Source organism: Rattus rattus, chromosome 7, assembly GCF_011064425.1.
Source record: "Rattus rattus isolate New Zealand chromosome 7, Rrattus_CSIRO_v1, whole genome shotgun sequence".
NCBI lineage: Eukaryota > Metazoa > Chordata > Mammalia > Rodentia > Muridae > Rattus > Rattus rattus.
The window spans coordinates 65,159,846-65,304,024 of NC_046160.1; the positions used below are offsets into that span (position 1 = coordinate 65,159,846).

The 144,179-nt window shown below is 41.8% G+C and overlaps 2 protein-coding genes across 2 annotated transcripts in view; one reads left to right on the forward strand and one right to left on the reverse strand.

Annotated features, from left to right (window-relative positions):
* The window catches only part of Ap4s1 (adaptor related protein complex 4 subunit sigma 1), a 42,856-nt gene extending 33,814 nt beyond the window's left edge, over positions 1-9,042 (forward strand). Inside the window, exons 5-6 of the mRNA XM_032907718.1 lie at positions 2,717-2,728; positions 8,660-9,042. Coding sequence (XP_032763609.1) covers positions 2,717-2,728; positions 8,660-8,788 — 141 coding nt within the window. The 3' untranslated portion in view covers positions 8,789-9,042. The remainder of the gene's footprint in view (positions 1-2,716; positions 2,729-8,659) is intronic.
* A 5,899-nt stretch (positions 9,043-14,941) lies between these two features.
* Hectd1 (HECT domain E3 ubiquitin protein ligase 1) lies at positions 14,942-103,377 on the reverse strand. Its single transcript, XM_032907719.1, has 43 exons — positions 103,276-103,377; positions 101,596-101,757; positions 77,037-77,271; positions 74,146-74,373; positions 72,969-73,250; positions 72,598-72,868; positions 71,304-71,380; positions 71,124-71,222; positions 69,138-69,252; positions 68,312-68,486; positions 65,363-65,501; positions 65,064-65,234; positions 62,064-62,286; positions 61,183-61,446; positions 60,995-61,071; positions 55,543-55,677; positions 54,006-54,152; positions 52,534-52,628; positions 50,828-50,933; positions 46,471-46,605; positions 45,394-45,533; positions 44,773-45,096; positions 43,048-43,214; positions 42,783-42,959; positions 38,608-39,444; positions 37,770-37,991; positions 34,399-34,532; positions 33,828-33,950; positions 32,216-32,372; positions 30,372-30,594; positions 28,286-28,340; positions 26,150-26,332; positions 25,489-25,696; positions 25,318-25,403; positions 25,019-25,146; positions 23,045-23,246; positions 21,575-21,712; positions 19,987-20,594; positions 17,944-18,022; positions 17,713-17,806; positions 17,015-17,165; positions 15,984-16,128; positions 14,942-15,875 (listed from the first exon to the last, which is right to left on the reverse strand). The coding sequence occupies exons 2-43, from the start codon at positions 101,733-101,735 to the stop codon at positions 15,738-15,740; spliced, it is 7,833 nt and encodes a 2,610-aa protein (XP_032763610.1). The 5' UTR covers positions 101,736-101,757; positions 103,276-103,377; the 3' UTR covers positions 14,942-15,737.
* Positions 103,378-144,179: the final 40,802 nt, after the last annotated feature.

Here is a 144,179-nt window from a genome sequence, read left to right on the forward strand (position 1 = left end):
AAGGAAGGTATTATGTCTTTACTCCAATTTCCATGGGCTGGGATGAATTTTAGAAGCTCTTCATGGGGAACCAGACAGTTCATTGCCTCAGTACAGTGGCCCCAGAGTCTGGCACCTTGAACAGCAGTATAAACTGAGAACTTGCTAGAAATCCAAGCTCTGGGCTCCACCCCATGCCACAGGATCAGAAACTCTGCCTATGTTCCTCAGTCTGGTTTTACTAGGCCTTCTGGTGATCCTGGTATATGTGGAAGTTTAGGAGCATTAAGGTAACCTTAATACATCAGGCCTGTCAGCCATTTCCTACTTCAAGTGATGGAATTTGAAAGATGGCTGCTGGCCTATGGCGTGACTAGGCATGCATCTCCAAGGGGTGGGTGCCCACCCTGCGCTGGAAATAGAGAGGAGGTCAGGTGATTTCCAAGACTGGACATGCTGGGATAGAGAATCAAACCTGTCTGTGTTGATTGTGTAGAATTCAGAGAATCGTGGGTAAGCAGTGTCTATGACCTCCAATACTAGAAATACTGTGGGCAGCTCTGAGCACATACAGTGCACTGTGTGTGACTAGGAAGTTGGAACTTTATTGCATTGTAATGAGTTTCAGTATAAATTCACATTGGGCTGGTGGTGGCCATATTATCAGCACAGCCCTGGGGCCTGCTCCTTCAGGAGATAACTCTCGTGTTAGAATAGATTTGAGGCAAGCCAGGGTCTGTGATACTCCAGGTAGCCACTTTCAAGTGGCACTTGCCCAGAAAGAATATAATTTCCAAAAGCAGGGAGGACAAAAAAGGAGACTCAGACACACTGTTGCTGCAAGGTTTTTAAGTTATCATTATATCCAGTTACTAAAAACAAACAGCACATGTAGGATTCCAGCTGTAGTCTAAGGGAGAGAGCCAGTGACTGCATGAACCACAAAAGCCAAGAGTTGGATTTAACTTAACCCAGGTGACAGTACAGGGCCTGTGTGCTGGGGACGACCTGTCAGGACCTAACCAGATCAGAGCAGCAGGAAGAAGGAAGAGCATGAGGAAGAAACAAGGCCCCAGCGCTGGCCGAGGGTGCCCTGTCAGCTAAGACTTATTTTTAGCTTTGTGAGCTTTGAGCATCCTTTCTGGGATATTTTTATCTTAGAGAGTTTCAGCAGCTTAAATTTGGAATGCATTTCATGCTGTTGCACCAAGAAAAGCGTCTCAGTGTCACACTTTCAAAAACAAAAGCCAAACGGCTTAGTTTCTGGAGATTCCCAGTGAGCATTGCTGCTTTGAGAGAGGCAGCAGGGCTTCCTGTCCCTCCCTATCACGTATGATCTCATTTCCACTTCCTGTTCCCTCTGCACAACTACTTTATTGACAAAAAAATCAGTACAGAGAAGCAGGAAAACAAAGAGGATGGGTTCGCACGTTAATCTGTTTGTCAAGACTCAGATTGTACACCGCCAGAGTAGCCCAATGTGGTCTCTGGATGTGACCTGTAAGCAGAAAAGTAACAAAGACCCTCACTGTGAGGAAAGACCCAGGCAGGCCGTGCATGTGAGATAGTTCTGTCCCTTCACCTCAGTTTTACTGTGAACCTCAAAGTGATCTTCCAATAGGAATCTTTCACAGCGGGTGGAAGACCGTCAGCTGGCCCATCATTCAGGGGCATCTGTTGAGGTACATGCTCTTTAGATCTAATGCACCCACCTGTAACACTGAAACAGGGCACCTCTCTATACATCTGTCTATAGGATTATACGGACACTGCTGGGAGATGAGTTCTAGGCCCCACCACAACGCTGTGGGCACCAAATGTCTCCAAGCTTAAGTCCCTTGCATACAGTGGTTGGTGTCGGCAGATAGCTCACACATGCTAACTCATCTAAGTTACTGTTAGCACCTAGCACAGGGTAGATGAGCAGCTCTTACTCCTAAGAAACCATGGCAGAGTGTAAAGTGTGTATGTTCAGCACAAGTGTTTCACAGAGTGCTTAGTTGAATTAATGGATATGGGATTAATGAATACAGAGGACTGCTTACATACCCCTTTTTAATTTTATTTAATTTTGTGGTATGGAATCAACCCTAGGGCATTAAAAATGTCAGGTACACACTGTGCCCTGGGCCACGTCTCCCAGCTTGCATAGTAGTTGGTAGGTAACCTGCATTCTACTTGGCCGCTCGCTAGTAATTAGACGTCCACACCGCCGTTTGTTGGTGGCTCTGGTTTACTGGCCCCAGGCCCCCCTTGATAGTTTCTTGGGTTACTGTATAATAACTTCACTCTGACCGTCCTATCACCATCCCCTGAACTTCCTTAAGATTAGGTCTCTTTGCAGTGGATGCAAAGAGAAGGCATATTCCCAGGCTTCTGACACTTTATAACTCCCCATACTTTCTCTTTGCTTTTGTTCTTGTCTGGAGTTTTGAGACAGGATCTGACTCTGTTAGCCCAGGAGGACCTGAGTTTGTGGCAGTCCTCCTGCCTTAGCGCCCCAAGATTCTAGGCATGAGCCACCAACCCTGGCTCTCCCTCTACCCTGCAGCTTTTTTTCCTTCACTTTTTTTCCTATCTCAGTTTCCAGCTCTGGCTCCCACTCTGGGCTCCAGCAGGCATAGGGGCCAGACTGGCTGCTTCTAGGCTGGGAGGCAGGGCAGGCCTTGACTGTTAGCTGACGGTGCTATCTGGGGCCATCTCACCATGTATTGTGTGTTCTTGTTTTCTTTTTCAGAGTGAACTAGATGTATCCTTTTTCTGTACAGTTTTCCTTGGTATGTTGCAAAAGCACACTCAGGATGTAGTCAGGTAAGTGTCGTCAGGCTGGAGGATGACCTGGCGAAATCCAGGACACTCATCTGCAACTCTACCAAGGCAGCGCCACAGCCATGGGCCACAGAACTCCCTAGCCCTCCCTTCCAGAGATAGCGCTTTGTAAGATTCCTTTTTCTTTTTTCCAAAAACAGCACTGAGGTGGTAGTATTTAAAAATAACTATTATATGGGGCAGGAGAGATGGCTCAGTGGTTAAGAGCACTGACTGCTCTTCTAGAGGTCTTGAGTTCAATCCCAGGACTCATGTGCAGCTCACAACTGTCTATGACCCTAGTTCCAGTTTCTGATACTCTCACAAACATACATGAAGGCAAAACACCAATGCACATGAAATAAAAATACATTATTGGTTTGTTTTTTTTTTTAATTTTTCTTCACCCACAGGTGAAGTGCTTGGTTTTCTCAGAAAGACTGAGCTTTCAGGCCTCCAGGATAAATTCCCAGAAAGCTGCTCATCAACAGAAGGAGGTATTCTGGGAGATGAGCTGAAGGGTTAAAGACATTGTCTGGCTTGTGTTCATTTCATTTAGAGCAGAAACAGTTCTTTCTCTCTTTTAAATCCAAACTGTCTGTTTACACTGGGATGCAGCCCAGTGGTAGAACACCTCCTAGCATGTACTTGGCCCTGGATTTGGACCCAGCACCTTATAACAGAATAAACACACCCAGGGCCCCAGATAGAGGCAGGCACTCACCAGGCTTTCTGGGAGTCTCCAAAAGTGTAATACATTGACTTCTAAGATGTCTGCCTGCTTTGTGGCCAGAGAGAAAGCTCAGTGGTTCAGAGTGCAGACTGCTCCTGAGAGGACCAGGGCTCGGCTCTGAACAACCAGGTCAGTCAGGCAGCTCACAATTGCCTGTCACTGCAGATCCAGAAGTTCAGGGCCCTCTTCTAGACCTTAGATACATGTAGTGTACATAAACCCACTGAGACTGGACAAGGGGGAGCACACCTTTGATCTCAGTACTCAGGAGGCAGAGACAGGGAGATCTCTGTGAGCTCCAGACCAGCCATTGCTACACAGTGAGACACAGTATCTCAAAAACATATAAATAATAAATAAATAAATAAATAAATAAATAAATAAATAAATAAATAAATAAACAAACAAACCTACTCATGCAAACACACATAAAGTAAAAGATAAATGTTTTATTAAAATATGCCTGTCATTTGAAAGTAATAAAGATGGCTTTTGAGAACACTTCAATCTTAAATCTAAAATAATTGCTATTTATGTATGTATAATATCAGCAGAAAGCATATATGAGTATAATTGAGTATAATATGAAGTTCATATATGTATGTGTTTATGTGAAGCCACTGCTTGAATCAGTATATCTGCATCAGCACAGTCGTCTGGAGAAATAGCCATCATGAATTCATTGGAGACCTCTTTCGAAGTCATCTGTGGAAAGGTAATTGCCCCCTAGTGGTGAGTGACCTAAACCTAGGATCCTATTGGGCTTTTTAGTCTGTCTTTTTTTTTTTTTTTAAAGATTTATTTATTTTATGTATGTGAGTACACTGTAGCTGTCTTCAGACACACCAGAAGAGGGTATCAGATCTCACTACGGATGGTTGTGAGCCACCATGTGGTTGCTGGGATTTGAACTCAGGACCTCTGGAAGAGCAGTCAGTCCTCTTAACCGCTGAGCCATCTCTCCAGCCCATCTTTTTATTTAATTAATTTTTTTTACTGTGTAGAGGTGTTGTGCGTGTACATGTATGTGCTTGGTGCCCTTGGAGGCCAGAAGAGGACATCAGATTCCCTCAGAACTAGAGTTAGAGATGGTTTTAAGCCACTAGGTGGGGACTGGGAGTTGAACCCAGGTCTACTGGAAGAGCAGCAGTGCTGTTAACCACTGAGCCACCTTTTCCACCCCATGGCATTGTATCTTAACTAAGCCATTGAAAGCAATTCAAAATAGATCTGCTTCTAACTGGACAGGAGAGTGAAAAAGCAGTCACCAGGTAAACGACAAGAGCTAGCAGACACTTCTGGAGTTCAAAAGCTCAAGATCCACTTTGGCCTTGCCACTAACTGCCCGTTGTATTGAGCAAGCCACACTTATTTCAAAGGGATAATCAAACCAGAGAAACTTGAGTACTGGCTCAGCCTGGCCTGGGGTCCTGTCGTGACAGAGGTGGGGTGTTACAGCCCCAGAAAGCCCCTTTCCTCTCTGTGCTGTTTAAGGCTTTAAGGCTGAGAGGTTCTTTGCACTGGGCTTTAAGAAATAAGAAACCCTTTACATTTCTCCTCAGTCCACACTCTGTCCTATTTCCTGCTGAGACTTACAAAACCAGACAGATGGGATTTAAACAGAAATGACCCAAGCACAAAAAATCAGTTCAGGAATTCTGGCTTCATTCCAGTATGTGGAACCCCCTCGGTGCAGTGGTGTCCAGTGAGCAAACTGTCCCCTTGAGACTGAGCACTTCAGTGACCTGAGTCACCTTATGAGGAATAAGTGCCTCACGGCGTCCTCCTCAGTGCTGGCTGGGATCATGCCGTGAGCCACCGCCTCCAGCTCTTACCTTTCAGTGTGTTCTCTGATGCTCCAAGGTACCATATCCTACCATCTCTCCCAAACCTTCTGTCTTGCCCTACTCACTTTGTCCCTCGTGTCTTGGTTATTTTAGTCAAAAGTAGTAACAACAAGTTATAAGAAGCACCAGGAGTTAGGGCTCATTTGTCCTAGCGCTGAGCTGGGGTGTGGTTCACGGGGAGAGCATTAGCCTAGCATTCCTAAGGCTCTGGTTCAATCCCAGGAAAGCAAGCTAGAAAGAAATACAGATAAAGCCACAGCTTACATTCATACTTTTAGATCTATTTTATGTGTTTTGTCTGTATGTATTTCTGTGTGTCACATCTGTGCCTAACACAGAAAGGAGTTGAGAACAGGGTGCCACATCTCCTGGACCTAGAGTTACAGATGGCTGTGAACTGCTATGTGGGTGTCCTTAACTGTTGTTGAGTCATCTCTCCAGCTCCTAGAGGAAGCCATTTTGGTGTCATATCAGGCTATGCCTTGCAGTTGTTCTGAAATTCCATTTGAACCTGGCTTGCTCCATTCTCTCACTTGTTAAAGACGATTAACCAGCCATGTTCATATTTAAAATCCTGCAGGGATGAGTGATGGGAAGGCAGGGGGAGAAGGGTCAGGAGTTCAAGTCCATCTTCAACTACCATAGCAAGGTCAAGGCCAGTCAGACTACCTAAGATCCTGGCTTGAGGAAAATAAAACATGTAAGAAGTATATATATGTGTATATATATGTATATATATGTATATATATATATATATATGAAACATAACACACACATATACATATACATAAACATGTAAGTTTTAGGAGCTGGAGAGCAGCTCCTTGTGTAGGTCACATCTAGTGTTCCATTACAGTTTGCCTTCCATAGCAGTCCTCAATGGTTTTGAGAGACATGGGATTTAGTAAATGTGCTCTTGGAAAGTTGTATGTGGTTTTCAGGGTCAGTCATGTTCAACCCAGGCTGAAGGAAGTTCTTTCCTTGGTTGCTTGAATTAATGGATCACGGTCCAGTTCCTTCTTGCTTCCTCCAGTTCCAAATGTCAGAGCTGAAGTATTCGCCTGTTTACTGCATCCAGGCTTGGCATATAGGACACTTTCTTGGTTCCTGGCATATGGCCCAAATGCCACTAATTTTGGCTGCACCCGTGTGTACAAGTTGCTCATGAATCAAATCAAGATACGAGCAACAGCTGGATTCCTATTTTAAAGGAGGCATGTGACTTTAGGGAGCCATCGGGAACTGGCCTAGGTTTACTCACGTGGTGCAGAACTGGGTGATCATTAGGGTTTGAGCCAGATACACAGATAGCCAGACAGTCATGTGTGCACAGTACATGACCTCACTGACTAACTTGTGTTTCCAGGAGGCTGGGAAAGTCAGGCTTGCCAAAGGACCTTGTCCTTGCAGTGTGCGTGTGCCCGTGGTTGGCGTGATTCAGCAGTAAGTTCTGACTCGAATTTTAGAGCAGCCGGCAGTTGCTCAAGGGGACATCCAAACGACAGCTGTTTATTTGCTGAAGATGTAAGAGTTTGATCAGTGAAACAACAGATGAGGTTTCCTGATCCAGAGATCAGGAAAATAAGTAGTAAAGCCCACTGCCCTCGGTGCTCGAGTCCAAGGGTCTGTTTCATTCAGCCACCTGGGCTGCTGAACTCCACAGACAAGCTGTTATCTACCCCAGGCAGACGTCTAGCTTGCGTCCTATGGGGAAATGACCTTGAACTTCTGATCTTCCTGTCCTCACCTCCCAAGAGTGGAGATTACAGGAGTGCATTTCTGCACCTTGTTCAGAGGGCACTGGGATCACAAGCGCTAGACAAGCACTGCCCACTGAGCTGCACCCACTCCCGGCTCCAGCGCTTTGACTGGTTCTCATTTTGTCTCAGCTTGTAAACTCTGGCCACTGGTTCTGATGAACAGGGCTGAACCTAACTTCATTCCAGTCCTACTTTGGCCTAGGACAAAGCAATCATCTATATAATTGGAAGACATTATTAATAGGTATATCAGAGCAAAGGGTTTTTTCTTTCTGGGTCACTTAGGGACAGTTCCCATCGGCTCCTCTATTCTGCTAGAGGGCTATTTGCACAGAACTTAATGAGATGTTAACAGAGTCTAATGGAAACTGAAGTCATTCACAGGCTGTCCCAGTCTCTGTAGACAGACTTCACTGAACAAGTACAAGAGACTTTGAATATCAGGAATTGACCAACATCAGGTAATGATTTGTTTTGCAAATATTCACTAATTACAAGCTCACTGGTGTTTCTAATCACCTATTTGTCAAATGAAGTTTTTCCATCTGAGGCAGCTGTTTCTTTTCACACAGTTCCTTAAAAATAGAACCTAAGGTTTCAAATGTAAAATTGAGAAACATCCAACCATGGCAACCACCTTGCTCCACAGTGAGATGCCCAGATGGAAGGATTCTCGGGGAGTCTGGGGCTTTCTGGTTCCCCACTGCCAGCGCCCTCTCTTCCAGCCTGAGACTAGCTTCCCAGTGAACACTTCCCCACGTTAAGGCTTCAGAATTTGAGAGAGGCCATGTGTGAAGCTCAGAGCTTGGGTCTTGGGGGAGTTTAGTCAGCTTCCACTTCTTTCTTCTTTCCTGCCTGGCAGAGAAGACAGCTGATGCTGCAGGCCGAGAAGGACATTTGCTGTGGGTATGTAGAGCCTGGGACTGGCTCCTGGAGAGTAAGACGCCTAGGGAACAGAGCAGGCAGTCCAGCCCAGACTGGCGTGTACCTGCCCTGTGACTTTGGCCAGACTTTGGACTGTTTACGTCTGAATAAAGTGAGGCTTGTGCAGAAGACTGGAGTTTACGATAAGGCGTTCATCACAACGTCTGGAACCCCAGCTTCCAACAGGCACTGATGCGATTACTGAGGCTGAGCTGTTACCGGCTGTGTTCTCTGGCATTAAACATTCTACCCCCTGTGCCACTCTGCACTGGGATGGGGCTCAGTGCTAGAGCTTTGCCTGGGTTCCATCCTAAGCACAAATACATACACTCGTACATGCACACGCACACACACTCACACACACATACTCACACACACTCACGAGCACATGCACACATGCTCACAAACATAATCTGAGTAGCTGTTTCATTTCATTATCTGCCTACCCCACTTGCTTAGCCAAGATGAATACAGGTGTGCACATGTGTATGGAGGTAATGTCTAAGGATCTAAGGCAAACCTCATGTTAGGTTTCCTTATACCAGGCTAAGCCATGCCACTACTTACATCTACTAAATTCTCCAACTGATTTCCTTAATGTGACGTAGATAATGTTTAATTTGGACAAAGTCCACATCATTTTGGATGAGATGGTGTTAAATGGCTGCATTGTGGAAACTAACAGAGCAAGAATTCTTGCCCCGCTACTGATTCTTGACAAGATGTCGGAGAGCTGACGAAGACGAGGTTTGAGCCATGTGAAGGCCAAGAAGACATCAGAAGCAGCAGCCTTCTGGAAACCGTCACTACTACCTATCTCCCAGAGTTCCTAAAGAGAAAACACAATTCTGTACAAACAAAATGTCTCTCTTAACAGAGAGCCACAGTCTTACTTGGTGACTGTAAGCTTGCTTCCCTCTGCAGAACAGCAGGGCTGCAGCATGGCAGCTGTCCCGTCAGCCAATAAACTTCAAATTTACTTGACCACTTGGTTAACGTCCTTCTGCTTGCTCCTCTCTCCTTAAAGCCCTGAGAGTAGTCTCTCCACTGTGCTATATACAGCCCTAGGTATGCTGCCACCTTTCCTAGAGAGAGAGAGAGAGAGAGAGAGAGAGAGAGAGAGAGAGAGAGAGAGAGTGTGTGTGTGTGTGTATGTGTGTACACGCAAAGACTAGAGGTCAGCCTCGATGCTCTTGTATTTAAATAGACTTCTAACTTATTCTTTGAGAACATCATACGTGTGTGCAGTGTACTGATCATATCCGCCTTTCACTCCCCATCTTTGTTTGTTTTTTGAGACGGGTCTTTCTCTGAACCTCGAGCTCACTGACTGAGCTAGAGTGGCTGGCAGCACAGGGATCCTGTCTTAAGCTTCTCAGGGCTGGGATCACAGACATGTGCTGCTCTCCAGAATTTAAGTTCTGAAGGTCTGGACTTGGGTTCTCAGGGTTGTATAAGCCAGTCTACCACCTAAGCCTCCTCTTCAGACCTATTTTATTTTGTTTTGTTTTATTTTGTTTTATGAGGTTATGTGCAGTGCCTCCAGCTTGGGATGTACAGAGGGGATGACCTTGTGAGTTCTGGGCCTACCTGAGCTGTGTAGCAAAATTCTGTCTCAAACAAACAAAAAACCAGAAGTTTATTTTAACACATGCACCTAGGAAATTCATGTTCACTTGCCAGTTTCTGGAAGTGTTTGATACCCATCTTAAGGATATTTAGCAATTATGCAAACATGCAGTTAACTTCACGGTGCTCTGAAATAATCATGATATATTACAAGAGCTCTCGCAGCTATTATGATGCCACATTTTACTATTATCCTTGCATATTCAGGCAGGGTCTCACTATAGCCAGGGTGGCCCCAAAATCCTTACATAGCTGAGGATGACCTGGAGCTCCAAATCCTCTTGCCTCTATCTCCCAAGATCTGGGAGTACAGGTTATCATATGTGGTTATGGCATATTCTAATGTCTTCCTAGTAAGCTCATCAATAAAATTTACATTAGTTCCAAGAAGTAGAACAAGACAATTTCATCAGGCTGGTGCAAAATAAGCACTTTCCTTCTCTTATTCTATGACAGTTTTGTTTTTAAATTAACACACAAGGTATTTTTTAAAATTGTCAACACTTGACGAACTTGTGTGCTAATGTCTGTATTGTTCCAATCTTATGTATGTGCTGCTGAAGCGAGCACGTGACATGTCTGACTCCGTCTTCAGTGTTTTAGAACAGTCGGTACAGAGAAGAGCCCCTGCTGCCCGCGCCCTGCCAAAACCTTCTGCCACGTACACAACAGAGTACACAGGGCTGTCTTACCAAGAGCGTGTACGTGCACACTGGTGTGAGGGGCTGTGCATGGGGGGAAGCAGAACTCTATGGACCCTGTGCTGCTCTCATGTGAGGATGGGGAGAGAAGACAGTTTTCTAAAATTTTATATACAGATTTTAGAGTTTTAATCTATAAAGACCAGAAAACTAGTCATAGGAGACTGTAAAAGCCAATGTGGGCTGTTCCGACCTCAGTTGGGAAGGCATAGGGAAGGCTCTGACCCCTGGGAATAATGCACATTGATGCACTAAGTCCTCGGGATGTGGGGAAAGCCCCATCTAGATCAAGACCTTCGATGTCTTGGAGACGCAGTATCAGGGAAACACTGTCCTAGTTGGTAGGCACTTAATTGGTAGCATGTGGAGGTAACTGCAGAAACTGGTGCACCACAAGTAGCTAGGGAGTGGACAAAATTAACTTTTGGGTCACACTAAAATAGTAGACGAATTATATCCTGGCACAGATTCTAGTACCTTTAGAGAATATTAAAGTTTTTAAAAAATATTAAGTAGATACCATAGCCAAATACACAGAAGAGCTCTAACTGTACTTGGAGACCTTGGTGAGTCTGACAACACCTGACTCAGTGTGTTGTGATCCGGCTCTCGGCTATGTGCTGTGTGTGTGACCACCTCACTTCAGCCAAGTGCCTGCAGGAACTTCTAAACTGCTCTAACAGTCACAGTGTGACCCGCTGTAGCTAGACCAGGTAGGACCTGGCGAACTCAAACAGGCTCAGCTGTCTTCCCCACTCAGACAGTGCCCTGCAAAGCAACCACACAGTCCATAAGCGAAAGAACACGACTGTTCTAATAAGACACGGACATTCCAGGGTAAGGGTGTTCGTATGATGTTTGCCTAGCACTGCATAAAACAGGCCTGGCGATAAATGCTGTGATCCAACGCTGGGGGAGGCAGAGGCAGAGGAACCGGAAGTTCAACACCATTCTTGGTTACACGGAGTTTGAGGCCAGCCTAGGTTAGAGATCTTGGGAAAAAAAATTATTTTTCATGTCATAAAATACTACCTTTACTTGTATTTTTAGCCATCTAAAGGGGCCGGGGCTGGAGAGATGGCTCAGTGGTTAAGAGCACTGACTGCTCTTCCAGAGGTTCTGAGTTCAAATCTCAGCAACCACATGGTGGCTCACAACCATCTGTAATGGGATCTGATGCCCTCTTCTGGTGTGTCTGAAGACAGCTACAGTGTACTTATATAGAATAAATAAATCTTTGAATAAATGAATAAATGAATGCACTTGTCACAAAGTCTGGTGATCTGAATGTGAGTCCAGCACCTACATGGCTAGAGATCAGCTCCTTTTTCTCTTTCCAAGACAGAATTTCCCTGGCTCCCCTGGATGGAACTCAGACATCCTCCTGCTTCTGCCTGCCCAGAGATGGGACTAACTGTGTGCCATCCGAGTGCAGGGGTATACCACTGTCCACCCCTCCCAAATCAGGGTGTGAAAACAAGGTAAACCACTTTAACACCACACGTACCTCACAGTTAACAAGAACAGGCAGCAAACCAGATCCGCTCTCCCACTGCCCAGCAGCCTTCCCAAAAGCTGACCACACACGAGGTTTTCCTCTGCCTTAGAAATGTAAATACTGGCAATCCAGCACACATAAAGTGAGTTTCAGTTCTAGTGTGGAGTTTTTGTTGTGTAGCCAAGAAAGTCTGAGGCCAGCATGGTCTACACTGGGAGTTCTAGACTAGCCTGGGCTCTAGAGTTAAGACCTGTCTCAAAATAAATAAATAAAAGAAAGAATGAAACAAAGAAATGAAATGAAATAAATGTTCATTTCCAGCTGCAGGGTATGTTATAACCAAACAGGGCAGGTATTTCTTATACTTCTCCAGTTTCACCAAGTATCTTTCCTGTAGAAAAGTCCATTTCTTCTTGTATTTTCATAAAACTGAGTAACTGAAGATGAAAAGTGGTCAGAGCTTCTCCTCCGTTCGCCAGATCCAATGCCCCAGTCTCATACCCAGCTCTGAAGCACACCTATGACCTTCCCTCATCCTGTCTGTCTCCTGTAGACTCTACAGATCTTCCCCTTCTAGCTGCTGCCTTGTCCCAACCCCAGCACCTCCTACTAACCCAAGAGCCCTGCTTCCTCCAGCTCACCCAGTCCCAACCCCCACCCCAGTCCCATCTCAGCTCTGTAGCACAACACCCACTGTGGCCTTCATTTCCTCTCTGCCCCCATGCCCAAGAGATCACCAGCATCTTCTCCAACTCTCCTTACCCCACCTCAACTGTCCTCCTTAGTCCGGCCTCCAGCACCAGTAGGAATTCCTGGGGACATACCAGCTGAGCAGGCCAGGGAAACAAGTCCACAAAAAATTTCCTACCAGGCAACACACAGCTGTTACACTCTCTTAAAATCCAGAGAGGAAGCAGAAATCAAAGAACAGAAGAACATTATTAGCCCAACAGAGACAAAAACAGCTAACAATGTTACCTGTAACCTGTAATCATTCCAATCCCAGGTACCACAGTAAAAACATAGTAACATACAGGACAGTGTGTCTCCACTTGAGCCCAGATATCCCACCACAGCAGGCCCTGAACAGTCCAATATAGCTGAAGTGTAAAAAGACCTTAAAACCGTTTTTATAAAGATAATAGAGGTCCTTAAAGAGGAAATGAATAAACCCCTTCAAGAAATCCAGGAAAATACAAACAACTGGGGGGACTGAATAAACCCCTTGAAGAAATCTAGAGAAACACAAATGAGCAGTATAAGAAAGTGAGTGAAACTGTCTGAAGCCCGAAGATAGAAGTAGAATTTATGAGGAAAGCCAAACTGAGGGAATTCTGGAGATGAGAAATGTGGAATTCATACAGAAAGTACAGAGGCAAGCTTCCCCAGCAGAGCACAAGAGACAGAAGAACCTCAGGTCCTGAAGACAGGGTAGAAAAGGTGGACATATCAAAGAGAGTGTTAAATCTAAAAACTCGCCTTGCCAGGCAGCAGTGGTGCAGACCTTCAAGCCCAGGACACTGGAGGCAGAGACAGCCAGATCTCTGACTTTGAGGCCAGTCTGGTCTACAGATAAAGTTCTAGAATAGCCAGGGCAAAAGGGAAAAGAAACCTTGTTTCAAAAAAACAAGTAAAAACCAAAAGGTTTTCCAACCAAAAAAAGCTCAGGGCCAGATGGTTTTAGCACCAGACTTTCAAACAAAAGTTAACACCAATACTCCTCAAATTCTCCACAAAATACAAACAGAACATTGCCCCCCACCCCCCGCCAAATAATCAAATTTAAAAATGGGCTACAGATCTAAACAGAGACTTGTCAACAGAGGAATCACACATAGCCAAGAAGCTTTTAAAGAAATGTTCAACATTCTCAGCCATCAGGAAATGCAAAAAAAAAAAAAAAAATCAAAACAACTCTGAGATTTCATGTTACCACCTGTGAGAATGGCTGAGAACAAAAACAAAAGCAGGGCTGGAGAGATGGCTCAGTGGTTAAGAGCACTGACCACTCTTCCAAAGGTCCTGAGTTCAGTTCCCAGCAACCACGTAGTGGCTCACAACCATCTGCAATGGGATCTGATGCCTTCTTCTGGTGTGTCTGAAGACAGCTACAGTATACTTATACATTAAATAAATCTTAAAAACAAAAACAAAAACGACAAAAAAAGAGTGACAGCTCATGCTGGTGAGGATGTGGAGAAAAACACTCCTCTATCACTGAGGGGTGTGAAACTTGGTACAGCCACTATGGAAATCAGAATGGCAGTTCCTCAGAAAGTTGGGAATCATCTACCTCAAGACCTAGCTCTACCACTCCTGGGCATACACCCAAAGGACACAAGGACACGTTCACAACCATGTTCATTTTGCTCAAACAGCCAGAAACTGGAAACAACCTAGATGTTCCTCAACAGAGGAATGCATAAAGAAAATGTGGTACACCTATGCAATGGAATATTACTCAGCTGTTTAAAGGGGGGGGGGAAAGGACATCAAGAGATTTGCTAACAAATGGATAGAACTAGAAAAGAATCATCCAGAATGAGGAAACCAGTCCCAGAAAGATAAATAAGGTATGTAATGCTGATATATGTGTATCAGCCATTAAATAAATGACAACCAAGCAACAATTGGTAGGCCTGGAGAGGTTAGGCATAGAGGAAGGGACTAGGGAACATACTCACAGATCTCCCTGAGAAGGGAAAAGAGAGTCTATGTCTGGACTGGTGCTGCAAAACTCTTATAAACTCACAGGGACTGAAGCAGCCTACACAGGTCTGCATCAGGTCCTCTGCATATATATCATAGCTTTCAGTTTAGTATTTTTATAGGACTTAAGTGTGTTAACAAGTGGGTTTCTGATTCTCATGCCTTCTCTTGGAGCTCTTTTCCTCCTGTTGGTTTGCCTTGTCCAACTTTGATGTGATAGCGTTTGTTTAACCTTATTATATTTTATTTTGTTTTCAAAAAAAGGGAATTTATGTTACTGTGAAGAATTAAGATAAAGTATCGGGTTAAGCTCTTAGGTCTGATGGCTGCAGTAAAATAGTGACATGACACAGTTTCCTACGCTGCAAACATTTTAATGATTATTGTTGAGCATACATTTCAGAAATTTACTTCAAACTGCAACAAGTTAAATAAATGTTTATAATATACAAAGAAAATACAACCAAACATAAACATTGCTGTGAGTGTGCCTTGCACCTAGACCAGTGTTTGCCCCTCTCTTAATATATCTTTATTTTTGAGCTGCACAAACACATTTTAGAATTTCATCTTTATAGAATGGTATTTATGAAAAAAAAATATACTCCCACCTTAAAGAAATGACAAGGGTGTGCATGATTCTATGCCGAACAAAGAGAGAGCACTGGACACTGGCAGTGCAGGTGTCATGAAGAGGAAAAGAAAAGCTGAGATGCTCATTAACACTATGTTTTAAGGAAGCAGTACTTTTGACCGAGTAGCTAAAAAGCCAGCAAAACGGGGGTCAGTGATGGCAACTGTAGTGTATGAAGTATGAAACGATGACAAACTTGATACAAACACGGTTACATTTACAGTGAGCACTGAAGATCTGAGAGGCTGCTCTGTGGAACAGTTAAGTAGAACCACCTTTTCCAGTCACATGAGCCCTTGTAAAGCAACACAGTGTCCTGTGCTGGATACCTGCTGGCTGGGTAGTTAAAGGATGTATTTTGTCATTAGCAGCTAAGGAATTTATCCCACGTGTTCTCAAAGCCTTAATGATGGAGAACAAGGCAAGTGTCATTACTGTGGAGAATCATACACTTCTCTGCAAACAAACGCAAGAGCCTTCACCCGGACTTCTGTCTCTCTTCTGCATTTCAAAACTCAGTTGAGATGAAAGCCTTTCTCCATTGTAGCAGCTAGCAAGCGCTCTCTCATGATCTCCTCAGAAGAATATTCAGGTAACTTAAGATAGTGGACACAAGTGTTGACGGATGGATAGCTTGCATCAGTAGCATCAACCTACAGAAGGAAAGGTAAAATACAACAGTATGCATTTATCGGTTTTATTGCATCTTAATCCTACTGTAATTAGGTTCCCGTTGGGACTCTCCACTAGCTAGTCTGTACCTTTCGCACGACTGTGAGCCTCGGGTGCAGGTTAGCCAGTCCCCCTGGGGGCAGAGTTGAACAGCCGGTGGTAAACTGCAGGAATGCTTTCCGTTCGTCTGAGGACATGCCACATAAGACCCTCACAAACCTAAGGAAGCCGGGACTGAAAGAACAAAATACCGCTATACTGATTTGACCATGGACTGCAATGAAAACACAAAACATGACTACTGTGTTCGTTAAGTCAACAGTAACCTCCCAAAACAATGTGCATGCTAGACAGACAAGACTGTGTAGAAACTGCGAAGTTAGGTAAGAACTGGGCAGACACCGCTACTTTAAACTTCAATGGCTTTCTCACACATAGAGTAAGGACGCAAACTATGAGGAGCGTAAACACACAACAGACTCAAAACCCGAGTTTAAAATACACTTGTATAATTAACAGACAGGACTAAACTTAACAGAATATATTTGATCTGTTTTCATCAGTCAAATCTTGTGATACCTTTTACCTGAGTAAAATTGACTATTATGTATCAATGAAACACAACGCAGATGGATTTTAGAATCATACCTTTAAACAACCAGACCAGACAGAGGATACAGAAGACTGCATGATTTCACTTATTAAAATTCAAAACCAAGAAAATGAATCAATGGCTATTTCAATTACTAGTGAAGAATATAATAAGACTGAGGACCTCTACAGTCATTTCTTATTCTGGCATCTATCACACAGGGCGGCTACTCTGAGAATTCCTGACGCTGGATAAGCAGCCTGATGCTTCTCAGTTACACTTTAGTGAACATCCACACAGTGTAGCCAACTTAAGAAGTAATGATTAAACTCGGGGAGCAAAGTGCCTGAGCACTGGCCGTGGCCCAGGCATCTGGAACATCGTCACCCTCCTCAGAAAGCTTCCTCATGACCCACCGTTTGCCTACTGCTTACAAGTGTAGTTCTCTAAATCACAGTTCTTTAGAAAATCCGCCAGTTGGTTTTTAGACATGAAAGAGTCTGTACCTTAGAAATTATCCATACATACCTGTCACGTGTATAGCCAAGCTTAGGTTCAGTATAATTGATAATGTCCTCTGCTGCCCAGGATGGTGATTGATTTCCACAAAGAATCATCTGGACTTCCTCGTGGCTGAAGGAACTTAATTTCTCCATTGGAAAAACTTTATTAAACCCATCTACATTACATATACACCAAAAAAAAAAAAAAAAAAAAAAAAGGAAAGCACAGACTCAGTTCCTAAGTCATAATTCCAAAAATTACAAATACAAATCTTTGTAGAGAAAGGTGGGCCACTGGATCAGTCCCAAGCCCCCATCCCTCAAAACACACACAAAGACAATCAATGCTTAATATCACAAATGTGAGCAGAAAGAATATTTGGTCACTGGTCAATAGCCAAATTCCCATTTATTCTAACTATTAGTCTGACCTCACCACTCTCTCATAACAGCAGCCAAGGTTGTGTTCATGCTTTCAAGTGACTAACAGTCTAATTCACCCTGACTGTGTTATATACAGTGTGTGGGTACAGTCAGATCCACCCACAAATGAGGATGAGAAGTCTCCACTCATTCCTCCAGACTAGAGGGAAGAACAATACAGCTAGTGCTCAAACCTGTCCTGACTACTCTGCTGGACCAGACCCTGCGGCAAATTCGATGGTATCAGCAATGATGATGTTAACGTCAAAGTAGAAGGAAATGCACTCCCTTTAAAATTACCTCGAAAAGCTTCCATCTGTTTCTGAATACCCGTATGCATACAAAAGTCAAACATCAAATCCACATATTCTTCTGCATTATCCATTGTTATCATCTGCAAGGCAAAGTTTGACAGTATTAGTGCTTGCTAAGGGGATATTCAGAGCTGTGACTGTACTAAGAGCAAAACCTTTTTTTTTTTTTTTTTTTTTTTTTTTTTTTTTTGCCCCTCCCTAAGAGCAAAACCTTTACCTCATCTTCTCCACTTGGCTTGAGGTCCACCGCTGTGAAGCCATATATTCTGGAAGATGGGCAAAACTGGAAATTTAAGCTGAAAGTTCAGAAAGATTTGATTACTATTCAGCAGCTGTCAATGTTTACAACAGTCCTGCCCAAACCATACACGCGCCCACGGTCCACCAACAGAAACCAGCCCAGCAGCTTAGAGGAAGGCTAGGCCTACCCGTGTTTTCTCATCTACTTACTGGAAATGCTGGGATCAAGCACAGGGCCTTGAACAAGAGTTTGAGTTTTTAAGGGCAAAACCTTGTGCATAAACCTATTAAGACACTGCTTGCAAACTTTGGGCTTTGCAAAGACTACATAGAAACATAGCTTGCCATGAATCACTTTCTCTTTAAGGAAAAAAAATTATCCAACTGAAGATTTCCATAATGACTTATTAAAAGAGAATGTTTATACGGCTTTTCTCCCTAAGAAGAAACTATTGCTTCATTATTCATAATGTTTACATATTTAGAGGGGAAAAAACAAATGCTTTAACATATAGTTATCTAATACATTTTGGTTTTTTGATAGCATGTCAGTATGTAGCCCTGGTTGCTAGCCTGGAACTCACTATGCAGATCACAGGATGGATGAGCTCACAGAGACCTCCACACCTCAGCCCCAAGTTTAAAGGCATGCACCACCAGACATGGCCATTATCTCACACTTAATGAGGGGGACACAATCTTAGCGGTGTGTCCATTAGGCAACTCTTGTGTTGTACAAACATGAACTGTACTTAAACAAGTCTAGATGGTACATTCTGCTTCACACGCAGACTCTGACAAAGCACACTGCTGCTCCGCCTCAAAGCTGTACAGCATGGTACTTGCTGAAGACTGCAGGCAAGTGTACCGCAATGCTAAGTGTCCCTGATTAAAAACAGGGACACAGAGGCTTGAGAGAGCACTGTCTGCTTTTCCAGAGGCCCTGAGTTCAATTCATGGTGGCTTACAACCATCTATACTGATTATCTGATGCCCTCTTCTGGCATGCAAGTGTACATACAGATAGAGCACTCATATACATAAGATAAATAAATAAATGTAAAACAAACAAACCAAACAGGTAAACATAGGAAAGATACAATGAAGAGATCAAGTGGCAGAATTTTAAGTCCATGCTGGTTGCATGGGAGCAACCTTGTTTATGTGGCCCATCTATGACTGAAACACTCGTATCAAATGAATGCATAACCAAACTCTATTTCTTACGATTACTAGCAAACATTAAAAAGGATATATGAAAGTACTTAAGGTATGTCAATTATATATACAGAAAAGAACTCCGTCAATAGCTGTAGTATTGGAGTTAGCTGACACAGCCAATAAAGATTTTATGCCAATCATTTCTGACCCTTGCATGATGTACTCTGTACATTAACTGAAAGTTGCCCAAATACTGGCTTTGAACCTTTTATACAACACACAAATTTACCACATTGAAAAATCAGATAATCCTTCAAAAATATAATGATTAATGGTTATGTCTTGTTTTTTGTTTTGTTTTGTTTTGTTTTGTTTTTTCTCTTCTTTTTTTCGGAGCCGGGGACCGAACCCAGGGCCTTGCACTTGCTAGGCAAGCGCTCTACCGCTGAGCTAAATCCCCAACCGCTTGTTTTGTTTTTATAGCAATGTCTTATGTGTCCCAGGCTGGCCTCAAACTTTCTATGTAACCAAGGATAAAACCTTGAGTTTCTGATTCACCTGCCTATGCCTTCCCAGCACTGGAATTATAGGCACATGCCCCATGCCAGGTTCTATGTGGCATTGGAGACCCAACCAGAGCTTTATGGACCTAGGAAAGCTCAATACCAACTAAGCCATGCATACACCTGACATAACGCTATCTTTTATAATAACACTAAACCAATGGTTCAAACAGAAAAGCATCATTTTCTATAGACTATAGACTTTGCTGACAGACTACAGATCCACAGGGACAGAGAAACAGAAACCTGTAACCTTCCTCATTTGTTAGGTTGAAGAATGCATACAAAAATCTTACCCTAAGTCCTCTATGCTAAGTGGAGGTCCAGAACCTGATGGGTTCTTGAGCACTAGTTCCTGTAACTTTGTGTTCTTCTCATCTTCGGAAAGGCTTTTATTGCCTAAAATCTGGCGCCTCTTAATAGCAAGGTCTTTAATTTCTTTTAAAAATCTGGCTCTGTGTGGATTTACTAGTTCAAAATCTTCCCAAGTTAAAATTCCATTAAACCAAGCCGGGGGTTTGGGCTTAGGGGGATCAAGGATAAATTCTGATTTTGAATCCTCTTCAAAGCTTCCTACTGAGAGGGAGTCATGACCTTCTTCCGTAGACGCTTCAGACTGACTTTCAGTGCAGTGCAAGTCTCTGTCGCCTCGTGATTCATAGATCAGTTTGCTCATATTGCTTTTAATGTCGCCCATGCACATAAGTTTAAAGAAAGGCTTAGAAATAGGCAAGTCCACCAATCTATTGTCTTGAATACATTTGGCCAAGAAAATCCCAAGGAAATGGAAGAGTTTTGTGATCCTTTCCAGCTCATCACTGTCTTGTGGAAATGGCGCTGTGAACAGTCCACACGATCGCTGTACATAGTATCCAGGAGGCTTCAACCCACCTCCAAGGTCAACCTTTAGAAGGAAAAACGGCAAATCAATAAATATGCAAATAAATAAAATCGTGACCAAACCTTCCATTCCCATAAAAAAGAATCACAAACACGAAACATCTTTTCAAATTTAGTCATCTGAAGATGCATGCATGTTAATTAATTTGGCAACCAAATTTAATCCTTTAAAAATATTTTAACGGCACTAAAATTATTTAGTAACTTATTTAGCCTGGACAAAAAAAACCATAACTAGGGCTGCCACTTGTCTAGCTGGGTATGAGCTACTGCCATTAAAGTTAATCACCTGTGTAGAGCATTGTGGCCCACAGTAGAAGTAGGGAGCAGACTCTTCCCACAAGGTGCTTTCTACACGTGACATGGCATGAGTGGTACATACATGCACTTGTCCACACAGTTGTAAAAAATGTTTAAAAGTGAATAAAAAATGGCAAGATGACTCAGTCAGTGAAGCACTCACTATTAAGCCTGTTGGCCTGAGTTTAATCCCTGGAACCTACATATATTAGCAGAGAACCAACTTCTGAAAGCTGTCCTCTGATCTGCAGGGGGCGCGTGCTTCCTGCCACACACACACAAATTTAATTTAAAAAAGGGCTTTCCTTGTATCAATATTGGGGGTCAGGATGGGATCTTTAAAAAAAGTCTTTAAAAGCCCAGCCAGGGGGCTGGAGAGCTGGCTCCGCTGGTAAAAGCCCAGGCTCCACGGTTCAGACCCCAGCACCCACATAGTGATCACAAGCATCCATCCCTCTCTCCAGCTCATACCAGATCTCCCCAGCATTAAGCATGCATGTAGTGCATATACATACATACAACAGAAAATACACTCAGACATGTAAAAAAACTACATACATTAAAAACAAACAAGCCAGCATGTATAGGCGGAAAATCTGGCTCATGTTCTGAAAGCACAGCCTATTTTAACATTTTGTGAAAGCAGTCGTAAGTCAAAAACACAAGATAAGAGATCAATCTCACATGACGAGATTCATCATCTGGAAAGTTATCATCACAAAGCCAAGTCCCCAAGTCGGTCCTCTGGAACTCTGCTGCCACAAGAGCATAAAACTCTAAAGTGGGTCCCAGGCCAGTTCCTTCTTCTCCTAGAAATTCAACCTAAAACAACAAAAGAATGATAAAGAAAGGGTTACTTAAGTGTAACATTTCGAGGGTCTTTTTGTTGGTGCTTTTATTTCAAGACAGAGTTTCTCTGTGTAGTCCTGGATGTCCTACAACTCTCTGTGGACTAGTCTGACCTTGAACTCAGAGATCTGCCCGCTTCTATCGAGTGCTGGATTAAAGGTGTGGCTGCCACACGCCTGGAACATCTTGTTTTTAAACGGACCAGCTCTATCCCATCTGATCCAGCAGCATCTCCTTTTTCAAGGTGGACTATGATGAGCAACACGGACATAGGATTCTGAGTCTTCTCAAGTCTGTCATCTGACATTACTGAGTACTGTGCAAACCTTAATTACTTCTCATAACTTTGGAGATCATATCTCACAACTCAGCAGAATAATTAAATCTGACCTTTTCATCAGAGAAAACCAAATCTCAGATAAAGTGGTTCTGCTATTTGCTTAAGGAAAGGATGATCACCTTGAAGGTTTCTGAATTCACTCTGATACAAAAAATGATAAAAATTTCACAAAAACTTAATCTAGCATATCTCAAAACAAAAAAGCTAAAAAATATTTAATTAGGAAGAATGTGATGGAAGACTAGGACAAAAGCAAAGCCAGCTTGTAATAAGGGGAAGTAAGAGAGCCTGGCACATGGAGAGACGCCTCACATCTGATGTAGACTCTGCAGTCATCTGCCTCTCACTACAGTCCCTGACTCGGTGACTCCCACCCAGAGAGGCACAGGAATGGCTTGTACTTGCTTTGCTTCTGCAGCATAGTTACAGACTGCTCCGAGCTGCCTCATCAGTTACCTTGGCAGGACAGAACAGCTGTTGCTGGCTTGCAGATATTGAAGGTCTTCATGTGGTCTTCCCCTTTAAAATTCCTTCCCCACACTAGTCCTTCACAGCATTCAAATTTGGCTCAGAGCCTGTAGTCTGACCTACTAGTAGCTAGTCCGTAAGTCTTTCACTTATGACTGGGTTGAGTCTGTGGTCTTTTCCCAGGGATGGAAACCCCCTAACAGTCCACAGTGGCATCTCTGCAGTTAGTAACAGCAGTGCTGACAGCTCAACCTAGCACAGCTTAGGTGCAGTAACATTGCAAACAGTTTGCTCCAAAACAGATTAACAACCCAGACTGTGATATCAAGAGAGGAGGAGGGCAAGCATTCTGAGACACTCTGCCAGGGAGAAAACATCTGCAAAGATCAAAGAAACCCTCTCCTTGTTTTTCTGCCATGGTTTTACGCAGATTACCAGGTTCCCATGCATCCTTTTCCATAAAATCCAAAACAAACCCCTCCTTTACAGGAGGTTACCTCGAGAACTGACTTCCGGTCTGCGTGTATTTGCATGACGTTCTCAGCCCACTCCATCAGAGACTCTCCACGGGGAACCTTCACTCTTTCGTGCTTGAGTCGGCCAACTCTAAATTCCCCAGGATCGTCTCGCCTTACACTGCTCGTGGTCCTTGTCCGCTCCACTGTGGCTTCCCGTCGGTTCTGTAGCCACACTATCGCTCTGAAACACAATACCACAGTCCTTACAGCAGCTGAATGGACTGCTAAACTAGCAACAGAAGGTAAATGTTGGGAGGGTTGGTTTTCAATTTTTTTTTTTTTAATGTTGTTTTGAGGCAGGCTTTTCTATATCCATCACCCAGTTCCCAGGATTACAGGTACATAATGCTGTACTCAGTTAGAATCTTAAGAATGTGTTCAGTCAGGTAATTTTCTGTTTGTTTTCTTGAGACAATGTCTGCTGACATCCCAAGATGGCCTGGAACTAGGTAGCTCAGGCTGGCCTCTTAACAATCCCTTTGCCTGGCTGGAGAGATGGCTCAGCGGTTAAGAGCACTGGTTGCTCTTCCAGAGGTCCTGAGTTCAATTCCCAGCAACCACATGGTGGCTCACAACCGTCTGTAAAGAGATCTGATTCCCTATTCTGGTGTGTCTGGAGACAATTACAGTATATTCATATGAATAAGAATAAATAAATCTTTAAAAGAAAATCCTCTTGCCTTAGACTCCTGAGTGCTAGAATTATAGCTGTAAGCCAATATGCCTAACTAATTAATTTTTAAGCAACAATTTATTAAGTAAAAACACACAATTAAATTTTTTATAATCCTCTTTAAACAAATGCAGGAAGAACTGGCTATATATTTTCCTTTTTTATTATACCAATTAAATAAAATTAAAGGTCTATGGCACTGAACAACCTCCTTTAAGATAGTCATGTTAAGACATTCTTTCCACACCTGTGTATGTTCAAGTATCCGTGTGGAGATTAGTAGGCAACTCTCAGAAGTCAATTCTCTGGTTCTACCACGTGGGTTCCAGGGATTGTACTCAGGATTGTACTCGGGTTTGGCGGTGAGCATCTTTACCTACTGAGGTAACCTTCTCTTTAAATTTAATTTTATTAACTGAGTGTGTGAGAGTCAGAGAGGGTGCATGTGAGCATGAGTGCAGGGAGAGCCTGAGCACGCCCATGCAGTGGCTAGCAGACAACTAAGAGCTTTAAGAATTAGCTTCTTTACCTACTTTTCCTTCTATAAATCATAACCAATGCCATTTTTCACAACAGGCCCATAGATTAACACTTATAAATGCTTTTCAATTGTTATTAAAAGGTTGAAAATTATAACTTAATAAGAATCAAAATCACATTTATGATTCTAGACCTACTTTTTCAGAATAGTTGAGAGATAAAATCATTCCACTATATATCTAACATCTGTAATACAGCCTGTTTCAAGAGCTTCAACTACAATAGATAACCAGAGGTGTAAAATGCCCTGCCCTGTCAAATGTGGTCTGAAGGAGGGAGACAGAACAAAATTAATGCATACATTGTACATGGGGGCCGGGGGTAGGAAGAAAACAGTGATCAGTTAGGTCCAAACTATATCTGCAAAAAGAGGGCTGACTGCTCGATGGCTGAGAACCCACCCAGCTGGCGTTTGCTAGGCCTGCCTAGGCTCTAGCACTAAATAAAAATAAAAGGCTACTTGCCAGCGTTCAGTTTTATGTGACTGAGAGTTCTGACAGTTAATAATCTATGTAAGTCACAAAGAACCTGGCATGTTAGGAAATAAAATGATGCTGCCATCCACACTGCGCCAGCAGAGCACATGTACTCAACTGAGAATGCAAACCTTCCAAGTGCTGACCACACCTCACAAAACCCAGCTATGTCCCTGCACCAGTCCTAGCAGCATATGTGCACATTTTGAATTTCTATAATGGAAAACCTCTTTATTTTGTAAACACAAGCGCTTCGCCGCCTACCTGGATGCACCAAACGCAGTACAGGTGAAGTAAAGCTGTCTGGTTTCGAATGGGATTAGGAAAGGACACTTGCTGGTCAGCTGTTCACACCAGTCTGGCAGAGCCCCACTTGCCAAAGCCAACGGCTCCTGCGAAGGAACATGAAACTCAGTGGTGCTGAGGGCACTACATTAATCTATAGTGAACACAAAGACTGTGGGGCTTCACTGCTGAAGAACGAATGAAGAGACAAGCAGAGGCCGAAGAGAAAAAGGTAAACCAACAAAAGTACACCAAAAGTCACCATGCAACTATGTTACCTCAATCTGCTGCAAAATTTTTGTGGTGATCTTTTTACTAGTAAATTCATCAGGTGGAAAAGTAAACTGGGGCTGCTCATCACCATCTGTGGAATTAATTAACATAATTAATAAAAATTAAAAACTATGCTTCCTATCTGATATAGAAATAAAAGATGGTTTCTTACAAACCTTCTTGGGATATCCTTGAATAAGGGTCACTTGCAACTATATACAGAATGCGCAGAAGCTGAAGGACGTCCTCTACTCCACAGGGGTTCTGTCCGTTGCCGGCTTTAGCCTGAGGCTGCTCTTTTGTCAAATTAAGAATATCACTGCTTTGAAGACTAGAACTAGCCCCTTGGTTTAATCCAGACTTTGTTCCATGCTCACAAAAATCCTGAACAAACAATTAGCAAAATTAGCAATTGATTACTTTTCAAGAAAAATATTTATTATTCTTAGTATTAACATGACTGTTGAAATTTTTTCTTTTTGAAATAAACATTATCACAAAGGCAAAATTATATTCAAAACCATTTACACTGCCAAAGATGAAACAAACACAAGCTTTGGTCTGCTCAGGTCAAAGGCCACACGCAGCATCTGTGATTTTAACACTGACACATAAACCATGCTCATTCAAACTCTAAAAAAAAATCCCAACAACCATTCCTTTATGCTGTTTTTCTTTTCTTCTTTCTTCCTTTTTGGTGCTAGGGATCTAATCCAAGGCCTTAAGCATGCTGCATAAGCACTCTGTCACTGAACTGTACCCTAGCCCCTCAGTTTTCAAACCAGAACGAAGCTCAGAGCCATGCCACTCAGACCGATGTTTTAATGCAATATATACCTTATATGCGGCTATAAGCTGAGAACAATTTCTGTTTTTCCTAATACTTTTATTAGTGCCAGTTAATTTCCAGTGGCGCAGGAAAGCGGCGTCAGCATTCTTCTGCAGGTAGGTTATCAAGTCATTCTTTGGTAATTCATCAGTGCCAAGGTACTGTTCCACATGCTCTATAGACCAGCAACCCTACAACAGGAAAAACCAAACATTGGCCTTTCCCAGTGAGGAGGTCTATGATGTCTCACATGCATTACACGACTAGCTTTAAAATCATGCACTTAATCTAATTTCAATAATTCAGTGTTAGTTCCCTTCCTCTTCAATGGTTTCTCTTTGTGTTGGTTTGAATTAAATGGCCCCCATAGGTTTATATATTTGAATCCTTAGTCACTGGGGAGTGCAACTCTGTGGTAGGATTAGAAGGATTAGGAGGAGTGGCCTTGTTAGAAGTGTGTCACTAGGGGTGGGCTTTGAGGTTTCAAAAGCCCATGCCAGGCCCCATATTCATTCTCTCTCTCTCTTCTCTGCCCCACTTCTCCCCTCTCTCCACCCACACACCCACCCATTCCACTCTCTCAGCTCAAGAGGTTTCCTTGAGGGAAATAATATTAGTAAGTGGAGCAGAGACTGTTCTTGTGATATTTTGATTAAGAATGTAGCTGCCTTTTGCCCTTCTCCTAAAAATCTGCCTGAGGCAAAATTAAAGTTTTAGATTAATGTCTTGCCAGAGGAGATTTCAAGACAATCTAGCATTGACTCTGTCCTATAAATATTAGTAATCACTCTTATGCACATCTTGAATGAAAGAAATAAGCTAGCCAAAGAGAAATACAAAATGTACCATTTGAGAATAGGAGCACCAGGAAGTGTAATAGGGCTAAATCCAGTGCTCAAGGAAATAAAAAATGTAAAGAACAGCCTGATGCTAAATGGAATAAAGGAAGGGGTAATCAGGGCAAAACTTCACCCTACTAGGTTTCCAACCTATGGAAAGGAACTAAAAGCATAAGTACTGAAGAGAACAATTAACAAAAAGCTGATGTAAATGTAATTGGACCAGGGGGCCAAATTCCTGCCCACCAAGGATCAAACTTGGCAACTTCAGGTATATGGTTCTATGGTTCTAGAATCAAGGATACAAGAAAGGGGTTGTGGATCTCCCTCACTGACTAATAAGAAAAGCCTCAGGCCAGGTGTGTGTCATAAGTATCCCTGCATGGAGGTCCAGAGAAGACACTGATGAAGCTGTGAAGATGAGGCCTGGACTGCCTTGGAGACCTCAGATGCTGAGGATGCCAGAGTTGTGGGATACATGCCAAGGAGAGCTTCAGACCAAGTGTGGAACCAGCCCAATAGAAAGAAGTGTGCTGCAGCCCTACAGACCACTCTGACATCAGACACAGAAATACAGAATGTGAACTCTGCCCTGCTGGTTTTCAGGCGTGCTTTGGTCCAGAACTTCCTCACTATGCTCCCGTTCCAAATAGTAATATATAGTAATATATAGTCTGTGCCATTGTACGTTACATGTGGTCTGCATCTTGACTTTACCAAGGGTTATAGTAAGAGATTGCCACAAGTCTGAGACTTAGAACTTTGGACCTTTAAACTGTGTGAAGACTTTTAATAGATCATGGGAACTTTTGAAGTTGGACTGAATGCAGTTTTGCATTACATTAAACAAAGCTATGGGAGCTGGGGAGTGGAATGTGCTGGCTTCACTAACATGGCTCTTATAGGCTCATGTGGTCGAATGCTTGCTTAGTCATCAGAGAGAGGAGCCCTTTCACAGGCTTAGGAGGTGTGACTTCATGGAAAAAGTGTGTCACTGGGAGTAGGCTTTGAGGCTTCAAAAGCCCATTCCAGGCCCATTTCTCTTGTCTCCCTGCTGCCCACAGAACAGCTCTCAGCTCTCAGCTACATCTCCAGCCCCACTCCTACTAGATGCCATGCTCCTCACCATGATTAAAATGGACTAAGTCTCCAAAAGTGCAAGCAAGCCCTCTCGTAAATGCTTTCTTTGTAACAAGAGGTGTTTTGGTTATGGTTTCTTCACAGAAATACCACAGTGGCTAAGATACCCTTTACTTTTTTCACTAAGTAACTAAAAATAGAACCCACTTTCTAAAAATAACTTACCATTTTCCCATTTTCCTTTTCTTTATCAGAATCCTTCATTTCTCTATACATGATTCTAAACATGAAGACATTATTTAATTAATTCATAAATCAAATGATTTAGTTATTTCTAATAAAGCTGTAATCTTTAAAATATGTTAATAAGGTGATTTATTAGATATACACTAACATTAAACATTAAACTCAAGGAGCTGCCAGCAAGTAGTCTACCATTGAGATACCTCTGACCCTTGTTCTTTGTAACAACCTTTGCTATGTAGCCTAGGCTAGACTCAAAATTGATTCTTATGACTATGACTCTGCCTCCACTTCCCAAATGCTGGAATTATAGCCACATGACAACTTGTCTGGCTCAAATGGAAATTTTAAGACAAAATATCCAAAGAAAGCACACATCACTAGATGTGGTCCCACAGGCCCAGTACTTAAAAGTAGGAGGGCAGGGGCAGGAGGATTCTAAGTCCAAAGCCACCCTTTGCTACATAGGAAGTTTGGGGCCAATGTAGGCTACATGAAATTCCACTTTTTAAAAGAAAAACAAAAAACAAAAACAAACAAAACAACAACAACAAAAAAAACCCCAAAGGACAATGAAAATATATATCAATTCTATAGTTTTTTTTTTTAAAGATTGATTGATTGATTGACTGATTGATTGATTATGAGTACACTGTAGCTGTCTTCAGACACACCAAAAGAGGGCATCAGATCTCATTACAGACGGTTGTAAGCCACCATGTGGTTGCTAGGATTTGAACTCAGGACCTCTGGAAGAGCAGTCAGTGCTGTTAACCACTGAGCCATCTCTCCAGCCCAATTCAAGAGTTTTCAATATAATTTTTTAAAATCACCATTGTCTGTGTGTGTATATGTGTGTGTGGGGAGGTACACATATGTGCATGTACGCTCACACCCACACCCAGTAAATGCACATATGCCATAGAAAGAATGTGGAAATCAGAGGGCTAAGAGTCAACTCTCTCCTTCTATCAAGTAGGTTTGGGAATAGAGCTTAGGCAGCCAAGTGTGGCATCCAGCACTCTTTAGCCAATGTCCCATCTCAACATCCCCAAATCTACAAGGTTAAAAATATGAATGCCCTCTATACTAAGTATTTTGGCTTCCTGTATGGTTACATAAATAAAATGAGGTAAAATATTTCCTGTGACTAGAAAGGCTAGGATAGCAATGAGAAAAGGGCTTATTTTCAAAGACAGTGAAATAAAGTTTCAGTGTCTGAGAAGGTGATAAAATCATTGTATTATGTATCTCAAAAAGCTCTACTGTTATCAGATATCATCCAGGATTAGGACTATTAAAAAACAATGGGGGCTATCAGTGGTTAAGAGTGCTGACTGCTCTCCCAGCAACCACATGGTGGCTCACAACCATCTGTGGTGGGATCTGATACCCTCTTTTGGTGTGTCTGAAGACAGCAACAGTTTATTCATATACATGAAATAAATATTTAAATCTTAAAAAAAATATATATCCAATAAAGAATGAAAAAAATCATAAACTAAATTAAAATGTGAAATTAAATGTCAATGTTTGTTATAAAATACTAATTACTTACTCACAATACTAAACACTTAACTATGACTGAGAAACAACATCTAAAAACACATTACATGTGTTAATCCATTAATTCCTCACAGCAGTGCTTCATTTTATAGATTTGGGAACTAAGAAACAAAAATGGTCACTCTTTGGGAGTATAGCTCAGGTAGAGAATTGACTGAAAGCACATTAAATCTGTCATGTCATTGACAATAATTTGCAGAATGAATAAAGAGGTAGTTTAACAAAGTATATTTAGTGCTTCTGTCACGGGCAATTATAAAACTCTAATAGACATTCTTTCCAAGTCTGGGCCTAGATTATATGGACTTTTTCTAGAGGTTCTTCCAGCGCTAAAACTTAGCCGCCCTGCACCTGGAGCCAGAAACAACCTCATCGGTTCCTGCAAAGCAACAAACGAAAAGCACATCTTTTAAGGCCCTGTCATCCAAACACAAAGACTCATCGTTCCTTGGCTCATAGATAATAACCGTGCTTGCTTAAATATCAAGTTAAGACCTCTTACGTGTAAGTCGGCTCCCAAATACGCCTAAGTTTGTCTGACTTCACATTGCCATTACAAGACAGCTGAAGCAGTTTCTGTACATAATAAAAGATGGTTGATCTGAAGTTGCTAAGTGGCAGTTCAACTTCCCGAGTCGTTCCAAGCCCAGTCACTTTCAACGTGAGAGCCAATCGAGGTGATGGAGTACACTCGACTTCCTCCAAGAGCTCTGAGTGAGGTGTTCCTAAGGAGATCAAAGATGTGAAAACATCTCAGAGAGCACTGTACAAGGAGACAAGGCCATACAGTCACTAACCTATGTGCACTCCAGACTCTCCTGCGTCAGGATCTGACCTACTACACCTAGCTTGTGAGAAAAGTCTTCTTAATGGAGATCAGGACGGCCTGGATTACACAGCATGCTCCAGGCTGGCCTTTGAACTCTCCACAACTTTATTCCCTGAGCCTCTCAAGCACTGGAATAACATAATCCCTGACTGTTTTATTTAAAATAAAAATAAAGGATTAGAGTGTCTTGCCTGCATGAGTATGTGTGGGTACCACATATTCAACACAGTGCCTATGGAGGTCAGAAGAGGGCATCAGATCCTCAGGTCTGCAGCTGGGAGATACCATGAGAGTGCTGAGAACCAAACCAGGGTCCTCTGAAATGCAGCAAGTTTTATCTGGTACACTATCTCTCTGGTACACTATCTCTTCAGCCTGTTTTGCTTTGCTTTTAAGTGGGAATTATTACACCTAGTTAGTTAGAGACAGAATAATAGAACAGGATATATTTAAATTTTTATTTAAAATGCTTGGTAACTCTGAAGACAGTTAATGTTTAATTTTATAGATTATAAACTAAAATTATCACTGACCTATACTCAGAAAATATCATTTACTGAGCCAATGATCTATCAAACTTTTATTTACCGTAAATGAATAAATTTGAAGATTAATACAAATATAAATAGATTGATGACATAATTAGGAAAAACTCATTTTTATTAACTCATGATTTTTCTTTCTTTCTATCATACAACTCTTTAAAATAGTCTTTATTCACTGTAGTGCATTCCACCGTACTGTTTGCTGTTGTTGTTGTTTTCAGGCCAGGGTCTTACTATAGAGCTCTGGCTGTCCTAGAACTCACTCACCTGTAGACATGCTGGACTCACCTCACAAAGATCCAGCAGATAGGAAAAATACTGATAGCCCTGACTGATACAGAAAGTCTACAGCTGTGTGTTCCCCATTCACCAACTGTTCCTGAGCCAAGTTCAGAACATTTTATTCAAGCTGTATATATCTTTACATAAAGTATATTACAAAGACATGTGCCTTTGAACATAGTATCTTTATATCAATAAAACAAACTTAGTGACAAATCTTCTTTAAGGAACATGAACTAGAAAGAATACTTGGCATTTCCTTACTGAAGCACAATCAGGTACCATGGTAAACTTACCCTAAATGTCTTACTTCATTTAATCTTTTAAATGGATGCTCATTACTACAAAATAGATGCTCTTACAACACAAATGTATTAACTCATAGTTCCTGAGATTTGAGTTTTATTTGGTGTGGGGAAGCCACAGAACACATGTGCAAAGTGTGGGACAATTTATTAGCTCTCCTCTTCTACCGTGTGGACTCCAGGGTTTGAACCCAGTTTGTCAGACTTAGCAGGAAGCTCCTCTCACTGAACCCTATTGTGGGCCCAACATCTATACAACTTAGGGTTTTAAAGAACTGTTTTATTCTAACCTAGAAATACAAGTGGCCCTTAACTTTTCAAACTGTATATTATCATCTCATTTGTTACCAACTGAAGCTGAACATGACACTTAAATAGACTGTACCTGGGGGAGGGATTTCTAGGTCAGTTGTCTGTTGGACATTGGTACGACCAGGCCTAGGATCAAAAGCGGGAACCAGTGCAGAGAACTGCCGCTTCAGCACGTAGTCGTCATCCCAGGTTCTCCGGCGACCTCCTTTAGTTTCATACTCTTCTTCTTCCTAGGCAACAAGATTCCACATACAGTTGCAGCTAAGGAAAAAATTCTTCCTAAACTGACTACCCATCTACTAAATAAGATAGCTACATGTTAGGTAATTCTTTAAATTTTAAAGTACACTTATTCATGTGTCTATTTTTATGTCTATGTGGAGATCAGGGACAACTTTTGGGAGTTGGTTCTCTCCTTACAACTTGCACATCTCAAGATCAAATTTGAGTTTGTCAGGCTTGGTGGCCAAAGCCGTAACCCACTGAGCCAACTCACTGTCTTTAGTGTGTTGTAGGGACTGTACTTACGGTACTTGACCTGATTGCTAAAGTATAAAATAGGCTAATACAAACATGTAAAAATGCATGTTTATCGAATGTGTACTGTTTGGCGGTTAAAGACATCCATAGTACATTCAGCCTCTATTCCTAGCTTTGATATTACAGTGGGGGCGGGGGGGAAGGGCACATGTAACCTTCTGTAGTACTTTTCCCATTTCCTATGAGCCTATTATTTTAAAATAAGTTTTTTCTTAATGTCTACTTAATTTCATTCTGAACTATTCACACAAAATATGAGAGTCACTTGTGATGTGCCTGAAATTTCTGTATGACAATAGATGGTGTTGGCTGTTAAAACCAAACAACATACATGCCTCTCAGTTTTAAACACTCGACTGACATAACTTTTTCAATAGATAAAGTGGCACTATATACCTATGGTGTTGGAATGTCTGTTTACGTTTGCATCCTGAACCCCAAGCTACTACAGATGACTTCCAGAGATAGTTCTTCTGATAACTGCAGTGAGTTACAACACATAAAGGGCCATTAGACAGAAAAATAAGGTAATTTACATACTGTGATAACAACTATGCCTACCCCTTAATGGTCAGTGTTTGTTACTAAGGTAACTATTGTAGGGCTGACAAGATGACTCAAAAGGTAAGGGAACTTGGCATAAAAGCTGATGACCAAAATGCCTTATCTTCGGACCCACTGGGTGCAAAGAGAAAAGCAACTCCAAGTCCCCAAGTTTTCTCCTCTGATACACAGGCACACATAGATGGGGACATTCTTCAAAGAAGAAACGTGTAGGAAAGAGATTTCTTAATCAGAAAAAAAATTTAAAAAAGAAAAAAAGTAAAAAAAGAAAAAAGACTTCTGCTATGTCTATGAGAAATACCAGAATTACTCGGGCTACTAGAAACTTCAGCTGTTTTAATAAATGCTTATGTTTACTCAAGGTCAAGATGAAGTGGTTTCAAGTAAGAAACTCATGCTTGGTTTATACCAGAATAATCCTGGCTTCTCTGTGAAACACAGAACGTAAGCATCAGGGGAAGCTGGTTTCTGTAACTGACAGCTCCCTCCTCCTCCTTGTGGCACATAATTGTAGGCATTTTGGTTAATACTTTCCTGTGAATGGAAAACATATATGATAAGCTTGATATACATGGTATTACCTGTTCCCCAATAGGTCGGCTGCCTGCTCCAGAAGGGACCTGTGGTAGCTGTGAGGTGACAGCATGGTGTGTTACATCAGAGCGAGAGCCAGCACGACGTTGCAAAGATGGACGTCTCAGAATCTAAGATTAAAAAAACACCAAGAGACATATGTTTAACTATTTGATCCACACTTTTCAAAATCTCTTTTAGCCAGGCAGTGGTGGAGCATGCCTTTAATCCAGCACTCAGAAGGCAGAGGCAGGTGGATCTCAGGGTTCCAGGATAGTCAGGGGTACACAGAGAAACCATGTCTAGATGAAAAGAACATAAAAACAACAACAAAAGTTCTCTTCATCAGCCATCTTCAGCAAAGATGGCGTGTTTGGAGTTTTTAATGTCGTGTATTATATATTAACCTTCTTCATAAGGAATATACCTAATTTTTTTTTCTTTTTTCGCTATAGTAGAGATTGAAACCAAATTTTCAATCTCCCTGTCTCTACTTCCCAATTGCTGGGATTACAAGAGCGTACCACCATGCCTGGCTTCTAATACCCTGCATTAGTGAAGGGAATGAAGACTCTCTACCATAACCTCCTCGTATTCTTGGTCCTCCTGATTGTCATCTTCGTTCTCATCGTCTTCCTCATCCGGCTCAGGCAAGTCCTCGTCATCATCTAGCTCAGCTAAGAGAGTACTGGCACGACAGCTATCAAGAAAGTCTAGGAAGGAAAAAGCCAACCACTTTATTGTTAATGCAATTAGTGAAGAACAGCAAGGAGTCTGCGTCAGGGTTATATAACCAAAGGTAAACTCAGAAGGCTCAAGCATGAATGCCAGTTAATGATGCCACTTATTTATCCTAATAATTCTCATAACATAATAACAAGTGAGACTAATCACAAGCATGGCAGAAAAAAAATAGATGATCTCAAAGTATACTTCAATCAACAAAATCTATGATAGGGCAACCATGTGATGATGCTTAAAACAAGACAAGACAATCCCACCATCATCCTCTGAGTATTATATGAAGTACAATTTGGAGTCATTTTATTTTACCCACAGATACCTACTGAGTATACGCTAATGAGTAGAACTGTTCCATCACATAGATACCATTGGAAACAAAGCTAGAATATCCAAGGCTCTAAGAAACTTACAGAAGACAGAGGGTTCAATAAACAAACAAACATATCTATAAACACTAGCCTTTATACAAGACCTTATGAAGATATATAGAATTAAAGCCAATCAAAAAGAATAAAGCTTAGATATGGCAAGTTATTTAGTGATAATGACTACTAGAGAATAACATGTGTTTGTTATAGGATAAGTATATGTTATCTTTCACATTATCCATGTAATTCAATGCATAACCAAGTTTAATCCTGAATCCCCTTTATCTTCTTCCTTAGGACTAACTTCCCCAATGAAGAATGGGTCATGCTACCCAGTAATGATGCGTGCCTATAATACAAGCATTCAGTAGGCTGAAGCAGAATTATGACTTCAAAGCCAGCCTGAACTACACAATAAGGTTCTCTTTAGGAAAAAATAAATAAATAAATAAATAAATAAATAAATAAATAAATAAATGAATGAATGAATGGGCTGGAGAGATGGCTCAGCAGTTAAGAGTAACGACTGCTCTCCAAGAGGTCATACTGAGTTCAATTCCCAGCAACCCCATGGTGGCTCACAACCATCTGAAAAGGGATCCGACACCCTTTTGGTGTGTGTGAAGAGAATGATAGTATACAGTGTACACATACATAAAATAAATCTTAAAAAAAACAAAAACAAAAACAAAAACAAAGCAAGGACCATCAAGAATGAGTCAAAAGTGCTTGCCACATAACCCTGACAACCAGAATTCGATCCCCAGAACCCACAAGAGAAGGGAAAATCTGTCTCCTGGAAGTTGTTCTCTGACCTCTACACACACACGTCATACACTTATACAAAAAAAAATAATAATAAAGATTAATTTTTAAATATGCCAAGGTTATATTGCCCAACATAAAGACATTAAGAAGCTGTTCTTTATGAGAGCTTAAGAACCCCAGAATAGTGAGACTCAACACGCGAAGTCTGCACCAGCTATATAAGGGACACAACTCAGTGCTAGAACTAAACAAAGGTGAAGTACAGACTGAGAAAGAACATCAGATTATCTATGACTATTTAGCAACTTGCATATACAGACTTTTGAACCAAAAGTCTTTTAATTAAAATTTAGAAGTCATGATATTCTTCTTAATTAATTTCAAAGGTAAACAGTTTAATACTGCGAAGTGTGATGTGTCCTATAATTACTGGTAAATCCCAGCATGACAATAAGCAACATGGGAAAAAAATATTTCAACTCCTCTTGACAGAAAGTCAAGGTTTTTGGAAGTTAATTACGTTTACAGAGCTAAACCTGAGGCGATCCACAGCAATACAATCCTGAGTTGTCTATTCATGTTTATGGGAAGGAGACAGTTGTAACTACTCTACAAATATAAAACTTACCACCATGATCCCACAGTAGAATATTTGGCAGTAATTTCAAATGTTGTAGAACACATCAAGCAATGGGATATATTTTCAAATGTACTGGGTGAAAGAAATAGCTAAAGGACATAATTCCCTTTAGCTTAAACACACACACACACACACACACACACACACACACACACACACACACACACACACACACAGGCACGTAACTGAACAGGTTTGGAAGGTAGGTACTCTACATTTTTTATTAATATGCTAAAAGAGCTACCTATTTTTTTCTTTAACATTTTCTAAATGTGCATTAGTGTTTAGCCTGCATATATGCATGTGTTCACATGCATGCCCAGTGCCAACAGGAGACAACAGCACAGGGTGTTTGTTTCCCTGGAATTGCAGATGGCAGTGAGTTGCTGTGTGGGTGCTGGGAACTGTACCCAGGACCTTTGATCAGCAGCAAATGCTAGTAACTGCTGAGCCATCTCTCCAGTCTCTTTTAAAAACTATTAAGAGAACCAAATAATTTGTGTTTGACTACTATATCGAAGGCATGAAGATAAAACTTCAGAACTTTCTAAGCAAACTTTAATGAAATTAAAACTCACATGCTAACCAAGCATCATGGTAAATGCCTATAATTCCAGCACTCAAGACAGAGAGGCATCAAGATTACCCCAAGTTCAAGGTTAGGCAGCTCTCTCTACATAGTAAGCTCAGCTAACCAGGGATACATAGCCAACCTTGTCTCAAACCAACAACATTCAGCTATATACTTATTTCCAAGATAAGATATGATTATTACTCTGTTTATAATCAAATACTTTTATCCCCTTTCCCCCCCAACGACCCACCCCTTCCCGCACTTTAAAACTTTATAAAACTCATTTTATGTGTATGACTTTTTTTTGCCCGCACCACATCCATGTTGTATCCTTGAAAGTCAGAAGAATGTTGGGTCCCTTGAAACTGCAGTTATGGATGGCTGTGTGCCACCATCTGGGTGCTGGGAATAAAACCTGGGTCCTCTGTAAGACCAGTAAGTGCTCTTAACCCCTGAGGTCAGAGCACTTTCTAGGCCCTATAATCAAGATAATTTTTAAGTCTTCTCTACATCATTTTTCTATTTTATAAAAGGTTAAGTATATATAAAGAAGGATGTGGTGGTGCACACCTTTAATCCTAGCCAGCACTCAAGAGGCAGAGACAGGTGAAACTGAAGCCAGCCAGGTCTATATAGTGAGCTCTATATAGCCAGCTGAGGCTATAAAGCAAGACCTTACCTCAAACTCCATTCCCCACCGAGAATTCCAAGGATAAAGCACAATGTTAAGTAAGTGAGTAAGTATATGTATGTATGTATGTATGTATGTATGTATGTATGTATGTATGTACGTACGTACGTACGTGTGTAAGTATGAATGGATTGGATTTTTAATAAACTTTATGCTGTAACTTACCATATAAGGAATATTCTGCTTCCTGCCCTGTGTCACTCTCACTAGAGGTTGATGTGAGGCTGGTGGTTAAAGTATTACTTAATGACTGACCCACTGATAAAACTGTTGTCGCCGTAGCTACATTGCTGCTGCTAGTAACACTCGATGTTGACATTGTCACTGTCGATGTAGTACCAGGTGTGGTCAAATTAGGGAAACTCTGAGCACCCATAAGAGGAGAAGCTAAAAATAAAAATGAAGCAAATCAGTTAAATACATAGTACTGAAGGAACCTTAGAAAAAAAGAATCAAGATATATATAGATATTTTAAAACTCCATGAGACACATTAATAATGAAAACATTGAAAAGCAACAACTTTGGGAACCAAACTAAAAACCAACTAGAACTTAATGTTTTTAAAAAGCATAACTATCCTCTAAACATTTAAAGCCTAGCTTTCACAAAAAAACCAAGCTACAGGGATACTTTCTTGTCGTTCTCATGGTAATTACTCCGACCCATTGGTAACTTGCTCTTAGGTAACATTCAGAAGCTAAAGTGAACACCGGAGCTGAGCGAATGCTGTGTCACGGAAACACTGCTATTTAACCCTCAAGTCTTCTTTCTAATTTGTCGTTTGATTCTGTTTAACCATTACTATAAATGCAAGCTACTCTGAACTCTTAAACCACCTTAGATTCCTCAGATTGACTTCATGGTTCCCAGGTGCTGTGCCTGATGTAGCCGGTCTGACATGGCTGGCGTCAGCTGAAGGCGGTAGCCTGAACTGACCAGCTGACTTCCTGGGGCTCCCTGGGCGTGGAGGCGGTGGGTCCCAGAAGGAAAAGCTCACTTACTTGCGGTGCTCATCACATTCCGCCCCAGAGTGTTAGTGTTGTTATCACTGCTGCTCCGGCTCAGGTTCATGTTGTTGGTGGCATTAGTCCGTGCTATGTTTGCCACTCTCCTTACAAAGCTCTCCAAGCTAGATGTTTCTCTTGAGGACAGGTTAGGTACACTTGCACTAGAGCTCATAGGGGCCCCAGCTGCCAACAGAGAGCTCACTGACAGTCTGTTACTTGCTGACGAGCTAAGGGGTCGTTGTGAAGCTGCTTCCTTATTAGTTAATTCAGATACTGAACTAACATCAGGAGAGCTAACGCTAACAATTCCCATGGATATTGCACTAGACTCCCCAGGAGCTCGAACAGAACTATCCGGGCCTAACTTCCTTTCAGCATTTTCACTTCCCGTTTCCGCTGTTAGGGTGCTGGTGCTTGCACTGGAAGATGACCCTACTTCTGTTTGAGGAACGTTTTCAGCAGATGAAAGAACAACAATTGGTTCATGGACATCAGCTCCTGAAACTATACTGTGTTCCATTACAATTTCTGATCTCCGTTCCGTTTTGGTCGAACCCAAGCTGATGTCGCTGCTACTGGCCACGCTACACACAGAACTGCTGCTTCCTTTTCTACTTGAGGAGCCTGCAGCAGCAGACGTCTTGTCTGGACAGTTGTTTTTCACCAAGCTGCTCCATGATTGCGTTGTGCCTGAAACAGTGGATGAAACAGGTTTGGGTGATGCCACTGTATCAGGGTCGTACCCTGGTGCAAGCTTGAGGTCAAATTTTCCTTCTGCGCCCATACGGTAAGAGTTTGAGCCACCAGCATCCCAGGTGACATCAATCCAGCCTGGAAAGGGACAGGAGTTTGTGAGACCCAGCAGAAAGCAGAGGAGCATTAGACAGCAGCTCCACAACACGGGTCAGCGTTTCATCAGCGCTGCACTTCAATCGCTAACCAACGGTTTGCCAACGAAAAGTAAGTTGTGAACTCAGATTAATTAAAATGTATTTGATACTATCATTTGTCTATTTGAAAGTCTATACTATTTAATTCTCACATAATCATACTAAGAAGTATACACTACATACAAGGTTTCTGGGATATCTCTAAAATTATTCCTTTTATTAGATTTATCTCTGGACAGCCCAAGACTGGTAGATTTTTTCTTTTATTTACAACAGGGTTTCTCTGTATAGCCTGGGCTGTCCTGTGCTGCCGCCACCTGGCCGACTAATGATGTAGACAACACTGTAAAAGTGATATTTACATCTGTTCTGGTAAAAGGGAAAAACTTTTAACAATTGATGCTGAGGGTGAACCCTAGGGTCTGACACACGCAGGCATCTACCACTAAGCTACATTTCCAATACAGAAACAATATTAGATGTAAAAGAAAAAACGACTGAGATTTCAACAAGTGAAGATTTTTGAACTGTTAAATATGACTATGTGATTAGCAAATGTTTCTTCTTGAAAGAAGTACTAACCATTAATTTTTAAGGTTGGAATAAACAATAAAAATGACAAATAAAGCAAGCTTATGCCACTTAAGAAATTTTAGATTACTAGCTCAAATAAAATACTAAGTTGGCATTTCAACTGTGTTCTCAAAGTGATTACCTGATTTTCATAGCTTAGTTTACTAGATTTGAGTAAGCACAAAAATATCTTAGAAACAACTTAAAAGCAAGCTGAGTTCTTTTGAGAATTTTTATACTGAAGCTAGTAACAAACTAAAATATATTTGATCTATACTTACTTATATATGAAAAATGTTAGTCTTTTTGTAAAGGGTAATAAAATTCCAAAACCAAAAAAACAACTGATCAAGAAGGAAGCTAATAGAAAGTTCAGTTTTACTTTAGTTAGAAGCTAATTACCCAGAGGGAAACACACAGTAAAACTTAAACTTGGAAGTAAGTACTCTGAGCTTGAACCAAGCTTAAGTAGGTTTTGGCATACCTGAGCCCTGACCCACTTGCCACATAACCACCATACACTAAGTTCATGTTCATAACGGGACTCAGAGGAGCACGGGCCACCTGCACATTATCTGTTTATGAGTTATTTGAAAGGAAAACCAACTGCTCCAAATCTACATAAACAGATATTATATATTATAGATGTAATATAGACATATTATATGTATTTTATATTTGTATGCTGAAAAACTTTTGAAACCAACATTTAACTATCTCGTTTGCTATACAGAAAAGCATTAAAAAGGTTCGAAAATATATCCCAGTATGAAATAAAGTTAAGATTTGTATTGCATTGATACCAATATATACTCAAATGACCAAACTATATAAATGAACATTATTAAATATAAATATGTATTTGTTTTTCCCAAGAAGTCCCTTTACAATTTTGTAGAGTAAGTGGATAAAGGACAGTTTTACCAACACACAGACTCTTCAGAAGAGCAACGGATCTACCTGATGCAATGTGGGAATATACTAAAAAGTGCACACCATTTATATTAGGTTTGAGAAAAGTTTTAAAAGGTGAACATATTTATACCTAAATATAAAATATTCCTTTGCGTCAAACATAGATAAAAAGACAGAGTTAGTAAAGATTCCCTATTGTGAAAATGTATATTGAAAAGTAAAAACTCTGACATGTTTAAAGCTAAATCTGAATTTCAACATTTGGAGGATCAGAAACGTGTCTTTCTTGAGTTCTAAGTTCTGAAATTGAGATTCTAATTTATGTGGCTGTTTCAGCTGACTCCTTTCAGAGGAAAATGAACTGTATCGCATATTACTAGTTACCGTCCTCTTTATAAGATTACACACTTCAATTTATAAGAGAGAATATGAACTTATTAACAATTTTAAATATCTTATTAGAATGGTGTTCTTTTATCTCAACCATTGCTGGTGTAATACATTTTATCTCACTGTAAACCTGTATTTGTTTTTAGTTGTCTGCAACTGGGGTTCAATGCTATAGAGATGTGTTTAGTAATATGGTAATTTTCAAGGAATGGAAACTTTAAAATAATAGCATTTACTAATTTATTAGCATTTAAATTGAATGCTTTTAATCACATAAAAGTAAATGCATTAAAATACGTACTATTCTCCTAAGGTCTACCTTCCTTTACTTTAGTTTTAGAGACAGGTCCTAGCCTAGGAGCGCCTCCAGGCCACAATCTCTGCAGTGCTAGCCTCAAGCCCAGGGCTTCACATACATAGAGCAAGGCTCTACCAACTGAGCTAAAGTCCCAACCCCATCATTTTTACTATAGCCTGTTAAATATTAGAAAAGAATATCATTTTTACTATAGCCTGTTAAATATTAGAAAATAATAGAAACAGTTTACGTTTTTCAATGCTCAGTACAATTGATAAGAGAGAACTTACTGATTCAAGCAAATGACTTGCTACTAAGTAAGCGTTTTAAATGCCCCCCCACCCCCCACCGCCAAAAAAAAAAAAATAGCCAGGACAGCTGCTGGGGCCTGAACAGTAGCTTATTTATTGGGGTAACAACTTTTGCTAAAATCTACAGCACAAAGATTAAAATGAATCTGCCTTCTTTGTACAATTAGCCCTACTACAGAAGATGATTTAAATCCCGCCCGCCCCCAGGCTGGTAGACTGTAATAATCTACTAAGTGATCAAGATACCACTCCTTATTCCTTGCTCTACAGAAAAAGAACTTTGAACACTGATTCTTTCTCTTCTCTATGTCTTTAGTACAGTGAAAAGGCACTGCCTAAATCCTAAAACTACCATGAAACTCGTATCAGGAATTAATGGTAACTGGAGAACAATCCACTAAGGAAAAAGAGAAGAAAATATAATCCTGAAATCCTTTATATTAGCTCAATAATCATTTTACAATATAGGCAAAGCGGTTCTAGTGGACAGATTCTGTTTTATTTTAACTATTTATTCTAAGTGAATGAGTTGTTACTTTTTAGAAATGGTCTCAACCATGAAGCTCTGATTGGCCTGGAACTATCAGGCTGGCCTCATTCTCAGAGAGAGCCACTGCCTCTGCCTCCAGGTGCTGAGATTACAGACAGATGTCAGGACTTCCAGCTCTTTTCATTTTCATGTGAAGTCACCAGTTCTCCTAAAAAGGTCTGCTACTTATCCAGTTTACAAAGTATCCAAAGTCAACAATGGAAGACACGTGGCCCCACCCCAGGTGCTGACCACCTGCTCACCATTGTGCAGCTCTCCTGTGACTGTGCCTTCTCCCTGCGGGCTGCCATCCTGGTCTCGCCACTTCCAGTCAAGGCCTCTGACAACACGTGCTCCTGGAACCATGTACTTCAGGACCTGAGAGCGCACCAGGCGCCTCTGCCTTCTAAGGTTAGCTTCTGCTTCTTTAGCTGCTTTCCCTGTGAGATCAGAATGAGAGAATATAAACCAAGCCACTTTACTAAACAGTTGTAAAAAGTTAAGAGAGGCCTCACGTCCTTCCATTACCGAGTTGGTCTTCACACACGCCATTTACAGTGCCATAGAGTTCAAAGCCAGAGAGTGAGAGGTAGTGTGTCTGTCCACTTGCGTTCTTCCCCATCTGCTTCAGCCTCACATGCCGCCATCCTTGTTTTTCATCCTTTGCTGGGTCAAGTGGCCACGTTGCAGTTGACCTGTAAATGCATTTGACAAAAAGTATGTTAAAAATGATTTAATTGTCACTTAAAATTCGATTACAAAAAATAGAAAAGTCAGGCATGTTGCATGTTTTTAATCCCAGCACCCAGAAAAAAAGAGGCAGACAGATGGCTATAAGTTCAAGGCCAGCCTGGTACACAGACTGAGTTCTAGGCCATCCAGGGCTACATAGTGAGACTTTATCTCAACAAACAAATCAAATTGATTACAAAAATGGATAAAACGTTAAATACGACATTTAAAAAAATAGTTTATTTACAGTGTCAAATGATTTGGTTAATGCAAAAGGATGATGTTTAAAAGAAAAAGAAGTACTTTTAAAATGAAATTTCTTTATAAATCCTTGACATTTTAAATGTATTAAAATTTTTAACTTTAAAACTCAAAAAACTTTGCCTACTAACCCTAATGATAATACCACTTCCTTTCATGCTATATCAAATATGGAAATTAACTTAGAAGAAATATGTTTTTAATCTAATTGTGAAAAAAATAGACAGTATGGCTGGGGTATAGCCTAGCTCAGCGAAGCACAAGTCTTCTGTTCAATTCTTAGTATCACACATACAAAATTCATACCTATACCTACAGAAAAAAAACTTAAGAAATCATAAAAATAAGAAAATTTTCTACTAGTCATACGGCTACAATAATACCTACTGCTAAGCAGTCCAACATTTGTTCGTCTTAGTACATGAAATGATGAGTACACGAGTGTGGGGGCATTTCTTCCTTGTGTGCTTTTATAGCTCTCATAAGTACTCACACAAATACAATCAGCTTTTTATCAAAATGTAATCTAAACTTCATAAAAGACATTGTATTTTATTTTTTAATTTCTATTTTTATTTTAAAATATATTTTAAGCATGTTTTGGCTGCATGTATATGCACTGTGTACATGCAGTATCCTCAGAGGCGAGAAGAGGATGCCAGATTCCCTGAGAATAAAGTTAAACAATGTTATAAGCAGCCATGTAGGTTCTGGGAACCAAACTCCATGTTCTCTGAAGAGCAATCAGTGCTCTTAACCTCTAAGCCATCTCTCCAGCCGCTAGTGCATTTGTGCATGCGTGCGTGTGTGTGGGTGTGTGTGTGCCCGCATGCGCGCGTGTGTGTATGTGTATGTGTGTATATGTGTGTGTGTGTGCATGTATGTGTGTGTGTGTGTGCCTGTGTGTGTGTGCGTGTGTGTGTGTGTGTGTGTGAGTGAGTGTGCGCTCGAGCGCCTGTACTACATGGGAACACATGTCCAAAGACACATATCTGCATGGATTCTGAGGCTCAAACTTAGGTTATCAGTCTGGGCCTTTACCCCACAGCCATCTGGCTAGCCTCCATCTGATCTTTTTCATAGTTTCAGTAAAGCCAGTTTTTCCAACTTTCAATGTCTAAATTATATGTCAAATGATTTATTTTTAGAAAAAATATTTTATTTCAATATTTAAAAAATAGAGCTCTATAATATACAATCATAAAAATAAACAAGGCTCTTTACTGATTTCCCCCAATTTTCAAAGACTCCTCAACTAACCCTGGTTCATTGAGACTGCAGTCATCAACATGGGTATACAAAGAAGTCCAGTTCTGTCCATCTTTGGATACCTGGAAAACCCAGTTTCTCAGTGCAGACCTTCCATAGCCACGAGCATGACGAAGTGTGTATGCTGATGGTATTACCCAGACACCCAGATCTATGGCAAACCAGGCATTTTTATCATCATTGCTATGACAATTTAAAGCTGAATTATCTCGACTTAGTATGTCTTCCAAGCGGCCATATGGTAGATTTCTTCCTTCTGATGATGTCACGACTACAAGACCATAAGCTGCAGGATTTACCCATTCATATGCAGTTCTACACAGAAATAAAAATTTTAAGTTAAAAACAAAAAACAAGGAGAAATCAAGAAAAGGCAAGTTGCATTTGTTCATATTAGTTCTTAATTCCAAGTTGTACACTGGGGACGGTGGTACGCTTCTCTAACCAAGCAGGACTTCAAGATCACCCTCAGCTACACAGCAAGCTGAAGTCCAATCTGGGGTACAACCTTAAACTTAAGATGTTCCATGAACATCCAATTATTTTACTCTACTAACTAAAACTGTTTTCCCAGGTAAGCATTGTTACTTTAGCTTAAACGAAATAGCTTACTTTGCATTTGTTCCAATCCAGTAAATGATTCCATTTTCATCAAAATCATGCTGGTGCCGAAATATAAAATTTTGGCCTTCTCTCAATTTTCGAACAAAAACAAATGAGGACCGGTCAAAATCGTACCACTGCTTTGCTACCTAGGTCAAAGTAAACACAGAGAACTTTCACCCTAAGAACTCTATTTTAAAAAACATTAAGCCACCCTTTCCAACCTTTTTAAAGTCAATTGTATTATAACATAATAAATATTTTTAAAATAATCACCTAGCCAAGAGTTAAACACTTGAAGACTATAAAAAAAAAAAACGTGTCCTGTAGCCAACGGGCTTTGCTCTCAGTAACAAAGGTTGCTCGCACTTACTTTGCTTTGTTGCGAAGCTAGAGAGGCACACCCAGGGCTTTACATGTGCTATAAACCTCACTGAAACACATATCCAGCCAGAGCACTTCTCATGTATTTTAATAGAAAAATAGCCTTGATTATAAAATGACTTCATTATGGCAAACAAAAACATTTTCTATCATCACTAGCTTCAAATACTTTTAAAGTTGTAATATTCAACTCAAGAAGTAACTGTCATTATTCTCTATTAAAAATAAAAACTTAGGTGCAATGACTCACAGGTGTAATTTATTACTTTTTCAATACAACATTTTAAGATGGGAATCGGGGTCTGTTTCTGTAAGCCCGGCAGGCAGGAGGTGAAGCAGGGAGTTCAAAGACAGCTCAGCTGCATACTTAGCAAGTGCATGACACCCTGGGTTATAATAAACTGTCTCCAAACAATATAATGCTAATAAAAACTTTCTTGATTGAAAAAGAGATCGCCTACCCTGTAAGTAGCTATATATCTTTATTGAATGGTACTAAGATTTTGCCTACTATTTCAATATTAAATGAACACTAATAAATACCTTTATGATGAAGATATTGCTAAGACATGTTTTCTAAAACAGATTTCTAAAGTAGAATTCATAACCCTGGATATACATCTACATGACTTTCCTACAAAGGGTTAAAATAGCACGGTGACCACCTATTCCACAAAGCCCTGCCTGCCACACAGAGCTCACCATTTTCAGCAGATACTGTTCCAGAGATTCAACTGTAGCTAAGGGCTCCATCTTCAGCATCCTGCCTGTCCGGTCTATTAATGCGGTTTCACCAGGTGCACGTTCCAACCGAAAGCGTAATCTTCTTGTCAGTATCTACACAAAACATCAACACTCTTCAGAGAAGACCTTGCTTTGTTATCACTGTAAAAGTGATTCACAGACAGACACAAACTGAGATCTAGTGTAAGTATGGCCACAACAAGCCAGGTAAAACCCAGTGTGGCGGCATGTCTGCAATACCAACAGTTGGGAGAATGAGGCAGGACAATTGCCACTTTGAGGGTAGCCTGGGTGACCTGTAAAACCTGGCCTCAAAAAGAGAAGAAAGAAGAAAGGACATAAGGAATTGAATCAATAAATGTTTCTACATGGCTTGTAAAAAGGTTGATGACTGACATCGATTATAATGAAACAAGTTAACTTGCTACAATTTCCAAACTTTAAGTAAAATTCTAAAGTACTTTCTCAGACAAGCCAGGAGTGGTGGAACACGCCTTTAATCCTAGCGCCTGGGAAGCAGAAGCAGAAGCAGGTACCTGTGAGTTTGAGGTGGCCTCATTTGCATACTGAGTCCAGAACAGCCATAGTGAGACCCCACCCCACCCCAAAACACAAAATTAATAAATGAAATGCTTCCACAGAAATACATATCTTGTGTTATAAATTAGTTAAGTTTAAGTATCTAATCAACTTACTCCTTTGAAGCCATAACATTTATGATGAACTTTTCATAAATGTGTGCATCTATTTGCTTGTGTGTGTGTGTGTGTCTGTGTGTGTGTGTGTGTCTGTGTGTGTGTGTGTGTGTGTGTGTGTGTGTGTGTGTGTGTGTGTGTGTGTAGAAACCAATGAACACTCCATAGGAGTCGGCCTTTCCCTTCACCATGTTAGTTGCATGGCAGCAGCACTCACTGGCTGTAAAAGTCAGGTATTTGATTGTTTTCTTGTTAAATATTCTCTTATACTTTATTTAGTTAGCTGAAGTGGAGTGGGAAATATGGAGTCAGAAAACAACCTATGGAAATCAGTTCTCTCTTTATCATGTCGGTCCTGGGAATCAAACTCAGGTCCTCAGGCTTGGTTGCAAATGCCTTTACCTGACATCTCTCAAGCCCAAAAGTTACTTTCAACTGTCAGCTAGCTTACATTACATTCTAGAACTTAGAATCACATGAGAGGAGAGCCTCCACTGAGAAGTCTAGATCAGTTTGTCCGGTAGACTTGTCTTAATTGATGTAGCAGACATAGCTGCTATGTGGGCTGCATCATTTTCGAGAGTGAAGAAAGCTACCTGAATGAGCCATCAGGCAGCACGGGCACATTATCTCTGCTCCTGACTGACGTGACGTCTCAAGCTCCTGCTTCTGTGACTTCCCACAATGGCGGACTGTTGTGGAGGTTTGAATGTATTTAGCCCAGAGTATGGCACTATTAGGAGGTGTGGCCTTCATGGAGTAGGTGTGACTTTGTTGGAGGAAATGTGTGACAGTGGGAGTGTGCTTTGAGACCCTCTTCCTAGTTGCCTGGGAAACAGTCCTCTTCTGGCTGCAATTGGATCAAGATGTAGATCTCTCAGCTCCTTCTCCATCACTATGTCCGCCTTGCTTCCTGCCTTGATCCTAATGGACTGAACCTCTGAACCTGTAAGCCAGCCTTAATTAAATGCTGTCCTTTATGAGAGTTACCTTGGTCATGGTGTCTGTTTACAGCAATGGAAACCCTAAGGCAACTATAATCTGGAATTATAGTCATTTAACCCCTTTACCCCCTAATTTGCTTTTGATTAGTGTATCTTACCACAGCAATAGAAATGAAACTAAGATACTGGACTCGAATAAACTTAAAAATGCAAGATAATTTTTCATCTGATACATTTTAGCATATAACTGATTTCAGTAAGCTTTATTTCTGCATAATCTTAATTCTTACAGAAACACTGCTAATATTTACCTAGGCATTTGGTACACTCTGACCTTGCTTCTTTGGGCTTTACCCAAATCTCTGAAATGAAAATGTACATAAGGTCGATGAAGTCTAAATAGCAGACCTGCCTGTCCTGGTTTAACTAGCACCACAGACACCAGCATGGCTCACAATTGTCATCCTAATATTTGGGAGGTAGGGAAGGAAGATCAGAGTTCAGTCATCCTTACCACATTAAGGAGTTCAGCGCCAGCCTGGGTTGTGTGTGAAACCTGTCTCAGTGCTTTCAAATAAACCAACAACAAACAAAAATGAATAAGTATAAAATAAAAAAGGCACTGGGCAGCTGAAGAGAGGGCCCAGTCTTTAAAACCACTTTCTGGGGTTGGGGATTTAGCTCAGTGGTAGAGCACTTGCCTAGCAAGAGAAAGGCCCTGGGTTCGGTCCTCAGCTCCAAAAGAAAAAAAGAGTTCAAAGCACTCAGGAGGCTCCATCCAGCTCTCACCCTTCATCAAAGAAACTTATTTTGCAGTGGTCAGAGGTTAATACAAAGAACCACAAATGATTAAGGTCCCCAAATGAGACATCTATTAGCACTCCCAGCCAGATTCGGTAAACACTGAGGAGCAGAGGTTAAAAAAGAGTGTAAAAGCCATAGGTCAAGAAGAACTAGTAAAGGTTGCTTCTGGACACGGCAGGCAGTTATACTCCTGAACTGTCAACTGTGGTTGCCTCCATAATGATGCAAGCACAAGATCACGTCAATTGACCAGTACTGACTAGGAAGGCTAGTACTGACTCTAGTCAGCACTGCAGCAGGAGCTCACAAGGCCCCACTCCTGGCTGGGAAACAGACTGTCAACAGCTACTGGGAAATGTCAGTTTTCCCTCAGGGACAGGGCCGCTGGTAGTGTGCCCACGTTATAGTGGACAGCTCTATAAGCACATGCATGCAGGTAAACCCTATTTGCACTAGGTTTTATATCAAGATCTATACATATGACATGAAACCAGGGAGATGCAAGGAAGGGGCCCAGGAGGAGTTGTAAGGGGAAGTGAAGAGGAAGCATTTGGTCAAAGTAAAATGAATTAATTTATAAAGTAAAAAAAAAAAAAACCTAATACAATGTTTTTAAGAGTTTAATTGGAAGCTAGACAGTGGTGGTGGCATGTATCTAATCCCAGCACTCGAAGGTAGAGGTAGGTGGATCTCTGAGTTTCAAGACCAGCCTTGCCTACAAAGTGAGCTCCAGGGCAGCCAGGGCTACACAGAGAAACTGAAAACAAATGAAAAAACTTCATTTGAACACACAGGGTTGGGAGAGTTCAAAGTCATTCTCAACTACAGAGTGAGTTTGAAGAATCATTGACAACATGAGACTCAGTCTCAAAAGCAAAACCCAAAACCTCCATGTTCAAAATACTTTCACCTGTTCTTTTTCTGTATCTCAACACAGTAAGGGCCTGATGGAGACTATGGTCTAAATGTCTAAACAGAACTCGAGAAGACAATTAAGTCCAGCGGGTACAGCCCTCAGAAATTAATTAGAAATTAGAAAGGAGGGTGAACATGGTGACTCATGGCGAATACCCAGCATGAGAGAGGCAAAGAGGCAAATGATCTCTTTAAGCTCCAGGCTAGCCAGAACCATAAAGTGAGAAACCTTATCTCAAAGAGAATGAACCAAAAAAAGATAAAAACCTACTAGAGCTTGTTCTTTCTCTTTAGCGTGCGAACTCATGGTTAGAGGAAGTCATAAATTAGACACCAAATCTGCCGATGCTCTTACATATAAACACCCAGGCTCCAAAACTCTATCATATCTATTTTTTCTTATAACAGTGCAACTGAACTAAGACCAAACTTGATTTACAATTTTGAATCTTTTAACTTGATTTTCCAACTTAAAAAACACTTAGTCTATAAAGTATAACTTACTTATAATGGTTATTAAATATAATATAATTATATCACATAATATACAAAACAGATTTGAAATAACACATATAAGAGTCATTTAAAAGGTCAACTTAAAAAATCAAATGGGCTAGAGAGATGGTTCAATAGCTAAGAGCATGTGTTCTAGTTCCAGTTCCCAGCACCCACACGGCAGCTCATAACCATCCACGGTCCTAGTTCCAGGAAACTCAGTGTCATCTTCTAGCCTCCTCTGGTACTGCATACATGTGGTACATTTAAATAAAGGCAAGACATTCACACATATAAATAAATCTTTCTTAAAATATCAAGTGGCATTTAAACTAGAATCTTAAAGATTAAGGTGAAATTTTTCTTAATCCAATATGGAAAGTTTTTTTTTTAAATAAAAGCAAAAGCATACCATTGTTCCTACATGCACTTGATTATAACAGCTATGTTTTTCATATTTACCTGGAGGTTATATGTGGATCCTGGTGTATCATACAAATGGAGAGGTAGTCGCTCAATTGATTCTAGTACAGCTATTAACTTTCGAATTAATGCAACTGCTGGTCTACTATAAAGACAAAAGTGCTTTTAGTAATTCATGTAAATATTCACATACAACTCTCAGTCACCAACCTCATATAGCCTGCTTTCTTTAGGAGTGAAAACACAGGGTGCATTAGACACCTCCCTTCCTTACCTTTATTTTTTGTGTGACCAATAAAGAAGTCAGACAACAACTTGCAGGAGTGGTTTCTCCTTTCACCATGTGAATTTCTGGGACTGAACTCAAATCACATACACTTAGCAACTTCTGAGTGGTCCAAGATACTCTTCTAACTCAAATTTCCTTCATTTAAGATTAAAATATTTGGTCTAGAGGAATGGCTTAATAGCTAAAAGTATTTGCTGCTCTCACAGAGGGCCTGGGTTTAGTTCCCAGCACCCTACCAGGTGGCTCCTAACCACCTGCAACACCAGCTCTAGGGGATCTCATGCCCTCCTCTGGCCTTTGAGGGCAGTACCTGTGTTTACACATAACCACAAACAGACCCTCAAAAAGAAAAAGTAAAACTTAAGACTAAAATATTTAACTTCTATAATAAAAATGTCAGTTATATACTAAGTATATGTGTATTTTTATATTTAGACAGCTATAATATGTTATATTTAGTAAGGTTTTTTTCCTTCATTTTTTTCCCCTTTGGGGATGTGTGGTGACAGGGTTGCTCTGTAGCCCTGGTAAGCCACTCAGGGCAAGCAATACATATATGTTGCCAAAATACCTGGCTTAATATAGAAATATTTAAATTAATTGATGTCCCCAAAGATATCATGCACACTCAGTGAAATGTCACTTACTGTAGAAGAAATTCTACCACATTCAAAGTAGGAAAAATGGTGCAATGTACCATCATCAACCAAAAACACAGCTTAAATAATCTGCTACTAATGGCCAATCTACTATTTTTTGAGACTCCTAGAAGAACTCATTTCATTTATTTTGAAGAAATGATAGCGTGGCATTTCTTCCAAAGATATTTTAACTGTATGTCCATGCAACAGGATAAAGTATCCCTGTCACAGCTAAAGAAGTAATAATTACCACTTAATGTCCAACGTTCAGCCAATGCCCAAATTTTCTTTATCTTCTTTTTTAAAGAGAATATGACAGGAATTCTTTATTTAGCTCAGGTTGGTCTTGAACTCCTGCTGTCATCTCCTCAGGCATAGGAATACAGGTGTGTGTGACACCCAGCTTTTTGTAATTATGAAACAAATGCTGAACTATGTAGTCCAGGCTGCCAGAAAACATTAAATAGCTTGACTGCATCTTAAACAGCTATGAACCCCAAGTGATCAGCTGAGGCCCTGACAGACGGGTTTTACTTTCTCCTACTAGACTGATTTATTAAGTGACTTTCATTGAATAAAATAACTCCCCATGTGTGTATAAACACAGACTTATTTAAAGCATATCAAGTATATGAACACTACAAGTAACAAAGTAAAAGAAATTTGGGATTCATTTTTGGTTTTGGCTCTAGGTATTAAATCAAAGCCTTGCATATGAAAAGCTTGTGACGAGCATGGACAAGCATGTGACGAGCATGGACAAGCGTGTGACGAGCATGCCTGATGGGTGCGCATTCCCTCTCTCTGCCGTTTACCTCTCATCATCTTCACTCTCACTGAAGGCTGTTTTGAAGACATTTATTCTTTCTACCAGTTGACTGCAATCTTGCTTCATATCCAAATCTATACTCTAAAGAAAAACAAAAAGTAGATCAAATAAAAATATATTTATAGATTTTACTGTAAATTATTAGTTTATAAAAACATGAATATTATAAAATTATGAAGACAATTTCAGTAAACGCATTACTCATTCAGTCTTTAAATTAAAAAGAGAAACAAAGCCTCCTGTGAGTTCAGTAGGCAGTGACTGACTGACATGCAGGCGTTTCTCTTCCCTGATGCTAACAACGCTCTCATAGGAGCATTTCCCAAAGGCCCACTGACTGAATGAGAATCAATTAAATGCCATTTTTACTGTACTAATTCAATAAGATTAAGTGAAAGAAATCAAAATCATGGCTTAACAGGTATTAATAAATGATATCAATTATTACTATAATTTCAACAAATAGAAATAATATAAAAGGTAAACTATGAATTTGAGACCCATTGAAGTTAAAGATTTTAAGAAAATTCAAACTTTATCAACAAATACAAACATAAGAATTAAAAATTAAAGTGAGATCCTGGCAGGGGCGGGTGTGGGGTGGTGGCACAAGCCATTAATCCTAGCATTTTGGAGGCAGAGGCAAGTGGATCTCTCAGGTTGAGGCCAGCCTGGTCTACAGTGTGAGTTTCAGGACAGCCAGTGATACACAGAGAAACTCTGTCTCAAAAAGCCACTCCCCCAGAAAAAACAGAAGAGAGAAAGAATTGTGGTAAAGGAGCTGGAGACAGGGCTTGGCAGTTAGAGCATGGCTGCTCTTTCAGAGAGCTTAGATGCTATTCCCAGCACCAACATCTCTGCTCATCTCTGCCTCTAACTCCAGTTTCCAGGGGATCCGATGCCCTCTTGTGGACTGCATGGACACTGCATGCATGTGTCATACATGCACGCACACACCCACACATAAAATAATTTTAAAATTTCAAGTTAAAAAAAGGAATTAAAATGACAAGCAGAACTGACATAAGAAAGCTTTTTTTTAGTGAAATAAGGGAAGATATTTTTATAAAAACAGATACAGTAGTGTAAGAAAAATTATTATTAATAAATGGTCACATTATGCTTTCTAACACTGTTTTACAAAGTAATTTCATGCATATGATTTAATTACTAAGGTACTCTATTTTATGTAGCCTCTGAGGAAATTAGAGCACTAAATGTTTAGTCTTAGAATAGTGTTTTTTCAACAAACCCCTCACTAAAACTGAAAAACTTAAAATCAAGTAAGTTCAATTATTTCATTCCATTGGCTTAATGTAATGATGTAACTTAAAGCAAAGTAATTAGAATATTAACATTTACGTAGTGTTAAAATATTTCTTGAACACTAATACTTAAATCAATCTACTGAAGGCTCGGCCACCAACGCTTTTGCTTTGCAGTGCTAACTACACTTACACTGTTCAATACAGTGAGCAGGGCTTGGACTAAGCCGCTGCTGCACATCTCATATGGGGAGATCGTGCTCTCATCCTTCAGAAGCACAATCAGGTTTTCTAATGCTGTCTTCATTAAGTCTCGCCACGTGTTTTCACCTTCGATGCACTGGAAGAAAGAGATATAAACAACGTAAAACTACACAGTCCTCTAGAAAAAAAAATAACACCACCATGAAGATGGAATAATATAACTAGATTAAAAGCTCTTATTAGTAAAGCAAATTATTCTGCACAGGCCAGCAATATTTGTTTGTAAAAAGCATGTGGTAAATATTTTAGAGGGTTTTTTAGAATATTTTAGTTATGTGGGCAGTAGGGGTTACACTGTATGCTGGGGCCTGTAGAGACCCAGGGCATCAAATGCCCGCAGAGCTGAAGTTACAGATGGTTGTGGGCCACCCAACTTGTATGCTAGGAACCAAGCCAAGGTCGTCTACAACAGCAATGTGTGCTTTAACTTCTGGGCTCTCTCTAGCCCTACTACAGTAAGTCACACCTCTCCTCAGTCCTGCTGTACTGCATAGCACGTCCATTAGCCTGGCTTACTGTAATACCACAAAGCACTCCCAGAAAATGTGAGAACGAACAAGCATGCTGCGTGCAATCAAACCAATTCAACAAAAGTAATATTCGATCTTCATATAACTGCCATGTACCACCAAAGTTCCCTTTTTTAAAACATAAAAACTGGGGTCTAGAGAGATAGCTCTGGTTAAGAGCACCTATTGTTCCTGCAGAGAACCTGGTTCACTTCCCAGCATGTACATGGTGGCCCACAACCATCCATGACTCCACCCGAGGGAATCCTATGGCCACTTCTGACCTCTGCTGGAATGTACATACAGAAGGCACACTCACACATAACATAAAAGTAGCTTTAAAAAGCATAAACATAAAAACTGTCCTTGCCTCATAAAACCACACTGAACTAGGTGTAAGAAAGATCTGTTTGTGGATCATAACTTCCTGGTTTTTACCACTCAGAACATAAAAGTTATATGGGAAGGAGCAAGGCAAGAAGAGGACATAACACAAACTAAAATTCATTGTTCATCCTGAAATCCAGAGACTGAGACTACAGCATACAAGCCTAGAAACCCAAGCACTTGGGAGGATGAGGTAAGAGAATGATGAGCTCTAGACCAATAGGTAAGTAAGACATGGTGGGCACGCCAGGAATCTCTGCATGTGGGAGCCTTTGGCCAGAGGACCTCCTCAAGTCTGAAACCAGCCTGGCTACACGGCTACATACAAAACTTTGCCCCCGAATATAAAGGGTAGGGGCTGGAGAGCCTCGGTGGTTAATCGCTCTCGCAGGTTCAGTTCCCAGCACCCACATGGGGGTTCACAAAAACAATTATCTGTAAAAGCAGATCTAGGGGTTTTGACTGATGCCTTCTGGCCATTGTGGGTACCAAGCACACATGTGGCACACAGACATACAAACATACAAACACATTTTTTAAAAAATCTGAAAACAAAAGAGCTTGACATACTTGTCTATTCGTATGAAGTTCCCAAGATGACTCCAACTGAGTTGCTATATTTCTGAGTGTTACCACCACTCCACGAGGCATGCTTTCCACAGCTTTAAAGTGGTCATCGTACAAATCTCGGGCCATAGTTCGTACCTATCAAAATAAGCAAAGTAATTATGAATCTCACTACAATTAACAGCTTAACCGACTTTTGAGCTCATTCTTCTCCCTCGGCTCTCGGCCCTCCTCCCAGGCACTTGTTCACAGAGGTTAGGAAAGGAGACTGTGAGGCTGAGGTGCGTAGCTCAGTAGTCTGCTTAACATGAACGCACGAAATCATTCCTCACCCCCACAGACATACAAAAAAGAGCCATTTTGTCCCATGTCAACTTCCACACTGTTGTTATTCTCACACAAATGTTCTCATTGCTGGAAACATTCTCTAATAGATGTTCAATGTTTGTTAAAATAACTTTTTAGAATGTCCTACAGTGTCCTTTCTTTTAAAAAAAGTAAAAGTAGGAGTTGGGGATTTAGCTAAGTGGTAGAGCGCTTGCCTAGCAAGTGCAAGGCCCTGGGTTCGGTCCCCAGCTCCGAAAAAAAGAAAAAAAAAAAGTAAAAGTACAGTTAACTAATTAGAAATACAAATTAATACCAACCCTCCCCTAAAAGGAAAATCAAACCACTTATAATTAATTCTAACAATGAATGCTTACCGTTTTTAATACTCTGGAATATAACAAGTTTCTAAATCTTACTCACATATCACATACTTAAGAAGTTACAGTTTTTAACCATAAGAAGAGATGATCTGACTATTGAGTATTAGTAATTTATCACTGAAGTAAAAGTCAAAGTGCATAAGAGAACAACCCATACAAAGATGGTAAACTTTAGTGCATGACACTACTCACAAGTGTTACACTATTGAATAATTTTACAGATTATGTAAATTACATTAAAGAAACAACTATTTGTATAATTAACAATTGTAAATATAGTTTAATTTGATTTTAATTATAACTCTAATACAAAAGAAGACAAAATATCCTTTAAGCACTAAAGGGGCTAGAAATATAGTTCAGAGATTAAGAGTACACACTCTTGCAAAGGACCTGAATCTGGTACCCAGTACTCACAATGGATGGCTCCAAAGGATCTGATGCCCTCTTCTGGCCTCCATGAGCAGCATCCACATACAGGTGGTGGATACACACACACACACACACACACACACACACACACACACACACACACACACACACACACACACACACACAAACAAATAACGTACGCTTCCCCCTCCCCACTTTGAACAAGGGCTTCTCTGTGTAGCTCTGGCTGTCTGGCTGTCCTGAAACTAGTTCTGTAAACCACACTGGCCTCAAAGTCACAGAGATCCACCTGTCTCTGCCTGCTGAGGGCTGGGATCATTAGCACACACCAACACGCCAGACTTGAATCATTCCTTGAAAGTACTTAATAATACATTTCGATTTTAGTTTGGTATAGCTTTCTATATTAAAAGATAGCAAGGCCTAGATTATACTATGTAAAACGATGTTATAAATAAAGGTTAAAATCACTCATGCCTAAAATAAATATATTTTGAAACATGCCAATAGCCCACTGGTTATTGACTTGTCAATTTCAAATCACAAAATTGTGGCTGATGTCTGTAATCCCAGCAACCAGAAGGCCTGAAGCCCAAAAACTGCCAAGAGCTCAAGTCTGTGTGATACACCATAAGCCTTTGTCACAAAAAAGGAAAAGGTAAACCGATCAAGAGCTAGTACACAGCTCAGTAATAGAATGCTTTCCTAACACTGCACAAAACTCCAGGACTTATCTTCAGGAATGAGAAAAGGAAGGAGGATACGGATGGAGTGAAACATTAATCCTATCTAACTTTACAAGAATAAAAATATAGGATTGAGCCAACACTCTCACTGACATATAACTTCATGACCAGATTTCAGCTAGCTATGAATCTGATGTGGTTGACAGATACACCCAAGAGCCAAGCACACTGTTCTTAAAAACCAGACATTCCAAACCCAAAACTTTGAACTAACAATGTAACACCACAAATTAAAGGCATCATCATATAAAGACTGGGGACAGAGCTCAATGGTACAGCACTTGCCAAGACTGCATAAGGGCATAATGGGTTCCATCCTTAATGCTGAAATTAAGACTATTGTAGAATATTATTTGTAAACATATAAAATAAATTGGTTTTGGTTTTTTAAATTTATTTATTTGTTATATGTAAGTACACTGTAGCTGTCTTCAGACACACCAGAAGAGGGCATCAGATCTTATTACAGATGATTGTGAGCCACCATGTAGTTGCTGGGATTTGAACTCAGGACCTCAGGAAGAGCAGTCAGTGCTCTTAACCACTCAGCCATCTCTCTAGCTTAGTGGTTTTTATACCACTAAGAATTAGTCACAGGACCCCACACATGCTAGGCAGGTGCTCTAACACATTTCCTTAGGAGAGGACCCAGGTCCTCCCCTCAGGATAACTCATGAATATGCAAATTTGCAGAAACCAGGAAAATTCTAAACTGTAAACCACATCTGGTTAAAAAAAAAAACATTTCCACAACTAATAACCAGCACTAGATATTCCCAGAAACTCCTGAGATAGATAAAGGCTTTATAAAAACATTAAGGGCTCCATGTTTATGCATTTGCCTATTCAGTAAAATTCACTTATACTCTTAAAATCTATTCCAGTATTTCTAGTGCTTCTGTGGTTCTTCATGAATATGTGAAGTTCAACAAAAGAATTTGTATGGCCAAGCATTCATGTTCCCAGCTCAGTTCAAATAATGTGACACTTGTGAACAAATGTCTTCTGCTCTCTCTGTAGTGCCATATTTATTTTACATTTCTATTTTATATTTACATTGTTGATTTTATTAATTTCATTGTTTAATATATAAAACACTATGATTTATAAGCACAATCTGACCATGAAGCACAGAACAAAACCAGCTTTTTGCTTAAAAAGAAACAAAAGATTTGTTCATGCATGGCAATGCTGTGGAGAAGCGAACTGTTGAAATCAACAATATTCATGTTTTAACAGAAACACAAAATCCTTACACTAATCCACAGAACTCCTGTGAATTATGAATGCTGTATTCTTTTCAAATCCCACTGAGTATCTGATAGGTGTCTATAGCTAAGTCAGACATCCCTTCCTCCCTCCTTTCCTCCCTTCCTTCCTAAGAGCCCAGTGATATAGCATTGGCTGTCCTGGAACTCTCTTATGTAGAGGAGGTTGGCTTCAAACTCAGATCTCTGCCCTCTGCTACCTCCCAAGACCTGGGATTAAAGGTGTATGACAGCACTCCCAGTGAGTAAGACATTTCAAATATATTCTGAACTGAAAGTAATATCTGACCTGCTTTTTAAAAAGCACACAAAAGCAAAATAATAATATTATAATATTAATAACAATAATAAAGCCATAGAGGATATGGACTAATTAATTCATGCATTAGGTTTTGTTTTTGTTGTTGTTTTTGTGTGGGGTGTACTTGGTCCTCTCCTTGAACCATCTGATCCTTTACCCACTGAGCCATCTCTTTTTTTTGGAGCTGAGGACCGAACCCAGGGCCTAGCAAGCGCTCTACCACTGAGCTAAATCCCCAACCCCTACCACTGAGCCATCTTAACGGCTCTAGATTCACCTTTAAAAACTAAGACAAATTCTATAATCAGGAAATGTCTCCAGGATAACCCAGAGCATTTACAACAAAAACAGAATATGAGTATCTGGTTTTGTTTGTACTGATTTCTTTTAAAAAAGTATCTTGAGATACAGATAGCCTAGGTTGGCCTCAAGCTTGATCTACACACACACACACACACACACACACACACACACACACACACACACCTGGCCTAGAACTCAAAACTAACCTGCCTCAACTCAAAAGTATGGTCACCATTAGTGCTTTTATTTTTTAAAATATGGGTGTTTTTTTGCTCCAACTAAAACTCAGTATTGTATCTTTTCCCTAATCTCAAGTAGCTAAATGCACTTTATTTTTAAAGTATTTCCTGGGCCAGGCAGCTGTTAAACTCAGCACACAGAAGAGCAGAGGCAGGCCAAGCTCTGAGAGTTGAATCCAGTCTAATAGTGAGCCACCCAATTCAGGTGGTGAATCCAAGCCACCTGCATGGTGAGACCCTATGTCTAAAGAAGCAAAAACTGGGTTGGAGAGATGGCTCAGTGGTTAAGAGCACTGACTGCTCTTCCAGAGGTCCTGAGTTCAATTCCCAGCAACCACATGGTGGCTCACAACCACCTGTAATGGGATCTGATGCCCTCTTCTGGTGTGTCTGAAGAGAGTGACAGTGTATTCACATAAAAGCAAGCAAGCAAGCAAGCAAAAACTATTTTGTATGACATTACAGGTAAGATGCACCTGTGTGTCGCTAGGAAATGTTCACTCTGCTCTCATCTTAATCTCCTTCACTGTGCTAAATGTGAGCGCATCTGGTAAATGAGAGCAGCCTCGACCATACTGGCCTTACCCTACTCAGCTGGGGGTTTTGTACTGGACAGTAAATCCAAGCCTCTTCCACTGAGCTATCCCCAGGCCTCTTCTCACTTCTTGAGTAAAAAGATCTGACAAGGAGGAGTAAGAGGACCTCACAAAGTTGCACAGGCTGGCCCTGAACTCATTCTATAGCCTAGGCAATCCTGACTTTTTTTAATCTTCCTGCTTCAGCCTCCTGATTGGCCTTAACAACTAGCCATGCTTTTAAAGAACAATGTATATCAGATATATAAAATTTTAAAATTAATGCTCTGGTCTTTGTGAACCTAGTAACATGCTTCTCTCAGTGCTGGTGTTTGGGCTTAGTTTGTGCTTGAACCCAGGTTAGGCAGAAGCTCTACACTAGACTCCTAGGCTCTTCATGTCTAGCACCCTAAGGTCAGCTAAGTCAGCCATCAAATCAAGCACTGAAAATATCTAAATCAAGAACCAAGCAGTTAAGCTGCACCATTGTGAAGTACTAAATTGGACCTGTGAAGTACATGAATATCTTTAGTTTATTATTTAGTGTGAGTATGCACGCGTATACCACAGAGACAACTGACAGGACTTGGTACTTTTCTTCCAGCGTTGGAGTTTCCTGGATCACACCAAGGCTGTCAAGTTTGGCACCAAACACCCCTTAGCTACTGAGTCATCTCCCTGGCAGTAAAACTAAAATGAAACTAAAGTAATACTCTTTTCCTCATTAATTCCAATTTTCATGGGTTCTAATGTTGGTGTAAACATACTAAGCATGATACTGTGTAAAATTAACCCAGAGAAAAGACACAACTAAAAATGCTCTTTGGGAAGCTGAGGTTGTGCTAATCTTCCCAATGCTCATCAGCTGTTACTGAAGTTACAACGAACACAGAACGGAGAGAAAACTGTACAGACAGATGTACCTTTTGCTTTGTTTTTTCCAATTTGGATTTTAATTTCCTGCCTCTTTTGCCAGTCCAGCCAGTCACAAACTCTGAACCTGAGAGGGAGAGGAGAGCAAAGTCAAAGACCATTTCTCAGAATACATCTTATTATACTACAGTATATGTGCTTATTCTTACCTGTAGAACTAGCACAGCCACACACTTACCCAGAGATGTTTCTGCAGTAAACGAATGCTTAGTTCCTCTATTAGATTCAAATACAAAGCCAGGCAAATCTTCCTTTAGTATTGTAGCTTGCTGACCATCTGAGTTATGAATAGCAATTTCTCCTTCTTTCAAACATGTTAATGACCAGTTCCCCACGGTGAGTTTAGCGGGCCCCGGTGCTGACAGGATAGGTTGACTTGAAGTAGATGGCTTTACTTGGCCTCGGGCTCTTTGTAACTTCTCTAAGAATTCACTTCTGCTTTCTAAAAAGATAAAATACTTGCTTTAAAAGAAAAAAAAAATCTACCGTTTCAAATATACGGCTATTAATATACCAGCACTCTTCAGCACCGTCTGACTTTTTAACCTATACAAGTGCAGGCTTAAAGGAACTCTACAGACACCTTTTGTTTTGGTTTGGTTTTGGTTTTTTTGTTTTTGTTAACTACAAATGACACTTCTGAGAAAAGATATAATGAGATATCTATATACCCTTGTAATTAACCATTTCATAACAAAAGAAATGATGAGATTAAAAGAAGCTAGTGTTGTTCCTTGACATGTAAAAAGGAATTTGTGAAGTATTTTCTTAATACATCTTTTTTTTTTTTTTTTTTTTTTTTTTTTTGAAACAGGGCTTTAGATGTCAGGCTGTCCTCTAACTCACTATGTAGCTGAGGACGATACTGAATGCCTAATCATCTTGCCTCCAAATCCCAAATGCTGGGATTACAGACATACATCACCATGCCATGCTACAGTACAGTGATTTTCTCTATTAAAAAATAATAATAAAAAAAAATCCCAACAACAGTGACAAAACTAGGAGCCATAAAACCAAACTGTATAAGCTAAGAAAATACTTTAATTAAAGTATTACCTGAACTATCCGATCCACCTTCAGGACTACCACTTGAATACATGGTGGCAAGTTTTCCATCCAAGATAAATCTGAACCATCCATTACTGCCATTAGACAACTCCAAAGCTGCAGCGTCACTCCAGATATATAAGCAGTCCCGTCCTCTGATTACTGACCAGTCTCTCCAATGGTACGGCTTGCCTTGCTGCAATTCTTTAGCGTCTTCCTGTGGTTCGTCTTCCTAAATATGTAGAATGATCCCATGAAATATGTGAAATAATTTCATTTCAAATATTCATAAGCATTTAAAAAACATGAATATGAACCAGGCTTATAATTAAAACATCTAAAACATATTAGCTGCTGTAGTTCAATACATATATTATAATAAACTAATTACCTATTAACTAATTCTTAAATAATATCTTAAGATAATAACTGTAAATTATATCACATCCAGATTGTACACACTGGTCTATTACTCAGCTATTAAAATAAACAGAATAAAATAGCATAACTACAACACCATGGATAACACAAGAAGACAAAGTGTGTTAAGTGAAATAAATCTGACACAGAAAAACATGAATGTCATGTGCTCCCACTCCTGTGAAAGTTAAAGTAGTATTTGGGAAGAGAAGAATAAAATGGCCTCCAAAGGACAGAAAGGAGAAGAGGGACTGGGAACACAATCAAGTTGGGTAATACAACATACAGAAAATTCTAATTTTCTACAGCACAGAAGGGTGACCATAGTCTACAGTCATTTTTTAGAATTAGGAGTCTGAAGGATCTCAATATATACAAACATCCAGTGGTTGAAGTAAAAATGCTAATCACACTGATTTGATTATCATACATTGCATATACTAATCATTTTATGCTGTATCCAACCATATGTGATTAGGTGTCAGTTATACATTTTAAAAAAATGAAACTCTTGGGGGCTCTCAGAGCACACACAGGCTGGTCCTAGGCCCTGTACAAATGTCACAGATGTGCAGCTTGGTCTTCATGTGGGTCCCCAACAGCTAGAGCAGAAGTTGTCCCTAAAGCTGTTGCCTGCCTGTGGATCCCATTCCCCTCACTGGGCTGCCTCAGTGGGAAAGGATGCACTTAGCCCTGCAGAGACCTGATGTGCCAGGGGGTGGTTATGCAGGGGAGCTCCCACCCTCTCCGAGGAGAAATGGAGGGGTGGAATGCGGGGAGAAACTGTGTGATGAGAGGATCTGGAAGAAGGGGACACTGACTGGGATGGATGGATGGATACATAAGTAAGTGTGAAAAATAAATAAATGAATGAAAGTCAACTCCAAGTCTCAGTTCCTAGTCAGGTAAATCAAATATACTATTTCTGACAAGGGGTCTCATATACCTCAAAGGCATCTTGTATCTAAAGATGACCTTAAATTCCTGGCTTAGAAAATGCTTTTTAAGAACTGAAATAAAATTGTAAGCACTTTTTACTCTAGCCTAGGAGGCACAATCCTTACTGACATTTAAAGAATGAGAACAGAGCTAGAGAAATGGTTCAGCAGGCAAAGATTCTTGTTGCTAAGTCGGACAACCTGAGCTCCTGGAACCCACATGGTGGGTGACAAGAGAGAACCAACTTCTGAAAGTTGTCCTCTGACCACCACACATTAGTGTCCACATTCAAAACAGCACACCATAAATAAATAGATAAATAAATATTAAAAAGTAAAATCGATAATATTGTCAGGTATGACATGTGCCCATAATCCCACCCTTAGGATACAGAAGCAGGAAGATCCTAAGTGTAACAACAGCCTACATTACACAGGAAGTTCAAATCCATCTCAGTTACATTTTGAGATGCTCTGTGAAGAAACCAAGGGCTGAGATGGGCAACTGGGTAAGAGCCTGAGAACCTGAGTTCAGTCCTGACCCACAGACAGGGAGGAGAGAACTCAGGGCTGAGGACGCAGGTCAGCAGCCAAGCATCTGTCGGCGCTAACACCACCTTGAGTTCTTAAACGCAGCTCCTCCTCATTACTTAGCTTATACAACTATCCAAGATAAAATAAAGCACAATTTCTTCATCTCTATCAACGGCCAGTGAAATTTATTCCTAACATTTAGTAGAAAGTTACTGTAAAAATACAGTATTAACATTTTTTTAAATTGCAAAATATGGATTATAGTTGACAGAGAATTTGAAGTGCATTAATTCTAGTTTGTAATCATAAAAAGTACCATATCTAATCCCTGAGGTGCCTTTCTTTTTTCTCTTGCCTTCCTTTGGGGTGCTGTGGACTGAACTCAGCCAGGGCCTTATACATGCTAAGCCCAAGTTCTGCACCCTCACCCTCATCTACATGTCTTTCACTCAAGAATCTATCAATCCTAACCAAGGCCCTGACGTCGTTTTGTCATCAGTGTGCATGCCTGAATTCCAGGTCAGAAACACAGTGGGGGCAACAGACACTGCTATACGGACAAGAGCAAACTTTGAACAGTCTTTCTATTAAATATTAGTTGTAGATAATGATTTGTAGCAGTGCTGGGGATCCCACTCCACACGTCATTCCTACTACTAGGCAATGGGCTGGGCAGTGTTGATAGAGTTCTATGCTGTGTATAGTTTGCTCACTAGCATTTTTGAAATGTGCATACACAGGCTGGTTGTGGTGGTTTGTGCCTGTAACTTCAGTACACAGTTCAGGTTCACCCTCAACAAAAGAGAATTGGAGGCTATATGAGATCTTGTCTCCAAAAAAATTAACACACACGTAAGTACCTATAAAATGATAAAGCAAATGGGACAAAATGTTAGCAACTACTGGATATGACAAGAATTTTTACATTCTTTAACTACATTTGGAACCTTGTTCTACATTTAAAATTATAGCAAAACTTTTAAAGAAAAATTTACCAAAAAGATACATATGTAGTGCTACTTTATATTGCAATTATTTTGTCAAAAACCATCCTAACTTAAAAATACATTTCTTTAAAACAAGCCCTGTTCTCAATATAACAATTAGGACCATTCACCTTTTCTGGTTTTGATTCCTCTTCATTCTCATCATCAGAAGAAGGACCTGCCAAAGCTGACACTTTGCTAATTACACCAAGTCTGGCGAGCTGATCCAAAAAAATATCACCACCTTTATCTACTAAGTCCCTTATGATCTGCAAAGCTAGTAAGTGGCCATCATCATCATCCTGGGGAGGAAAAAGAGGAGCACATGAGAGCAAGGAAGTCAAGGGACCGGCGCCCTGCGCAGGGAGCTGCCATCTGAGCAGCGCAGTGTGTCGTTGCTGACGACTCCAAAGGAAGGTGAGAAACGAACCTCTTGGTCAAGGACAGTCGCAGTGATTTCCACTAGTGCTGTGGGCAAATTGTGACCAACGTCAGAATCACAGACTTCTTTTAACAGTGCTTCAGAGCAAAAGTGAATCATTTTTCGAATTAAAGCAAGACTGGCTTTCCTTAAGAAGGGAAAAAAGAATTTTATGGAACAGAAAAGCACAAATTAGATAATCAGCTATGCATTAGTGAAAACTTTTTTCCAACAATTTTGTAAGTACTAATAAAATGGATATACTTGAGAACACCAAAAACTTAACTCCATGCTGTGACAATGGTTTGTGTTTACTTTTCAGTTGGCTTATTTTCTATTAATACATTGTTAATAAAAACTAATTGTCCTTAATAATCTTGTCAAATGCTACTTTATATATCATTAACCAGCCTGGGTACTGAAACAGCATGTTAATTTTAGAAAAGGGGTAAAGCAAAGAGAACTGGTATAAATTGTAACAATTTCCTCTCAAAATACAAAGCTCTAATCAAATAATTTTTTAATTACTTTTGCTCTTTAGCAATTTGAAAACTCCACACTCGCTTTAGCTATTTCTCAAATAAAGAAAGATACAAATTACAAATACTTTGTTGACACCTGTCCCTCATTGCTGTCACTGGGAACACAATAGGCACCAGAGCCACACAATCAATTTCCACTTTATAAGTGGCATGTTCTTGTAAAATACATGAAATTACAAAAAAAAATTACTGTACGGCTCATTGCAATGCATTTAACAATTCTATCCTGAGGACCTAACAATACTCTAGGCACCAAGCTATAGTATTGTTACCCTTGAGGTGACCACAGATGGCTGGAGTGGCATTATGCTCCTGACCCCCAGAGTGGCTCCCTTGTTGCCTCTCCCTGCACCGTGACTACCACCACCCCTTGCTTTGTTTGTTTGTTTGTTTGTTTGTTTTGGTTGGTTTCTTTTTTGGTTTTTCAAGACAGGGTTTCTCTACGTAGTCCTGGCTGCCCTGAAACTCTATCTATAGAACACGCTGGTCTCGAAGTCAGAGATCCACCTGCCTCTGCCTCCAGAGTGCAGACATTCACAGCATTTCTTTCTCTCTCTCTCTCTCTCTCTCTCTCTCTCTCTCTCTCTCTCTCTCTAATTTTTGAAGCACTAGGAACAAGTGCATTAACAGAGTTAATCCCTGGTCATTCTAATTCTGTCTAGTTGAATTAACATTCCATTTTCCATAATGAAATCTAAATTATTACAAACTTAATTACAAAAAAAAAAGGTGAGTAGACAAAGGTCAGACAATTTTATTGGGATTAATCAAAGATGGTTACAGTTTTGAAGAATTACTGATTATAGTAATTTTAGATAATGATTTATGTAATTAAGAACAGTATAAGAATAGGCCTCTGGCTCTCTAGCTCTGTGTCTCTCTCTCTCTCTCTCTAGCTCTGTGTGTCTCTCTCTCTCTCTCTCTCTCTCTCTCTCTCTCTCTCTCTCACACACACACACACACACACACACACACACACACACACACACATTGGACCCATTATGAGGCAGGAAATTTTTCTGTCTCATATTTGAAACATAACAACTCTTTAAACCATACCCCAAAAAAAAAAAAAAAAAAAAAAAAAAAAAAAAACCCACATGAAGTACGTTGGTTATCTGTTTTACATAGGATGTCTGAGAAAACAGAGATAACAAATCCATCTAAATTCACTTATCTCTATCAGTCTATTTTTATACATGCATATAAACATTATACTTACAAACTTCCTAATTAACACTGCTTTATAAGTTACATTCTCCTAAACGTATTTTCCTATTACATTAAAAATAGCATCATTTGGGGAAAACAGATCTCTTTCCTTTAATACACAAAGAGACTTATCCACTTAAACCCTTCTATACAGACTGAATGCATGTGAGCACAGCCTCCACACCTGCACACTGACTCTAAAAGGCCAGAAAGCCGTGCGTGTTGGCTCATACCCAAAGCTTAGTATACAGTTAACACGAGGATTGCAAATCTGAGGCTAGCCTGGGACACCATGAAGCTAAAAAATTCTGCACATCGAAGGACAACACCATTTTACTGATAAGCCAGTCAGTGCTTGGCTAGGTATATATCTGACAGGGTTAGTATCTAGAATACACAAAGGAAAGAAACATGAAGAATTAACTCGATTAAAAGTTGGAGCATGGGATTGTTCTCAAAAGATAGAAAAACAAATGTTTATGTGGATATGTGAAAAGGGAAACAATTATTCAGTGTTGGTAGGAATGAAACTTCGTATAACCGCTGTGGATATCAGTGTGGTGATTCCTCAAAAAGCTAGAAATGGAGCTATCATATGATCCACCTGTACGATACCTGGGCAGTCCCAAGAACTCTGTGTCATACTCTCGAGTGATTTGCTGGATTGCTGTTCTATTTATGGTAACCAAGAAATGGAAGCAGCGCAGATGTCCATCAACTGGTGAGTGATAGTGAAAATGTGGTGCATGTACACAATGGAAGATTACTGAGGGAACTGCAGGGAACTGTCAGTGATGGTTATGGGTGATACAACCCTGACCTAAGCACAGACATGACACATGGTTATTTGGAGACACTAGCGGTCAAGAGTATTAACCTTCAAACATTTTCTCTTAAACCAGAAGCCAGGTGTGGTGGTACACAGCTTTTAAGGCCAGTTCTTGGAGGTAAGAGACAGGCAGACAGATCTCTGTGAAGTCAAAGTGAGCCTGGTCTACACAGTGAGCTTCAGGTCAGTCAGGGCTACATAGTAAGAGCCCATTTCAAAATATAAAAGAAAGTAAAGCAGAAGAAAAGATGGTGTTCCCACTTCCAACCTAATTTATAGTAAGCTTTTTCAGACATTAAAACAAATCCCAGATCCTTGTGGAAAGTGGAGTGTAATCATATGTCAGCATCATTTAAGTGTGGTACGAAGAGCTACCTTATTGAAGGCAACATAGTGTGCTGAAATGTTTGTGCAAACACAGGCAACAGCCTCTTCAAGTATACTGGTGCCATTTCCGGATCTCCTTTGGGCTCATTACACTCTTCTTCATCTTTGTTTGTATCTTTCTTTTTTTTATCATCCCCTTTATTAACTGGACACATCCAATCACCTACAAAATATTATTTTAAAGAATGCTTTTTGAAATAACAGTTTCCTTCAAGGGAAAAAAATGTTATTAAACATTCACTTCCAATTAAATTACCTAGAGAACCAAGTCCAATTTTAAGCACAACAAAAAAGCCCTACCCACTCTGAAAACTTAAATATTCAAATCATTTTATTGACACAATTTCTAATTATCTGTTATATGACAACCCCTTAAATTTACATTTTTTTTTTCATTCTAGATTTATACATCCAGTCTCAAAAACACAGAAAACGGGACAGAGAGAAGATGCAGCGTTTAAAAGCATTTCTCTTCCAGAAGACATGGTTACTGTTCCCAGACCCACAGCAGGCAGCTCACCACTGCCTGGACCTTCAACTCCAGGGATCTGGTTTCTGGCCTGTTAGCATTCATATGCACAGACCCACACATATTCTAAAAGTAAGGTGTTGAAGATTTCTCCATTAGCGTGCGTCGTCTTTCGCTCTCTCTCTCTCTCTCTCTCTCTCTCTCTCTCTCTCTCTCTCTCTCTCTCTCTCTCTCTCTCATAAACACACATGCACACACGCACACACTATAGATGTAAGAGAGATAACTCATGCAATGTCAGGATGTCTGTGGAGACGTCCTGAAAGGACAGAGCACACGGCTCACCTGGCGACTGGAGAATTGCTACTACTTCACTGTGGCCTCTTTCTCGAGCTTTATCCAATGGTGTTTTCCCATCTTCATCTCTGAGATCCGGATTTGCACCATGCCGTAACAGAGTCTTATAAAGAAAAGTATTTAATTTAAATACAACATTTCTTATAACTCTACAATTTAAAGATTTCTACCAGCTGGAAAGATGGCTGAGCAGTTAAGAGCACTTACTGCTCTCAGAGGACCTGGGTGAGATTCCCACAATCACCTAGTGGCTCACAACCATCTGTAATTCTAGTTGCAGGGTATCCTATTCCTTCTTCTGACCTACACAGCTCCTGAACACAAGTGGTACACATGCAAACACTGAAGCACACAAACACAGACACCTCAAAACTAAAAGGAAAAAGATAAATTTAAAAAAAAATCTTTAAAAAGGCTTCTCAGAATCAAAAAGGCAGATACGATTACAAGCCTCACCCTGGACCTAGTACCTTAAAAGCAGATGTTCATATCTCACAGAATTATACATAACTGCACTTGGTGATTTACCATCCCTAAATTAAGATATACTCAAATCTGACTCTTTCATTTCTTCAAACTCCAGCCAGTTTTTACTTTAAAACATGCTGTTGGCTATGACAGGCAGTCGGCCTCAGCATGTTCTATACAGCATCACTTAGTAATCCTTTGACCAAAAATGCATCGACACTTGTCTCTTTCGTCTCTTTCCTTTTTCCTATTAAACGTTTTATAACCTCACGGTGAGTCTACTGAATCATAATGGCTCAAATATTTTTATAATGATGGAACTGATACAATTTAAAAACAGCTGAAACAGAGTAGACCCCAAATGTTCTACGCTAGGTATGATCCCCAGAATGGGAGGGCAGGGAGAGAATTCTCTCTAAAATAAAGACCAACTTTGTTTATGGACTATTACTTAAGTACCATCAAAGGTTTCGCTCTAAAAACCAGCCCGTTCAAATTGCTAGCCTCTGAGTGTGAAGAGACTGCCTTTCTCCAGTTAGAAAGATCATTATCAAACTGTACCATGGTCTAAGATGGCAAGACAGTAACCAAGGCTACCAGTCCAGCCCCTGAGATGTGCTGGCCCCGCAGGGATCCACATGCATTGTATTTTTTCTAGTTCTCCCAATTCTGGCAGTAATGCAACCACTGCACAGACAAGACATCAAGACAAACTCAGTCATTTTTTTGAACATGGGCTGAAATTTGAATCCAGTTGCACCTGACTTAAGAGTAGATTAACCTTATTCTGCCAAATCATCCCAAATAAACAAACTCAAGTCCCACATCACACATCTAACAGGAACATTCTGACTTAACCTTTAAGGTTTTTAATCTTCTATTACTACTTTACACATTGGGTGTCCTGTCTGTATGTGTATGTGTGTATCATGTGTGTGTGGGATGCTCTAAGAGCTATCAGATGCCCTGGTATCACGGTGACAGATGTTGTGAGCAGCATGGGTATTAGGAATTGAACCTGGCTCCTCCAGAAAAGGAGTCAGTGCTCTAACTGCTGAGCCATACCTCCAGCTTATGAATTTCAATTTCTCAAAGTATAGAGAGGAATGTCAAAAGTGGAAGATATTTTTCCTTAAGAAACACTGAATCTATTTTTTAAAAACTAATTAAAACCAGTTATAGTGGAAATGGGAGGAACAGATGTAGGCAGCATGGAAGTGTACACTTATCAGAGTGAAATTTTTTACCATTCTAATTTCTGACCATGTAGTTGTACTTTAATAGCCCGGGGCTGTTAAGATAGCTCAAGGGGTGAAGGTGCTTGCCACCAAACCCAGTGACCTGAGTTCAATCCCTGAGACTAAGACGGTGAGTAGAGAACTGACTCCTGCAAGTTGTTATCTGACCGTGCATGCCATGGCATACACATGCAAACAGACACACGCACAAATACACACACACAATAAGTGACTAAAGATAATAATTCTTTTTAAATCTGGATTTTACCTTTGCTACTTGAGGTCTTCCAAAACATGCAGCATAGTGTAACGATGAGGACCTTTGGCCTCTATTAACGTCAGCGCCCCTCTCACACAGAAATTCTACCTGTAATATGATAAAGAATCACAAAGTCACTTGATCAACAATTCAACACTTTAATTAAAACAGCACCTTTTATTAGCTTACCATTTCCTGAGTTCCAAACGCAGAGGCCCAATTTAATAGAGTCTGACCCACATCATCCATAAAATTTACTTCAAAGGCTGAAAGTTAAAAGAACAAAAAAAAAAAAAAAAACTTTTACTTTTAGGCCAATAACACTCAACTTTTCTAAAGTTTAAACAATTTTAAGATTGCTATGAATATTTTATTAAGTACAGAAATAAGGTATTTTACATATTGAGGTCAATAATCAGCAAAACTAAGGCCATCTAAGAAAAAGTGTTATAAAACTTTACATCAGTCCAGGCATGGTAGCACACACCTATAACCCCAGCCACCGTTAGGCAGAGGTGAGAGAATCACTAGAAGTTTATTCCAGTCTACTCTACATTCTCAAGCCCAAGGCTAGCCAGATCACAAAGTAAACGTGTTGAGAACTGGGGGAATGAAGAGGGGATCAAATCATTGATGCATTACATTGTTTTAAACACTAAAATAAATGTGAAATAACAATGCAAAAAAACTATTTCTCTCCTTTGAAAAGCTCTTATCTACCTTCACCAGTGCCTTACATTCTTTCCTGGGTACCCTTTTCTTAACCCTAGTACTTAAAATCTGTCTTAAAGTTCCATAACAGGTGCTAGAGAGACAGCATTAAGTTAAGAGTACTTGCTGTGCTTGCCAAAAAGCAATCAATTCCCAGCACCTACATAGTGGCTCACAGCCACCTAGAAGTCCAGTTCTAGGGGATTCAACTTCTGACCTCTAGGGGAACAAACGGAGTGCACATACAGACATGCAGGCAAACACCAACACACATAAAATAAAAATTTAAATAGACAGATTACAGACAGACAGACTGGCAGGTGGGCAGACAGACAGACAGACAGAGAGGAGAGAAAGAACTGGCCAGGAACTTTCCTTTGGCCTTCTGTCAGCAAACCTGGACTCAAGCATTACTGTGCATCAGGCTGATAATTATGCAACCATCCATGCAAGGAGAGGAATATCCACTGGTTAACAGCAAGCTTGCCTAAACGGCATCTACTAGAAATACTATACTTCCTTACCTCATTGTGTTTTTTCATTTGTTGACTTATTTTGGTTAATTTTTTTGCTTTTGGGTTTGTTTTTTTGTTTTTGTTTTTTGTTTTTTTGGTTTTTTTTTAGACAGGGTTTCTCTGTGTAACCCTGACTGTCTTAGAACTTAGTTTATAGACCAGGCTGTCCTTGAACTCACAGAGATCTGCCTGCCTCTGGGACAAAAGGTATGCACAACCTGGCTATGATTTTTACATGTAACAGAAAGATTTCTGACCTCCTGTGTCAATTGCATCTATGAGAGCATCAGTATCTTTACTTCGAATACAGTCAATAAGCTGCCGATGGGAACGTTCCCCAGAACTATCCAGTCTCCGTAGTCCTGGGATTCTGCCTGTAGATCCAGCACTAGACTTAGGCAAAGCCTTTCGTCCTTCAAATAACAGCACCAAGAGGAGGTCAACCAGACGCATGGTATCAAGCACACATCTTTCATCACCCTGTAATGCACTTTCAATTGAATCTGGAAGCTCTGACCTCAGAAGATCCTAAAAACAGAATGGGAGAAAAACACCTAATATATTTGCCATTATACAAAAACACTTTTTCTAAAAGATCAAAAAACAAAAGATAAAAAAAAGTCCTTACGTGTGTTACTAGTGGAGAGCCTCTGCAAAGTGTGGAGAGAAGACTTACAATTGTTGACACCTGGTTACTCAATTTGGAATCTGCAGCTGCAGAGGGGGCTCCTGTGGTACTGCGACCCGGTTTGCATGCTGAAGACGGTCCTGATACAGTGCCACCAGCAGCTGCCATTCGAGATAACAGCTCCTCAGTTAAGCCGTGCTTGGCCAATGGAGCTGGGTCCACTCCTCGACGAGTAAATCGGTCGGCTAGTGATGCAAAACACCTCAGAGCTCCGTCTGAAACCTAATGGTGTAGGACAATGTAAATAAACTTCCCTCCAAAGAGCATCAAGTCATCTAATACAGACACCAATGAAAGGCACTAGAGCAAAGTGATACAGTACATGCCCTATGGGGATTTGAACCGCAGCTCCATATTCTGTTAACTCCATAATCTGAGAAAGCTACATGCCTGTCAAAGGCCTGTTTCCTCACTTGTTAAACGGTGTAAAAATACTACCTATAACCAACCTACTGTGTCTACTTAGAGGTAGGGCATATAAAGGATATAAACAGTAAACACTCAGAAAATTTAACATTATATACAATTTGCCAAGATAATCTATGAATATAAGGTGATATAATATCAAAATTTAAAAGGCATGAAAATTAGTTTTATTTTCTAACATATGGTAATTCACAAAAGCTTACAAATACTATTATATAAATACTAGGCTATTTTACTTCGGTAAGATCTAGCCTATTGTTTTCAGTAAATATTGCACTAAATTAACAAAATGTGACTGAATACAAGTACAGCTATAAAAATAGCATTCTCTTAACATTTAAAATTAAAATATATTACTTTTATAATTAAATGTTTTGTCTTTTCAAAACAGGGCCTCATTCTGAAACCCTGTCTGGCCTGGGAGATTAGCATGTAGATTAGGCCAGCCTTGAACTCACAGAAATCTGTTTGTCTCTGCTTTGAGTGCTTAGGATTAAAGGCCTGCACCAGCGTGCATGCATGCCTTATAACACATTTCATTGCCCTCCCAAAGGCTTATGGTGTAGAAATATTAGATAAGTAAATCAAATGAAAAGTTCAAATTATAATGTATCTAAATATAACATTCTAAGAGCAAACATTTATAAAGTCCTTTCTAAAAGCTAAATGTATACAATAGCAATTTACTTACCTGATGATCTTCATGTTTCAATAAACTAGATAGAGACTCTACACAAATTTCTAGAGAAGAATCCTGAGGTTCCATTTTACCACAGAGTCTCGATACCACCGCCATCGCAGAGTGTAATGTATCTTTATGAACTAGGTGTCCGCTGTCACGAATGAAGGTGAGAACACAATTCAAACCACCAGCCTCAAAGACTGCTCCTGACTCACGAGTGCATATCAGTTCCAGCACCTACAACAGTGACACAAAATAGAGGACAGCAACATTAAATTGAACCTGTCAAAATCAGAGAAAACATAACAAATGCTCCAAATTCAATAACTAACTACATTCAAACAGTAAAAATGTGAAATTAAATTTTATATTAACCCAATTTTTATTTAGCTCAATATATGGAATGCATTATAAATCAATGAAATCATTATAATCAATGAAAAGTAACTGATATAAGCCAGGTAGGGTGATGCAAGTCTGTCATGCCAGCACTTGAGAGCAGGAGGATTAGGAACCCAAAACCATCCTTAGCTACAAGTGAGTACAATGCTAACCTAAGCTACATGGGGAAAAGACAAAAGAATAAAATAAGTCAATGTACCAAACCTCACCAAGATCCAAGCTTAGAGCTCTAAATAAGTGATGCCCCTGGTGACCACTTCCTGCTGTTTTCAGGAGAGTTCAACAAACACATACCTGATCTCAGTAGGCTTAAGAAGTACACCTTAGAACTCAAGTGCACTTAAGAAGTGCTACTGTCTAGGAGCTGGCTACTCCAGAAAGATAGCTGAACTGGAAGTAATAAACAAGAGTCTTTGGTTTTTTGTTTTGTTTTGGAGTAGTTTTGGATTGTTGGCGGTTGTTTTGAAGTAGCAAACTACCGATAATAGATTATAATATATACCTTCCAATGCTACAAAATATGAATTATGCAACAAAAGCAGCAGCATACATAGCATCTTGCAAATAAAGTTTTCAGAACAAATTAGAGGCAGGGAGTTCTCTGTGATTGTGAGACCAGCTGGGGCTAACACAGTGAGACCCTGTTTCAAAACAGACAATCAAAAAAACTGAAATCCATCACAACCAGACCTGTAACACAGAGCATCATAAAACATAAATGGCCTGGATTCTGTAGAAAGGGCAGTGTCTAGGGAAAGAAATAAAAAAAAGTGGTAGAGCGCTTGCCTAGCGAGCGCAAGGCCCTGGGTTCGGTCCCCAGCTCCGAAAAAAAAAAAAAGAAAGAAATAAAAAAGAACAGTATCAAATGTAAGATTTAATCCTGAGTATTTATTTCAGTCAACAAAAAAACATGTTTGGAAACCAGAGTCTACCAACTGCAAACTATACATTACAGACTTACAATAGTGACATTGTAGTTTGACAGAATGTTGTCATTCTTAGGATTTATGTGTTAAAATGTTTATATGTGAGTTGTGATGAACACAACTAATTTTCAAGAGTTCAGGGAGAAGGCTAGGGGGGAGAAGGAAGTGAAGGAAAAGAGAAAAACTGTTAACTGGCAAATCTGAGTGAACATCAGATGTTAACTGTATCATCCTTTCAACTATAGGTTTAAACTTTATAAACAGGCTGGCACTGTAACTCAACTGGCAGAGCACGGGCCTGTAATGTTCAAAGTTCATGAACAAAAATGGGGAAAAGAAATTTTTAGTTGGGTACAGTGGGCACACACCTACATTCTCAATACTTGGAAACAACAGGCAAAAGAATGTTTGAGTTCAATGCCAACCAGCCTACATAGTAAAACCTTGTCTCAAAAACCCCCAACGGGGAACTGTGATGTAACTCAGTTAATGAATTCAAGGCCAGTCTGCGCTACACAGCAAGACCCTGACTCAAAACTACAAAACAACCTAAAAATGTTCACTAAATATTCCTAATAAACTACTTGCTTGGTACTGATCGTTTTAAAGCTGCACAAAATTTACAGTTATTCTGAGAGAGAGAGAGAGAGAGAGAGAGAGAGAGCGCATGTGTTTATGTGTTTATGTTTACACATGCTCACACAAATGCAGTTGCCCATGACTAGAAAAATTAGATCCTCCTAGAGTTGGAGTTACAGGTAGCTGTAAGATATCCAATGTGGATGCTGAAAACCAAATTCTGGTTCCTTGCAAGAACAGCAAGCTCTCATAATTGCTGAACCATCTCTGTGATCCCTAAAACAGTTTACTCATGAGATGGTAATGAAATAGCTAAGTCTACAGGTCCTAAAACCAGACTTCCTAATCGTCAAATCTTTGCTGTCACTATGTGCTCAGTGTACTGATTTTTTGCATCTGTAAAATAGCTATGATATTACTGGTAATTCACAGAACTACATGATGGCTTAAAGTGCTCAGAAAAATGCCTGTACTGTACTGGGTACTAGTATTATTTGCCATGGTGAACTTTGTTACTATTTTTTTTTTGAAAGATTTATTTATTTATTATATATAAGTACACTGTCGCTCTCTTCAGACACACCAGAAGAGGGCATCAGATCTCTTTATAGATGGTTCTGAGCCACCATGTGGTTGCTGGGATTTGAACTCAGGACCTCTAGAAGAGCAATCAGTGCTCTTAACCCCTGAGCCATCTCTCCAGCCCCTTTGTTACTATTTTTATATACAATAACTCTGGGTAAAAGCATGAATAACTTCTCTCAAGTGCTAGTGACTACCAGAACTGAAAATCACCAAAGCAAAGCAGGACGCATATCTCTACCTACAGCTGGCATCCAGAGATTTCACTTCCCAATCCTTAAGGGAACTTTGAAACCACAATGGCTGTTACTTCCACCGTTCTCAACCATTCTCAAAGAAAAAAGGTGACAGAATTTTACTTTTTCGCTAAAACGTACTTTTTATTCTATATATAACGTAAGTAGTGCTCACCTTTACACACTGTTCAGCTAAGTCTCTGCTGGTTCTGTTGTTGAGTTCAACCACCACCAAGCGATTACAGAGTGCTTTTATAGCCCCATCCACCCCTACAATCCTTCGGGTGCACTCTGCAGACACATCCAGGTAGTACGTTATGGCACGAGCTGTCACCTCTAAGACATTGTCTGGAGCACTTTCATCAAGAAAAATTTTGCAGAGAGCTGGTAGGAAAGTACGAGGTGGACATCTACAGTGAAAGAAATCATATTACAATTAAAATTACTAAACAAAATGTTAGCATTATTTTCAATATTATATGTAAACATTAGTAGGAGTATTTTCACATTATTTTGTTTCCTCTAAAATACTCACACACAAATTTCATCACTGGGCAATTCCAAGCCAGAATTCCAAGCAACAGCACTAATTTGAAATCATAATCTCCTCCAAACAGTTAAATATTCCCCGTTCATTAAACCTAATAAAGCCAGCACACATAACATTTAATGTTTCTCTTTATTTCAAAATCAGGCATGAGTGCATGTGTGTCTATGTGTGTATATGTGCATGTACGTGCACACTGCCATAGTGTAATGCAAGAAGATATACACATGACATAATGTGTGTTTGTGTGTGTGTGTGTGTGTGTGTGTGTGTGTGTGTGTGTGTGTGTATGTACGAGCACCAGTGCCTGTGTGAGTGCATGTAGACATAAAAATGCTACAATGTCGCTTGTCTCTGTGTGTGTGCATACAGGTGCACATGTGCCATATTTTGTGTGTGTGTGCATGCAGGTATACACATGCCATCGTGTGTGTTTGAATGTGTGTCTGTGTTTCTGTATGCATTTAGGTGCACACATGCCGCAGCTCAGGAGTTGAAGGTCAGAAGACATTTTATGGGAATCAGTTCTCTCCTTCCTCCGTGTGGGTCCAATGGATCAAACTCAGATCATCGGGCTTGACCATAAGCAACTTCCCCACTAAACCACCTCAGCAGCCACAGCTCATGGGTTATATAAGCAGGCACCTCTTTGAAACTTTAACAACTGGGTTAAAGCAGAAAACAACAGTCTTTCTAAGCCTACATTAGAAGCAGAGTAGTAGTTAAATAACACCTACTTTACATGATTATCATAAAGGAGAAATTAAACATTACAGTTAATTCAGCACCTGTAGAATTTAATCCAACAACATGGCTGCTCTGGAAAGGGATCACATCCAAAGACCTTCTAGGTCTCTGTAATCTGGCTAGAATACATGCCTTTAATCATAGGAGACAGAGGCAAGGAGATCTCTGAATTCAAGGCCACCTGGTATAGAGCAAGTGTCAGTTAAAGAAAAACTTAGGACCAGGCATGGTAGTACATGGCTTTCATCCCAGCACTCAGAAGCATGAGGATCTCTGAGTTCTAGTCAGTCAGGCCGAGTCAGTGGGCAGAACGGCAGTGCACTGCAGTGGAGTCTGTGGCCATTCATTCAGAGGCAGTTTGTACAGAGACAGGCTGCAGAAATAAGCTAGACACAGGTGAAAACAGAACAAGCCAGAGAATGAGAAGGAGTCACAAGATTAGAACAGACTGTCAGAGTTATTTTGAGGCCAGGCGGGCAATTCAGTGAGAAGCTGAGAAAAGTCAGATTGAGTCAGTCATCTTAGAAAAGTTTGGGCCAGAACAGCTGAGTTGAATCAGCCAGCCAGAGTTCAGCAGGAACTAGAAAGGGTGAGCTTATTCAGCAGAAACCTCAGACTCTAGTCCAAATGTCCTCTTGTGGACTCTGCAGGCTTTCCACACACATGGTACACAGACATGCATGTAGGCAAAGCACTCATTTATCTAAAACAATTTAAAAAGAAAAACCATATCCAGAGTCAGTGACGTATCAGTAAGATTTCCTATTTTATGGAACTGGAGGGATGACACAGCTGGCCAGTGACAGAACTTACACAAAGACATTGGCTCCAACAGAGTTTCTAAACATAACCCTTGATACATTGCTACCCGTGAGCCCCATGAGTCCATTCTTGGGTCTTATAGTCACATGACGAGTCTCTTATTGATTGTTTAATATGCCATATACACATGGCATTTTCTCCTCAATGTAATTAAGGAGCTCTCTTGAATTAAGAACACTTATTCTGACAGAGGACTAAGGTTCAGCTCCTAGCATCCACATGGTGGTTCACAACTACTACTAATGCCAATTCAAGAATTTGATGCCCTCTTCTGATTTCTGCAGGTACCAAGCAAACAAAAACTACTTGTTTCAAGAGAAAAAAAAGAAAGAGAAATGTTTAGCATAAACTTATTATAGTGTTTTGAATGAGAACAGACTCTAGGCCCATACATTCAAATGTCTGGTTCCCATTTGGACTGTTTAGGAAGAACTGGGAGGTATGGCTTTGCTGGAGAAGGTGTGTCAGTGGGGGTGGGATTGCCACGTCTCAGTCTGTCCCCCCGCCCCCTTCTCTCTGCCTACTGCCTTGTGGCTAAGATGTAAGCTCTCAGCTATCGCTACAGTGGCATGCCTGCCGACCTGCTGCCACGTTTCCCACCATAATGACCCTGGATGAACCCTCTAAAACTGTAAGCAAGCCAATTAAATGCTTTGGTTTATAAGTAACCTTGGTCATGGTGTCTCTTCACAGCAACAGAATAAGTAAAACACGTATTTAATAGGAAAACAAGAGGCTTTGTTAGTTTAGGACATGATGATGTGTGTTCTTTAAAATGTGAAGAGCAAGAGCAAGTTCTGTGAGAGAACCAGTCTAAGAGAGAGAAGACAGGAATGTACCTAGCCATAGAGCACGACCTGTCTGGCTGGGTTTGATACCTATAACTGAAAAGAGAAAAGAAAAAAAGCCCACCAGGTTTTAACTTCATTGGAGCCTCTAATTTTCAATGTAATTAACTTTATTTCTGAGGAAAACAGACAAACAAACCTAAGATGCTCTACATCACAGTTTATTTTATGCCAACTATAATGAAAATCTACTTTGCACACTTGGTTTTCCTTTCGGTTTTCTGAGACAAAGTTTCACTATGTAGCCCAGGCTGGCCTGGAATTAGCCATGGGCTGAGATCACAAGGTTCCAGGGCATTCTTCATCTAGGCCTTTTGCTTCATGAGATTTTAAGTGAAAGTATAAAACACCTGATATATAGTTGTTGTTGTTTTTACATGAAAATGTTTTTCTTTTTTTTTCTTTTTTCTTGGATATTTTTTATTTACATTTCAAATATTATTCCCTTTCCCACTTTCCTGTCCATAAGCCCTCTATCCCATCCACCCACCCCTTCTCACCTCCCCGCCCTGACATTCCCTACACTGGGGAGTCTTCTCTATCTATCTATCTATCTATCTATCTATCTATCTATCTATCTATCTATCTATCTATCTATCTATCTATCTATCTATCTATCTGTCTGTCTATCTATCTACCTATCTATCTCTGTCTCTGTCCCTGCCTCCTTCCCTTCTTCCTCTGAGACAGGGTTTCTCTGTATAGCTGTAGGTGTCCTAGAACTGTATCTGTACACCAGGCTGGCCTTGAACTCAAAAGATCCACCTCTCTCTGTTTCCCAAATGCTAGGATTCATAGCATGCACTACCATACTGGGTACTGTTACTTTTCAACACTAAGGCACTAGTATATTCAAATGCATTTAAAATTACTAATTTGGGAGACTGGGGAGATGGCTCAGTGGGTAAAGTGCTTACCACACAAGCATGAGGTTAGGACTGCAGATCTCCACCATCCAAGTAAAAAAGCCTGGTCCACTGGAATGTGACTATAATCCCACCCAGCAATGAGGAGGCAGTGACAGGGCCGGGGGATCCCCAGAGTTCAGTGGCCAGACAGATTAGCCAATCGGGGACTATTTTTGAGACTCTGTCTCAAAAAATAAGGTAGAGAATGACTGGAAAGACTCCCTAGGTCAACCTGTGGTTTCCATATGCATGTGCCCTTCCCACACATGTACACACACACACACACACACACACACACACACACACACACACACACACACACACATCACTAACATTTTTAAAGTTATTTATTTATGTGAACGGGTTTCTGTCTGTGTGTACCATGAGTATAAATGGTATCTGATGCCCATGGAGTAGGCCGGAAGTGTTGGAGCTCCTCTAAGTAGAGGTACAGATGGTAACGAGTTGCCATGTGAGTGTTGGGAATGGAAGTAATGTCCTCTGGAATAGCTAGTGCTCCTAACCATGGGGCCATCTCATACAGACCAGCTGAAACGACTACAGTTATGCTAGTTTAAAATCACACAAGCTTAAAGCAGGTAAGGCAGGCATATTCCACCCTGATGCACTCCCCTTGTCCTCCCCATTTCATACCGCCTCGGCGGAGGACTTTCACTGGCTCTTCAGTCCCTATTTCTTCGGTTTCTTTCTTTATTTAATTTTACTGGGTGGCATAAAGTGGTAAGGAAATTTCTTACCCTCACTTTAGAAAAGCCCCTGGAAGTTGACAGATAACTAAACTTCACCTGAATTATTAGTTGTCTAGTACTTCAATACTATCCACAAACAAGTAAACCCTTCAAATATCATCCCTCATTTCCTGACTATGACTACAATTCACCTTCTGTGGTCTGAATCCACCGCTAAAAATACACTAAAAAAGTTTGCTTAATCAGGAAAACTGACTTCACTATAAGTTTATGACATTAATGTTAAATGTCTATTGTACCTAAAATTCCTCTACTGTCTGCAATAAATATTTTTTTAAAGATTTATTTATTTATGTCTTCAGACACACCAGAAGAGGGCATCAGATCCCATCCCAGATGGTTGTGAGCCACCATGTGGTTGCTGGGAATTGAACTCAGGACCTCTGGAAGAGCAGTCGGTGCTCTTAACCTTTGAGTCATCTCTCCAGCTCCTGCAATAAATATTTGACACATCATTTTTGCCTCTAATTTGTCCATTCTAATCTCTAAGAGTTCATTCTCTTCTCTTATTTGACTGATGTGTTCACTCCCTGAATTTATTCTAATGTGAATGTGTATTTAACCCTAACTGTAACCCACATAGGCTTACAAAGTGAAGAGCTTGCTTACAAAAAATACTTGAGTTTGTTCAGCAACCATAAAGCTCAGGCTGAATTATCTACTTAAACAAGGCCTCTTTGAAAAATGCTAAGAAATTGCCTATCTGTACTTCAGACCAACTCCCTCCTTATCAGGGTCTCCCGCTAGAGTTGGCACAGTTATGTTAGTACCTCTAAAACAAAACCCTGCTTTATGTCTCTATAGGCCCAAATTTCCCTCACAGTTAATGTCAACTAACCAGAAAACCTAAACCTGAGAATCATCCTCTTTTTTCTCCCGTTCCCCAAAATTACACATCCAAGCAATCAAAAATCCTATGCACTATCCTTGTAACTGACATCCTCAATTCTTCTGCTTCTCTCCCTTCTTTTATTAAAGCTCTAACATAGGACCATTTCAACCCTTAGGCATCCATATACAATGTGCCTAGCACTAATTCGAGAAGGATATCCATGGAGGTGAAGGACGCTATCTGGTACAGGGTGTCCAAGGGACAAAGGGAAGAGGGCAATCACGCAGGGGAGTAGATCATATAAATATACTAAAAGTAATGGGAGCTAAACTGAGACTTTAGTAGCTCACACCTATAAGCCAGCACTTGAACGGCTAGAACAGGAGGTTTCAGGGGAGTTTGTGACTAGAAAGGGACCCTGTCTCAAAAGACTAAAGTGGACTGTGGAGAGCTGAGGAGATGGTTCAGCAGGTACGGCTTCAGATGTACGGCTTCAGGATGGTTGGAGTTTGGATCATCAGAACCCACACAAATGCTGGTTGAACATGGCTTCAGATGTAAGCAGGATGGTTGGAGTTTGGATCATCAGAACCCACACAAATGCTGGTTGAACATGAAGGCTAGCCTGTGGTACCAGCCATGGATGGAGGAGACTGAGTCCCTGAAGTAAGCTAGCTCTAAAGACTAGCCTTATAGGTGAGGTTAGACCCTGACCTAAAGAATGAGGTAGAAGAGCCATTGAGGAAGGCTGGCAACATCAACACTGTGCCTCCATTTGCATGAAGGTTTTTAGTCTAGAAATGAACAGAAACTAAATACTCAAGTCTTAAACTTAGACCTTGAATGGAAGCACACACTGTAATCCAAGCACGCAGGAAGCGGAGGCAGAATAACCAGGGATTTGAGACTATCTTGGCCTACACTATGAAATCAAAGCTAGCCTGGGCTACACAAGAAATTGCTGTCTCAAGAAACAAAACATTTTGGCCACAATGGTATGAAAGCAATACACATTCAGGAGAAAACTAATGCACTTTTTGAATGCTGACCTTTTCCTGGGCTAAAATATCCTCTCATGATCTGCAGCGGCAGCCTGCCACATTAGCTCCTAGGCAGCCACCACACCATGGGGGTAAACAACCTCCTCCACACAGTGTATCCTTCATATCAAAGGTAGTCAGCCCAACAAGGGGTCTCTCCCTTCTCCTTTGTGACAATTTGCCAATTACTTCATATTGCAAAGTAAGCTGCCACCAATGGAATGAGACAATTATCACCTAAGTCAGGAATAAAAAAGAAAGGCCCGGGCTGAGGATTTAGCTCAGTGGTAGAGCGCTTACCGAGGAATCGCAAGGCCCTGGGTTCGGTCCCCAGCTCCGAAAAAAAAAAAATTAAAAAAAAAAAGAAAGGCCCTTTTGACTGGCTGGTATGGGTTCAGCACACCCTTTTTGCAAACAGATGCCTTGCTGACTGACTTTCACTCTGATTATGTGTTTCTTTGTATAACATCAAAAATTCAACAATCTCTTTGCTGAACTATGATTTCCAGTAGTTTAAATACGTTAAATGTATTTCTAGTTGATGTTATTTTCAACTAACAAGAGATTGCTGGGCTATAACCCCATCTTAAGTCAAAGAGTACCTATCAGTCACAAAAAATAAATGTAAATGTTAGTGACTATCAATAGTGTAAACTTATTAGAGCCTTCACGTTCCATGATTACAACTAGAGACTGGGTGGACTACAAAAATTACCTACTCAAAGACTCTGAAACAGTATCCATCAGCAGACGGACTGGAGGTCAGAATATAAATAACATTACAAAGGTAGATTTCAACCTTTCTTTTCTTGATTTAAAAATACTTTAGTGTGTCTACCTCATAGGGCTTGATTTACACATAGTATTGAGTCACCCAGTGTGGGAACTGGGAACTGTGCTAGAAACAAACTCTGATTCTTGAAAGAGCAGTACACATTCATAACCACTGAGCCATCCCTTCCTGCCTTTTCTCATCTCTCTCACACTCTGGCCTCTGCTTATAACTTAGATCTGGAAGTCCCCGGGAGATTCATATATTCAAAGCAGACTGCAGAGCGGTGTCAGTAGTAAACCGTCTTTGGGAGGTTAGGCCTAGTAGAGAAAGCTGGTGATGCCCGGCAGGCAACAGCAAGATGGGAGGGCTCCAATCCTTCCTTTTACCTTCCAGACTGTCACATGGTGAAAAGCTTTGCTCTATCAGGATCCCTGCCATACACCCTAAACAATAGAGCCAAATGAATACATACTGAAACACTTAAAACCATGAACTGAAAGGAATCTTTTCTTTTAAGTTGTTCTCAAGAATTTGGTCACAGCTATAGAAAGCTAACATACCATAATTGTGTGGCAGAAGCACACAACAGAAACTGAGAAGAAAAGGAAAATTGGGGTGATTCCTTGGGGGTTTTCCCTCCTAATCTGGCCCCGGAGCTGGCCCCAACACATGCTTCAAAACCCCTGGGAACTTAAGGTTCCTATAATCCAAAGAGCTAGAGAAAAATCCTGCTTTCAGGTGTTCTTGTTACCTCCCCACACCCATTTTCTCACCACTTTCATCCTGAGGGTAGTCCAAGTATAAGAACAGAGTCAATACCAGCCAAGAAATGGAATGGGGAGTGGGACAAAACCCGGCTAAAAACTCAGACTCAGCTTTCTAGATAGAAGACTAATTAAGAGAGCTTCTGGGAGCTGAAGGGTTAAAAAGATGGGGGAAGAGAGAAAAGAACTAACAAAGAAATCCTTGGGAAGCTAGTCAGATGCTAAGAGCACTTGATGTTCAAGGTTCAATTCCTATGTTCAATTCCCAGCACTCACATGGCAATACAAAAATCATCTGTAACTCCAATTTCCAGAAAGGATCTGGTACCCTCTCTGGCCTCCATGGGTGCCAGGAACACACATGGTGCACAGGTGTATGTGTATATATAAAATAACTAAAACTAAAATGGGGGGGTTGGGGATTTAGCCACGTGGAAGACCCCTTGCCTAGAAAGCACAAGGCCCTGGGTTCGGTCCCAGCTCGGGGGCGGCACTAAAATGGGAATGTGAGAGGGCTCAGCAGGTAAATGCCAAGCCGGATGATCTGAGTTCAATCCCTAGGGCCCCAGCATAAAGGGAAAGAATCACACACACACACACACACACACACACACACACACACACACACACACACACATATTAAAAAGTGAGCTAGGCAGAAACACATGCCTTTGATCCCACACAGAAGCATCCAGAAGGCAGAGGCAGGAGGATCTCGAGTCAAAGTTAGTCTGGTCTACAGAGTGAGTTTCAGGACAGTAAGGGTTACACAAAGAAACCCTGTCTTAAAAAACAAAATCTTTTTTTAAGTATTTTAAAGAAACTCAATAGTGAAAATATTCAGACATATGACTTTATTATTTTGTGGGCTGTGCTTTTGCTAATTGCCTGGAATATTTGCCTCTAATCCAGCAGCATAAAGTTATCTTACATGCTCTTTTAGTCTTGTTGCTTTTGTGTTATACATTTATGTCTATAGTTTTGCATTTAATTTTACATATTGTATGATGTGAATTTTATCTATCTATCTATCTATTTATTTATTTATTTATTTAGTCTGTCTGTCTGCTTGTTTGTTTTTTCAGACAGGATTTCTCTGTGTAGCCCTGGCTGTCCCAGAACCAGGCTGGCCTTGAACTCACAGAAATCTTCTGCCTCTGGAGTACTGGGATTAAAGGCATACACTACCACTGCCCAGCGTAATGTCTCAGTCCCATGGAAAAACCTTAGGCTGGTGGTACAGCTCAGCGATGGGGTACAGCTCAGCGATGGGGTACAGCTCAGCGATGGGGTACAGCTCAGTGATGGGGTACTAAATATGTACAAAGCCCTGGGTTTCATTCTCAGTACTGGGGAAAAAATTATCCTTTTCCTGCTCAGCTGTCTTTGGCTTGTTTGTCAGACACAAGCTCTCCCGAGCTAATGCAGTGCAGCACCTGTGATCCCAGCAATCAGAGGGAGAGAGAGGAGGATCAGGAATTCCAGACTACCCAGTGGGACATAAACACTGTGTTCCAGGAAAATACAAAATAAAAGCAATTTTTAAACAGTTACTCATACATGCATGTGTCTGTCTCTGAACTACTTTCTGTTCCATCGACCTACTTGTTCGTCGTATCACCATCAACAGCACTTTCTTGACTGCTGCAGCTCTGCACTAAGTGGAGAAGCAATCCTCCAACTTTCACTTTCTAGTTTTGTTCTTCTTTTTGGAGACAGGGTCTAACTATGAACACAAGCTGGCCTTGAATTCAAGATCTTCCTGTCTTAGCCTCCCAAATGCTGGGGTTACAGGTACTGCTAATCAGGCCCAATTCTTGACTACATAATTCCATTTATTGACTACATAGTTTGGTTGGTTGGTAGTGTTTGAAACAAGGTTTCCTATATAGTTCAAGATGGCCTCACCACCAATGTAGCCAAGGATGATCTTGAGTTCCTGACCCTACTACCTCCATCTCCCAAATATTAGGATTACAGGAATATGTCACTGTGCCTGGCTGTGAGTCCTCTTTATGTTCCAAATGCTAATGTCTTTTAAGATTTATTAACAGGCACAGAATCTCACCCATTCTCTAAGCTGTCGCTCTACCCTGCTGACCAATGCCTTTGCTGTACAGTGGTTTACTTTTATACAACTCCATTTCTTGAAACTATTTCATGAGCTATTTGAGTCTCAGAAGGTCCTCTGCCTATGCCTATGCCTTCAAGTAGTTTACCATAATACAAGTGGTCCTCCCTGTGGCCTGAGGCAGCTGGGGTACCTATGAATGTGGCTCAATGCATTTATACATCACAGTCATGTTACAACATCAAACAGCTGAACGTCACTGTTATTAGCTTCCAAATTTCAGGTCCTCTGATTGATAATGAAGTGACTTTTGTGTCAAAGTAAGAAAGATGGATATAATTTCACTCTTCCTCATGTTGTAAGTCAATTTTACCAGTGCCATTTATTAAAGAGAACATCTATGTTTCCAATGTATGTTTCTGACAACTGGGTCAAGCATTAGTTGGCTGTTTAAATAGTTCATAGCTGGTTATCAACTTAACTGGACATAGAACCAACTAAAGCACACAGTGCTGTGCATACCTGGTAGGGAACTGTCTTCATGAGGTTATGCAAAGTGAGAAGAGTTACCTTTCATGTGAGTGCCACTTTTTGACAACAACTAGATAAAAAGAAGTCAAAAAGAAGAGAAAGGTTCTGCTTTATGCCTGAAGGTTGCCTTCCATTGGGCTGCCAATTCATCTCATCTACCTGTTGCTACTACTGCCATTTTTTTCTGACATCAGCTCTCAGACCCACTAGCTGAAGAGCAGTGTTTTCATAGGAATCTGCCAGGGCTTCCACCAGACTGAGACTGCTGAAGAAACTAAGCAGGTCCTGGTTCTCACCCTGTCTGCTGTGAAGACAACCCTTGTAGTACCCAGACTATGGTAAGTCAGTCTAATAAATCCCTCTTTTCTTTCTGTTCCCCCTAGACTGGAGCTGTGTGCTTTACTTCTGGGTCCTCTGCTCTATAGTCTACATGTCTGTTTTGTACCAAGACCATGCTGTGTTTGTCATTATGGCTCTGGAGTATAATTTAAGCTCGGGTGCTATAGTTCTCCAGCCTTGCTCATTCTGCACAGGGATACTTTAGCTCTTAAGAGTCTTTTTTTTTCCAGGTACATCTACTGGGAGATAAGAGACTCCCAGGACTCAAAGGGAGGGACCTTAGATGAAATGCCCTAGAGTGGAGAGAGGGAACTTGTAGAACCCATCTTCAATAGAAAGACAGGGCATCAAGTGAGGGGTGGGCTTGCCATCCCACAGTCAAAAGTCTGATCCATAGTTGTTCCTGTCTGAAAGAACTGCAGGGACAAAAATGGAGAAAAGCCTGAGGAAAAGGAGGTCCAGTGACAGCCCAAATTAGAATCCAGCTCAAGGGGAGGCCCCAAGGCCTGACACTATTACTGAGGCTATGGAGTGCTCACAAAAAAGGGACCTATCATGACTGCTCTCCAAAAGACTCAACAAGCAGCTGAAAAGAGTCAGATGCAGATATTTGCACCCAACCAATGAACAGAAGCTGCTAATCCCTCTGGCTAAATTAGGGAAAAGCTAGAAGAAGCTGAAGAGGGTGACCCTGTAGGAGGACCAGCAGTTTTAATTTAAGCTTGACCCCTAAGATCTCTCAGACACTGGATCACCAACCAGGCAGCATACACCAGCTGAGATGAGGCCCCAACACATATACAGCAGAGGACTGCCCAGTCTGGGTTCAGTCAGGGAAGATGCACCTAACCCTCAAGAGACTGAAGGCCCCAGGGAGTTTAGAGGTCTGCTGGGGGCTGGGGGAGGAGTCCTTGTGTAGATGGGGGGCAGGGGGAAAAATGGGTTGTGAAACAGTCAGAGAGTAGACCAGAGAGAGATAAAATCTGGAGTATAAAAGAGAGTCTGTCTACTCTATGAAGAATGGCTCTAGAATACTGATTGCATCTATAGATCATTTCCAGTAATGCAGCCATTTTCACAACAGAATTCTGCCAATCCAAATCATGGCAGTGTTCTCCTAGCATCCTTTTCAATGTCTTTAGTATTTTAAATTTTCATTCAGAAGTCTTCTACCTCTTTGCTTTATTGCTAGGTTTTTGTTTGTTCTTTTGAAACTATTGTTAATGGAACTTCTTACTTGATTTCTTTGGAGATATTCTTAGCAGTCTAAGACTACTTCCTTTGCTAAAAGTAAAAAACAAAAACAGGGATAGGGTCTACAAAGATGGCTCAGGTATTAAAGGCTACACTTACAAACAAAAAAGAAGGGGGGGATGAGGAGGAGCATGAGAAGGAGGAGGAGGATAAGGAGGAAATGGAAGAGGAGAAAGAGGAGGAAGATAAGGAAGAGGAGGACAAGGACAAGGAGGACAAGGAGGAGGAAGAGGAGGATAAGGAAGAGGAAGATAAGGAAGAGGAGGACAAGGAGGAGGAGGACAAGGAGGAGGAGGAGGAAGGAGGAGGAGGAGAAGGAGGAGGAGGAGGAGGAGGACAAGGAAGAGGAGGATAAGGAAGAGGAGGACAAGGAGGAGGAGGACAAGGAGGAGGAGGACAAGGAGGAGGAGGAGGAGAAGGAGGAGGAGGACAAGGAGGAGGAGGAGGACAAGGAGGAGGAGGAGGAGGAGGAGGAGGAGGAGGAGGAAGAGGAGAGGAGGAGGAGGAGAAGGCAGAGGAGGGGAAGGAGAAGGAAGAAGAGCAGGAGGAGAAGGAGGAGGACAAGGAGGAGGAGGACAAGGAAGAGGAGGACAAGGAAGAGGAGGACAAGGAGGAGGAGGACAAGGAAGAGGAGGATAAGGAAGAGGAGGACAAGGAGGAGGAGGACAAGGAGGAGGAGGACAAGGAGGAGGAGGAGGACAAGGAGGAGGAGGACAAGGAGGAGGAGGGGAGGTGAGGACAAGGAAGAGGAGGACAAGGAAGAGGGAGGACAAGGAGGAGGGAGGACAAGGAAGAGGAGGACAAGGAGGAGGAGGACAAGGAGGAGGAGGAGGACAAGGAAGAGGAGGAGAAGGAAGAGGAGGAGGACAAGGAGGAGGAGGACAAGGAGGAGGAGGATAAGGAGGAGGAGGACAAGGAGGAGGAGGAGGACAAGGAAGAGGAGGACAAGGAAGAGGAGGACAAGGAGGAGGAGGACAAGGAAGAGGAGGATAAGGAAGAGGAGGACAAGGAGGAGGAGGACAAGGAGGAGGAGGACAAGGAAGAGGAGGACAAGGAGGACAAGGACAAGGAGGAGGAAGACAAGGAAGAGGAGGACAAGGAAGAGGAGGACAAGGAGGAGAGGACAAGGAGGAGGAAGACAAGGAAGAGGAGGACAAGGAAGAGGAGGATAAGGAAGAGGAGGATAAGGAAGAGGAGGACAAGGAGGAGGAGGACAAGGAAGAGGAGGACAAGGAGGAGGAGGACAAGGAGGAGGAGGACAAGGAGGAGGAGGAAGCAGCAGCAGCATTACTCCTCCCTTGGTATCTCCCACTTCCCAGAGTTCTTTCTGATTTTTCCTTAATAAACCTAAAATAACTTAAGCACTATGACTGAGCCAGACCTGGTGAGATACACTTTTAAAGCTCAGGAGGCGGAGTCAGGCAGATCTCTGTGAGTTTGAGGCCAGCCTGGTCTACACGGAAAGTTCCAGGACAGCCATGGCTACACAGAGACCCTGTCTCAAAAAAAAAAAAAAAAAAAAAAAAACAGGGGTTGGGGATTTAGCTCAGTGGTAGAGCACTTGCCTAGCAAGCGCAAGGCCCTGGGTTCGGTCCCCAGCTCCGGGGAAGAAAAAAAAAAAACCCTAATGAAACTCATTTTATATATTAATGAAAACACTAAAAATACAATTATATAAATGAAAAAACTTAAATATTCAGCTAAAAATAATAAATTTGGTTTCTTAACTGTCCTTTAGTGTGAGTATCTTGAGACAAATGTATCCAGGCTGGCATCTACACGCTATATAATTGAGGAAGGTCTTGAACATTAAAATAAGTATATACACAAGCTGCCTGTTTAACTTTTGGGCACTCTATGATTTGTCTTATTAATCAATATTCCTTACACAGAGGGAACCAGAGTAACTTCACTCTGTCAGAGTAAGAGAGGAGATGAAAACAGAGAGAACATGGAAAACTAAAACTTTCTCTAGCATTCTCCCAAGCAGCGTCCGGACTCAGGATATATTCTGCACAGGAATTTCAAGATTAAGTGGAAAATATATTCCATAAAAAGAATGTCTATAATTCAATCAGCATTTACATTTAACCGGGGAGGTGGTGGGGAGGGTAAGGAGCAATGAGCTTCATAATCCAGTGAAAATTTCATAGTAAATATATTAAACACTAACACACACACACACACACACACACACACACACACACACACACACACGAATCTACAGAAACAGTCTTTAAACTGACCTACTAACAGGAAGGAAGGAAGGAAGGAAGGAAGGAAGGAGAAAGAATGGGTCTCTAAAAGCCAATAATGTTATTTTAAGTCTGTAATTCTGATTAGCTTAGAGAGGGTTCAGAGGCCAGGAAGCCACTAGTTACTATATGAATACATTCATTCCCCCATACCAATCCTAGATATAAACAATCCTTTTAACCTCCTACTTCAATGAGAAAATACAGTTTAGACTAAAATGGGTACACCGTCTCACTACTGAACCTAGTCTGTTTACCTTTTTCTATAACTATCTTTAACCAATACATCTGAGATTTGCCACCCAATAGTTTATTTTGTTTGCTATTTGCTTGTTTGTTTGTTTGTTTTGAGTCAGACTTGCTGCATAGCACTGGTCAGCCTCAAACAGCCTCTCAAATGCTTCAATTACAGGTGTGTGGGATTTCCTGGTGAACCAACTTTGCATTACCTAGAAGCATATTAGGAATACAGACCAGGCATGGAGAGATAGTTCAGTGGTTGAAAGCCCTTGCTGCTTCGAGAGGACCCAGGCTGGATTCCTAGTACCCATGTGGCGGCTCATACTATAATTCAGTGCCAGGGAATCAGATGTTCTCTCTGGTCACTAAGAACACCAGACACACACATGGTGCACAGACATACATACATGTAGGCAAAACACTAACACGTAAAAAATAAAAATTTTTAAGAAAAGGAATACTGGCAACTCAATCAGAACACTTGTTTTAGCAAGAGCCTCTGGTGGTTCTCACTGTGATCATCAGAAGCTAAAGCTCAGGACTGGTGCTAGAGCTCAGTGTACAGCTCTGACCTACAAGGCCCTAGTGTACAAGTGTACACTTGAGAATGATGCTGACATACAAAGAACACCTTTCAGCCTTCATTCTACTTGACCTCACCCAGGCTCACAGGACTCAATGAAACTGCACTTTCTCTTCCTGAATCCCTGTTTCTGTGCAGACAAGTGCACTAACAATGTAGGAGCAAGGCGGGGTAAAACTGCTAGAACTGGTGTCCCCTCACCTTTAACCCCAGCACATGCGAGGCAGAGAGGCATGGGTAGCACTGTGAATTCAGCTTGATTTACAGAGTGAGTACCGCGCCAACCAGGGCTACAGAGTACAAACCTGTTTCTAAAACAAACAACCACCAGTGCTTTACCCTGATAAGTGCCATAGCTAACTACAATTAATGCTAGTAACCATATCCTTCACTGTGGGAACGAACATGGAAATAAAGGCCAATCGCAAAGAACAACTCTGATGAAGCAACAAAATTATTAATTTTACTAATTCTGAACCCTTCAGATATAAATCTTTTTAATATTGTACAAAGAAAATCTGAAATAAGCACAAAGCGCTTCCACATAAGCAAAGAATAATTAATCGCTTGTCAGTGAAAATGCCTGTTCAACTGTCTGAGAACTGAACCAGTGGATTTTCTTGCAGCAAAATTTCTACTCAAAGAACAAACAAACTAATTATATAGGTTCAGTGTCTGGCAAACAGTTGGTAAGATGCTTAAGCAAGCACAGGAACTTACCACCAAGTCTAATAATCTGAGTTCAATTCACAATACCCGTGTAGTAAAAGGATGGACTCCAAAAGTTGTACTACAACTTCTGCAAGACTCACTGTGGTGAGCACACACATACACACGCAGACTCACACACACAATCAATAGTAAAATGTAATATATCTGGGAAACATTTTCTCAAAAATTAATAAAGCATACCTTTTACTACAAGTAAAACAATTAATATAAGGCTTATTACCAACTATAAAAACATTCAAGTTTTCAAGCAAAACTTACAGAATGTATTTGCCAGAGCACACAGCATCCTAATAAAGATGCTTTTAATATAAGTAACAAGTGTTAGCTTTTTATACTGTTAGACTGAAATATGTCAACATTTAAAATATCTGTACAACCTAGTGGAAAGTATTTTCCACAAGTACAATGGAAGATTTTATAAAATTAAAGATAGGAGTCATGCACTTAACATATAAGACACATCAAGCAGGTCTGATAGCTCAAGCCTGTCATCCCAGCTTTGCGAAACTAAAGCAGAAGGATCATCAAGTTCAAGGCCTGCCTAAGCTGGAGTAAACGCATGGCCAGCGTAACCAGTAAGTGTAAGACCCTGTCTCCACATACCACATTTTTTAAAACGGGCTGGAGAGCTGGAGGCACAGCTCAGTTGGTAGACCACTTGCCTGGAATGCACAAAGCCCTGAGTCCAATCAGATCTATAGAAGCCAGGCATGGTTGTGTAGACCTATGATCCCAGCTATACTCAAATGAATCTGGGGAATTTAGAAATGTACTTACAGTTTACTTTACAATAACCCCTAGCAACCCTCCAGCATGAGCTTCCCACACTTACAAATGTCTTACTCTTTTTTTCTGAGACAGGGTTTCATTGTTCAGTCATGGCTGTCTTGGGCCTCACTCTACAGACCAGCTAGCCATGAACTCAGAGATCTACCTGCCTTTGCTTCTTCCCTAGTGCTGGGATTAAAGGCGTGTGCCACTTCCACTATGATGTATGTCTTATTCTTTAACAGAATACCCATGCTTAAGTTAGACTGTCTTTTAAGGGCTAGAGAAATGACTCAATGAATGGTTAAGAACATTTGCTTCCCTGGGTTCGGTCCCCAGCTCCGAAAAAAAGAACCAAAAAAAAAAAAAGAACATTTGCTTCTCTTGTAGAGGACCAGAATCTGGTTCTCTGTCACAGCTGTCTGTGAACCCTGCTCTAAAGGATCTAAGACGTCTGGCCTCCGAGAGCACCTGCATTCATACCCATACACAGGCACACATAGCTACACAAATACATTTTAAAATGGCCTGAGAATCTGAGTTTGATCCTCAGTCACATGTGGTAGAACAGAAGCAACTCCAGAAAGCTATTGTGACATGTGCGTTTTCAACACAGACACACACACACACACACACACACACACACACACACACACACACATACACACACACAAATAAAATATAATTTTTCTTAACTTAAAAAAAGAAAAAAGCTTGACATGCTGTCGTGGGTTTCTATTCCCAGGACTGTTAAAGTAGAGGCATGGACAGTTTGAGATGAGCCAGCCTAATCTACTGGTGGGCCTCATGCTCCACTGGGAGACCTTGTCTCAAGACAGAATGGGTGGGGCTGGTGAGATGGCTCATTTGGTAAAGGTGCTTGCCACACACGCCCAATGACCTTAGCTTAATCCCCAGAACCCATATAAAGCCAAGAGAAAAGCACCTCCACAGAATCCTCCTCTGATGGGTAAACTCATGCCATGGCAAGTGCAGGTGCCACCTCAGCCACAGACACTTACTCCCGATAATAAAGCTTAGATTAAAAACGTGGATGGCTCCAGAGGGCCTCCATGAGTACACACCCACCCACAAATGCCTCCTTTCTGCTAACCCTCATGCTCAAAATTGCTATTTTAAAAGTCTTGGTTGGGGATTTGGCTCAGTGGTAGAGCGCTTGCCTAGGAAGCGCAGGGCCCTGGGTTCGGTCCCCAGCTCCAAAAAAAAGAACCAAAAAAAAAAAAAAAAAAGTCTTTAGGCCAGGTATGGTGGCACACACCTTTAATCCCAGTACTCAGGAGGCAGAGGAGCAGGCAGACCTCTTTCTTGAGTTTGAGGCTAGCCTGGAACATAGTGAGTTCCAGGCAGGACTACACAGAAGACCCTGTCACAAAAAAAAAAGTCCTTAGCTGTGATTCACAGCTTTGGAGATTTGGAACCTGAAGAAGCCACCTCCTGTAGCCAGGAAGGAATCCCAATGAGGAATCCCAAAAGAGACACCAATCCACCCACAAAACATTTGGCCCAAAATTTATCCTGTCTACGAGAAATGCAGGAATGGAGGATGGGAGCAGAGACTGAGGGAATAGCCAAACAATAACCAGCCAAACTTGAGACCCACCCCATGGGCAAGCAACAATCCGTGACTCTATTAATAATACTCTGTTTTGCTTGCAGACAGGAGTATGTTGTCCTCTGAGAGGCTCCACCCAGCAGCTGACTCACACAGATACAGACACCCACAGCCAAACAGTAGATGAAGCTTGGGGACTCTTTTTTTTTTTTTTTTTAAGATTTGTTTATTTACATGAGTACACTGTCGCTGTCTTCAGACACACCAGAAGAGGGCATCAGATCCCATTACAGATGGTTGTGAGCCACCATGTGGTTGCTGGGAATTGAACTCAGGACCTCTGGAAGAGCAGTCAGTGCTCTTAACCGCTGAGTATGCTGGGGACTCTTATGGAAGAATAGGAGGAAGGATTGTAGGCCCTGAAGGGAATAGGAACTCCACAGGAAGACCAATAGAGTCAACTAATCTGGACCCTTGGGGCTCCCAAGTGGAACTACCAACCAAAGAACATACACAGGCTGGACCTAGGAAACGAGGAGGGCGGGGGGTTGTATCCCAAAAGCTGTTGCCGGTATGTGGGATATGTTCTTCTAGCTAGGCTGCCTTGTCTGGCCTGAGTGGGAGATGATGTCCCTAGCCTCACAAAGACTTCTTTCAGAGGGTCAGGGGATACCCAGGGGGGCCCCACCTGCTCAGAGAAGAAGAGGGGGATAGGAGGAAGGATTGTGGGAGGGGTGATGGGGAACAGTAAGTGGAATGTAAAATGAATAAGTAAAAATATTTTTTAAAGATTTATTTATTTATATGTGTACACCACCAGTTCTTTGTCACCAAAAGAGGGCATCAGATCCCATTACAGATGGCTGTGAGCCACCATGTGGTTACTAGGAATTAAACTCAGGACCTCTGGAAGAGCAGTCAGTGCTCTTAACCTCTGAGTCCTCTCACCAACCCCCTTTTTACTCTTTTTTTTTAACTTAAAAACAAAAGGCTTTTATAGCAAGCTAGCTGAATGGACCTCCATGCTAGGAGAGAACAAGCCCTTGCACACTGTCCTCTGACCATTACCAGCATGCCATGGCCCATATACACATATGCATACATACGCGCACACACACACACACACACACACAAGATAGCACACATAGTAAATAAAATGTAATGTAATAAAAAAATTAGGAAAAAAGTGGGTCTGGAGGGACGGCTCAGCAGTTAAGAGCACTATCTGCCCTTCCAGAGGACCCAGGCACCCACATGACAGCTTCCAACTGTCTGTAGCTCCAGCTTTGGGGACCTGACACCGTCATACCAGCATACATACATTGGCAACATACCAATACACATAAAATAACAATAAATAAATCATTTTTTAAAAATTAGAAAAAGCACCAACTCTGCTTCACTAAATAAATAAAATTGAAAATATTAAGACAGGCTTCTTATGTTAACTTAACCATTGCTTGTAAAAAAATAAAGTTAAGGGCTGGAGAGATGGCTCAGCGGTTAAGAGCACCCGACTGCTCTTCCAGAGGTCATGAGTTCAATTCCCAGCAACCACATGGTGGCTCACAACCATCTGTAAAGAGATCTGATGCCCTCTTCTGGTGTATCTGAAGACAGCTACAGTGTACTTATATGTAATAAATAAATAAATCTTTAAAAAAAAAAAAAAAAAAAAAAAAAAAAAAAAAAGTTAAAACGAAAGTAACCAAATAACGCGTTTGAGAGAAGAGCAGAAGTAAGGTGGTAATTCACATCTTTATGAATCTCTAACACTGGCCTAATGGAAGAGAACCTATTCTCCTATTTGCTTCTGCACGTGATCTGCTGCATTATGGGCTGTTTTATATTTAAGTACATTTATTTGCTTATGTGCGCCATGTGCATGCTACTGTGCATATGTGGAAGTGAAAGGACAAGTTGCAGGAGTCAGTCTCCTCTTGCTGTGAGTTCCAGGGATCACACCAAGGCCTCCATCCTTGAGCAGCAGAGCCCTTTCATGGTGCTGGAGACTGAACACGCTAAGCCTGGCTCATGCACATTACCACAGAGTTCAACCCCTAGCCTATGATTTGTTTTTTGAGACAAGGTTTTACCTTGGCCTCTAGAGTGTTAGGTTACAAGTATGTTCTGCCATACCTGATCTAAGCAATCATTTTAAAAGACCAATTTAAGGACTTGATCCCAGAAGCAGAAAAGAAAAAAATGTAAAAGCGCATCATGAGGGTTTCATTGACAGCACTCCGATGCCCTCCCTGTACTCCTGTATAATAAAATCCAAAGCCTGTGCATCAGACACACAGCCTCACCAGTCCAGTCACCACTCCACTAGGCCAAGTGTTCCTGCACTTCCCCTGCCTGGGCGCCACTGCTTCTTCCCCAAAGGCTGGGTCCTATAATCTGAATCACCTCTCAATCAGGTCACTTCCCTTTTTGTTTGACTTATGAGACAGGGTTTCAGTTTGTACCCCAGGCAGGATACAAGATCGTAATAATCCTCTTGCCTCAGCCTCCCAAACATTAGAATTACAGATATGAGCCAGCAAACCCATTTTCTCAAAGACCACGATTATCTAATGACTATTACATTTGAGAGGCTAATGATGACTACAAATGAACCTCCAGCTCTTTTTACCTGACTGCCTCGGGAAATCCAGGCAGTAAGAAGCAGAGCAACATCACGTAAAGCATATTCTTTCACTTCAAAAGGACAGTCAAAACAAGACCATAGAAATTCAGGAACAATTCGAAGGGGGAAATCGTTTAACTATTATGCAAAAAGCACCTGATAGCATTTCAGAGGAATAAATCTCACTTGATTTTCATAAAAAGCCAACAAGGATTAGGAAGCAGGCTTAATGCACCACTACTCCGCAGTGAAGGCAGGATGCTGAACTCAGACAGCTCTGCCCATTTCAAAGGCCATGGTTTCCCATGCACAAAGTGCCTTTCCTAACTAAACAGAGGCACACTTTCAATACAAACAAATCAGGCAAAATGTATCAAATATATAAACATGATTTATTAGACATAACCTAAACTATTAACCTTATAAAATCCCACTATACAAGATTTCCTCTGGTGTATTCAAAATATGTACACCTTGTATTTCATTTGCCCTAGTTGTTGACTTTAGAAGATTTTAAAAGCTGGATGTGGGGGATTCGTGCCTGAAATTCCAGCACTAAGGAAGCTGAGGCAGAAGGAAAGACAGATGTGATGCACAACTGGAATCCCAGCGCTCAGGAGGTTCCCCTTGAGCTGAGAAGTTAGCCTGCACCACATCGTAAACTCTAGACCAGACTGGACTATAGAGTTCTACCCCCACCCACCCACCCATCTCACAAAACAAACAGAAGAAAGCAATGGCAGCATGGTGGCACATACTTGAGAGGTGGAGGCAACAGAATCCAAGGCCATCTTGGCTACAGAGCAAATTTCAGGCCAGCCCAGGTTACATGGGAACCTGTCTAAAAACAAGAAAGACTCCCAAACTGGTTTCAGGAAATAAAAGTACCAAATATAATTCAAAATTAGGCATTATATCACTTCCTCACTTGAAACATTTTTTCACATATATTCTCTCCATTAATCCCCACAAGAAATCCACTGAAATAAAATAATTGTCATTTTATAGAGGAACAAACTAAGGCTCTCAGACAAAGCTAAGTAGACAAGCAGAACCTAGGGGCTAAAGAGATCAGCTCAGTTGTTAAAGCACTTGTTGCTCTTGCAGAGGACCCAAGTTTGGTTCCCAGAACCCACATGGTCCCTCACACCCATATGCAGGTCCAGTTGCAGGGATCTGACATCCATTTCAAGCCATATGTCCATACATACAAGCAAAACACTCATACACATATAATAAAAATAAATCTTTAACAAAAAGAACTTGAACCTAGCACCATAATGTCATAACCAAAATTAAGATAACTTTGAGGGAGGATCAAGACAAGGTTTTTCTGTGTACCCTGGCTGTCCTAGAACTCACTCTGTAGACTAAGCTGACCTTGAACTCAGAGATCCTCCTGCCTCTGCCTCCCAAGTGCTAGAATTAAAGACATGTGCTACTACCCAGCCTAACAAGATAACGTCTTATATAAAAATATAAGGCTATAGGTGATGAAATCAAGCCAAGATTTAAAGGGGAAACAGAGCCAGCGAGCAATCAAGTCTAATTAGCTAAGAGTAATCCCCAGACCTGAGAGGGAGAGGACAGAACTAGGTCCTGAAAGTTAGCCTTTGACCTCCACATGCACCACCACATAAAGACAAATACACACACACATACACACACACATCACAACATATTATTCATAAATTTTAGAAAATAAAATAAAAATAAATGGGAAAACAAAGGTTAACAAGAGGAGTAGTTAGAAAAGGTCACAAAATCTAAACAGATGTTTACTTTGAATACATAGCTGCCATGTCACATGAAACAGGACTAACCAGTCTAACTGACAATATCCTGGGGCTGTAGAGATGGCTCAATGAAGAAGAGCTCTTGGAGGGGACCCAGATTCAGTTTGCAACAGCACACGGCAGCACACGGTTGCCCCATTCCAGGGACCTGATGCCCTCTTCCGGCCTCCAAAGACACCTGCACACACATGGTGCACATACAGACAATACTCTCATATAAATAAAATAAAAATAGATACGTCTTTAAAATAAAAAAAAGTCCTATTCCTTTACATAGTATGTCATATCTGAATTCATTTTAATTTATTTTTCTTTTAAATTTTATTACATGATATATGAAAAAGGAATTGAAAGAAAAATAGAAAATATAACAGCTGTTTTGTTTAGTTGTAGAATTTTTCAAAAGAACCAATTTTACATTGTTAAAATTTTCCTTTTAAAAGTTCATTTTATGTATATTCATATACATAAAATAACCCTTTAAAAAAGAGAAATCTACTGATAAAAAAGGAATTAAATAAACCACTGTGATATGGATGATTGTCTTAAGAACTTCAATCAATTCTGTGTATGCGAAGATGCTAGAAATGTTAGAGAACGACTTGTCAGAGCTGGCTGTCTCTCTCTACAAAATAGGTTCTGGGCACTGAACCCATGTCCTCGGCCTTAGGATAACATCCTTTGTCCACACGGCCGCCCCTCAGCACCCTTACTTTCCTTTTTGTGTGACGAGATCTCATAGCTGTCTGGCCTGGGCCACACTGTGTGGCCAAGGATGACCTTCAACTGCTGTTCTTACCCCCACCTCCCGAGTGCTCCCAAAGGCCTGAGCCAACATGAGCTACTGTTTGAACAAAAATACGAACTATTACTTAAAAAACCAAAGAGAAAACACTTTGAAAAAACAATGTATATTTAGCAAGTAATACAGTCTAGTTCTACCCCAAAGACATTAATTATACCAAACTTAAAGCCAATATCTCAAATATTTTTTAATTGCCTTTAAACAGCATTAAAGCATGTATAGAAGGTTTTAATGACTTATTGGAATTCACAACTATAAACATAAACAAACCCAGAAGAATGTTTCCTCCTTTACTGAACCAGAATCACACCAGAGGAAAAGCACAGCCTAAGTGGCCTAGCTGGCAGAGGATTTTTTGTATTTTTATGCAAACTCTATTATCATCGCTGAGTACAACTGTTTAAAACTCTCCGAATTGGGTGGTGAGATGGCTCAGCTGGTAAAGGTACTTACCACGAAACCTGATAACCTGAGTTCAGTCCTGGGACCCATGCTAAAATGAGAACTCAACTCCCAAAAGTTGTTCTCTGATTTCTACTTGCACACCATGGCAGGTATTTGCATGTTCTCTCTCTCTCTCTCTCTCTCTCTCTCTCTCTCTCTCTCTCTCTCTCACACACACACACACACACACACACAAATATAACTTCAAAGCTTCTGTACTTCAAAAAGTATAATATATATCATCCAAAATGAAATTGACAAACCAAAAATTATTTTAACAAAATCAATGACATATGAAAACTAAAGAAACAGGCAGTTCTAATCTTAGATCTTAATCTTTCTCCAAGTCATATAATACAGAAACAGCTTTCAAGAAGATAAACATTTATAATCGTTTTAATTGGGATGGTTCATAACTGACTCAACCAAGCTATGGGTCAGTATTAGTATTCCTAATCCACACTCATTGAACAACTATGTATTTACACAATCACGATTATCATTGCTAGGGTCCCATTAACCACAGACAACTGCAGAAATGTCTAAAGGGATATTTTAAACTTCCCTAGGAAAGTTTTCACACAAACTGAAGTCAGCAAATGGCTGGAAACAGATGTCAGCACACTGGCCCGAGAGGAAGGTGATGGAGGAATGCACTTACGTTTCAAAACACCGATCCACATTGTCAGACATCAAAAGCAACATGCATAGCTGTTCCAGGGCTATTAGCTGCATGTCCCTTTCATCTCCCTGTCCCATCTGCAGCCACTCCAGCAACGTATCAGGATCCACATCTGCCATGGTTTTTAAAATGTCCCTCTGCCTGCATTGAAAAAGAGAAAAGGGGTTTTCAAACATTTGCTCAGAACTGATCAGCCTGTGTAAACACTTTTTTCTTGAACATCTACTAGATACGCACACACACACACACACACACACACACACACACACACACCTATCTGTGCATGTATATACATACAGAGCTATTCTCTGATTTCCATACTGACTGTGGCATGCACACACACAAAATAAATATACATGATTTTTAAAAAAACTTTCAAAAACTGCAAAGTATTACTTCAAAGAGTATGCTCTATCTCTGCGGCAGTTTTGGACTTCCCTCTACTTCCTGGGTTTAATACAGATACACTACACACAAAACAGTTTAACACAAGAATACATGCTGATTAGGTTGCTAGTTAACTAGAAACCAGAGCCGCCTAGGTCAAACACTATGAAACAAGTTTTGGATCCCAATGTCTGTTATCACCAATGTCTGTGCCAAAAGGCAAAGAACACCTACAAAAAAGTTTTTTCTACCAGTGAACTTCTCCCTGCAAGCTCCGCCCAAACCCCACCAAAAATCGGGGCATTAGATATGGGTCAGATCCAGTAGTTTTAAAGACCACACTTTCCGATCCACTCTCCTTCGAATTGAATTTCTCTTCTCACAAATTTTGAATTCTCAAACTTATTCCTAAATATGTCCAAATACAAACAGTTATTAGATATGAAATCTACCTATGCGGAGAAAATACCGATAAGAACTTCTGGCAATCTTGGCAAATGCTCTTAAAACTTTTTGTTGTCGTTGTTTTGATGCTAAAGTAAATGCAACTAACAGGTTTTACACACACACACACACACACACACACACACACACACACACACACACACACACACACACTGACATTCTCGGTTCCCATAGGATGGGGCAGTTAGTTTTTATTTTTTTTAAAAAAAAAATCGAGAAGAAGTCTAGTCAGGCAAGTCATTACAAAAGCTCCCAGGTGCCTGACCAAAGGACAGCTCTGAGTCCCACGCAATCCACCTGCCGGTGTGGGAACCTAGAGACAGGTCGTAGTGGGCACCCATCGGCCGCGCCCGGCGGGGCTGCCCCACGGTTCACAGCCTGACCAAGGCCGGAGCCGCGACGCTGACACCCAACCTGCCTAACTTAGCTACCTGCCTCTGGGAGGAGGGCGAAGTTTTGGAGAAGCAGCAAGCCTGCGAGCTCGAGAGGAAGCCGCCGAGCGGCCGGGGTGCGGGTCTCCCGGAACTCAGAGGCCCAGCCGGACGTCCCCGGTCCCCGCCGGGCAGCTGAGCCTTACCAAGGACTAGAGGAGCGTAGCCGGAGCTCCGGAGCCAGAAAGACAAGCCCGTAGGGCCCGGGGAGGGGAACAAAGGGCCCGAGACGCAGAGGCGACGGCGGACGACCGACCTTACCGCGCCCGGGTCCAGCTCCGCGCTCGCCGCTGGGCTCGGTGGCCCGGATCCTCGCGCAGGCCCAGCCAGCCGACGGCGCCCAGCGCCCCCGCCTACCCTTACCGCAGGCTCTTACCCTGGCTCGCCGTACCAAACAGCTCCGGTCCAGCTCCAAGCAGGCCGCGGGCAGAGCCTGGCCCGGCCGCGGCCCTCGAGTTCCCAGGAAACCGCAGGCCGCGCAGGTCGAGCCAGGCAGGCGGCACAGGAAAAGCCGTGTCTCGTCCCTCCCCTTCCTCCGCGGGGACCCGGTGACAAGGAAGCGAGAGGTTCCCCCGAGCGGCGGCAGCCAGCGCGGGTCCCGACCCCAGCACGCGGCTCCTCAGACCCTGCGGTTCAAAGCCAGGTCCGCGCGGAGCTGCCGCCGGCAGCGAGGAGAGGCCGCGTCCATCGCCAGCCGGGCGGGGGCAGGAGAAGGGTCGGCCGAGCGCCGGGCGGGGAGGCTGGTGAAGGCCGCGCCGGCGGAGGCGGAGCGAACGCCTCCCGGCCGCCCTGCCCGCGGCCACCTGGGGCGCTGCGGAGGCCCGCCCGCGGCACGGGGCGACGACGGGGGCGCCGGGCTCCCTCGGCGGTCGGCTACGGCTCTCTTCAACCAGGCCTCCCGGCGCCCGAATCGCCGCGCTGTCAATCGGCGCGCGCCGCGAGCAGCTGGTTCGCGCACGCTCCGCCCGTCTTGCCCGGCGCCGGCCACTCCTGAGTCCTGCGGATCGGAGGCCACCGTCTCGCAAGCGCTCGGCCCTCGGGTCACCCCTCCTTCTGGATTTGTGTGGAGGATCGCCCTGCGGTTTACCAGAACGCTTCACAGCGAGCCTGGGAACTCGTGTGCGCTGCCCGTCCGGTCGTTATCGCCTCGGTGCAGATGGGAGAACTGAGGCTGCAGGAACTTTGCCCACCTCGGAGTCCCAGGAAGCAGCAAGCATCGAGGACTTTTAAAGACATTTGCCTTCGACTTGTGGTCACACGTACTTCCGTAGTTAGTCCCGTCAAACTTTTTATTTCATGGGCATTGAAAATCAAATGCTAGCCGCTGCTAGTGGAGTCCTCATGTAACTGTGACACTAGAGAACTGGACGCTGGAGTTCAAGGTCATCCTTGCTACATAATGAGGTCGAGACTTGTCTGGGCTACCGGCGGCGGTGATGGTTGTATGAAGGAGGAGCAGCAAGAGTTGAGAGAAAGAGGAAGAAAAAGACTCCTTCCTGAACTCTCATTTATTCATCCTTTGAACAAAAAAAAAAAAATAGCAGTAGATACTAGTTTTAGAAAGAAACCGTATGCAAAGACTGAGGCCAGTCATTTTCAACCATACCGGCGCAATAGATAAACCCGGAAAAGTTTTCTTTAGAAGAGTTTTAGATCCACAGTAAATTGAACGGAAAGTTCAGGGAATAAGTTAGGGCTACCTTGTTCTATATAATGTGTTCCCGGCCAGGCAGGGCTAAGGACAGAGAGTTCCCACTGGTCTCTTTGTTATGGTTTTGCCCTTTCCAAAATATCTGGTCTAGTTGGAATCATACCATACATACAGCCCTTCCAGAAGGTCTTCTTAAACTTACTACCACTCTTTAAGGTAGTAAGTCACTCTGTGACTTTTTATACCTTGGTAGCTCATTTATTTGGTGTTTTGTTTTGTCGTACTGGGTTTTTTAAATTTGGTTTTGGTTTTGCTGTTTTTCTTATTGTTCGTTTTGAAATGGGTATGCTTATGTAACCCTCGCTGGCCTCAAAATCATTATCCTCCTGCCTCAGCTTCCTGAGTACTGCAACAAGAGTGCATCACACCTGGCTTGGGAGCTCATTTCTTCTTAATGCTGAATAATAGTTGTTTAGATGTGACACAATGTGTTTATTCATATACAGAAGCCTGGGATCTACCTTCACAGACTATGAATGGCTCACATATCAGAAATTTCCAAAGTTCCCCAACAGGAAAATACTTTCAAACAACATAGCTAGTACAAGACTGTTGCTAGAACAAAGAAAAACTCTTCAAAGCCAAGAGTAAGAAAAGCCCTTGATTAAAAATGATAAAAGACCCGAAGAGACGTTTAACCAAGAAGACGTACAGGTGACAAGTAAGCACAGGGAAGATGCTTAACATCATCTGTCCTTGGGAAACTGAAGATACGCACTGGTGGTCTGTTCATACGGAAGGCCTGAGTTTGGTACCCATACCCTGCAGCTCACAATTGCCTTAAGTCCAGGTCCAAGGTGCCTCTGGCCTCTGCAGGGACCTGCATTTACATGCATTTGCCTACCACAGACATGCACATGTGCACATAATGCAAAAGTAATACAAATAAATCTTCTCAAGGAAAAGAAATTTGAAACTAATACTCTAGGGCTATAGATAAAGCTCAATAGGGCACTTATCTACTACACACAAGGCCTGGGTTCTATGCCCAGGTCTGGATAGAACCAGGCCCTAAAACTGGGTATGGTGGCACAGATGTATTTATTCCCATCACAGGCACAGGAATCAGAAGTACAAGATCATCTTCAGCTACATAATGAATTGGGTTCCAGCCTAGAATACATAGAATGACACTCTTTCAAGAAAGAAAAAGGGGGTGGGGGGCAGGAATACACGATACTCCTTAACATCATTAAAAGGGTGAAAAACCAAAGCCCAATGACACCAAGTTTATTCAACATCCCTCCTGGACATCCACAGCTGCCCAGCAGAGCTGTTGAAGCAGGTAAGGCAGCCCAACATACTCAGCTGCTCTAATAATCCAGGAAACAGAGGCTGCCATAAAAGTTATGGTCTTGACCTCCACATCTGTACCAGGCATTCAAACACCCACATTTAACATCATCTATACACCAATAATGTATAAATAGCTGGGTGAGACGGTGTATGCCTTTAATCTCAGCACTCAGGAAGCAAAGGCAGTACTCTGAGTTCAAGACCAACCTGGTCTACTGGTCTATGTAGTGAGTTCCAGGCTAGTCGTGGCTACATAGTGAAACATTGTCTCAAAATAAAGTGAAATGAAATATAGATATATAGATATATAAAGAAAATACTATTACCAAATAATCAGCAGCCACCCTCATTATTTACTCAAAGGAGTTGAAAACTTAAGTCCAAACTTTTTTTTTTTTTTAAGACTTATTTATCGGGGTAGGGGATTTAGCTCAATGGTAGAGCGCTTGCCTAGTAAGCACAAGGCCCTGGGTTTGGTTCTCAGCTCAGAAAAAAAAAAAAAAAAAAAAAAAGGGACTTATTCATTCATTCTATATGAGTACACTGTAGTTGTCTTCAGACACACCAGGAAAAGGGCATCACATCCCATTACAGATGGTTCTGAGGTACCATGTGATTGCTGGGATATGAAGTCAGGACCTCTGGAAGAGCAGTCAGTGCTTTTAACCACTGAGCCATCTCTTCAGCCCTTAAGTCCAAACATTAGTCCAAAAAATTGAAAAGCTTCAGTAAGGCAAAAGACACTGTCATTAGGACAAAATGGCAACCTACAGATTGGGAAAAGGTCTTTACCAATCCTACATCTGATAGAGGGCTAATATCCAATATATACAAAGAACTCAAGAAGTTAGACTACAGGGAGACAAATAACCCTATTAAGAAATGGGGCACAAAGCTAAACAAAGAATTCTCAGCTAAGGAATATTAAATGGCTGAGAAACACCTAAAGAAATGTTCAACATCCTTAGTCATCAGGGAAATGCAAATCAAAACAACCCCAAGTTTCCACCTCACACCAGTCAGAATGGCTAAGATAAGAAACTCAGGTGAAAGCAGTTGCTGGAGAGGATGTGGAGAAAGAGGAACACTCCTCCATTGTTGGTGGGATTGCAAACTGGTACAACCACTCTGGAAATTAGTCTGGAGGTTCCTCAGAAAATTGGACATAGTACTACCTGAGGACCCAGCAATACTACTCCTGGACATGTAACCAAAAGATGCTCCAACATACAACAAGGATACAGGCTCTACTATGTTCATAGCAGCCTAATTTATAATATCTAGAAGCTGGAAAGAACCCAGATGTCCTTCAACAGAGAAATGGATACAGAAAATGTGGTACATTTACACAATGGAGTACTACTCAGCTATTAAAACAATGACTTCATGAACTTCTTAGGCAAATGGATAGAACTAGAAAGGATCATCCTGAGCGAGATAACCCAGTCACAAAAGAACATACACAGTATGCACCCACTGATTAATGTATATTAGGCAAAAAGCTCGGAACATCCATGATACAACTCACAGACCATATGAAGCTCAAGAAGAAGGAAGACCAAAGTATAAATGCTTCAGTCCTACTTAGAAAGGAAAACAAAATAATTGTGGGAGGTAGAGGGAGAGGGGAGGGGGAGGGGAAAGGGGACAGGATTAGGTGTGGGAAGAGATGGGCTGGGGGTATGTAGCAGTGGGGGATGGGAACTGGCGGTAGCCCCCAGAAAGTCCCAGATGCCAGGAAAGCAAGAGGCTCCCAGGACCCAACAGGGATGACATTAGCTGAAATACCCAACAAAGGAGAGAGAGAACCTGTGGAGACCATATCCAGAGGTTAGGCATGGCCCCCAGTTGAGGGATGGGGCCACCCGCCTATCTCAAAAATATTAACCCAGAATTGTTCCTGTCTAAAGAAAATGCAGAGACAAAAGAGTGGAGCAGAGACTGAAGGAAAGGCCATCCAGAGACCACCCTACCTAGGGATCCGTCCCACATGCAGACACTATTGCTGATAGAAGTGCATGCTGAAAGGAGTCTGATATAACTGTCTCCTGAAGGCTCTGCTACAGCCTGGCTAATACAGACACAGATACTTGCAGCCAACCATTGGACTGACCATGGAGGAGTTAAAAGGAGCCGAAGGGATTTGCAACCCCATAGGAAGAACAATATCAACCAACCAGACCCCCCAGAGCTCCAGGGACTAAACCACCAAGCACTGATTACAAATCAAGAAACTCATGGCTCCAGCTGCTTATGTAGGAGAGGATGGCCTTATCTTGCATCAGTGGGAGAGGCCCTTGGTCCTGTGAAGGCTGGATGCCCCAGCATAGGGGAATGCTAGGGCAGTAAGGAAGGAGTGTTGGTGGTGGTGGTGGGGGGAGTGGGAGGACTGGTTGTGGAGCACCCTCATAGAAGCAGGGGGTGTGGGAAAAGGGGGTAGGGGGTTTGTGGAGGGGAAACCAGAAAGGGTGATAGCATTAGAAATGTAAATAAAGGGGTTGGGGATTTAGCTCAGTGGTAGAGCGCTTGCCTAGGAAGCGCAAGGCCCTGGGTTCGGTCCCCAGCTCCGAAAAAAAGAACCAAAAAAAAAAAAAAAAAAAAAAAAAAAAAATAAAAAAATAACCAATTTTAAGAAAAATTATCAGCAGTCACCCTCATTATTTACCCAAAGGAGTTGAAAACTTTGGGAGTGCTTCGTTTTATTTTGTTTTTGAGACCAGGTTTCTCTTGGCCCGTGTTGGCCTCCAGTTCACTATGATCTGGTCCTCTGGATTTTCTCACCACCACCTCCTCAGGTTCACAGGCACCCACTGCGAGGCGCATATAGATACTTATAGCTACTTTACTCATAATTGCTAACATTTAGGGAAAAGACAGAGTATAACTCAGCATTGGAACTCTTCTGCTTACTACATGCAATGCCTTCACCCCACTAAGTACTAGCAACAACACCTAGAAGCAACTAAGCTATCCTTTAGTGGGTGAGTAAGTGCATGCCCTTCAAAAGCTGACGTGTCAACATTTCTTCCAGTCCTTACCCATCCATTAGGTTCTGTTCTCGGATGCCTGTGACATCCGAGACAGCTGTGAGTTTATCACAACTTATGTCCTTTTTAGAAATGCAAATTTCAACATGCTTTCATCTAAAAGGTAACAGTATTTGCAAAATGAAATTTAAAAATTAACCATATAATATATAATGTATGTATTTGACTCCAAAATTGTAATGAATATCCTGTCAAAGGATTTAATTTTTTATTACATTTACTTATTTGTGTGTGTGTGTGTGTGTGTGTGTGTGTGTGTGTAAATGTCCACATGTGCCAATAGTCCAATAGTAACCATGTAGGTGTTAGGATCATCAGGCCTGGTAGCAAGTGCCTTTACCCACTGAAAATGGGTAAACATTTTTCAAATAATGCACTTAAAATAAATCCTAGAATATTGACAGCTTGTTACATGGCCCACTGTAGCCCTCATACCCCTTGGTAGTAGAGACAAAAACCAAGCAGCAGTTGTGAATGCTGGGTACTCAGCATTCTTAGTCAGTTTTTCCTGTTCTAGGGCTAATAAAGGCTCCCATGATTTGCTAACATCCTGTTCCTTTTGTCTTGAGGAAATTTTTTTCCTACCAGTAAATAAAAGGCCTGTTGTCCTGCTTTAGCATACTTAGATGTGTGAATATCATGCAGTAAGCTTCGTTAAAGGAAAGGTGGAACCTAATTTGCAAAAGTAGAAAATGTACTCCTACAGTAAAAGTAGAAACGAGAAACGTTCTACGAAATGTGGAAAACTTTCGGTAGCTTTATTTTTATGAAGAATATTATCATCAGTTGCAAAATGTGTACTGGATAGTTGCATAAATTGTGCAGAATTTTTAAAATGTTCCTTCTGGATATAGTAAGTGGTTACTATTAATCGTTTTTGTCTATGATAACCATTATAATGGTTTCTAAAAGAATCCTAACTGCTTAGAGATGCATACTAAAATATTTACAGATGAGGCCAGGGAGTACTGTCCTGCTGGTAAAGTGTTTGGATAGCTAGCGTAAACAAGCCTTGAGTTTGATCCCCAGCACTGTGTAAAACCAGGCATCTTGGCTAAGGCCCATAATCCCAGCATGCCGGAAGTAGCAGGAGAACCAGAAGCTCAAGGAATAGCTTATCTACATGCTGAGTTTGAGGCCAACCTGAGATAGGTAATACCCTGTCTCAAAAAATAAACATATAAAGTCACACAACATCTATATCGTACTATAATTATGTCACAATCTTATTGCTAAACAACCATGAAGGAAGTATGATACTAAACTAGACTTAAAACCCCTTCCTTGAATTTTTGGAACTTTTTATCTATTTTTCTTCCTTGGACATTTTATGTCGTCCAAAATCATCTGCCAGTCATCATCCCAGCTCATCTGTTACTCGGAGAGCGGTTTTTACTGCTTCTATTTGGGCTAGCCTGCAAAAGTAGATACGTGTTCATTAACATGATCTCCTCAGATCAGTGGCCCGCAATAGCAGACTAGAGTGACAAATGGTTATCCAGGAAAGATACTTAGGAGAAAGAATCTATTCAAGTCATTTCAAAACCCAAATTACCACTTCCCTGGAGGTGTTTTCCCACAAATTCTCTGAACTACTGTGTATGAACCCTACATTGGTACTAGCAGGCAAGTGCTTGCTACACAAGCAGAGTGGCCTGACTTTCGATACCCACACCAGGTGAGAAGACTGGTACCTGGGTGCTATCTGTAAGCCAGAACTAGTGTCATGGAGGCAAGAGACTCCAGGCTCCTTAACCATCCAGTAGAATCCCAAACGGGCTGGGGTGGGGCAGGGTGGGGGTGTTCCAGGTACAGTAAGAGGCCTTGTCTCAAAAACTAAGGTGCAGAGATGTCTCACTGGTAGAAGCCCTTGCCACAAAGATTGATGACCTAGTTTGACCCCTGAAGAGAACCAGCTCCTGCAAATTGTCCTCTGACCCACACACACACACACACACACACACACACACACACACACACACACACTAATACACACACACACACACACACACACATACACACACACAAATACACATACACACACACACAAGACACATACACACACATACACAAACACAAGACACATACACACACAAACACACACACAAAGACACACACATACACAGACACACAAGCACAAGGCACACACACAAATACACATACACATACAAACACAAGACACATACACACATAAACACACATACACACACACAAACACACACACAGAGACATACACATACACAGACACACAAACACAAGGCACACACACAAATACACATACACACACACAAATACACATACACACACACAAACATGCACACACACACTAATACACATACACACACACAAATACACACACATACACAAATACACACAAATACACACACATACACACACACACACACACTAATACACATACATATACTCTCTCCTTCCAATACACAAAGACCCAGACTGGAAAATCGGAATTTAATATTTAATATAAGCTCAGCCCAAGGAAAAATGTTTGATATTCTAGGGAAATTACAAAGACAGATGCAGACTGTGTATGTGCAAGTAACATGGAAATGTGGATGCTGAGGTATTCTAGAGAAGAACAGGGCACATGTTCATCAACTAATCAAATCCCAAAAATCTGCAGCCAACAGCCATCTATACTAGTTTTCTTTGAAATTCATTAATGGCCATATGGTTTCCATGTATTACCCAATTTCACTAAATTTATATTTAATTTTTAGTTATGCAATATAGATACAGGTATAATTACTTTATTAAAATTATTAAGGGGTTGGGGATTTGGCTCAGTGGTAGAGCGCTTGCCTAGGAATCGCAAGGTCCTGGGTTCGATCCCCAGCCCTGAAAAAAAGAAAAAAAATTATTAAATATAATTCAAATACCACGGAGTTTATAATTTTCTCGTTTGTTTGTTTGTTCTTTGTTTGCTTTTGAGATTGGGTGTGCTGTAGTCCGGGCTGGCCTCAGATGCGCAGTAACCTTGCCTAAGCCTCCAGAGGACTGATTGCAGCTGTGCTTGCTGGAGTTTAGGGGTTGTCTTTGTTGACATTGGCCTTTAAGTAACCTAGGCTGGCCTTGAACTAATTTGTAGTTGAGGATGACTTTGAACTCCTTTGTTGTTGTTTATTCAGTTTTGGTTTTCAAGACAGGGTTTCTCTGTGTAGACCTGGCTGTACTGAAACTCACTCCCTAAACCAGGCTGGCCTTGACCCCACAAAGATCCACCTGGCTCTTCCTCACAAATGCTGGATTAAAGGTAAGCACCCCTTACATCCGGCCTACATTTCCATTCTTATGCCAGTCCCCTAGCTTAATTACAATAGTCCTGGTGTGTGTTTTGAAATTAGGCATGGAGAATTCAAATTGGTTTTCTTTTTCAAGATTATTTTGACTTCCTGAGTTCCTGGCATTTCCTTATGTCTTAAGACCAGCTCAATTGTGAAAAACATAAACAAGAAAAAAAAAAGCTATGATTTTTAAAAACTTAAAAAGTTTCCTCATCGTTGTTTGTGTGCGAGTGTTTTGTCTGCATGTTTGTCTGGATGCTGTGTGTGCCTGGTGCCCTCAGAGGTCAGAAGAGGGCAGGGAGCCACCTGGAACAGGAGTGAAGGGTGCTTGTTAATGACCCTTAGGAGTTTGGGAACCTAACCAGGGTCCTCTGCGAGAGCTGCAAGTGCTCTCAATACTGAGCCATTCTTCCTGCCCTGACGGCTACGATTTAATAGGGATTACATTGAGCTCATAGTTTCATCTGGAAAGTGTTAGCATTTATGGTATTGCCTTCAAATGTATGGGCATATAATGCCTTTTGTTCCAGAATATCCTCTAGGACAACAGTCCCAGTGTTGAGAACCAGCCCTGAGGTACCATGAGACTGAAGAACAGGCAGACTGGCTAAGACTGGCAGACGTATGTGCCAGGCACTACAAAACTACTACATCTCTGCACTGTGAGACAGACAGAAAGGCCTGTTAGTGAGCCTGCCCACGTGAGTTTGCCCTCACTGGATTGTACTTGATTGATCTTAAGGTAATATTACAGCTCCTCACTTTTTCATACGTAGGGTCCATTTGTAATGTGGCACACACCAATCAGACAGGTTTTTTAACGACATCTTCTGTACATTGGCGTTCTGCCTGCATGTGCTTTTGTGAGGACGCCAGGCCCTGGAACTGGAGTTGTAGGCAGTTGTGAGTTGCCGTGTGGGTGCTGCTGGTGTGATTCGTAGCTTTCCTTTCCTCAGTCATTTGCCTAGCCATTGTAACAGTGACTGAAACTACAATACCGCAGTTTTGTTGTTCTCATTTCAAAACCATTAGCTTTTTGTTATTCTATTGGTTGTTTTTATTACATTTTATTTACATTACTTGTTTTTATTGCATTTCTTTTTCTGGGGGTGGTTCATGTGTGGAGATCAGAAGATAATCTATTTGTAGCCCATTCTCTCCTTCTACCATGTGGGTTCTGGAGACTGCACTCTGGTCAGAGGTGACAGCCAGTGCCTTTACCCACAGAAGCCTCTCCCCAGCCTCTTTTTTTATTTTTATTTTTTAATAATTCTGAGAATCCAACCCAAGACAGATGTTGGGCAAATGTTCCAACACTAACCATATCCCCATTCTCCTTTCATTTCATGTATATACACAGGTATGTGTGCACACACATGCACACACACACATGCACACACACACACTTGCACACACACACACACACACACACACACACACACACACACTCGGGCGCGCACACACACACCACTACTATGTTTACCTGTTATACTGAGCCCTTTATCATTATTGCATTCCTTATTCGTATCTAGTAGCATTTATTATCTTCAGATTTAGTTTGCCTGATATTATCATAGTCACTTCAGCACTGTTCTGAGTAAGGCTTAAATGATACAACTTTCTACTTTCAACCTATTTGTGTTTAGAAGCTAAGTCTATCTCTAAGCACATAGTTAGGTGTTTTGATGAGGGTGCTGGGCATTGTGCCCAGGGCCTTGTACTTACTAGGCATGTTTTCTATCACAGAGCTACACCCTGTAAGGGTCCATGATTTGTCAAAGAATGATACCCCAGACTCGAATAGTATGTAAATGTAAAGAGTGTTTTTTTTTTTTTTTTCTTTTCTTTTTTTCAGAGCTGGGGACCAAACCCAGGGCCTTGCTCTTGCTAGGCAAGTGCTCTACCACTGAGCTAAATCCCCAACCCTGTAAAGAGTGTTTTATTCTGCAGAAGTCTAGCATGTTGGGGTCTCCCATCACCAAGATAGCGAGACAACCAAGTGAGCTCGAAGGCCTGCTTTACGTACATTAGAGGATTCCAGGGTAGGTGACCTATATCTTGCTCCATCTCTAGTACAGGGGCTAGAAATTGTTGCTAAGGAAGTCCGGGGTAGGTGGCCTTTACCTTATTCTATTTCTAGGGACAGTCCACTACTGGGGCATGGGGACTGGGGGCTGGGGGCTGGAAACTGTTGCTGGGGAGGTCTGGAAACCACTGCTGACCCACTCACTGTCCTTGTTTCAGGCCAGGTGGCAGGGCAGCTTCTGATGACAGGGCAGTTTCAGACTAGCTGTCTGAAGCCTGAGGGTTTTTTATTTTGTTTGTTTTTGTTTCTAGTAACTGACTTATCTTGACTTGTCTGGACTTGCCCAGTTCTTAGGCCTAATCTCCTGAACTGCCAATCTGAAGCCTGTCAGTGGAGTCAGCCTAGCCTTCTCAACCCTAGCCCAGTCAAGTCATTTAAAACATGCCAGGTGTGGAGACACATACTTTATTCCAGCATTTGGGGAGGAAGATGCAGGCAGTTCCCTGCATTTGAGGTCAGCCTAGAGGTCATAGAAGGAGTTCCAGGTCAGCCAAGGTTACACGGTGAGACCCTGTCTCAAAAACAAAACAAAAAACTGAAAACAAGCAAACAAAGAAGAGGGAAATGAGTCTATTCTATCACATTTTGTCTTTTTTTTTTTTTTAAAGATTTACTTATTTTATTTATAGATTGTTGTGAGCCACCATGTGGTTGCTGGGATTTGAACTCAGGACCTCTGGGAGAGCAGTCAGTGCTCTTAACCACTGAGCCATCTCTCCAGCCCTATTCTATCACATTTTGACTTTGATATTGAACTGTTGGGTCCATTTACACCTAGCATAGGGTTGCAGTCTGCAATTTTCCTGGTTATTGTCTGTTTCATGCCTGTTTTGCTCCACTTTTTAAAAAAAGACTTATTTGTTTTTATTCCATGTGTGTTGCCGTTTTGCCTGAATATATGTCTCTGTGAGGGTGCCAGATGCCCTGGAATTGGAGTTATAGACAGGTGTGAACTCCACACGGCTGCTGGGAATTGAACCCTGGTCCTCTGGAAGAGCAGCCAGTGCTCTTAACCACTGAGCCATGCCCAGTCTATCATCTGGTCCATTTCTATTTCTCCATTGTTGCTTTCTTTTGTTTTAAATAATTTTTCCATATACTATTTACTCTCTCTGTTATCTCCTTTAAAAATTTTTTTAACTTATTCTTTGACAATTTCATATATGTAAACATTTCTATAGTGTTTTAAGTTGAATTAGCTTTTAGAGGCTGGGCTGGGGACTACAAATAACATCTTTTTTGAATTAAATTCTTTCTTTTGTTTTTGAAACTACAGTATAATTACATTGTTTCTCACTTTCCTGTCCCCTTTCCAAACACTCCCATATACTCCTCCTTGCTCTTTCAAATCAATGACCTTTTTTCCCCACTAATTATTACATGCACATGTGCATATACGTATATCCTCCTAAATATAACTTGCTCAGTCTGTGTAACATTACTTGTATGAATATTTTTAGGGCTGACTATGTCATACTGGGTCACCTGTTGATATGCTTTTCCCTGGAGAAGACTATTTCTCCTGCTCTCCACACTCCTTAGTGGCCTTAGTTCTTTGTGTAGGATTGAGGTCTTTCTTCACCACCTCGGCCAGCCGTCTAACACCCCACCCCCACCACATCCACATCCACTCTGGTATGTCCATTGATGTCTTCTCTACTCAGCTCACGTTTAGGCAGCGCGCTGGCTAGTCTTTCAACCTGGCACACCAACTAGAGGTACCTGAAAAGAGAGAGCTGAAACCGAGAAAATGTCTCCATAAGGTCCGGATGTAAGGCATTTTCTTAATTCGTGATTGATGGGGGATGGGGAGGGCCCAGCCCATTGTGGTGGGGCCACCTCTGGGCTGGTGGTCCTGGATTCTATAAGAAAGCAGGCTGATCAAGTCAGTAAGGCAGAAGTCCTTCATGGAAACTGAATCAGCTCCTGCCTCTAGATTCCCGCCCTGCTTGAGTTCCTGTCCTAACTTCCTTCAATGATGGATGACTGATGTGGAAGTGTAAGCCAAATAAAGCCTGTCTTCTCCATCTTGCTTTTTTTTTTGTCATGGTGGTTTGTCCTAACGATAGAAACCCTAAATAAGACAGCAGTCCTGCTGGCGAGACTTTATAGGTATAGCTTCTGACATTACTAGGAGACACAGTGTCCCAGCGAAACCCTGACCTCTGGTTCCTAGTCTTCCTCCCCCTTCTGCACTGTTCCCTGAGCCTTAGGTGCAGGACATGTCTTGTAGAAGTGTCCAATGGGACTGGGGTCCACAACCCACAACTTTGCATTTTGTTTGTGGCTTTCTGTAACTGCCTTCATCTGTTACAAAGAAGTTTCTTTGATGAAGTGTACAATCAATACTTAAAAAATAACTCAGAGTGTTGGGTGTGCCAGCACCCAGGAGGCAGAGGCCAGCATATCTGTGACTGGAGGACAGCCTGGTCTACACAGTGAGTCCCAGGCCTACCAGGTATAAGGAGTGAGATCCAAACACCCTAACTCAAAAAACAAAACAAAAAACAAACAAACAAAACCAAAAAAACCCAGGCAAACAGGGACAACGACAATTCAGAGTAACAGGTGTAATTCAGTGATAAGGCTTTTGCTCACTATCTCCAAGGCCTGGGTTCAATCCCAGAATGCAAAACAAATAAACTAACAAACCAAAAACCCCACAAAAACAAAAACAAAACCCTAACCAGATTAAAACCAATTTAATTTAAGTATAATGGTTGTTTTTATGCAGTTGTCTCTCACAGGAGATTTTTTAAAAGTTACAAATATTTCACTATGGATTTACCTTTCCCCATACTCTGTATGTCATATATTTATTATGAAATAAAGTTTCTTAAGTATTGAAATTAAATCTGCTTTGCTTCAGATGCTTTTGCATTTTCAGTAGTTTTTATTCAGTAATTGTCTAAAGGAAAGCAGCTTAGTGGAAGGACCAGTGGACTTTATCAGAAGCCTTAGTTGGTATCCACTAACGGCTTTTAGTCCAAAACTGCTTTGTAATCTGGATTAAGCCATTGAGTTGCTGTCCGGGTTTCAGGGTTCTTGACCCATTCGTGGAGAGAAGGCATCTAGCAGTGAATGAATGTCACTTCGTCTGTGTCCCTACTCCAGGCTCACCGCCAGCTGCGGAAGCTTTTGTCGTTCTAGTCCCTAAGAGCGTGCCTGAAAGGAGGTCAAAGGCTTTATAATACTGTCAAATCATAACCCAACAACAATGATAACACTAATTAGGATTAAATAAAAGCTATGAAATGTACTTCAGGATGATCCACTGTTGTTTGTAATATGCTGTGATAACAAAAAATCCTTCATCTCTCAAATTGCTTTCTGGGTACATTTCTGTGAAAAAAACGCAACTCAAAGACATCTCTGATTGCTCAGCCATATAGTATACATCCAGTCGTGGGCGAATCGTTTTAAAATATACTCAGAGTTTTCCAACAGGGAGGAGACAGATGATTCTCTAAAAGAGATGAAATGTCATCTTACTGTCCGTTTCATGAAGGTCTGGTGTTGGTTCTAGTTTTTGAGAGACTAAACAATGGTGATGTAGCCCAGGATATCCTTGAACTCTCAATGCTCCCACATCAACTTCCTGAGGGACTTTTTTTTAAATGGACCAGATACTGACTTTTAAGGGATAGGACCAGCATCATCTGGAGTCTGCAGCCCTGTGAGCTAGAAGCTCTATTTCTGGGCTGGCAGTGGAACTCAGTGGTAGGTACTTAAACTTACCTAGGCTCTCTAAGTCCTGGCTGTGAGCCCCAGAACTGAAGGAACACAATTGTGTGCCAGTATTTGTCCCAGTACACAGATGGCTCAGAATGAGGGGCTGACTACGAAGCAAGTTCTAGGCCAGCCTGAGAGGCATGCAGTGAGGTCCTACCACAACCAGCAACAAAAATTAAACCGAACAGGAGAGGAGAAGGGGAGGAAAGTGGGAGAATAGAGGGGCGGGGGGGGCGACACTTATAATTTTAGAGGAGACACCGTTTACACTCTGAAGTTGGTGGTTCATTATTCAGAAGATGAACTTCGGCGTTTCACTCCTGTCTACATTGGAAGCATGTCTACAGTCAGGGGTTTTGTTATTGCTGTTTCGGACTGCTGAGGCCGGTGTTTTCCCCAAATATTAATGAAAGGGCATGTGTAATGTATGAACTAGTTGTCCATGGGCATAATTTAACTATGAAGTGATTCTCGTTATATTTTGTCGTCCCCCCCCCCTTCCGAAGCTGAGGACTGAACCAAGGGCCTTGCGCTTGCCAGGCAAACACTCTTCCACCGAGCTAAATCCCCAACCCCTATTCTTATTCTAAGGAGCTCACCTTATCATACTCAGTCTCGGGGAAGGCAGCTGTACTGGATCTTAACCACTACAGAATTCTCCCTGTGAGGGCTGGGAAATAGTTCAGCGACAGAGTACTTGCCTAGCAGGCAAGCGTCCCTGGCTTCAGTCCCCATCTGCAAAGAAACCAAACAAATTTCATATGATCCTACTTTATCAGTGGATGGCTAGCCTTCTCTTCCTCAAAAGCATCTCTTTTTTACCGAAGGGGAGAAAGGGAAGCAAGTGTATCTTGCTCTTTTGCACTTAGGATCTGCTTCCTATAGGAGCCTTGCTTTCCTAAGCTAAGCAAAGTGTCCTTTGATTAGAGGTCTGGCATCGAATTAGCAAACAAAATTGCTTAAGACTTTTTCTTAGTGTTATTGTCCCACCTGGACTTAGACACAACAAACTTAGCTTCAACAAACAGATCGAACTCCACGTACTCGATTTTCCCACAGACTTCAAGATCTGAGTAAGACATGTTTATTCCTGAAAGAAACCTCTGAAATCCCTTCTTGGCAATTAGTTTTCCTCCTCTAACCTGTGTAAAGTCGTGGGGGTTTTCTCTTCTCTCTCTCCCTCTCTCCCTCTTTCTCTGTCTCTCTCAAGAGGCAGTTTTCAGTGTCAGAAAACAAAGCATTGAATCTTCTTCTCAGAGAGGTGACTTCAATACAATCTAACATGCAACACCTATTAAATTACAGAATATTTTAGAACTAGGACAGTTGCTTTTCCTCTTTGGCCTGTTTTTTTTTTTGGGGGGGGGTGAGTGGGTGGGGGTGGGGATGGGGGAAGTACCTGCTCCAATCAGAGATTGGTTTGTGATGGGTAAACAGAAACATGTTAGAGACTAGTTTTGTTTTAGTTCATAAATTCCCAGTTCGCAAAATGAGTTTCTTCGAAGTGCCAACCCATCAGCCTGGCTTTTCACTTCCTTCCTAAGCAAAGCAGAGCGCTTGTTTGTAGCCTCCTTCAGCTTCTTTGGAATCCTCCCCTTCCTCCTCCACCCGCTCCCCAACCTCACACAGGGCTCGGAAGGCAGGACAGAAAGTCAAGCCTTTCTAAAGGAGTGGGTGCTGTTTACAGGCTCCAGCTGCCGGCCCCGGGGGTGACTGGAGTCAAATGTAAACCTGGCGTTTATCTCTCACAGTCAAACATGTTGTGCAACCGGGAGCTGTGGGCACTGTGCGAAAGGTTGCTCCGGGAGCAGCCCCAGGTTCAGAATTACTCAGCTCTTCACCAGGAGCTATGTGGGACCAAGATACAGGAGGTCACCGGTGATCGAAAGGCCAGCGGGCCAATGAGAGAAAGCAGGAGGCGGGGAAACAGTTCTTGGCAAACACTGCGGCGCAGGGCAGAACATCTGAAGGAAAGTTGTTTTGTGACCTTTATTGTTTCCCTTGAAAACTTTCTCAGGCACAAACGTTAGAAGGCAGTGCAGTTTCTGGTAATACTGGTCTGTTGGGAGCCAAAACATGCTTTTCTGGAAAAGCCATTTTTTCTTTTTCTTCTTCTTGACACAAGGTCTCTTGCAGCCCAGGGTACCTGAGAGCTGAGAATGACCTTGAACTCTTGGTCTTGCCTCCGCCTCCATTACAGACACGTTCTGCCATATCCAGCTGACAGTCTATTTCCTTTTGGTAGTAAAATGTTTAATTATTAAAAGTAACATCATCAGGCCAGGCCTGTGAGGTTGAAGCCAGTCTGGGCTACAGAGTAAAACTGTTTCTTAAAGCCAAATATAAACACCTAAACAAAACAAGAGAAAGTTAGAAAAGTGAAACATAAGGGGAGACATTTATAATCCATTTTGCTAAGAACGAGCTCTATTATGATTGAGGTCATCATATGCTTATAAGATGTTCGTCACTTTTGTTTTGGCAATTTATAAGCCTTTTCTCCCTTACCATATTTTAAGCAATTAAATAATATTCTATTCATCATACTTTATAACGGGACTTTCTCTGACCTGCCAGCTCTATAAATAATGACAGAGGTTTATTAATATTTTAGAGCATAGGTCCTAGCTGGCAGTCTTGCAACTACTTTATCCTGATTAATTCTGGCCTACAACCCACCACGTGCCCAGGTCTACCTTTCTGCTCAGATCTATCCATCCACCTCGGCCCATGCTGGTGAATCTCCTGTGTCCCAGCTCATCTCCCAGTGTCCCTCTCTCTGCCCTGCAGTTCTGCCTTCCACTCCCTGCCCAGCTACTGGCCATGAGACCTTTACAAAAGCCGATCATTACAATTCTAGATTGCCTTAGGCAGGTGAGGAAGGAACAAAAATTTACAAAATATAAGACGAGTGATGGGCCACAGAAATAGCAATGCCGAGATCCTGCTACTGTTTAGCTCTCTGCTAATACAGCATTAACACTTGGATACACAGAGGCACGCCGTCACACGATGTGTCTCGACAATATTTCAGTTCAATTATTTCCACAAGTAGACTGCTTTTGTTCTGTTTCTATACATAACACCAAAATGAACATAATTGAAATAAAGCTTCCTATAAGAAAAGTTGTAAGTTCTGTGCCTTATAACGCATATAAAACCTATGGGGCTGGAGAGATGGCTCAGTGGTTAAGAGCACTGACTGCTCTTCCAGAGGTCCTAAGTCCAAATCCCAGCATCCACACAGTGGCTCACAACCATCTGTAATGAGATCTGATGCCCTCTTCTGGTGTGTCGTGTGTGTGTGTGTGTGTGTGTGTGTGTGTGTGTGTGTGTGAGAGAGAGGGGGGGGGGGGAGGTGGTGGCAAATGCCTTTATCCCAGCATTTGGCAGGTGGCTCTCTGAGCAAGGATAGCCTGGATAGCAGGGATAGCCTCTACAGAGTGAGTTCCAAAACAGCCAAAGCTGTTTCTCTGTGTACAGAGAAACCCTGTCTGGAAAAACAAGACAAAAAACCAGCTTATATAAAAAATATACGGAGCCAGGCTTGATAGTGAATGGCTATGACCCGTACTTCAGAGGAGAAGATGGAAGCCAGACGATGAGAAAGGAGTTCCGGATTAGCCTTGTCTACATAGCAGTTTTGAGGCTAGCTAGACTACATGAGACTCCGCCTTAAAAACAGACAAGCCAAAAGGTATATATGAGTAGCTCAAAGGACAGTAACAGAGAAACAGCCTAGTGGTCACACTAACTCACAAAATAAAACACCTGTAATTGGGAAGCAGCAGCTTGCTCCCCCCTCACATCCTCCTTCTTCCACAGCAATAACCCACTGCCTAAATGTTTTGTTTACTACCTAAATTTTCTGGGTATTAGTTTCCCTTCGGTTAGATTTTGAATGATGGGGGGGAGGGGAGGCTTCGGGTTAGAAATGAACAGGACTCTGCAGAGGACCTGAATCCTGTTTCCAGCATCCACATTGAGGGGCTCACCTGCCCGTATCTCAGTTCCAGGAGAACCAGCTCCTCTCTGGGCCTTCCCAAGTACCTGCGCTCATGTACACAAACCCACACGTAGATACACATACCTACTCATAATTAAAAATAAATCTCGAAAGAGAAAGGACGTGATAGTGATGGTTAGTGCCTTGCGTGCTTGTCAAGCTAGTTTCCTGGTGTTTGTGGGAAGCACTGGCTTCTATTTCTACACCAAAAATCACCAGGCTTGACACACCCACATAAGCAGGGGACTCACAGACCAGGGAGCCACTGTCGAGTCTGGAGGTGAGCTCTGGGGTGGCATTTCTTAGCACTTGGTATTAGGGTTTAGTTCTGAGAAGTTGTGCCCTAGAATGGTGTCAGTCTGGTTTTCCTGTGTGAGGTTTCTCTCTTCCTCCTCACTTTCCTCTACCAAGAATTTGGTTTGAGTTTTTAATGTGTTCCTTGTTGTTCCCTTACTTTTTAAATGAGCGGTTAGGGCTGGACTCAGAATGCTCACCTAACGTGAGAAGTCCCCCAGCACCACACAAAACCAGGCATGCCCCTGGTCTCAGCACTTGGGAGAGCTGGAGGCAGAAACATCAGAAGTTCAAAGTTCATCTTCTGCTACATGAGAGTTTCAGGCCAGCCTGGGCTACTGAGGCCTTTTCTGGAAACGAAACAAAGTAAAACCCTAACTCAAATCCAAACAAACAAACAAATGGACATTTCTGTTAGCTGACCGTGTTGATGGCTGACATCTGGGGTAAACGTCAATATAACTGTCCTCAGCTTTATGTGACTCCAGAAGTCAGATCGCTCAGATTGATCTTGGCTCTAAAAATGTAGAAGCTAAACTGAATTAAAAATAGCTGTGCCAGCTACCGAGACGCCCTCTCCGCCTGTGGGAGGAGGACGACGACGTAGAAAGATTAAGAGTTTGAAGCCAGCAACTGGCCAGAGGGCTTTGTGGGTAAAAGATGCTTGCATAGCCACCTTGCCAACCTCATTTGGTCCCCAGAACTCATACTGAAAGGAAGGAAATCCAAAAGTCGTCCTCTGACCTCAACTCATGGTGAGGCATATATGTATCCCCACCATCATTAATGATGATGATGATGATGATGATGATGATGATGATGATGATGATAATAATAATAATTCTCGAAATAAAAATGTTAAAAGAAGATTTTGCTTGACAAGATAATGCTTTTCCTCTGACCTCAGACTCATAGTGAGGCATATATGTATCCCCACCATCATACAATATTATGATGATGATGATGATGATGATGATGATGATGATGATGGATTGAAATAAAAATGTTAAAAGAGGATTTTGCTTGACGAAGTGATAAATGCTTTTACTCACAGTACCTGGGAGGCAGAGGCAGATAGACCTGGAGTTCCAGGCCAGCTACGGCTACATAATGAGACTGTGTTTCAAAACCAAAACCAAAATATAAATAAATAAAGTGTTTGAAGTTAGTCCGGGTTGTACAAATGGACTCTGCCTCAAACAACGACAAGGTAACCACCCACTCCTTCCTACCTCCCGATCCTGACATTCCCCTACACTGGGGGTCCAGCCTTGCAGGACCAAGGGCTTCTCCTCCCATCCGTGCCCACCAAGGCCATCCTCTGCTACATATGCAGCTGGAGCCATGGGTCTGTTTATGTGTACCCTTTGGATGGTGGTTTAGTCCCTAAGGCTCTGGTTGGTTGGTATTGACGTTCTTATGGGGTTGCAAACCCCTTCAGCTCCTTCAATCCTTTCTCTAACTTCTCAATGGGGACCCTGTTCTCAGTTAAATGGGTGGCAGTGAGTGTCCTCATCTGTATTTGTTGTGCTCTGGCAGAGCCTCTCAGGAGACAGCTACATCAGGCTCCTGTCAGCAGGCACTTCTTGGCATAAGCAACACTATCTGGATTTGGTGGCTGTATATATATGGGGCAGGCTCTGAATGGCCATTCCTTCAGTCTCTGTTCCAAACTTTGTCTCCATATCTCCTACTATGAATATTTTTGTTCTCCTTTTCAAGAAGGACTGAAGCATCTGCACTTTGGTCATCCTTCTTGAGCTTCATATGGTCTGTGGATTGTGTCGGGTAATTTGAGCTTTTGGGATAATATCCATTTATCAGTGAGTGCATACCATATGTGTGGGGTTTTTTTTTTTTTTTGTTGTTGTTTTGTTTTGTGTGTGTGTGTGTGTGTGTGTGTGTGTGTGTGTGTGATTAGGTTATCTCATTTAGGACACTTTCTAGTTCCATGCATTTGCCTAAGAATTTCATGAAATCATTGTTTTTGATAGCTGAGTAGTATTCCATTGTGTAGATGTACCACATTTTCTGTATCCATTCCTCTGTTCAAGGACATCTGGGTTCTTTCCAGCCTCTGCTATGAACATAGTGGAGCACGTGTCCTTATTATATGTTAGGGCATCATTTGGGTATATGCCTAGGAGTGGCATAGCTGGGTCCTCAAGTAGTACGAAGTCCAATTTTCTGAGGAACCTCCAGGCTGACTTCCAGAGTGGTTGTACCAGCTTGCAGTCCCACCAACAATGGAGGAGTGTTCCTCTTTTTACACATCCTTGCCAGCATCTGCTGTCACCTGAGTTTTTGATCTTAGCCATTCTGACTGGTATGAGGTGAAATCTCAGGGTTGTTTTGATTTGCATTTCCCTGATGACTAAGGCTGTTGAACATTTCTTTAGGTGTTTCTTGGCTGTTCAATATTCTTCAGCCGAGAATTATTTGTTTAGCTCTGTATTCCAGTTTTTAATAGGGTTATTTGACTCTCTGGAGTCTAACTTCTTGAGTTATTTGTATGTATTGGATATTAGCCCTCTATTGGATGTAGGATTGGTAAAGATCTTTTCCCAATCTGTTGGTTGCCATTTTGTCCTAACCACAGTGTCCATTGCCTTATAGAAGCTTTGCAGTTTTATGAGATCCCATTTGTCAATTCTTGATCTTAGAGCATAAGCCATTGGTGTTCTGTTCAGGAATTTTTCCCCAGTGCCCATGGGTTCAAGACTCTTCCCCACTTTTTCTTCTATTAGTTTGAATGTGTCTAGTTTTATGTGGAGGTCCTTGATCCACTTGGACTTGAGCTTTGTACAAGGCAATAAGAATGGATTGATCTGCATTCTTCTACAGGCTGACTTCATGTAGAATCAGCACCATTTGCTGAAAATGCTATCTTTTTTCCACTGGATGGTTTTAACTCCTTTGTCAGAGATCAAGTGACCATAGGTGTGTGGGTTCATTTCTGGGTCTTCAATTCTATTCCATTGATCTACCTGCCTGTCTCTGTATCAATACCATACAGTTTTTATCTGTAATACAGCTTGAGGTCAGGGATGGTGATTCCCCCAGAAGTTCATTTGTTGTTGAATAGTTTTCGCTATCCTGGGGTTTTTTGTTTGTTTGTTTGTTTTTGTTTTTGGTATTCCAAATGAATTTGCTAATTACTCTTTCTAACTCTATGAAGAATTGAGTTGGAATTTTGATGGGGATTTCATTGAATCTGTAGATTGCTTTTGGCAAAACGGCCACTTTTATCATATTAATCCATGAGCATGGGAGCTCTTTCCATCTTCTGAGATCTTCTTCAATTTCTTTCTTCAGAGACTTGAAGTTCTTGTCATACAGATCTTTCACTTGCTTGGTTAGAGTCACACCAAGGTATTTTATATTATTTGTGAAGGATCAATTTCCCTAATTGGCCACTGGCATCTTTATTGATTGATCAAGAACCAATTGGGGGGCTGGAGAGATGGCTCAAAGGTTAAGAGCACTGACTGCTCTTCCAGAGGTCCTGAGTTCAAATCCCAGCAACTACATGGTGGCTCACAACCATCTGTAATGAGATCTGATGCCCTCTTCTGGTGTGTCTGACAGTGTATTTATATATAATAAATAAATAATTAAAAAAATAAAGAACCAACTGGGGACAAGGACCTTCAGCATCAATACTCGCAGATTCCCAACTAAATCAAAGCCTCAGAGCCACTACTCTACAAATGGTAGAATACATGCTTAGCACACACATGGCTCTCTGTTCCATATCTAATACCCAAAACATAGTTACTGGGCAGTGACAGAGCAGTAAGGGTAGCTGGCTTCACGTCACTGTCACTAGTAGAGTCCACTAACTAGTAGTTTCATTCTGTTGTAGCAGCATCCATTGAGATTGGACCTTAGTACTGAGTCAGATCCTCTGGGCTTGTTACCCAGGAATCTGCAGTTTGGTAAGCACCACGGAATGATTCCCAGCACCCCACAGCGCAGAGGAACTTTACGGTTGGCGACACAGGAGAAGCAGTAAGGTTCCTGCAGCTGGAGCCTGCTCTGCTCTGCTCAGTTTCAATGATTGACTTAGGGCAACAAGGAAAAGACAGACACACTGACAAGCTGGCATCAGATGAGCAAGGTTCACTCTGTGGAGGGCACCAACTACACCAAATTCATCAAATTTATTTTATGCAAGTGAATTGAGAAGGTTGTACATAGCTGAATAAGCTAATCTTGGGTAAGAGGTCTCTGTAGGAGAGGAGTCTCCAAAGAGCAGTCTCAGATTGCAGTTATCAGGGAGGAAGACGCTGTGATAGATAGTTTTTGAGCACACTGGTCAGATCTTCACAAACACATATCTAAGGTCAAGAGGAAGGCTTTGCCACATGTCTGAGCCTCGGTTGGGGAAGGTAAGTCTGAGGTATCGGGGTCCTTAACAAGGCAGTAACTGTGTCAGGAGTACACGTTCACCCAGCACTCCCTCCTTTCCCGACAGTGGTGAGCATGCCTAGCACTGAGGCTGGGGAGCAGTCACTTAGGGAGCCGCTGTACACAATCCATTGTGCTACATTTTGTTGGAGGAGAATGGGAAACCCAGTTCTTTATCCTACTGTGACCTTAAATATTAATGTCTGAGGAAAAACTACATTTCAGGAAGTTCCAAGGACCATCTTAATTATTATTTCAAATTAGTGGTAGATTCTCATTGACTACTGGCCAAGAGCAGAAATAAGATTAAAAACGGCTGGGGTTGGGGATTTACTCAGTGGTAGAGCGCTCGCCTAGCAAGCGCAAGGCCCTGGGTTCGGTGCCCAGCTCCGAAAAAAAGAGAAAAGAAAGAAATACACACACACACACACACACACACACACACACAAGATTCAAGACATCTGTCACCTGGAAGCACTAAGTTTCAGTTCCAATTCTCTCTCAAGAACGGTATCCCCTTACTTGTGTTTTCTGATGTTCTATTTGGTGCTGGGGGACTCTAGGCCTTGTGTAACTCCAGGCAAGCACTCTATCAAAGATCTATACCATCCCCAGTTCTTTTCTTCTCAGTTTTGACTAGTACTCCTGTCCATGACCTTTGCAAACTTCCACTGGCCTGCATAATACTGATTTCATAATAATTATCTTTGCACCAGGAGTCAGGAAGCCTACAGGCACTTATAAAGAAGGGAAGTAGGGGAAACGAGTGGTCGAAAAGCTAGAAGATAAGGGTTGTGTAAACAAAATAAAAATCGAAGTATAAAACCAAGTCAGAAAAATATCATTAGCAGTCTGGGAGACACTGCCTTTATCAAACTCGCCCTTTGTTAGTGTAGCTTTGGAGACAGATGTGAAAACAACTGTCTGGAAATGAACCTGATGTTGTAGAAACACTTACCTGCTGCCTGCCCTGGGGAAGGGATTTTTCTCTAGCTGACACGTGCTTTAAAATAGTTATTGCATAAACATTGTGATATCTCACACTTTTTCCTAGCTTCTTTTATTTTTCTACTCAGGCTATCAGAAATATTCTGAATTTAAAGAACCCAGCAACGATGACTAAGGATGTTAAAATTCAATAATTAATTAAATGATTAATAATTTAATAATTAAATCTCGTAGACATTGGCTAATGTTGCCCATGTGTGGCTCATGTTTTTAATGCATGCTTTCATGCCCTTGGGGTGCAGAGGCCGAAGGGTCTCTGGAAGTTCGAAGCCAGCTTGGTTCTACACAGTTCCCGGTCAGCCAGGGCTGTATGGTGAGACTCTGTCTCGAAAAATTTTGTTTTTTGAATGATATTTAACCAGAGAAAATTTGAGAAGATAAACTAATTGGCAAAATGTCAAATGCTTTGCGATCTTTTATTAACAATCTTTTATTGTACTGGCCATGAATAAGGGGAATCAAATAATAAACAATATTGTCATTAAAATAACGTTTTCAATAAAAATTTCATTTTCAGGTTCTTTTTGCTGAATTGTTGGTGATTAATGCTTGGGTTACATTCTGTCTCTAGAATTTGGAAAAGTGTCAGATTAACCTAAAAATATTGATGAAGAAAAACTTCAAAGACATGCCAGAAAAAAAAACAAAAACAAAAACCCTTTACTCTGTGCAGGTAATACACATAAAAGAATTAATATGTAGTAATAAGAGAGGGGTAGGAACATGGCTTAGTCGGTAAAGTGCATGTCTAGCAAGCAGTAGGGTCGGAGTTTGATCCCTGGACCCCAGGGGCATGGTGGTACATATATGAAATGCCAACACAGGGCCAGAGAGATGGCTCAGTGGTTAAGAGCACTGTCTGCTCTTTCAGAGGTCCTGAGATCAAATCCCTGCAACCACATGGTTGCTCACAACCATCTGTACTGGGATCCAATGCCCCCTGCAGGTGTGTCTGAAGACAGCGACAGTGTACTCATCTAAATAAAAATAGATCTTAGGAAAAAAAAAGAAGAAATGCTAACACAGAGGTGGGATGGGGGGATGGGAGAGTGGAGCCAAGAGACTCCCTGGGGCTCACCAGCAGCCAATCTAGCCTAATCAGTGAGATCCAGGCCCAGTACTTTTCAAAAAGAAAAAAAGGGGGGCAGGGGGTTGTTAAAGAAGGAAGTAAAGAGAAGAGGAAAAAAGTGAATGACTCCTAAAGAATGACACCTGTGGTTGTGCTAATCCCACCGAAATTTATTTAATACTCTTTAATACTGTCTAGAATGAGGGCCACTAGTCAGGATTCCCAGAGAATGTGAATCGTGTTAGTCCATGGACGTTATGAAGGCAAACCTCACAGGCTACGCACTTCTTTTCCTGCTTTCTCCTCATTGAGGCAAGCATATATCTTGATGTACTTTCTGCCTATGGGTCTCCAGCACACAGGCCCAGTGCAGTTGGGACAACTAACAGAAGTGAAACACACGTGGCTTCTTATCTAACATGAACAACAGCTCCCAGCATTCCAGGAAGCCCTTGGGCAAACAGGGTTTACAGGTTAGAGGCATTCCTGTTTAATAGATCTCTTAAGCATTGAAAAACATAACTTTAGCCCCTCACAGTCGGCCTTTGATTTCCACACATGCATACACATTCATGTGTGCACACACACAAAGATACATGTGGCTGGGAAGGAAGCCAGGCCAGCTTAGTCTAGTTAGAACAGCTCTGAATCTGCCCAGCTTAGTGCCTGAAGCTTATTAATAATATAAAGGTCTCTCTATGACCAAGGGCAGGCATGGAAAATCTCTGTTTTTTACACCCACATACATGTAAATGCATACATATACACACATGCACATACAGACATGTGTACACACACACACACACACACACACACACACAGTGCATTAGTCAGGGTTCTCTAGAGCAACAGAACTTACAGATTGAGTCTCTCTCTAAATATATGTAAAGGGGATTTATTAGACTTACAGGCCCTGGTCCAGCTAATCCAACAATGGCCTCCCATAAATGCAAAGTCAGAGACTCCAGGAGTTGTTCAGTCCACAAGGCTGGATGTCTCAGCTGGTTTTTGTTATATGCTGGGATCGTAAAAAAGTGTGTTCTAATGCCAGTGAGTGAATGGACTTGCTAGCAAGGTGAGAGCAAGCTGTCAAAGAGGGGAAAAAAAACTTCCTTCTTCCATGTCCTTCTATAGGTTCCCAGAAGAAGGTGTGGCCCAGATTAGAAGAGAGTCTTCCCACCTCAAAAGACCTGGATTGAAGGTTTACCTTCCCATCTCAAAGATCAAGAATAGATCTGGGTAGTGGTGGTACACACTTATAATCTTAGAACTTGGGAGGCAGAGGCAGGAGGATCTTTATGAGTTCGAGGCCAGGCTGGTCTACAGAGCAAGTTCCTGGACAGCAAAGGCTACACAGAGAGACCTTGTTGTGGATTTGGTTTATTGCTTATATTATGTTAATTGGGTTCCCAAATTATATGGGAATTTGAATGTCTGCATGTAAGACACCACGGGTCCCTGCCCCTGGTTGACTTCATTGGTAAAAAACGTTGCTGGCAGCCAATGGCTGAGCAGGGAGACAGAGGCGGGACTTTAGATTTCCTGGGTCTGGACAGCAACAATGGAATATAGATTTTGGTAAGTAGTAACTAGGAGTTTCGGAGAGGAGGCAACGTGGAAGTTTGGGAGTGGCCCAACCATTGAGCTGATGTAGGCTCAATTAAAATAGAAGGCTGAGTGTGTGCATCTTTCATTTGGGAATCCAGAACATTGGGCAGGTGGCGAGGAACATGATCTGTAGTGGGCAGAGCAATTTGAGTAGCGCTAATAATTAATGAATGCAACAAATATTGTCTCAAAAACCCAGGGGGAGAAATCCATATTAGAAGAGGATCTTCTTGCTTCAAATGATTTAATCAAGCAAAAATTTCTCACAGGTGTATCCAGCCTTTCTTTTAATTATAGTTAATTCCAGAAGTAGTCAAGTTGACAACCAAGAATAGCCATTATAACAACAATGCCAAGCAACCAGAACTTCCAGGGACTAAGCCACTACCTAAAGACTATACATGGACTGACCCTGGACTCTGACCTCATAGGTAGCAATGAATATCCTAGTAAGAGCACCAGTGGAAGGGGAAGCCCTGGGTCCTGCTAAGACTGAACCCCCAGTGAACTAGATTGTTGGGGGGAGGGCGGCAATGGGGGGAGGGTTGGGAGGGGAACACCCATAAGGAAGGGAAGGAGGGGATGTTTGCGGAAACCGGGAAAAGGAATAACCTCGAAATGTATATAAAAATACTCAAGTTAATAAAAAAAAAAAAAGAATAGCCATTATACACATGCATTCACATACATACACATATACATATACATATCCACATACATACAGAGGCACACACACACACATATATATATACACATACATATACATATCCACATACATACATAGGCACACACATATAAAAATATACACATACATATACGTGTATACACAGACACACACATATACATACACAAATATACACACATATTCACATGCACACACACATATATACCCATACACATGTACACATACACACATAAATATACACATACATGTCGGGACCTGGGACTGCCGGACTAGGGTAAAGCTAGTGCCCTGCCCTGAGCAGATTCCTGAGAAAGGCTTGACCTTTTCAAAGAAAGAACATGTCCCTGGGGGCTGGAGAGATGGCTCAGAGGTTAAGAGCACCCGACTGCTCTTCCAGAGGTCCTGAGTTCAATTCCCAGCAACCACATGGTGGCTCACAACCATCTGTAAAGAGATCCGATGCCCTCTTCTGGTGTGTCTGAAGATAGCTGCAGTGTACTCATATATAATAAATGAATAAATAAATCTTAAAAAAAAAAAAAAAAAAAAAGAACATGTCCTGGAAGACTGTAGCCTCTTTGTCTAAGGAGGATATCTCGCAGTTTAAAGATTCACCTTATGTCCTTGGGCACTTCCCAGTACTCCCCCTGCCCTAAGCGGCAATTCCTGCTTCAGAGCTTTAAATGCTGTACATTCCTCTCAATAAACAGACCTTGACAAGGACACTGCTTGGTCTCGCTCCTCTTTCTCACCTGTTCTCCCGCAGGTATGGGTCCCCCTCGACCCCCATGAATAACTGGGTCCCTGCTGGCGGGGGCACAGACACACTTAGACACACAAAGGCGGGGGGAGGAAGGGACATAAGAAGTCAGTGCAGGAATTAAAGAACTAAGACCGAATCCTAGCACTCTGGAGGATGCTACGGAATGCTTTCCAGTTTAGAGGCAGATGGATGTGGTGGTTTGAATAAGAATGCCCCCATAGGCTCAACTACTAATGCTTAGTCACTAGGGAGAGGCACTGTTTGAAAGGATTAAAAGGTGGTGAAGACTTCTTGGAGGAAGTATGAGACTAGTGGTGGGCTGTGAGGTTTTAAAAGCACAACCTAGGCCCAGTGTCTCTCTCTTCCTGCTGCCCTTAAATTCTGATGTTGAACTCTCAGCTAGACTGTCTGCTTTACAAACCGGCATGCTCAACAGGAGGATATTGGACTGACCCTCTGAAACTGTAAGTAAGCCTCAATTAAGTGCTTTCCTTTAATAAGAGTTGCATTGGTCATGGTGTCTCTTCACAGCACTAGAACACTGACTAAAACAGCGGGCTTCATAGCGAGGCCCTATCTCAAATAGATAAACAAATCTCAGGCTGGGGTGGACCTCGTTTAGAAGAATGTTTGTCTGACACACATAAAGCTCTGGGTCACTCTTTAGCACTGCATAACGCAGGCTGTAATTGTAGCACTTGAGAGGGAAGGGAGTCAGGAGGATCAGAACTCAAGGCTGATCTTGGCTATAGTGAGTTTGAGGCCAGCTGACAGCATACTGACTGGATGGAATAATTAAAGCTGGGATCATGAAGACTTCCTGTTTAATAAATCTTCAGATAGAAATTCTAGAGCCCATTCAGAACTAGAAACCATGTTTATTTAGCATAACTAATAATGAGTACTGTCAGAAAAATGAAAGAAAAGGAAGATATTCCTAAAATTTATAGATTCAATTACATAAAGTTTAAAAAACAAAAGCTCTACATATATGTGTATATATGTGCATACACACACAGACACACACATAGACACACACACAGACACACACACACAGACACACACATAGACACACACACACAGACACACACACACACAGACACACACACACACACACACACACACACAGACACAGACACACACACACACACACACACACAGACACACACACAGACACACACACACAGACACACACACACAGACACACACACACACAGACACAGACACAGACATGCATACAGACACACACACACAGACACAGACACGCACACAGACAGACAGACAGACAGACACACACACACATGCTTACTAGTTTTAGAAGTTTAACAGAGAGAGACACATGTCAAAGGATTGCGTAAGTTAACTTTCGTAGGACATGCCATTCAAATCATTTCCTTGTAAGGCGTTTTTGTTTGGCTTCCTAGGAAACCTTGCTTCTGAGAAGCAAATCCTGATACTGAAATAAAGGCTGTGTTAGTAGATTAAGGGATCCTGGGGAGAGGGGGCAGAAAGTAAGATAAAGACACTCTTTCATCTCACAGAAACTTTGTTCCATGCCACCTACTCATGCATGGGGACATGCATGAAGTCCAGCAGGAGAGGGCATGGGATACACAAAACACTTTTGTCTTAGGGTTTTATTGCTGTGAAAGACACCATGACCGAGGCAAATTTTATAAAAGACAACATTTAATTGGGGCTGGCTTCCAGGTTCAGAGGTTCAGGCCATCATCATCAAGGGGAGAGCATGGCAGCATCCAGGCAGGCTGGTGCGGGCAGAGCTGAGAGTTCTACATCTTCATCTGAAGGCTGCTAGTGGAAGACTGACTTCTAGGCAGCTAGGGTGAGGGTCTTAAGCCTACATCCAGCAAGGCCACACCTCCTAATGGTGCCACTTTCTGGGCCAAGCATATTCAAACCACTACATCTTCCTTAAGAGTCTCCCAAAAATATTTCATTTCTGAAGCTAAAGATGCTCCTTAGAACTATGGTTCTCTTTCTCTTCCTTTGCTCCTCCTCCTTTGAACCTGGGTTTCATTTAGCCCAGGCTGGTCTTAAATTCTATGTAGCTAGAGATAGCCTTGAACTTCTGTTTCTCATGCCTCTGCCTCCCAAGTGCTAATACCATGTCAGCTACCACCTTGAGATTCATGAATTTTTTTCTATCCACTGAAGACAAAACAAAAATACTATTATGATTTTCTTTTTAATGTCTCTGTATTTACCCTTTGAAACACAATAACGTGATTACTCATTTCCATCCACAAGCCTCACTGGCTGACTTTCTTCTCAGCCAGTTTTTCAAAACCTACAGAAGTGCCAGTCCTAGTGCTACAGGCCTTGAGTCCCAGCACTCAGGAGGCAGAGGCAGGCAAATTTCTGTGACTTCAAGGCCAGCCTGGTCTATAAAGCAAGTTCCAGGCTAGTCCAGGCCAAATAGTGAGACCCTGTCTTGAAGAAACCAAAACAAAAGCAGAAACACAAAAATGTAGGGTCTACTGCTCAATCCTCTGGGGAAATGACCTGTGGGGGATCCCCCATCAGAGTGCTTCCGCCTCAGGTACTTATTCCTAGAAGTATACACGGGAGTGACCTCAAGGAATGGAAAAATCATTTAATTTAGAACAGTGGTTCTCAACCTGTATGTCTAGGCCACTTTGGGGTCTCCTACCAGATATCTACATAACGATTCACAACAGTAGCGAAAGTATTCTTTTTTTTTTTTTGGTTCTTTTTTTTTTTTTTTTCCGGAGCTGGGGACCAACCCAGGGCCTTGCGCTTCCTAGGGTAAGCGCTCTGCAGCTGAGCTAAATCCCAGCCCGAAAGTATTCTTATGGAAGCAACCACTTTATGGTTGGGCATCACCACAACCTGAGGGACTGTATTAAGGCATTGCAGTATTCGGAAGGTTGAGAACCACTGATTTAGAAGATGCAACTTAAGCCAATTTAAACAAAAGTTTATTTTAAATATCAAATATAGCTCAGAACACTTTAGTGACAGAGCGGTTTGTCTTGGTAAGGAATCCAGCTTGATAATTAGAACACAATAATGGCATCTTGAACATTATGTCTTACAGCAATGTTCTAGCAACTTGTTAAGCCAGTGATGGGCCAGGGAGTTGACTCAGTGGTAAAGGTATCTATTTGCTGCTAAGCCTGAGGACTGAAATTCAATATAAGGGCCCCACATGGTACACACACACACACACACACACACACACACACACACACACAAACATACACACACCATACACACACGCACGGCATGTGCACACACACACAAACACACAAACACACTTACACACACATACTCATGCACACACACATACACACACACACACACACACACACACACACACACGCACACACACACACACTTCTTATTCCCCTATCCTCACACAAAGTGTTGTGGATCACTGCAGTAATCCTAGTACTTGGGAGGTAAAAGAAAGAGGATCAGGGGTTGGGGATTTAGCTCAGTGGTAGAGCGCTTGCCTAGCAAGCGCAAGGCCCTGGGTTCGGTCCCCAGCTCCGGAAAAACAAAAAAACAAGAAAGAGGATCAGAAGTTCAAGGCCATATTCATCTATTTATCAGCTATATGTATATCAAGGCTAGTCTGGGCTACATGAAACCCTGTGTCTAAAAAAAAAGGGTTACAATGAGTGGACATAGTTTACTTTAAAGCATAATTCTGATAATAAATTAGAAACTTCCTGTAAACTGAAAGGTACAATATAAATGTTATAGTGTAGCTCAACATGTGTTTTCATATCAAATGATCATTTTATAATCATTATACTTAGTAAAATGCAGTTTTTAACACCACCGAGAGCAAGAACCTAGGACCAATAACCACTTATATGCTTCTGAAAACAACATGACCATCTTCAGATTGTCTTCTCCCTAGGTGTTCTGCACTACCCAGAATGTATCAAGAAAATTGTGGTGCTATTGATTACCTCTGTGACTGTACCTTTTGAGGCAGACTCCTCAGTTTGGTTGCCTAGAGGTAGTGTGGAGCCTGTAGGAGACAGGGGCCTAGAGCCTGCAGCAGACGGAGACCTAGTGAAATGTATTTAGGTCAACTGTGAGTGTTGTGTGCTGTCCTTGGAAGGTGGCTCTTGTTGGACCCCTGATTTTTTGGTTGTTTGTGTTTGTTTTGAGACAGGGCTTCATGTATTCCCAGGCTAGCCTTACTTGAACTTGTGAGCAGAACTCATCCTTGAACTTTGACCCTCTTACCTCCACCCACCGAGTGTTGAGACCGCACATGCACTACACTGTGAGATATGAGATGCTGGGGATGGAACATAAGTGTTTCACGTATACATGCATCACACCTTAACGTCACTCCCTTCTGCAACGGTAGATGAGTAACTGCACATTTTTCCTTTTGGCTCTTTTTTCTGTTTTGTTTTAATATTGCTTGTTTTTGTTTTTGTTTTTTTGTTTCCAAGATAGAGTTTCTCTGTGTAGCCCCGGCTGTCCTGGAACTCGATCTGCAAACCAGGCTGGCCTGGTCTTCACAGAGACCCACTGGCCTTTGCCTCCCAAGTGCTGGGATCAAAGGCATGCGCCACCATACCTGGCTTTTTGAATGATTTTTAAAATTATTATTTTAGCATGTGTATGTGTGTGTTTGGGAGATTGTGCACACATGAATGCAGGTACCCTTGGAGGTGAAGCGTGTCGTATATTCTGGAGTTGGGGTTACCACAGGCTGTTGTGAGCTGGGAACTGAGCTAGGCTCACAATCTTAACCACTGAGCCATTTCTCTAGCTTCTTGTTTTTGAGACAGGGTCTAGCTATATAACCCACGCTAGCCTGCAACTCACTGTGTACCTAGGCTAGCCTGAAAGTTGCAGTGATCTTGTCCTCCTGCCTCAGCCTCCCAAGTGTGGGGAAGCCTGGCATAGCTTGTGCCTGTAGTGGCAGCTCCAGGAAGGAGGAAATAAACAAGTAACTAGGAGAAGGGCCTGCTGGGCAGCTCAGCTTCAAAGGCACTTGTGACAAGTCTGACAACCTGAGTTCCACATCCTCTGAACCCACAAGGTATAGAAAGAAAGAACTGACTTCCCAAAGTTTTCGTCTGACTTCCACATGTCCCCATCCACTACACATGCAAAATAAATTTAAAAAATATATAGAGAGAGACAGGGAGACAAAAAGAGACACAGAGACAAAGTGAAGAGGAGTAGGAGAAAGAGGAGAAAGAGGAGGAGGAAGAGGAGGAGGAAGAGGAGGAAGAGGAGGAGGAAGAGGAGGAGGAAGAGGAGGAGGAAGAGGAGGAAGAAGAGGAGGAGGAAGAGGAGGAGGAAGAGGAGGAAGAGGAGGAGGAGACCAAGGGCATTTATTACATTAGGCAGAAGAAAGAGGTATAAGAAGCCAAGAAGAAAAGAGAGGGAAGAGGAAGACAGTTATGGCAGTAACAAGAGGCAACCTGAAAGAAACAACTACTCTTTTTCAAAGACTGTTTATCATTTATTATTACTTTTTAAACCACGGTCTAATAAATTCCAGGTTGATTTTGAACTTGCTGTATAGTGTCCTTCAACTCAAACCCTTGATCTCCTGCTTCTGACCCTGGAGGGTAGGGAATCACAGGAGTACACGGCCTTGGCCAGCCAGGAGCTGCTATGCTTTTAAAAAAACCACTGCGTACTTATTACAAGAAAGGAACTCTCTTCTTAGTGATGGAAACTGAGATAGACCTACAGCTCCCATGTGCCAGATATTACTGTGATGGCGTAAATGTGAGCTTCAGGGCACTCAGCGTCCCTGGGAAGCAGAAACTCTGCTGTCATCTGCCACCCAGTCCTACAGCAAAGGAGAGAGAAAGGCCGGCTCTCGAGCAAAGGCAGAGACATCGGCACAGTGGTGGACCCTGTGCTCCTTACACTGAGTTGAGCTTTTCCTCCTGTGTATGTTTTTGGAGGCCGCTCCTCTGAACACAGTAGTATATTCACCCCTTCCACAAAAAAAGAACAAGGATGAAGGTAAAAGAGAAGTTGAAGAAGGAGAAGGAGAAAGGAGGAGGAGGAGAAAAGGAAGAAGAAGAGGAGGAGAGGAGGAAAAGAAGAAGGAGGAAGAAGAAGAAGAAGAAAGAAAGAAGAAGAAAAGAAGAAGAAGAAGAAAGAAGAAAGAGGAAAGAAGAAGAGGAAGAAGGAGAAGGAGAAAGAAGAAAGAAGAAAAACAAAGCTAGACAGAAATGAAGCCTGATGGTACAGTCCTATAACAGTAGCTACTCAGGTGGTCGAGGCAGGGGGATGGAAAATTGAGGACCACCTGGGCTACAAGAGTAACTTTAGGTTCAGGCTGAACAAGTTAGCAGGGTTCTATCTCAAAATAAAATTAAAAAGCAAACAAACAAACCTAGGGGCTGGAAGCTGGGCAGTATTGGCACACACCTTCGATCCCACACTCTGGAAGTAGAGGCAGAGGCAGGCGGCTCTCTGAATTCAAGGCCAGTCTGCTCTACAGAGTGAGTTCCTGGACAACCAGGGCTACACAGAATCCTGAGTAGCAAACAAACATTAGGGCCTAGAGAGACTTAGTAGTTCAAAGCACTTGTTCTTTCAGAGGGACCAAGCTTAATCCCCACCAAGCACACATTGGCTCACAACCATCCAACCTCTAGTTCCACGGTGTACAACGCCCTCTTCTGACCTACCCAGGATGCCAGGCACACATGTGATACACTGACAAACATGAGTGTAAAACACTCATACACAGAAAATAAAACTAAATAAAAAACAAACAAAAAATAATTGAGGAATGGTTGGGGATATAGCTCAGTACTGGAGCACCTGCCTAGTGTGTTGGGTAAGCCCTTGGTCATTCCTGGAGAGAAAAGGAGAAAGACCAACTACCAGGCAAGACAAGGGAGAGACAGCTCAGGAGCAGAGTGAATACAACGGAAATATCATGACTTAACTAGTACACATGCATGTCCTTTTAAAACTACACTTACTATTTGTGGGGGATGGAGATAGCATGTAAGGTCAAGGGACCATTTGTGGGAGTGGTTCTCTGCTATCATATGGGTTCTGGGAATTGAACTCAGGTCATCAGGCTTGGAAGTGAGCTCTTTTATCCATTGAGCCATCTCCCTGTCTCCCACCCCTACTTCTCAGAGCAGGAGAAAAAAAAAAGGAACTTTCAGACATTCTGATTTGTCTTTTTGCTGCGGTTGTTCCATTTATTGTTTAAAAAGAAACGCTGGTGATAAAACTGTCTCTTGGAGAAGAAAGGAAAACCTAAATTCTATATACCAAAATAGAAGAGATTTGGAAGGCGTCTCTAAAGCCAGCTAGGAAGGCAGAGAGAAAAAAAGTCTGTGGCACCCTCTTCCCCTGACTTCAGTGTGTAAGACTCACATGCACTTGAAAACAGGACGTCCTGACTTCGACAACATAGAGGTCGCATGAAAACTACTAAGAAGGGTCCCAACTGCTACCTTTTCCTGTTATCCAAATTAACACCTGCATTTGAAGCCTTGCTCCAGGTTTTCACTCTCTGGTATCTTAGAAGGAGAGACCTAGACCTGAGACCCAGCCTCAGAGGAACAAAACAACCAGCGAAGTCTAGAAAAAGCTCGTAGAAAGAATGAACAACCCCAGGGACAGTTAGAGGTACGGAGCACGGGGGCCTGCCTTACCACCATGGCTGGGTTGTGAATTTTTTAAAATGTGATTTATATTTAATTTTTTTTATTCTGTGTAGATGGCGTTGCAATTTTTAATTAAAATTTATTATAAATTATAGAGAAACCCTGTCTCAAAAGAAAAAAAATTGCCTTCATTTATTTATATATATATATGTGTTTGTGTGTGTGTGGGTCGGTCTGTTGAGCCAAGCCAAGGCCTCAAGTGCACGTCTCTCAATAAATGGGAAGGGCACAGAGATCAGTCTGTTGGACTTAATAAATCATTTCTGCTCAGTTGCTAAACCTCACGTCTACACTGGTCAACTGCTGTAACTACGGAAGATAGTTGAGGATGTTTCTTCCAGGAAGCTAGTGGAAGCAAGACCTCACAGGCTTTTTCAGACCCGACAAGTCAAATTACTGACCGATAAAACCACCACAGCAAACACGGGATAACTTGGGAATCCTGAAAATTCGCCTGTCTGGGAGGCAAAGAGTTAATCCAGTCCCTTGTACTTTATTCTTTGGTGCCCAGTCTGCTGTGCTAATGTTTTGTTTGTAACAGGAATACCACAAGCCTGTCCTACAGTTCTTGAGCTCAGAACAAATGCTGTTTTCCTCAATATGACAGTTCCTTGCTCCTGTCTTTGATCAGTATAGCCAAAAGTTAGCCTTCCATGCCTCATGACAAAGTAGTGTCTCAGAACAACCTTGGATTCAGAGGAAATCAAAGAAAAGAGTGCAGATTCACTTAGGAAAGAATGACTCAAGGAAACCAAACCTACTGGTTCCAGCTTAGGACACGGTAGCCTTCATTACTCAGGGATTCCAGACAGAGCCAGGTCCACAGGTGCTCACAATCCCAGAATTTGGAAGGGAGGTGAGATTGAGAGTTCAGGCAGCCTGTGTACATGAGACATCTCAAAAAAAGCAAGCAGAGATGGTCCCGCTAAAAGCAAGCCTTCCTCCTGAAAATCCTGCAAAGTCGCTCCATCTTTCCAGGAGAAGATCAGATAGTTAGAGTTGGTGCACCTCAGAGGGAAAATATACCTGGCACAGAGGGTGCTCAGAGAAGATGGATCTTACGAGGAGAAGCACGCGTCACACTACGCAGCACAAACCCTGACTATGGACTTGTCCATACACACCATGCTGCTTCAGTCCTCTAACTTCTTGTCAGAAACCTGACAGAAGTGGGGTTTAAGGATGGTTTCTACCTCTCTTACCTCCACAGATGAGGAATGAAAGGTCAAGGGTGAGGAGGCAGAGGGCAGCCCAGCCTTGCCCATGAGGAGAAGCTTGGCAGCCTGCATCGGTAGGCGGGGCAATGGACACACACCTTTAGTATGCTCACACAGGCTGCGCTCCACCTGACAGAATTTAAAGATGGATGTCCACAGCATTCTCATTTAACCTGTCTTTCCTGTGCTGATCCAGGAAGGAGCTGTCTGCAGATCTATCCCCTGGACTAATTCTTGGTTGTGTGTAAACAAGAATCTTCACTTGAGTCATAATTGGTCTCCAGATAATTAACTCATGGACTTCGGTGGCTGAAAGTTTCCTCTTAGCAGCTTGAGATTTTGCTAACACCGAGTGCACAGAGAAGGAAGAGAGAGAAATCTGCTTGGGGACAGTATTATGACTTGCTATGCTTCTGAAACCAGTTTGGCTGGATTTTACTGTGTTCTTGAACCAGTTTGACTTGCTGTATTTCGGATTGCTCAGCAGTGGGAAGGGACTTGAAGCAGCTTTACTTTAATTCGCTGAGTTCCGGAAGTCCTTTGATTTGCTACTTGGTTCCTCGCATAGCTGGTGTTAGCCTCAGTCTTTTGACCCTCTCTCTCTCCAAGAGGCTCTATCGCTGCTCAGTAGTCATGGGGCTGGTTTGGATCCAGCTGCTGGAGGAGCTTCTGAGGAGCCAACTGGGCCAGATTTATTCTATGAGGTGAGATTGGAACAGGAGTTGACTTAAGCAGAAAGCCAAAATTAAATCAGGCACAAAGAAAATGAAAAAAAAATGATTATGCAGTTTGCTTCTAAATCAAATATGAATGTGCGGTGAGCTGCGCTTCCTTCAGTCAACCAAGGGCCAGCTGGCAGCCATGCTGCAGCTCCTAGCAGCACGGAAAATCTGCCCCAAACCTGGCTGCAGCTGTCTTTCCCCTTGATTCTAGGCACCCAAAGAGCTTTTGACTGAAGGTCTTGTCAACAGGCAACAGAATCAGAAATCAGCACTGAGTCGATTACTCGTTTACCTGTCTCCTCAGGCTTCCATTAGAAAGCTCTCGTGCTAGGTAGCTATTTGTTCTGGACCAGATGAATGAAAAAAAGAAATAAAAAAGGAAGGACATGACTGCTCCTAGGTATGGCGGAGAAGAAGGTTTATTGTAGATATGTGGGAGAGCACAGCCAGGGGCAGGGACATCTGGGAGAGTCCAGGATGAACATGGGCAGACTGAACAGGGCCATATGAAGAGATGGGGGAGGGGAGAGGAGCTTCACATCAAGATGGGCAGCCTGGGCCAAGAGACTGACCAAGAGAGTAAAGGTTAGATCAGAAGGTAACCAAAATGGCTGGATTATTGGGAAGGGCAGCTGAGGGGAGGGTGGCTCTTTCCCTGGGCTGGAGAAATTTAGGGTAGGGGGCAGGGTATGCCAGCCAGAAGGATTCTATAACAGGTAGGGACTGAGGAGGATGTGGTGGCTAGTATCAGCCATGTGTCCTGGATTTGAGACCTACCTGCTGGAATACATCTGTATCTGGGGATGCTAGACCTAACTACTAAACCATTTTAGTGCTAGAGTAAAATGTGTGTGTGTGTGTGTGTGTGTGTGTGGTGTGTGTGTGTGTGTGTGTGTGTGTGTGTGTGTGTGTGTGTGTGTGGTGTGTGTGTGTGTGTGTGTGTGTGTGTGTGTGTGTGTGTGGTATGTGTGTGTGTGTGTGTGTGGTATGTGTGTGTGTGTATGGTGTGGTATGTGTGTGTATGTGTGTGTATGTGTGTTTGTGGTGGTGTGTGTGTGTGTGTGTGTGGTATGTGTGTGTGTGTGTGTGGTGTGTGTGTGTGTGTGTGTGGTGTGTGGTGTGTATGTGTGGTGTGTGTATGGTGTGTGTGTGGTGTGTGTGTGTGTGTGTTGGGTGTGTGTATGTGTATGGGGGGTGTGGTGTGTGTGTATGGTGTATGTGTGTGTGGTGTGGTGTGTGTGTGTGTGTGTGTGTGTGTGTGTTGTGTTTGTGGTGGTGTGGTGTGTGTGTGTGTGTGTGGTTGTGTGTGTGTGGTGTGGTGTGTGTGGTGTGGTGGTGTTTGTGTGTGTGTGTGTGTGTGTGTGTGTATGGTGTGTGTGTGTGTGTGTGTGTGTGTGCGGGAGTGTGTGTGTGTAGGGTATGTATATGTGTGTGTATGTGGGATGTGTGATGTGTGTGCAGTGTGGGGTGTGGTGTGTGTGTGTGCGTGTGTGTGTGTGTGTGTGTGTGTGTGTGTGTGTGGTGTCTTCCTGGAGTACAGACCAAGAGACCAGTCAGTTGGAGATGGAGCGTCAGAGCTTACTAGGTCACTTGCAAAGAGTATGGCAGTCACAGCATTTGTCACAAACATATTAGTCAATTGTTTTCTGAGTTTCTTTTATATTGGGAAACCTGAGGGCACTTTTCCACTGAGCTCTTCCTGTGAGTTGTTAAGAATGGTCTCCTGCCCCGGGTGAGTCAGAGGTCAGGAGGCAGGACATCTTGCACTTTTTTTTTTTTTTTTGCATACAGCCACCAAACATCCTCCCTGTGACTCAGTCCACCTCTTAATGGCATGCATAGCGCACTTTGAGAAGCATGTAAGGTTTAGACTCATAAAAATCAGAACCAGAAACTCTCTGCTTGTCTGATACCAATACACAACTTCCCAGAGCAAGCTGGCACTGAGAAGATCCCTGGAACACACAGACCCTTTAGTGCTAAAATTAGGAGCCTTGGGAACCTGAAATGATTGGTCAGCTTTCAGTCCTTCTGCAGAGAAGAAACTAAAAGCCAGGAGGCATGCTTGTCCAAGCTACCACAATGTGTCATCAACAGACCTAGGCCAGATCCCAGGGTGGTAGGATTTGTGCTCTTTGTAATGCTCGAACGTCCTCTTAGTCCAGTGGGGGAACTGAACAGAACAGGTGCTCAGGGTTCTGTTCTGCCTGCTTTCTAAACACAGGGACTTGCTTGTCACAGACATGCTCCTTCTAAAATCAGCAGTGTATCTCACCCAGGTGGTCACTAATCAATAACGAGATCAAGTCTCTGTTTCTGGAGTCCAAACAACACAGTGTGAACAGGGAGCAGGAAGCTCCGTGAATAATGACAGCAGTGGTAAGCAAACCGGATTGTGCAAGGATTGGGAGGCCACACCGCAGAGAACACAGAGAAATACGGCACAGGGTGTAAACACCAAAGCCAAGGAAGTATTATTTTCCTGTCCTCAGAGGGAAACCATGGTCAACAGAAAAGCATTATAGCCCTTCTGACAGGAGAAGAAAGGTAACCATGGAGACACCCCATGTGGTAATGACCATGTAATGAAAAATGGTGTCACCTGACATTCATGTGCATGTGTGTTCTGAGGTCTGCTAAGGAAATCAGCA

What these genes read in the sequence shown, in the direction of transcription:
- Hectd1 (XM_032907719.1), bottom strand. Translation starts at nt 101,735, where the DNA reads ATGGCAGATGTGGATCCTGATACGTTGCTGGAGTGGCTGCAGATGGGA. An exon ending in TGGAAAAAACAAAGCAAAAG is followed by an intron (nt 55,678 to 60,994) that starts GTACATCTGTCT and finishes TTATTTTGATAG; the next exon opens with GTACGAACTATGGCCCGAGA. An exon ending in AGCAGAATATTCCTTATATG is followed by an intron (nt 34,533 to 37,769) that starts GTAAGTTACAGC and finishes TTTCCTTCCTAG; the next exon opens with ACTTTCTTGATAGCTGTCGT.